The sequence below is a fragment of the Oenanthe melanoleuca genome, chromosome 7 (assembly GCF_029582105.1).
Source record: "Oenanthe melanoleuca isolate GR-GAL-2019-014 chromosome 7, OMel1.0, whole genome shotgun sequence".
In the NCBI taxonomy this organism is placed as follows: Eukaryota; Metazoa; Chordata; class Aves; order Passeriformes; family Muscicapidae; genus Oenanthe; species Oenanthe melanoleuca.
The window spans coordinates 12,252,354-12,370,737 of NC_079341.1; the positions used below are offsets into that span (position 1 = coordinate 12,252,354).

At 39.1% G+C, this 118,384-nt stretch overlaps 5 protein-coding genes and 2 non-coding genes across 15 annotated transcripts; 3 read left to right on the forward strand and 4 right to left on the reverse strand.

Annotated features, from left to right (window-relative positions):
- Nucleotides 1–1,052: 1,052 nt before the first annotated feature.
- ZDBF2 (zinc finger DBF-type containing 2) lies at nt 1,053–16,291 on the reverse strand. Its single transcript, XM_056496625.1, has 8 exons — nt 16,199–16,291; nt 14,407–14,513; nt 13,761–13,812; nt 13,164–13,215; nt 12,483–12,588; nt 11,495–11,622; nt 5,583–8,389; nt 1,053–2,650 (listed from the first exon to the last, which is right to left on the reverse strand). The coding sequence occupies exons 2-8, from the start codon at nt 14,428–14,430 to the stop codon at nt 2,466–2,468; spliced, it is 3,354 nt and encodes a 1,117-aa protein (XP_056352600.1). The 5' UTR covers nt 14,431–14,513; nt 16,199–16,291; the 3' UTR covers nt 1,053–2,465.
- A 7,626-nt stretch (nt 16,292–23,917) lies between these two features.
- Nucleotides 23,918–41,580, forward strand: CMKLR2 (chemerin chemokine-like receptor 2). 6 transcript variants are annotated; one of them, XM_056496221.1, is made up of 3 exons: nt 23,939–23,998; nt 28,063–28,214; nt 38,821–41,580. In XM_056496221.1, the coding sequence occupies exon 3, from the start codon at nt 38,837–38,839 to the stop codon at nt 39,881–39,883; it is 1,047 nt and encodes a 348-aa protein (XP_056352196.1). In that variant the 5' UTR covers nt 23,939–23,998; nt 28,063–28,214; nt 38,821–38,836; the 3' UTR covers nt 39,884–41,580. The 6 variants fall into 6 exon arrangements, with proteins under 6 accessions (XP_056352192.1, XP_056352196.1, XP_056352194.1 ...); XM_056496217.1 differs by lacking the exon at nt 28,063–28,214 and having other exon boundaries at nt 23,918–23,998; XM_056496219.1 differs by lacking the exons at nt 23,939–23,998; nt 28,063–28,214 and adding an exon at nt 27,863–28,010.
- Nucleotides 41,581–44,072: 2,492 nt separating this feature from the next.
- Nucleotides 44,073–47,408, reverse strand: EEF1B2 (eukaryotic translation elongation factor 1 beta 2). The gene is made up of 6 exons (XM_056496228.1): nt 47,323–47,408; nt 47,037–47,159; nt 45,894–46,017; nt 45,476–45,542; nt 44,704–44,829; nt 44,073–44,264 (listed from the first exon to the last, which is right to left on the reverse strand). Exons 1-6 carry the CDS (start codon nt 47,400–47,402, stop codon nt 44,110–44,112), a joined length of 675 nt encoding a protein of 224 aa, XP_056352203.1. The 5' UTR covers nt 47,403–47,408; the 3' UTR covers nt 44,073–44,109.
- On the reverse strand, nt 45,043–45,176 carry LOC130255871 (small nucleolar RNA SNORA41). Its single transcript, XR_008841031.1, has one exon. It is a non-coding gene; the product is annotated as a small nucleolar RNA SNORA41 (small nucleolar RNA).
- LOC130255867 (small nucleolar RNA SNORD51) lies at nt 45,611–45,695 on the reverse strand. Its single transcript, XR_008841028.1, has one exon. It is a non-coding gene; the product is annotated as a small nucleolar RNA SNORD51 (small nucleolar RNA).
- An 89-nt stretch (nt 47,409–47,497) lies between the features above and the next one.
- Nucleotides 47,498–62,729, forward strand: NDUFS1 (NADH:ubiquinone oxidoreductase core subunit S1). 2 transcript variants are annotated; one of them, XM_056496226.1, is made up of 19 exons: nt 47,498–48,041; nt 48,537–48,604; nt 48,832–48,923; nt 50,345–50,452; nt 51,419–51,495; nt 51,588–51,669; nt 51,778–51,908; nt 52,616–52,801; nt 54,406–54,540; nt 54,931–55,045; nt 56,037–56,182; nt 56,671–56,799; nt 57,786–57,915; nt 58,365–58,525; nt 60,078–60,232; nt 60,814–60,989; nt 61,717–61,851; nt 62,036–62,108; nt 62,379–62,729. In XM_056496226.1, the coding sequence occupies exons 2-19, from the start codon at nt 48,541–48,543 to the stop codon at nt 62,468–62,470; spliced, it is 2,187 nt and encodes a 728-aa protein (XP_056352201.1). In that variant the 5' UTR covers nt 47,498–48,041; nt 48,537–48,540; the 3' UTR covers nt 62,471–62,729. The 2 variants fall into 2 exon arrangements, with proteins under 2 accessions (XP_056352201.1, XP_056352202.1); XM_056496227.1 differs by lacking the exon at nt 47,498–48,041 and adding an exon at nt 48,186–48,406.
- Nucleotides 62,730–72,211: 9,482 nt separating this feature from the next.
- On the forward strand, nt 72,212–117,907 carry INO80D (INO80 complex subunit D). Of its 3 annotated transcripts, none has more exons than XM_056496223.1 (13): nt 72,212–72,601; nt 73,872–73,941; nt 81,337–81,432; nt 81,530–81,776; nt 87,433–88,181; nt 91,268–91,376; nt 97,342–97,566; nt 99,479–99,588; nt 101,518–101,651; nt 103,093–103,310; nt 103,698–103,855; nt 104,815–106,007; nt 116,475–117,907. In XM_056496223.1, exons 4-12 carry the CDS (start codon nt 81,559–81,561, stop codon nt 105,981–105,983), a joined length of 3,090 nt encoding a protein of 1,029 aa, XP_056352198.1. In that variant the 5' UTR covers nt 72,212–72,601; nt 73,872–73,941; nt 81,337–81,432; nt 81,530–81,558; the 3' UTR covers nt 105,984–106,007; nt 116,475–117,907. The 3 variants fall into 3 exon arrangements, with proteins under 3 accessions (XP_056352198.1, XP_056352199.1, XP_056352200.1); XM_056496224.1 differs by lacking the exon at nt 72,212–72,601 and adding an exon at nt 72,662–72,791 and having other exon boundaries at nt 112,019–117,907; XM_056496225.1 differs by lacking the exon at nt 72,212–72,601 and having other exon boundaries at nt 73,711–73,941; nt 112,019–117,907.
- Nucleotides 117,908–118,384: the final 477 nt, after the last annotated feature.

The window sequence follows — 118,384 nt, forward strand, 5'->3', positions numbered from 1 at the left end:
TCCAGAACCATCAAAACACAATAATTATAACACTAATTACTCCAGTGAATCCCAAGCCAACTAAAACTATGCAATTAATTCCATCATAACTCTCAAACATACCAATTTGGACTGGATCTCCCTTATACACTCTACAAGAATATTGTTAATTCTTTATTTCCCACGAAAGAGCCATCATCTGACTTGAACTTCGGTTATAGTATCATGTTTGTAACTCCAAGTTTAGATGGTTGAACAATTATTTATTTCATTAATCATTATTTGATAGCACAGTATTAACTTCATTCAGCCAACTACATAATACATGGCTATTTTCAAGTATGGACTAAAAACTGCAAAGCATGTCCTAAAATTTTATGACTTACTAAAGCCTCTGGAAACCACATCCTTCTACCGCTCAGCCATTTACTGATCTGGCACATCTGTGTGCATGGCTCCTGCAAAAGATCACACTGGTTTAAACAGGCACTGCTACAAACAGCAAATGACAACCAAATTTATAGAAAAAGGTATTATACTGTTCAAGGCATTCCCGTAATCTGCTTACCATACTCTTAGAAGTATTGTTGCACACAAGTTTTGAAGAGAGTTCTGCCTGTGTTAATTTGGTCTATGATTACAGATGGCAAACTGTTTTGCATAAAGTAGAAAGCTGCTTAAGACTGTAATACTTCCAGCCCCTGCCCTCATATAGTAAGTGCACATTTTCAAAAAGCTCTTGAGTAAGACCTACAGGGATCTGGCTTGCCATGTGGTTGGAGCTTCTTGGTTTCATGCTGCCAAAATGAAGTTAGACATTTTAAACGTATCTGTCATCTTTTCAATACCATCCTAGGGTGTCATTGCTTCAGCTGGCACAGAAGAGGATGAATCTTGGCTTCACCGAGTCAAGATATCACACCATTGTTAACAGTTGTTTAAATTACGACTGTCTGCCTTCATAGCAGTAGCTTATTCCATAGCATTCCGTGATGTTTTTTCCACAACAAATTATTGTAAATAGCTTCAAGGTAAATTCCACTTCAAGAATAAAGAAACTGCAAAAGCACATATTCAGTCTTTATTTTATTAAAACAAGATTTGTTCTGCTGAAGGAATGAATGAATTTATAACTGCAAAACAAACAAGGAACAAAACCTTTGCTTCTGGGCATGCTCAGAACTATGCTATTACAAATTTTTTTCTGAAACGTATTATCAGGAATGCTGTAGCAACAGATGAAACATTAAAGGCAAAAAATTCAGTGATTTTAGTTACATTAGTGACAAAGATACATTTTATTTTTCCTATCTGTCCCCAAAACACCAAAAGCTGAAAAACCTTTATTTCCAGTATGAGTTCAGATTACTTTGTTCTCAGGCAGAGTGACCCTAAGGAAAAGAAAAAAAAGGAAGACCAGCAAAGGAATCAAGAATCATCATCCCACTCCTGTTTCACACTTTTCAGTGAAGTAAAGCAGACACCCAAGAAGAGGAGCATCTGTGCCAGCCTGTCCTCTGCACTTCAGACTGGGACAGCATCCTCTTCTGTCACGCGTCACTCATTTACTTCCAAACAGAACATACTGCCCTGAAATTTAGCTCTTTACAACAAAAAAAAAGAAATCCAAATACACGACTGAGAAAAATAATAGAAACAACGAATCTGAAATAAAATGAGCAGAAGATACAGAGGAAGAACATCCAGCAACAGCACTGGATGAGTCTGTAATATCACTGTATCCTTACAAAACCACATTGCGTCAAATGACCACAGACAGATGAGATGGAGAAGCAGATAAAAAACTTACAACATCAAGCAAAATTATTGCAAAATATGTTATCAATAATGAGAACATAAAAATCATAAAACACATTCTCATTTGGGAACAAATTTAGCATGAAACTTAAACACAACTTCAGATGAAGCCATAGGCTCATTATAAACAGAAATACCTCATTTATCTGAGTCCCAGAGAGGGGTATTTCCATTAAACAATTACAAAAACATTGAATACAAACCTGTCAGAAAGAACAAGAGAGCAAAAAATTCCACCAGAAAATTAACTGAAGAGCTACAAGGTGCAAGTGTCAGGTATCTAAAGTTCTAGGGAATGCTATTTTATGTTTGGTTAACACCTGGCACAACATGACTGGGTCACACTCATGGTTCACAATGCTACTGAATAATAAAAAGGAATCTGCTTAAAATAAGATTGTTTTGAAAGGTTGAATGAGTACTTTATGTGGTGAGAGACTTTTTAAAAATTATGAAATGTACAATAAAAACTACAAACTTACAGATCAAAATTGTGTATGTATTGAAGAAGACATGATAACATTTTTCTCAACTATTAAAGAAGGTACTGGTTCTAACTGCTGCCAATTTAATTCAGAAAGCATGACTTTATTCCTCCCTACCTCTTTTCTTGCTTCTCTATATTAAGACATGCAAACATACTGAGAAAACGTCTTTGTCCACTAACATTAAAAGAACCAGTCCTCTCCCACAAAAAAACACAGAAGGAAAAAAGAAACACAAACAAAAAAAGAAACAAGTAGTATCACCCAAAAACAACCAACCCACCAATTTCGGAGAGAAAGTATTTCAGTTCTCAAGTCTGCCATTTGTGTAGACTTCTCAATCATGTTTTGAAGTATCGGCCACGCTGCTAATGAAACAAAGGGCAGAAACTGTATTACTTATCTAACAAGAAAGTGCTTGCCTTTTTCTCAAGAATTTTCTTCTTCTTTCACATAATTTTGAATATCTTTGCAGTAATTTGCTTTGCAAATATGTTCATAATTCTCTTTCCAAAGCAGTTCCTGCATTTACTTCTCACATAGTCCTTCCTCTTTTTCCTAGTGGCCATTGAGCATGCACAGAAGAGGTTTCTGAACACTCAGTAACGAGGCATAGATTAACATCCAAGCCTACAGTAAAATTTACTTTGACAATGTCAACCACAGAAATGTTTCCAGACTTGTACCTCAAGTCTTATTCTTCTAATAAATTCTTACATTTCATACTTTTTTTCTTTTTCTTTTTTTTAAAGGAAAATATATAGCTACTTAAACTTTTATTTAAATATAGCATTTTCCTTCTAAAAAACCCACCCTGATAAGAGGGTCTATTACCAAAACCAAAAAAAACCCCACATTAAAGTCTACAAATATTAGTCATTTTATAGTCCTTAACACATTTTTATTACTCAAGGTTTCAATGAAAAGTTGTGCACTGGAGTAAGACAAATGTACAATGAGAGAGTATGGAGAACAGTATTGTGACTATAAACAAATACACACTAGTGTTCTTAAAGTACAGTGTGCCTTAAAACTTACACACAAAATAATTCATGCTCTTCACATGTGAAATACTGTGAAAAATAAGATGGATGAAGTTAGATAGGAAAACATTCCTGTATCATAAAAATATGTTAGAATGGGACTTATCTATAGTTAAAGCTCTGCTTTAAAACAAATTTTATTTAAAAATCTTCTTTTGCTTTATCTAAAAATTAGCCTTTCTATAAAAACCATTCCTTTAAAACTTTACTTTAAAAACATCAGTTTTATATTAGACAAAATATTAAATTATACAGGCACAATTAGTTGAGGGCTATAAGAATTTATATTATAGCCCTTCATTTTCCAGTGACTTGCAATACAGTCATAAGATTCCATGTCTACAGACAACCAGAAGAAAACTCATCCAAAGAAATCAACTTTTATATAAAAATAAAATAAATTAAAACAAAACAAATAAAAAAAATCTGTCAGACCATATTTGACTTGTAAAAGAACTCTGCAGCTGATATATGCCTACCTTGTATTTATCTTGGGAAATATGCATATGCATAAAAAAGATTCCCAAAATATTCTCTGAACATGTAGTTTATGATGACACCTTTTATATTTCCTTCAGATACTGTATATTAAAATAAACAATTTCCACGTCCACCCTTTTCTCAGTCCAAATCTGTGAGCCTTGACACTTCAGAAAGAAGTGAATGAAGAATCAAGAATGGTTTTGTTTTTTGAGGGGAAAATGCACAGATATATTAAATACCAGAGACAGTAGGGTCTGGTCTTTTCCATGATTTTCTTGTGTTTTCTGAAAAACATCACACTAGAGAATTTATGAAGACTTTCAAGATAAAATAGATTAGAACATAGATCAAATTGAAGATTTGAAAACCAAAGGCTGGATTATGATGATGTGTAACTACGTGCCTAATTTACTGTAAATGAACCATTAATCTTGGGTTTTAAAGCACAGAAACATCTGTAAGACTGGCTTTATGTCTCCTAACCACATTAAATAACCTGTCATCATAACAACTATTAAAAAAAGAATGAAAACCAAACTAAAACCTCATGGGTTTGAGGTTTTTTGCCATAAAACCATGGTAGATGGAACATCAGTGGCCAAACATGAATCTCTATGGAGTATAATTTTAATTCAACCAGTTTTTTTAACCAAATATTTAACTCTAATATATTACATGGATGCTGTATTAGGTTTATTTAGATATTTTACTGAAAGTTTAGAAAGAAAGTCCTCACTCTAGTCCATAAAAATTTAACCAACACTCCACTAAATAAAGCCAGACAAGCACAGAACCCCAAACTCAAGGCTGACATTCTAAAACAACTTACTGCTATTTGTTTGTATTATAATTTTTCCATCCCCATCACTAAGGAATGTGAGATTCCCCTATAAGCTTAATCAATAAGCTATTGAAAACAAATTAAAAAAAACCCAAACCATATCCTTTATTTGTTCTAGAATTTGAGATTTCACTTCAGCCACCACCATTTGAACAGTCCCCTAAGGAGACATACTTCCTTACCAACAAGGTCCATTATTGCTTGATGAGAGCCCACAGTGACTTTTAGTAAAAAAAAAAAGCTTTAGACATGGTTTTGGGAACGAAGAAGTCAATACAAAATGTGTAAAATTGTATTTCATTTCAAGAAAGCACTGAATTGATCTGAATTGTATCATACTGTATTAATTTTAATGCCATTCCACAGGCAAGTATATATTATGTGTTGAAGAAGGTGCACATATTCACAAACACAAAATATATACACAGAGTTCAGACCCGATTGATGTATCTTCATTAAATTTCTAGCATAGCAACTGAGTCATCATCTGCACTTTAGAATTATGTGAAAAAATTAAAATAGGCACAATTAATTAACACAGCTTCTAAATTACCTTATTATAGTGCATTGTTATGCACTGATAATACCATAATAACAATATGATACCATTCAAGGTCATTTTGCTGATGTACAGGTGAAGACTAGTAAATATGATTCTAAGTGCTTTTAAATAAAATTCACAACTTCTGCAGCTTTACACAGTAGAACAGTGCAATATATTGTGTCCCCATACTCCAGGAACAAGAGCTGAGTTTACAGTTGTATGTGTTTCATATGAGACTGGCTTTGCGCTTTCTGGAGCTCTAGCACTTCAGCTGAGTTGTCTATGACCTCCTTTTTTTCCTCTTCCTTCTTCCAGGTGTTGGCTATTAAAAAAAAAAAAAAAAAAAAAAAAAAAGAAAAAAAAAAGTTCTTTTGGTAGCTAGCTCTCACCTGGTAGAACAAGACAGTTTCGAAGCAATGGTACAGCAGAAGTTCTAGAGGGCCGGCTCGTGGTGCCAGGATGACCCCGATCTCCACTTACTTCCCAGTTCCTGACTTTGGAGGAAGCTTGCTCTGGTTTCTTGGGAAAAGATTCTGATGTGACTTTCTGTCTTTTTTCAGGAATCCCTGTTACAACTGTTGCGTTAAGAAAGGCCCTTTTTGGTTTCCTCCTCACCTTTAATTTTTTAGCATCAGGCTTTTCTTTCTTAGGGTGCTTTCCCACTGTATTTTTCCTTGTCTGGTATCTATGGATGGAGAAATCAGATTTCTGGGCACAAGGCTGAAGTTGTCTTCTCATCCTCTCTTTCTGCTGTTTTTTAGTTCTGGACATTTGTTTGCCTGTGGTTACTCTGTTTTCTCTCCTCCCAATAGTGCATCTGACAGACTTAGATCCTGCAGCCTTTCTGGAAAAAACTGGTTCTTTATTAGTGCCTTCTTTTCTTGTCCATATTGCTTTTGGACTCTCCCTCTCTAACCACTCACTCCTGATGGAGGTCAGGGGAGTTTTGGTAATTCTATTAAATGGAATTAATCTATAGTCTCCTTCTATCACAGAGTTCAAAGGTGAAATGATTAGGTGTTTAAAAGAGTTCTCAGATGCAAGACAATCTGTTCTTTCTGTGGAAACAGAAGGTCCATCTGCCTTTTGATTTGAGGCTACATCATTTCCTTTATCTCGATCTGGAAGGAAAGATGTTGGAGAAGAACTACAGAAGTCTGACCAATTGAGTGACTTTGATGGCATGCTTTCTCTCTGTGTATCATCTAGTTTCTTCATGTTTGCATCAAAGCTCAGACTTCTGAAAAGCTGTCGAACATGAGAGGGCTTTTTGGCCTTTTCTCCAACTGTACTCTTGGGAGGCGTTTTCAGAATTCGATTTGTCAGTGGGTCATAATACTTGAGAGAACACTGTTTGTATTTATACCTTACAGAGGCCTTGCTACCTGTGGAGTGGTGATTTTTCCTCATTTTGGGAATATCTATAGGTTTACCTTTGCACTGTTTTACCTCTGGGCATGAGAGTACATACACCACTGTCTTGGGCTGTACAGGACTCATGATCTTGCTGTAGGACTCTGGAAGCTTAAGAGCACATAACCTAGTTTTCATGTTTGGAGTTTTTTCATTCTCCAGCCACGCAATGCTTGCCTTCTGATCAGCTGGATCAGACTCTCTTCTAGACATTTTCCTTTTTGCTACAGGGTAGTTCAGCAGACTTGTTTGGGTGCCATGGCTGACTTTAACCACCTGACACCTTGAAGCCAGACGCCATGTCCTTTTCCTAGGCTTTTTTACGATTTGTGGGTTGCATAGTGTATCTGAGGCTAAAGATGGGTTATCAAAATCAGAACCACCACTTAAAGCATCATTAAATTCTGGCAATGCTTTAACTGGTGCACTTTCTGTTCTATTACCCTCAATAATATTGATCATTTTTTCATCCTTCTGCTTTTTTTTCTTCATTCTCTTCCCTGTACAGTTGGCTGAGGATTCACTGTTAAAGTAGCAGCGAAAACGACCTTCCCTGAAATCACGCACAAGTTCCTCAATTTTTATATCATCTTCATACATTATTTGAGACCAAGTTTTTCCCACAAAAGAAGGAGGCACATGAGGCAGGGCTGGAAGAACGGGTTCTTCAGTATGAACTACGGCATCCTTTTTCACTGCTTCTGTTTTCTCTAATGATTCAGTCTTTAAAACAGAAGAGAGCTGTGTTCCATAGTTTTTATCTTGCAAACATACTTGGACTTCTTTCAGGAATTCTATATCTTTTATAGCTGCCTTGGGTAAATCTGTTCCTACCTGTATTGGTGCATCACAGTCAAAACTCATTTCAGAGCCCTCTAAATTAGTATGGTCGAGAAGTGATGAGAAAGGTACACTGGGATTAGTCTCTTCTTTGAAACAAATTTCTTCAGGTGTAGTTTTGTGGCAGTATTTCAAAATTACATCCTCAATAGTTTCATCCACTGAACTTTCATCACCTCTGTTTGTCTTTATGTTTTTGCATCTTGCTAGTTGTGGGGATGTCCCAAGATCTAGGGAGCTGCTGATACCCACAGTATCCCTGAGACGGAGATCAGACACCAAAGTTTCGTCCTGAGTTCGTAAACTATCTCGCTTTGAGAGAGATTGACCTGAGGTAATAAAGGAAGAATTGCTGTGGCTGTGTGTGGGATTTTGATGAGGAACTGAAGGGCGTTTTGGGTGAACCGTTATTGGAGCAGGATTCAAGCGTGGGTTCAATAACACATCACTATCGCACACCTCCATTACTCTTTCATCGCATCTGCTACGCAGAAGCAGATTTGATGCTGCCAAATCCCTAACAATTTTTCCTGTTTTAGGATTAACAGAGGAACTGTGGCTTGTAGGACTGAGAGAAAACTGCTGAGGTACAGAGCTCACAGTTGTAAACTGACCTTCATGGCTATGATTTGCAATTCGAGCATTTTTCAGAGTTACCCATCTCTTTTCGCTACAAATGCCAACAGACTGCTGGGATATTCCTGGAACACGTTCCTGGCCTCTTTGAAGTTTTTGAAAATCTTCTTGCGTAACAAAAGTTTTCTTTGTGCCCTCGTGAGACAGGCATGGAACAGAAGAGCCTATTTCATGAATGGACTCCTGTTTTTTTCTGGAAATCTCCTGTTTCTCACTATTCCTCTTTTTCTGCATCTCTTCCGAGGATAGGCAAGAAATCCTAGGAGCCTCCATAGTGACGGGGAGTGGCATGTCATCATAGGTTGGTCTAAAGGGGAGGGGAGAAAAAACAGCTTATATAAATACTGTAAATATAGTTAAAATTTTTCAAACAACAGCAGTGTAGGGTTTTTTAAAGAGTCATTACCTAGACTGCATCTCTTCTAATGAACAAACTAAAATTACTGTTTCTGCTACTCCAGCAATATTCAATTTCCTATAATTATGGAGAGGGAAATGCTCCGCAAAGCTAAAGATAACAATTTGGACATTAGTCTATCATCCTCTCTATGCAATCGTCAATTAAGAATAGCCAAACAGATTACAATAATTTTATAAATACAGGAAATCAGGAAAAGTAAAGACACTTCCTTTGTTTGAAATGGTAAACCTATTAGTCATACTATCATTACTTAAAATCAAGCTTTTGTAGAGAAATGGAACATTATACGAGACAGTATAAAAAACCACTGTTGAGTACAAATGCCCTTTTCCCTATAAAACATGGCTGCTTGATAGGAACGCTCACATGTGGCCAAGGAATTCCATGTTTACTGTTTCTCACAGACATAGCACAGCTTCTGACTCACTCCTGTGAGAAGCCAAGTTAGGATTGTTCAGCCTTGCTGTGACAACAGATTTTATGTATTCTATAACTGGCAGTTCCATCTTTAAGACTACCTCAAACACAAGGGTTTGTGCCTTGCAGAATTAATACAGCTGACAGATATGGACTATATTTCCTACGCAACACAGGAACCCATAAGGCTTCCATGTGTAGCAGCAAGGCAAATCCAACAAAAACTTCTTTTAAAATATGGAAATATAACTGAAGAAGAGAATACTGTGTTTCACTCAAAAATTATAACCAGACCTTGTGAGACCCAAATGGATGCTTACTTTAATACGTGGCAGACATCAGCCAACAGAAGTACTGTGAAAAAAATTTATAGTACAGTACTTTCCATGGTTAAATAACTAAGAGTACATAGTTGTATATATACAAGTATATACTTGGTTATATAACCAAGATACATATATCCAGCTAAGGGACATATGACTGATTAAGCAAGAGAAACCTCATAAAATGAAACATTTTAAAAAGCAGGATTATTTATATTACTATCTGAATGCAAAACAATCAAATTCATCAGATGATCAAACAATGCCTATCAGCTGAACTGCAGCTTTGTCCTTGCATGAATTCTTGGTCACCTAAGCTCTGAAACAGGCCCTAAAGGGAATGTCAGATACAACAGAAATAATCTTTTAACTTTCTAACTTCAGAGTTCTTCCATCTTTGTGTGAAACATATTTGCATCCTGGCATCTGGACATTGCTGAAAGACTGAATATAAAACTAAACAGATTTTCATATGGAGAAACTATAGAAACTCCTAGGTTTCTATCCCAGTTAACAGCCTACAAGCACTTCTCAAAAATTACTATTAAGCAAATGTCCTTGGGTGTGAGAGAACAGAACTACAGTTTTATATAGTTAGGGGCTTTGGAGCGTTTTGCTACAAATTACCCCCTTAAGGAAAATGAAGATTTACTTTCTAAAATGCTCTATACTATTTCTTTAGGTAAAAAACTTACATACCAAGAGTTTGGAGGAAGGAATGATTTGGTGGTTTGTGGGTGTCTGGTTTTGTTTTGTTTTTTTTTTTTACTGGGGGAGAACAACAATATCCTTTGAAATTCAGTATAAGGCAAAGCTCTGATGATTTTTTCCTTTTTCCACATAACTACTAGATATACTGGTTCTGTAAAACAAATCAAGTCTTACAAATGTTTCCATAATCTTTTGAAATGACACATGAAGATCTCTTGTTTGAATTCAGCTAAATGGTAAAAACAGGTATTTAAAGTACTGAGTGAAACAGTGTATAAATCCAAGTGTTTTAACATGAGAAAGAAGAGAATGAAAATCTTACCTCAGGTGTCAGCTTACCTTAAGGTGTCAGCTAAGACCACAACTCTCTCTTCAGAGCAGGACCACAACACAAATCTATTTACACTTTCTTTTCCATCTTTGCTTTTCTACCTCCAAACATGTCTAGACTTGGGGTTACTCTTCCCCTTCCCCCTTCTTACTCCAACTTAAATCTAGATTTCGTACATTATTTTTCTCATTCTATTCCTTCTTAGAACAACTTAGAGAAACACAAGTAGATTGTTTTTCCTTGTTAGTAGGTTTCATTCACCAAAGGAACAACTTTGTATCAGTGACACCTCAAGAGAAGGCTTTCTTGAAGTGAATCCTGAATTTCCCATGGCAAAAAATGGTGGATGTTCTCCAGATAGTATGATTAAATCTAGTTATTTAAGACGGGAGGACAATTTGTATATATACATCAAGTCCTGGACTAGTTTGGCATAGATATGCATATTAGCTAATTCCAGCACATCCCTGAGACTATCAATGAGTGCTTTCTGACAAAATATCCTTCTGCTTGTTTGTCAGACATATAGCAGCTGTATACTGAGAAACACTGTACTGTACTGAGATCAAACTGGGATTTTTGTCTGCCTTTCAAAAACATAACAATTAAGGTTTAACTGATTTTCCTTCATCTACAGAGAAAAATTTAACACACTGATCCTTTTACCACTCTTGAAACATGCGTATGATAAATAAAGAGAACACTTTTCAAAATCTGAGCATTAATAAATTAGCCAATTAATGTAATTCAAGTATTAATCGAACATGTGAACTGCAAGGATAATGAAAAAATAAACATGTAAATATCTCCCTGACATAATAATGAACAACAAATCAAAATTACAAACTCTTTCATAACATACCATAAAACATTTTATAAAATGTTTTTTATATATATATATATAAAGCCAAGAATTATAATATTTAGAATTAAATATATAAAGCTCAAATTTTAAGAATTTGTAAATGCACGTGGGATTGTACAGTCTGCCACTGTAAGTGCTGACCTATATATTCCTTCTATTTTCATATTTAAATGCAATCAGTGGTGTTGTTTCAAATCCGTAAGTAGCAAAGTTTATTTGTCTTCACTGAGCAAGTTTCACCTCAATTGAGCCAAATTTACTGCTCAGCAGTAGAAAAAAAACAAAAATTCATAACACATGCATTCTACTAACACATACTAAGGAAAAAGCCTTCTGTATTATACCTGCTGTCATGGTATCTGTGGGGATGATGCTGTAAAACATCTTGCAGGAAACGTTCCATCAAGCTACTGGTACCCATACGATTCCTACAGTATGTTGTAAAATGTCTGTGCTGTGAGCTGAAAATATGCTGGTGAAAGATACAATAGATGGTTAGTCTGATACTACTGTTAACACACAGGCCTACTCCTAAAAAAATCCTTCTTAGGTTAAACATTACATCATTGCTATGAAAAATCTTTAAATAAAAAGAAAAATCTTATTTTACTATTTTAAAATCTTAACTGAGATTTTAAAGTATGTTTAGGCAGGCTCAAGTAATACTAAAATGTATTAAAATATCTATGAGTCAGAACTTAAATTAGTGGTTCTGGTAGCTGCTGACAAATCTCTTCTAAGTAGTACAAATACTCTCACAAATCTCACAGCTGCTCACAAGTCTCCTAACCAGAACAAATACTCTAAATGTACTCTAAATGTATCAATTACTTACAATATTCTTGAACTTCACATGAGCAAACATGCTATAATTCACTCTAATTAACAAAAATTTTTTAAGTGTAGAAGATTAAACAGGCTTCTGCTTTCTAATTAAAAAAGTCTGAAAGACAGGAGACTGACAAAAGAACTGAAAATGGTTGTTTAAACATCTCCAGCCTTGATATCTAACATACTACTATAACTCTAATATTTTAAAATATATAGAGATCTCAAGATTAAAGACACAGGAAAAACCATAATGGATGCAATGCAGAGCTGTGTGGCACTTCGGAAAAGCAGGCTGCAGCAGCTGTGCCACTCAGCGCCATCTTTTACAACAGGTGACAAATAAGCAAGGCATCTTCCTCAAGACATGTACTGTGCAATTCACAAACTGTTTATTTTCCACTCAGTACTGGTTGCTCAGTGTAGAAACTGATATTTATAAGCTGAGAAAGCCTTTAGGTACTCCTTGCTATCTGCTGCCAAATTATGCAGAAGTTGTCTCACCTGTTCCAGATTACTGTAGTGTACATGGCAACAGTTGCAGTATCCTTGTCTGTTTTGTACAGTGGATGCTCCAGGCCGAGGTTGTTCCTGTCCTCTTCTGTGTAAACTGGAAGAAGCAGGTAATATTATCAAGACATGTTGGGTTGATTAATCCACGTCCTTAGCATGGAAATTCTAAGTATCTATCTTACTACAGAGACAGGAAAAACTTCCAAGATATACGTTTCTATTTTAGATTTGTAATGGTAACTGGGACTATGTATTTTAAAGTATTCTCAAACAAATTTCACTAAAAAACTTTTTCCTTAAATGCAGAACCAAGGATAAAAGCTTGAAGGCACAGTTAGCTGAAATCTGAAAATAATTGCCTCTAAAGAGAAAGGTACAGTCATCTTTTCATTTGTCTGTTAGTATTTTGAAAGAAAAAAAACCAAAAAACCAAACAAACCAAAACCACTTGACATCCACACAGTAGTTTGGGGCACTACAATGTGCCTTCTCCACAGTTTTTAACAGTACATGGGTGTAAGATACAAAGGACCTCCAATCATACACTTAATCCACTTTGTATCACAAAAATACCATTACACAAGGTAACAGACAAGGCTGAAAAGCAGATTCTTCCCATTTTACTTTGGTAAGCAGTAAGCTGGATGCCAGTCAGATCATCACCTAACTTACCTGCTACTGCTGTCCTGATGTGGAGAGCCCTCAACACCATGTCTTTGGATTCCTACAGAAAAACAAAAACAACAAGAAATGAACCAACCAAACACACATGTACAAAACACAAAAATCAACAGAATATCGAAGAGATGGAGAGTTTTACCTGCAGCTAGCTACTTCTCTTATTGCATTTATAAAAACTACTATTTTAAAGGAAGATAAAAGGTTTAGTAAGTTGCATGAAGAGATCCTTTTGTCTGCAAAGTTCATCCAACAAGGTCATAAAATCAGCTTTACTCTTTCATAGCTGAGGTGAGTGAGTTATTCAACTGATTTGTCTGGGTTTAAGACTAGGCAATCTACATTGGTACTGCAACATCCATGATCACTGAGACAAAATGTAAAGTGTCTCAAACAGCTTACAATCAGATAAGAAAATAACACCTATATGGAAACTTTGTGGATGATTTAGAAGTCACTCTTTCCATCTAAGTTCCATTATGAAATTCAAGAAATTAAAGTATGCAAGTGAACTAATGCTTCCATTGATAGTTATTACATTTTTAAATGTAACTACAACAAAAACTACTTTGAACTTTTTCATCTTCTTACCTTGTGCTGAAGAAGCAGAAGCTTCATCAGATCGTTTGATTCTCTCAAACATCTGTAAGTAAAAAATTTTTAAAGTCAGTCCATCCTCATATTCACTATATCCTGAAGCTCCTCCTTCAGTCCAAGCTACAAGCTCTTTAAAAGCTCTAAACTGTTTCAGCTACAGACCAATACTTGATTTAAATGAAGCTGCCTTCTAAAAAGAAACTGCTGCTTTACTAAGTTACCCTAATACTACATTAAACAATACATTTTAACTCTGATAGAAGGGGCTAACTTTTAATTAATGAAATCAGAGACTATACTTAAGAGCACAGCCCACACCCTGTTAGGTTACTAAGTAATAATCTTGTCAAATTAAATTAATTAATTTCCTAAGTTGTCTTAACAATTAAGACAGGAGATACATGTAAGAAAACTCATATGACACCTACATGACACAAAGTAATTATCTAGGCTGGAAAAGTAATCCTTATTACTCAAAAGATCTGCAAATCAGTTCTGAATCTCACAATTTTTAATAAAAATATGACTGCAGCAACAAGCAGTTATGTGCTTTAGGATGCCCAAACACAAAGGACTTCCAGGTGTCACACAGGCCTTTTGCTATGGAACACAAGCATTAAATCAGCTTCCTAGTACCTACCTTAGAGTCACCAACCTTCCTCATCCACCAGAGCTGACTCCAGACTAGCAAGCAATAAATGTTGAACAGGAGGCCATTTGCAGTGCAGGACACTTCTCTCACCCCATCTGGCAACATGGAAGTTAAAGAGCCTTTTAAAATAGCATTAATAATGCATGCTTTCCATGCCCTAAGGCAAGTAAATTTTTTCTGTACCATTTTGCAAACAGTTGAATAAATGGATAAATCTTTTTGACGTGGCACATCTTTTTTAATATGAAAGTAATTTTGATAGTCTTTCCTATATAAATGTTAATCATTCCTTCTGGAATAACTTTTTCTCTTCTTTCTTCCTCATGGGCCCTGTGTACTAAACATTGTTGTCATTTCCCAGACTATGCACTGCTAATGATTAAATACCTGGGCTGTTATAGCAGTTATGGTGAGAAGAAATATCTTAAAGAGCTCAGCTTTAAACACTTCCCCTCACCCCCAAAACAAAACAAAACAATCCACCAAAACACCAAACTCCTCCTACTTCCCACAGTGTTGCAATTTATGTAACAATATTAAAAACCAAAACAAACAAAAAACCACAGCTGTTCCTATAAACCTTTTCATTTTGCAGCTGAGAAAAGCTTTTTTGATAGATTAACTGATCTCAGTGTCCTGTTCTATTTCCTATACACTGCCAGGACCTGAAAGAAAGTGAAGGAAAAACACAGAAAACTATCCCTCATGAGTGATGCTTTATGTAAAAGAACTTGTTTTACTTGCTTGAAGTCAAATTCCTGCTATTTTAAGTCTTACTGTACACATACAACCTTATGATAAAGCTCGAAGTGTGGCAAGAGTGCAGCAACCATAGAGGAGGCAGTCAGACAGCAGTTCCACAGCCAGCAGGGGACACCACAGCCATTCATCCCCATCCACTGCCCCAAAAGGAGATTAAAGCACCTCGACACGCCAGTGTTCAGTTTCTTCTCAAAGATGCTAAGCAGTGGTAACTGCAGTATGTCGAAGGATGACGACCTATTGTCTTAGGGGAATTTATTAGAGGAAAACCTATTTTCTTTGTTTTTGTAAAATTCTAACCAAGCTATTTTAGCAGCTGTCTCTAAAACCAATGCTTCGTTTTGGCTTCATTGAATTACTCTGTGTACAGCGGGTGGAGAATTAAAAACTTCAATCATATTTAACAACGCAACCAAAATGTATGAAACGTACACATTTTTAAAAATTAAATAATTAAAAAAAAATAAATCAGCAGTGCATTCTGATAGTATCTGGGTGTCAAAGGCACCAGGTAAACTCTGCAGACAGTGTCACTCTTGCACCGCAACACGTAAAACAAAAAGGGTGAGAAGGCAATAAAAACTGGTCCATGAAATACACATCAAACAACTCTGCTACCCCTGAGAGCAACTGTGCTGGGCAGGCAGAGGGATAACACGAGGGGAAACTCAGCCCTAAGCAGAGGGACTTGCCGTCCCACAGCGCTGCCACAAGCACGGAGGCGGCAGCTCCTCTCAGGAGCGGCCTCCCCGCCGGGCGCGGCTCCCGTCCCGCTGCGCTGAGCCCGCCGTGCCCGCCTCGCCTCGCCCCGTCTCCCGCCGGGCCCCGCCGCCCGGGGCGGAGCCGCAGGAGCCGCAGGGCCGGCCGGCAGCCGAGGGACCCACCCGGGCCGGCCGTGCCCCGGGAGCTCCGCCCGCCCCGCCGGGAGCCGGCAGCGCCGCCGAGCGCGGAGGGGACGCTGAGGCGGCCACGCGCTCGTCCGCCCGCTCCCCATTCCCCGCTCCCGGCGCCGTCTCACCTCCATCACTCCCCGCTCGCTCTTCAGTGCCGCGCTGGGGTCAAGGGACGCCATCCTCTGCTTCCTGCTCCGGGTCGGCGGGCCGCGCCCCGCGAAGGGAATGGCGGGAGGTGCGGTTCCCGGGCCGCCGCTCCGGGCCCGTCCTTCCCTCAGCGCCGCGCTCCGCCGGCTGGGATCCCGTCCCTCAGTATCCATGGGGCCGGGCTGCCGGCAGCGGGCCCAGCGCTGCTCTCTCAGAGCCCCAGAGCCTCGGGATCCCGTCCCTCTGCCCCCATGGGGCCGGGCTGCCGGCAGCGGGCCCAGCGCTGCTCCCCAGAGCCTCGGGATCCCGTCCCGCAGTCCCCATGGGGCCGGGCTGCCGGCAGCTGCCCAGCGCTGCTCCCCACAGTCTCGCTTCCTGCAGCCCAGGCGCCCGAAAACTGCTCCACAACACCTCGGGGTGGCGTCTCTTCGTCAGCCCTAGCCGGGTGCTTTTGGTTACGGAAAAGTAACCTCTTAGCTAAGGTTCATTTCAACAACCCTGCTAGTCATTTTCTCATTCAAAACACATTTCATGTGCTTGAGAGCAGGTTAAAAGGTTTACCCCTTTTTTTTTTTAATTTTTTTTTTTTTATTCTCAGCCGTTAAAAGTGCTTTGCTTTACGTGATGTGGCTTGTGCAAGCACGTTTTATCAGAATGTTAAAGTCTGACTTTATCACAGTTAATGCTGGAGCTGCTTCTCTTATAAGTGGCTTAAGAATGTGACCTTACCTCAAGTTCTCCTCTTTTGAGTTACAGAGTTCTGAACGTTTATCTCGTCAGCTGTGGGAACCCAGCCATCGCATATTTCTTTCATTATGCTGAAGCAGCAGGGTGTTTTAAGCAATCCAGGCAGACACAAAGTCAACACAACACCCTTATGTGTGAAGACAGGTGCAGATACAGGCTTGGATTGTGCAACGGAGGGAAAACAATCTTGAATGTGCTGTAATACGGAAAATTTAAAGAGGTTGCTGTAAAAAGGCACTGCTGTGTGGCTATGTGATTATGAAACCATAGCTTAGAAATGTCCACCCACGCTGAGCAAGTAATTCAACACAAATTTCTAATGACAGAAGAGTAGGAGAATGCCTCTCTTTAGAACGGCTGAGTTTAGTTGCTGTTGGATTCCTTTGATACATGCATACCTATGAATATATTTTTCCTGCTGAAAAATAAATATTTACTACAAAACAAAAGTTGCCTGATGATATTTTGTTGCCTATTACAATACACAACATGGGGAAACTGGAACTTTCAGCGGGGAGCATTTGCACACATGGAAAGCTCAGGCACGTGCCCAAATTATTGCATGTCAGCAGAGCTTCATTGTTTAAACATGTGGTGAACACATACATACACATCTTATCTTAGGCTAAAATAGTTTACTTTTATGATGGTTTATGGCAGGATTAGCGAGTTACTGTGGCTCAGCTAATTCCATAGGTTGTTGAAACAAAGGAAATTTGGTTACATAGCTGAGGCACTGAAGGTTTTTTTCCAGTATGGTTCATGTGAAACTGAAGCCCTTTTTAGTGGTGAGAAATCTATGCAGTCTGTTTTATAATGCCATACAACTTGTCCTCAGAATATTCCTGAATATTTTTGCAAGATAGAATGTAGCTTTCTGTCTCTTGGACTGTCAGTCAAAGGTAGCAGAGCTTAGACTTGTGTTGCCAAGTATTTCTTAGCTTTCAAGTCTTTCTGTATTTATAAGCTTGACGTTGCACCTTGATTCAAATTCAGGTGAGGTATTGTGAGAGATTGCTTTCCTTCAGTCTCCTCTTCCCCTCTAGGAAACTACTTCTCACATATGTGGATGAACATTAAGTAAGCTGACAAACTTTCCCTTAAAAATTGTGATTTCTTCTAATCCAAGCATCAGACTTTTTTTCTCTTTGCTGATATCTTTCCTCATGTATCCAGATTTTAAAAATTGCCCCTTACCTTTCACTGCTTTGCTTTCTACTTTTACTTTGATTTGTTGTGGTATTCACTTCTGTTTTCCAAATGTAAGTCAAAAGTTATACCTATGAAATCATTAAGATGAATTAACAAAGACTGACTCTTTACTAAAGAGTGTCAGATTTCTTCCAACAACTGTGTTCAGATTGGAAAAGAGAGAATGTGATGAAAGAAAGTCAATGTTGGAAAAACCAGCTGTCAGGGAACTCTTGGCTAGATTTTTAGTTTGTTGCATATGTACTTTATACATTCTGATGTTATAAGCCTAATTAATCCTTAAATCGTTGTTTTGGTAAAGTTCTTCAAAGGATCTGAGCTAAGTGTTGATTGACTGACAGCAGTTGAAGGTCTGGGGCTTGAGCCATGCAGAGATTACTTTTGCCAAGTGTTCCCAAAGATGGCTTGCTGGTTTTAGCCTGGATTATAGTGAGGCAGTGTGACTACGTGTTTAGATTTTAGAGAACTTCACATTCTTAGTAACCTTGGGGAAGAAGTATCTTTCCAACTTTACCGTTGAGTGGCTGTTCCATAGTGCCTGGCACCGTATTTCAACCTTTAATTCCTAAGAAGTAATTGTTGTATTTCTCTGAAAAATCTGATGTTGGCCACTGGCCAATATCAGGTATGAAACTTATGGAACAATTGTCTGATCTTCTATGGTTTTCCAATTTTCCACCTTAGTATGCATGGCTGGGCATTGTCTTCTAAAAATATTATTTTACTTTCTTGTGATAGGGTCTTAAATTTTTAAAAGATGACTAGAAATAATACAAGTATGACTCTTCTTCCAATATCTTATTAGAAGAAAATCCTCCCCCTAATCTATTTTTTATTGTTATTTGGAGGCCATGCTGCTGCTTTCACAGGCTTACATTGTCAGTTTGTGGGTTCTATGTGTTTTTTTCCACTAAAATTGCTCTCTGTATTTTATTTCTGTATACATGTCCAGAATATAGAGATTTTTAATATAATAGTGCTGAGAGAACTTCTGGGATGCACTGATCCCAGGGGGTTTTTTTACTGCAGTTGGGACTGCTGTTGCTGTTTATTTGCTGGCAGGTCGTCCAGAAGGAGCAGCTGAGGAGACAACTCTGAATGGATCACTTTAAACAGTATGACTACAAAATGTATCCAAGTCCAGTGTTTTCAGAAAGTTTCTGTGTGATGGGCTTCTAATCATCTTACACTAGATTTCAAATCCATACCTAGCTTTGCTGCAATTATTTTGAATCTCTCCATTAGCTTAAATTGACTTGTTTTTAGAACTTGTTCTAAAAGAAAATGCAAAGAAAATAAATCAGCAGTTGAGAAGCTGGTATGCTAAAGAACAGTGTGCTTTCAGAAAACATGTTTTCATCATAAAATGCTGGATAGTTTACTGTTACAGTAATTTCTGTTTTCAGTTAATGATTGTTTAGTCAGTTAATCTCTCCAAAATAACTCTGCCTGTTTTTTTAGGGTAGTGACATAAAGGAAGGGATTAGGTCAGTAATTAGACTTGAGGTTGTCTGTAGGTGACTGCTCATGAATTGCAGGATATTCTTTGACCTTCATGTTGTACATGGAGTTTTTTATAGCTTCAAAAATAGCAGTTCCTTAGAATTTCTCTATTCTGTTTTTCCATTGTTTCATATTTACTTTCAAATATAGTGCCAATTTTAAAATTGTGTGATTGATATAGTCATATTGAGAATTGCAAGATTTTCAAGTGTAATTGTTGATTACCAAATTACTTGTAAATATATGATCATTTTGGACATGTATGTGCTAGAAGATGCAATGGAAAGTCATAAAATAACTCCATTTTCTCCATGCTGAAGGGGACTCTGCAGCCTGAGAGCCTTCAGCTATGAAGAGAACAGAAACACCAGTAGGTTCTTGTATTAACCACAGTCAGATAACATGACTGAAATACACTTATACTCAGAACTGAATTAACCTTCTCTGCATAGCATGACATTTTCTTTAACCTGTTTTAAACCATCCTTTTTATTAACAGATAAGGTAACAAATGAACGTGGCTTTTTATTCAGATGCCAATGTGTCATGAAATATTTTAAATAAGTATGATAGATGACTAATATTCCCTTATAACCTTCTTCACATTTTGTCATAGTAGGAACTCAAGGCATTTTTTCATAAGTAAATATTAATTCCCATTACTGCAGCAGGCAATAATGTCTTTCTGATACAAAGAGAAAATTTCCTCAAAACTTTCTCAAAACTGGAACTTTTTTGATTTTAAATAGATGGATATTAATTTAAGATAATCTAGATAAAATGCTTCTGCAGTTTCCTTGTCTGTAGTGTCATTTATAGGAGTTGAGGAGTTCCAAATATATATGCTATTATGTTGGGTCACTGGATGTTCTGCAGTCAGTTTAAGGTGGGGTCAAAATGTATTCCCAAGGTAGTTAAGTAAGTGTTATTTTTCTCTGCTCTGGCTGTTCTAAATCATGTAAAATTTTTTTAATGTTTCCGCAATAAACCACATAAGATATTTTCTTACATCTGTGAAAAAGTGGACTCTCTACTTTGTGTTACCATGGGGATAATTTAAAGAAAGATTTCTTTATCCTGTGAAGGAAGCAAGCAGAAAGTTAAACAAGGGAAGTTCTGGAGTTTTTTTTCCCATGGACAAAACTTAATTTTAGGCTAGGAATGCTGGTAAGCAAAAACATTAGCTTTTGTTAAAAGTCTCTTTCTTTTATAGTTTGAAAACACAGAGGTTTCCATAGAAAAAATTTAAAAGGGAGAAAAAAGAACTTTTAAACAAAAGGCTCTTCATTTGATTTGTGTTTCTTCAGCATTTCACATACTATTACTTTGGACCAGCATTTAACCTCTCTTTTTCTGATCTATTCTATGTTGTTAGATGTTTCTAACACTGAAGTAATTGGAGTTCAATTTCTGGTTTGCATACAAGGTACATACAATTTGTGTAATTTCCCTTTGCCTAGTCTCTCAACCTGAGATGGAAAGTGGCTGTTCCCTTCTCCATAAGCTTCTCTTCTCTTAAAAGAAGGTTAGTTTAGAAAAGACAAGTAGAAACTTAAGTATCCCTTAAATAACATGCTAAATCAAATCTCTCTATTCCTGTAAATTCCATATTGAAGTTTGTGCTAAAGGCTAAATTTGGGTAATATAGTCTTCTTAAAAAGTAGATTGCAAAGTAATGAGGATTTTAAATTAACTTTTATATGTCATGATAGAGCTTAAGAATCAGAACTAGAATGAACAAATAAGTATTGGAGGGGTTTAGTTGTCTCTTTGCTTAGACTGATGTCCTATGCCTCATCCCCTGAGCCCACTGCCAATTTATTAGAAATGTTGGTAGTTTTGCTTTTATTAAAGGCAATGAAAGAGCTAAGGTTGACTTATATACTGAGCCCTTAACTAGAAAAGCATTTTTCAGAGCATCTAATAATTTGCTTTGCCTCTATCACAAGTAGCAGGTTTACAGGGATTTATCAGCTCCCAACTCATTAGAGGCTGACAGCTGGTAGGATTTAGAAGAGAGGACAAATGCAGACAGTAGACAGAAACTTGCATTGATTCTCCCTGTCTCACATTCATTTCTATGAATAAATAAGTCCTTGAGGAGTCAAGATCTTGGTTTTCACAAAACATGTTTACATCCACTAAACAGAAAAAATAGTCTGATAGATGTAGCTCACTACAAAGAACAACTTTAATAATACAAATGAATATGTATTGAAACCACCAAACCAGGAGCATCTTAGAACATGCTCAGAAGATCTCTAGGTGACTGAGTTTGATTTAGATTTGATTTGCATCAGCTTTGCACTTGGTGTTCAGGAGCAAGGAACTACTGTCCAGTTTAAAACCTTACATGTTCATAATTCCTAAGGGATGTCAATGGCTGATCAAGTATTGTAAAGGGTAACCAGCAGGCTCTACAATTCTGCATGTGCATAGATGTTTCTCTTAGTTAAGGTTTTGAACGTTAATGATGCAAAACAACAACCTTGCTTGATCACATGTGAGTCCTGTATAGTCACCCTGACTATTAGCATATATTTTCTGGGAACAGCCCAAATTTTGTATCAACACTCAGTTTTGCTCTGTGTCTTTTGCAGGGAAATTGAATCTTTTTCAGTTTCCCTGTCTCCATTTTGTTTGTGGTTAAGACCAGCTGTGTCTCAGTGATCAGGGTAGCCAAGAGCAATGGTCTAATTGTAGAATAGTGAGGGATAGGAACTGGTGATTGTTTTCTGCTTGCTTTATGCATTGTTGTTCATTAAAATAGTCTTCAGCAACTTGGCTGTGAATTGTTAGTAGCTGACTGCAGAAATCAGGAGTTTTGCCTGTTGTAGCATCATAATATGATCCTATTTGAACTGTGGACTTGGGGGTTTAATGCGAAGACACATGATATAAAAGGTGGAAACTGAGTCTTTGCACTTTAAATGGAAAATAAGATCTCTGTTGTAAGCATAAATGTAAGCAATTATGCTGTGACTTGAATCCCGAGTGGGTGGAGGCAACCTGAATCCTGAAGAGTTGTGGTTAAAGTTCATCCCTGTGCTTTGGGTTTCTTTGAACCCAGACTGGCTAGGCTTTGGGCAGATTTTGAGGCATCTGACTCAATCCAAGGTGCAGTAAATTCTGACTTCAGTCCTCAGACCTGTCTATAGGGGTAACTGTAGTTCCAGGTAATTTCTGTGAGGTGAAAAAGAGCAAGTTGATTAATCCAACCAGTACTGAAGATACAAAAATATTTTGTGAAATACGTAATGAAACAACTGTAGTTTGCATAGCCTTATTTTTGTGTCTCTAATCTCTGTAGATCTCTCTGAAATCATTTTTCCAAACACTGACATTCCTTTCTATGGGAGGAGACAGCACTTTGGCTAAAATGGAAAAATGCTGTTGTTGAGTTGGCTGGTTAGCTATTCAATTCAATATAATTTTTAGCACTCAATGATATATATCAGAAGTTTGGTTGTCAAGACATGCTCTGAAAACTGTATGGATTTCAAGTGTTATTTGAGTGGCAGGTATAATCTCTTATATTATTGTCATACGAATATAGAATTGAATACCTGTGGTCTGACAGTTATGTAGAAAATAATTCCTACTTACTTCTGGAAAATGAGGAAAAAATGCACATATAAAAGCAAAATCTATGGAGGAAAAAGGTTATTTCTAATGGTATTTTTTCCCAGGTATCATATATATTATATAATAACACTTTACATACATTATATACTAACATATAATAGATACATCACGTAAATATATACTATAATAAAATATTCTCTAATATTCATTATTTCATAGAATATAACACCCTGCTGCAGCTTGAACTGGTATGTACATACATTCATATATACATGTATAGCAATCTATGCTTATGTGTTCTGACCTGACTAATGAGGAAGGATTTTGCCTTCTGCAGAATTATCGAATTTCTTCAACGTATTATGCGTGAAAGTCTTTCCGATCATCAATATCAGCATAGAAAGAGGTGTGGACCTGTCTAAATGAGCCAAACCTTCCTTCATCGGGTGGTTTATTCAGATGTGTCGCTGGGGGATTTTGTCATAGTTGCTGACTCTGGCATGTAGTGGGTAGTTAAACCACAAGCAAACATTACAGCTTTACCTAAAGGATAGGCATGAATTGCCATTAGTTTCACAGGAAGGGAGGAAATTACCCTCTTCCTGATTGTCAGGTATTTAAATGTGGTCTTTCCAGAGTGGATTTTAGTCGATGAGGTATTCAAACAGTGAGGACAAAGGACTAGTGAAGAATAACTATTTTAAAAAAAAACCACCGAACTGTAAACAACAGTAAGTAGTAGCTTTCTTGTGTTGTTCATCTTAAATTAACCCTGAGAAAAACTAAATATCTTTTGTTTGATCTAATTTGCAAATTCGTGCTTTGTACAATGTAACTGAATTAAGGAACGTTGATGGGGTGTTGATTAGTCCTGAGATTATCTGCACATACTGATAGGCTATTTGATAAGATTCCGTGGTCCTCACAGCGGGTATAATTGTCAGAACTATCAGGCAATTGTTGGCAATCCAGATAAACCAACAGTTACTTTTGGGGTTTTTTTAAATTGCTTTGTAATTTGTGCTTTGGTTTATATCAGTAAAGCACTTCTGAGAGCTTTCCCCTGTATGTTGTTTTCCATACATCCCGCGATTTTGTTTTGTGTTACAGGGTTAAAAAGCCCCCAAAGAATAAGAAGTGCTTTTAAAATTAACTTGCTTTTCAATAGACCTAGTTTGTTCACTGCTGGACGACCCAATGTCTATTTTCTGCATGAAAATCCTCTCCTTTGTTCTTTTCCCATACATAAGGTAGTATTTCCCTGCTTTGCAAGCTTCAGGTGCTCTGTATGCTCATGAATACCTGTCCCTCTTCAGAGCTCTCTGGCATATTGCCATACTTCATGTAGAGAAAAAATCGCAGGGCTTTGAAAACGTTAAAAAGCACAAATAACACAGCAAAATACAATATAACTTCCAGACAGGGAAAGAAGACATGAAAGTAAACAAGGCATTTTTAAAATTTAATAATTTTCTTCCAAGCATACAACTTCCACAAAATTATCTGAAAAGATCACACTCAAATGATGTATCAGTAGTTAACAGGTTGCACAAAAGTGTTTATTAAAAAGCCATGTAATTTGTGACTCACCATTCCAGTTTTACTGTGTCTCAGCATAGGAAGAACTAAAACAATGAAATATTTAGAGCTTAAGCTTACATTCTTCAGGGATTTAAGATTTCCACTGTGATTAATCAAAACTATATATGACTAAAACGCTGTATTTAGATCTAAACAGAAAACAAGCAGAACTAAACCCTTTCATCTTGAAAGCAATTTTGTCTGTAAAAAACTGTTTCCTTTTTTTTCTTTTTCTCCCATGTATGTTACTATTCTGATTATACTGTGCAAGTTGGGTAATTGCTTATCAAAGTAAAAGTCCTTTTCAATGGAAAAGGAGCAAATATAGGTAGGACAAAGAGGTAGAAAATTATTTTAAATGCTGTGATGTGCTATTCTTGCAAAAAATAATCACATTTCCTATGTAAAATTTCCTCTGCAAAATTACTTCTGGGCCCTTAGCATTTGGTGTTTCAAGTGTGGTGCAGTGGTAAGGATGAGGAAATTGCTACGTGGGGTTTAATCCTCCCTTGGTTCTGAAGGATGGAAGAGCTGAGGTATCAACACCAGTATATGTTGAGTAGTCACAAACCTGTTTTAATTTATGATGAAGGGAACAGCCCCTTAAGGACAATTTCTCACCAACGCAAACTGCAAGAATCTTTTGCACTCTCCAGAATGCTCCCTGCACCAAGAAGGTGACAAGTATTTGACAAATTGTGACTGTATGCTGGGGGTTTTATCTTTTTTGTAGATCATGTCTGGTGGTTATCTACCTCTTAATTTCCTCTTTTGTCCTGCTGAAATAATACTGAACAAACCTTTGAATTAACTGCCTTACAATAACTAGATTTGGGAAAATACCTAGAGAGACCCGGACTCACGTGCCATGACAGGAGAAAAAACCCTCATAATTACTGTTAAAAGAACTTTTATTAGTGAAGATTCACCAATCAGTTACCTAGAGAAAACAGGAAATCTTTAAAATGCAAGAAATGAACAAGTGAGATGCTTTCCTCAGGCAATCAGTCCCCTCTATTTGTCCCCATATATCCACAGAAATCCTGCTCCCTGTCTGTTGGAGTCAGTGAGTCAGAAGTCTCTTTGAATTCTTCAGAGAGAAATCAGAGTGCAGGCATTGAATTAAAGCCTTTGGATGGATTGAAGTATATTAAGCCACTCACACATAAAGTAGACATTTAATTTAGTAAGTTAGTAAGTTTTAGGGTGAGTCCTAATGCTTATAGTAAGTGAAAGGTTTCAAATGCCACAGTGGCAGAGTGAGTTCTAGTGAAGGTTGAAACATACTGATATCTTCAGCAAGAGGCTCCAGGCCCACAGTTGTAGACAGTACACAGACATAATAGAGCTATAATAAGGATATTGCTTACATTTTTCACATAGAACAAGACAGATTGTATGTGTAGTTCTATAAGTAACCTGGTGTGCTAAGAAACTACAGTTCTAATGGGTTGAGGACTGGTGGTCCATGTTTGCATCTTAGCTTGCTGGAAAAATCCTAAATAAGAGTATGTACTGGGGAGAGTTGCTGCTTTTTAGCCATTGTGGCTTTTAGCCAGTTGCTTTTAGCCATTGCTTTTTGCCGCTGCCTTTTGAGACTGATGTGCTTTGTAATAAGATGTTCTTTGTAGTAAATAACCTTTTAAACTATTAGCTGCATTGCTTATTTAAGATAACCCGACAAAGTAGGAGCCAAGAGCTCAGAGTAGGAGCCCCAGAGCTCCGGAGTTGGTGCCCATAGAGCACCAGAGGTCAGAGAACATCACACCCGTCCTTCCCTTATGGTCCAGGGGCTCTGTGCATAATCCCCATCCTCCTTTCATGGTTTTAGAGGTTTTCCCACTCGTGTACAATGTAAAACTTTGGCGTACATGTATAACTTTCAGTGTTTAAAGTTATATTGGCAGAACAAAAAGAACTGTTGAGGAGGGAAGACAAGGAAGACTAGTTTTGCTGGAAGAAGATTTTGGTTCCTGTTAAGACAATATGTGGTCTGTGAACCTAAAGAGAGTTGTTTGAGAACGGATAGCCCTGCTAAAATTTCAGATGCTGAAATCCCAGTTTAGCTGATCTCACTAAGCACATTACACTTCTGTGTTTTTTTGGTTTTTTTTTTGGTTTGTTTGTTTGTTTTTTCATTTTTTTACACTTGGTTGGTTCGTTGGAGGCCTTTCTTTTTAATTTTTCACTGGAATCAATAGAGTTGTTATGGAAAATCTGGTCTTGACTAGATTCAATTGGTGTTGAACATGTTACAAGTTTTGCATTAGTGACAGCAGAGTACCACTGTTAAATTATTGTTTCCACTGGCAGGGTAGACTGACAGATGCTTAGCTGATTTAAAATGGTAAGATTAGTGTGGTGCCATCAGAGTCAGGTAAGCTATGGTAGGAATAACATATGGTAGTGAAATAATATTTCCATTTTACTGACTGAGAAATTGAGTGATATGGAGATCATAAGGCCTGGCTACAAAACCTCATCAGGCTCTTTACAGAACTGGGAGTCAGGCCCAGTCACCTACAATCCAGTTCAAATTCCTGACCAGTGTTACACTATCTGACAGAGAGAGTCACTAATTAGTGTTTTGAGGATCTTACTTCTCCCTTGCACACAAAAGGAGATGAATCTATTAATCCAAAATACCAAATGAATGTACCACATTGTATGGTTAAAAATGATGCTTTCAGTGTGACTTTTTAAACATCTTTCAGCTCATTCAACATTATTTTCTATAAACCAGAGTGCTTACAAAGAAATACTGTTCACCCTCCTCTCTGCAGAACAAAAAGCAGCCCACAACTGTAAGGTCTCTTTCCATTCATCAGCCACCACATCTGTTGCTTGCTTGGACACTGACCAAAATGATTCATTCAAATGTCTAACATTTATTTTTGGTGAAATACTGGGATTATACAGCGTGGCAATATTTCAAAAATGGGTCTAGAAAACCAAGGGAAGTTGGAAACAACTTCCTCAGCTGAAAACAAACACGGCGTTATATCATTCTGCAGCTTTATTAGAAGGAAGGCAGTAGCCAAGTGAAGCAGCTGGAATCACATTGAAGTGACTCTGAGCTCTGCAGATCGTTTCATTCTTCCTTCTGCTACAGAGCTCACATCCCTGATTTACAGTGCCTTTTGTTTCAAACAGCTGAACAAGGTAGGTCAAACTCCTGTATTTAAGATCTTTCTTTCCCTTCTCTTCTAAACAGTGAGTAGTGAGTCTCTACAGCTGCAACAACAGTTGCAGACAGAAGCTGTAAGGTGGTCTAGCATATACTGACTAAAAGAGCTTCTTGGAAGAAAGAATGTGATACTCATTGACTTCAAAGATTACTTTGAACCACCTCAGCACCAGGAAAAGGTATGAAAATGTGTGAGAATTTAATTTTTAATTACTTTTGAGTATGTTAGTACACACTTCAAGGAGTTTTATCCTGTCTGCGAATGGTAAGTGACCTGAACTTAAATATCTCTCTCCCCTCTGTGTCGCCTAGTGTGTTAGTTTTAATTTTTTTATTTTCTCAGAGATAGTGTGTCTTCTATAGCTACAGCAATTTCCAGTATAATTAGTATAAAAATACATCCATTCTGATCTGAACAGATTCTAGAACAGAAACTAGAAATCATTTCAATTTAAATAGCAGATTAACAAAATACTTTTGAAGAATTACAATTCTGCAGAATTAAATAAGGCTTGTGATCTCAGCTGGAAAGTGTGTGTGTGTTCCCTAACCATTGTGGAATAAGGTAGGATATGGATCTAGCTTTCATTAAGTGTCTTGGAAGCGACAATAAGATTTGAAGCCTTGTATGCTGCCACACAATGAGCCAGGAATAGATTCCACCTCCTATTCACACTTGGTGATAAGGGTGTCATTGTCACCGTTGCCTTTCTAGATGTGATCTTGCAAGCCAAACAGTATCCCAGACCTGTTTTTGTGGACTTAGCATGTATACTTTGAACATTGTCTGAGAATTAAAACTCATTTACTTTCTAGCTGAAAAGTGTATCACTGAATAATACAAAATTATATACTACTAAAATTATAATATATATATATATATTATATACTAAAATTATATACTACTTCATAGCTAAGGAGAAGAGAGTGACTAAGGGTATGTCAAGGTAAAGTAGTTTGTCAGAGCAGATTTGTAGAAACTAATTTCAGGATTAATTTACTTGTGATAGGACATCTTACTTTCACTATCATAATGTTATTGTTCTGCCTCAGAACCGGGAAATGCAAATATTTTGATAGCCAAATTTACTTTTGTTTAATGTCACTGCAACTTCTGGCCAAATTTAAAGTGTTATAAGCAACTTATGCCAGGCAGACAGGATAGAGGTCTTATAAACTTTACTTCAATCCTAGGGATTTTTTATGTGCCACAAGTGACACTAGAGTCCACTTCTGTTGGACTGAAAATATCTTTGATTGTGGCACAGTGGAAGTTATTTGACTCTGGAGAATGAATTTATGATTTGGATTCTCTAATTGACTTTGTGGAAAAGGACCATAAATTAGGGAAGCTCTGTCTAAGGATTCCTAGGCAGGATCTGATTACAGATTACTGTGTGGATGAGTGCAGGGGAAAAGTGTTGATCAAAATAATGCACTTTCTATGTACTGTACATTACACATTCTTTCTTTTAATTTTAAGAATTTATTTTTCTGCTGACAACCAAACGAGCAACTTCTGAAATGCTTTGATTTTTATTTCTGATAGATTCAAGAGGAAAATTTATATCTGGTTCCAAATAAAGCCAGTTGCCATAAAGAATTTTCTTCTCCTTGTGTTTTTAAGCAGACACTTTAAGTTTGTGATCTGTTATTCTATATTAATTTTGTATTAATAATTCTGCTATTCCAAGCACTAAGCAGCAGCTAGGGGATTATAATCTATTGAATGATCTTGTTATTTGCTTATTTATTTATTTTGTCTTATGGAATGTGCCAGCAGTTCAGCTGTCTCTCTTACTGTGGTGGCTGGCTGGCTGGCTAATTTGCACTCATTATTTCTGATAATGGTTTAATTTGTGCTCATTCAGTCTGAAGCTAGCAGTTTCACAACAGTGCTGGGCTCTGTTGTGGCTGGCTGTGCACATGAGAGCTGGCTGTGAGGAGCAATTTCTCATGGTCTGCTAGATGAAGAAAGGGTTTGCTGTGACTGAGGTAGGCAGTGTCCAAGAGACATTGCTTCTAGAAGGGGAGATGCCATAAAGTGGAAATGAGCTCCCTCACAAGTGCTTTTACCTTTACAGTGTGCTTGAGGCTACTGAGGAAAAAAAAAAAAAAAAAGTTATGTGTCCTCAAAGGCAACATATAGTACCTCCAGGGGAGCTCAGCTACTTCTTTATATCTTCAGTATGTTTCAGAGACTGAGGACCTTAAGCAAGAACAAAAATCTGTGTATTAGCCCATGGTTGCTTTTTCTCCAAAAGGAATTTCTGCTGGCTTGTTGCAGCTCTGTTACTCCTGGCCCACCATGTTGCTGCAATTCTTCAGATGAGCTGAACAGACCTACTGCAGATAGAATAATTTTTCATTACTGAGCTCAGAGGGAAGCTAACAAAACCCATTGCTGCAAGTTAGGTTTGCTTGCAAGGATTACCTGTGAAGACCAGCACTGTAGAAGTCCCCAGTTCTTGCCTGAGAGCTTAGCTAGCAAAAACTTTGTAGTATTCTCCTACTTCTCTTCCCCTAGAAAGGCTCTCTTGTCCTTTTTTGATACTTCTTGCAGTGTATTTCAAGACTCAAAAGGCACAAGTATGAAGAAGCAGCATCTTTTCCCTCTATCCACTGAAGATTCTTTATTCTTTTGGCAAGTTATTCTCCTTCCAACTTTACCTTCAAATATATTGTTTGGCTTTGGGCAAGATATGTCTCTTCCTTTCCCTACTCTTCTTGTAGGTGTTTATTCAGTTTAATTATAAACAAAGCAGGAGTTGTCTTTCATTTTGTGCTTATAATGCCTAGATCCAGTTAGGCTTTGATCTCAAGAGCTAGGGCCTTTGGGTACTTTCCCAACATAAAATACTTGCTTCTTTCAGCAAGTGTGAGCCTGACACACAAGCTTTATTCTGTTCTGAGACCTTCTAGAGGATAGAAAGTGATGTGTAGTAAGTCGTGTACAGTCTATGTAATTCCACTTTCTACACTCCCATCTCTTCTTTCTAGTGATGCCCTTTTAATGAGCTTCATTTTAATGAGATATTGTGGAAATGTTAAGAACCATTGCCCATTTAAGAAACCTGAGTAATGTTAACTGAGGGTGTTGTACCATATCTGGCAGAGGCAAGTGAGAAGTGATTTGTAAAGGTAATATGGGAAGCCTGTAAAACCAGTATTTCCAAGCTCCTATTTAACACCCTAATCATAGGTGCCATCTATTCCTATCAGTGTTGAGGAGAGTTCCCAACACCATGTTAGGGAAATAGATAAATATCCAGTCCTGAAACTGTGTTTAACAATATGAATTTTTCAGTTTTACAGGAATAAAGCCAGTACTTATTATAGACTTGGTCTTAAGGTAAAAAAAATAGTTGACTTTTTATGAGTAGGAAAATTAGAATAACACTGCTACAGGAGTAGACACACATAATCTACAGTACACAGTGAACCTAGTATATTAACTGTGAAGGCATAATAAAGAATGTTATCCAAAAACATTGCAGCTGATAAGATATGTACCAGCAGTGTGTTGGAATTGGATGTTCTGATATACCCATGCAAGAGTATGTGTCAAGAATAATTAAGCATAGCAATATCACTTTTATGCTAGAAGAAACTGCTGAGTTATATAAATGTGAGGTAGAATAGACATAGGAAAAGAGACATCAATTTAGAGTGTAGTACACAACCAAACATACTATAATAAGTGACTAGGATATTAATCTGTGAAATAGATTAGGGTAAAAGAAGCATATTAGAAGAGTGAGATGTGGTGCTAGTTTTCTCTGGAGTTGTTTCTTAACTCTTAATGTTAAAGGGACTGTAAATATAGCAGATTGTAACCTATTTTTTTTTCTGTTATTCAATAGATATTTTGTATCTTGCTGGAGAGAGTGTTACTTTGGATATTTTCTGTAATGACCTGTTGTTACCCTACAATACTTTTCAAATAGCTGTTGTCTAACATGTTTAATTGGCCTAATTAGTCTGCCGAGTCAACTGCAGGAAAAAATCTCTGCATTTACTCTACTCTCACTTTATTGTTTTTTGTTAGGAGGGAGTCGTGGTTAAAGCATGTGTTTGTTGAAACAGTACCACCATTTAAAAAGCATGCTCAAAGCTGCATGATCATGTAACGATCACATGAATGCTAGTCAAAATATTCTTTCATCACAAATACATGAAAGAGTTGCAAAGTAAAAATTCCGAGTAATTTTTGCACCAAAACCTTAAAAAGCTGTAATTAATTAGAAACACAAGCATTTGTTATCCCATCAGTCACTGTGAAGCTGAGGCACTTAAATGTTTTTTATCAGATACCTCTGTTGCTCTAGGTATGTAGTTATTATGGTGGCTTATAGCCAAAGGAAATACTGCTGGTGTTTGAGGAGGAATAGAAAACACGTGGAGTTTCCATGGGACAATACTTGATTGGGGTGTTAGCTCACAGCCAGTGGGATACATGGTGTACCTGCTGGGCTCTGTCATCTATGAGCTGTGCCTGATGGCTCTGAGGGATGTTCTGGGACTGTTGGCACAGAGCAGTGGGGATGCAAGCAGATGGTGGAAATTCAGGTTCCTTTTCTCCTCCATGCAGAGAAAACAGACAGGAGCAGCAAGAGCTGCCCAGGTAAGTGCTGTGTGCCTCCACCACAAAGAGCAGGATGGCACAGAAGGGAGCCTCCCTTCAGGAAGGGAAAGGTTTCCCAGAGGTGAAGCTGTGGTTTCTTCACCATGAGAGAAGGGACAGTGCTAAGTTTAAGAAAGGAGGATAGGGCTGTGGTTGAACCACTGGGCAGGGACTCCAGATTTAGCACTTGGTTCGATCAGAGATTTCCTGTAGCTCATTCTCAGCATTCTCCTGTAGACCAGAGTGATGATACTTCTCACTTGAACCTCATTTCAGTAAAGATTATGAATACTGAAGCATTATGACTGGTTATATAAATACTTTGGCAGTGCTGACACATACAATACATTCGACAATTTTTAAATCTCAAGTGTTGTTGTTTAGCTAAATGTCTGTATATTTGGGTAAGAATATCAGATTTTTTTTCTCTAAAATGGTGCTACTTTTAAGTGTTTCACAGATATGACCAGTCGTTTTCCTGACTCTGATGTATGATTTTTGTGGTTATGTGATTTGCAGCAGCTACAGCAACTCCTTACATTCCAAAGAAATATTAAAAATTATATTCTTACTTTTAGCTGTATTAGGGGAAGGGAATAAGAGAAAAGACAAAAGCTAACTATGGAGTTATCAAGTGCCCTTCCCTTCTCCAGTGCATGTCCTGGGGATGTTTGTGTTCTTTGTCATCTTTGGGAATGGAAGACTTGGGATCAGCATGAAAAGAAATCCATTTCAATGATACACAGTTGCTGGTTGCAGACATGTATCAGGTTGTGGAAATGGTACACTGCTCAATTGCAGCCCTTATCTGGAAGATATTTTCTATTCAGGACAGAACTGCTTTGATACTTTTGCTACTACAGCAGCCTTATTTAGAAGTAAAGTTTAACATTTCTGTGTCGGCAGAACTGCTGGTCTGAAACTGTAGATTTACCAGTTGTAACTGTGCTATACAAATTTGTTGATCCTGTAACACTCACTTTGTGTGAAATGTTGTCAGGCTATTATCTGGTCAAAGGATTTCAATACCACAGATGAGGTGGTGTGTTATGACTAACAGGGTCGTGTTTGGCCTTGCTTGAAGAAAGTTAGTTTTGGCTTAAGTTCTAGGACATGTCTAGCTAGTACATTGCAAATGCATTTCTAACAGTGCTCCACTGAGAGACATAATGGAGAATGGTTGTTATTTGCATTCCTTTCTTATCTGCTAGAACAAATACATCTATATTGTGGCTCAAAAACATTTCCAGTCACATGTTGAGTCTGTTGTGACCCATTCTAGTTACTGAATTCAGGATGACATATGAAGTAATTAGGGTACCATATATCTAATTGTCATTAAAAGGATAGCCAAAAGACAATTGTTTGTGTATGTGTTTGTGAAAAAGAAAACAGACACAAGTCTTGGTTCTGCCTTTGTGCATACAGCTTAAAATGCTCCTAACCTAGCAGCTTTGTCTGCAGGGCCAACTTTAGGCTAAATCTGTATGATTCAATCTTGTACTATGATTAAATTTTGTAGTATGAGAGTATCAGGCACCTCCTGCTATAGGAATGTTTCTGCATAGAGGAAAGGGGTTATCTTGACTTTGTCCTTTTGAGTGAGAAGTACAAGTCTATGGCAGTCTGTAATTTCATCAGTATTCCTTGTATGTTTCTGACTCTATCCTGTCTTTGTAAAATGCTTGGAGAAATACATGTGTATTTCTAATGAATTTGCTCAGCCTTCTGGGTTTTGAACTTTACAGATAAACTACCAGGTGAATTTCATGTTTATGTTTTTGAAGCTGGATAAATTCAAAATTTGTGACCTCAAAAGTTCCAAGAAAAAATTATGAGGTCTTTCAACTGAATTCAATACCTGGATAAACTTGCTGACACACAGTATTACAAGCAGGCTTTAGGTGAGCTTTTATGAAACTAGTTGTTCTTCAACTTTTGGCTCTTGCAAATGAAAGAAGTTGAAGTGATGCAATAAATAAGCTTTCCTTAGCCACAGATAATACACATGGAATGTGATGTACTCACAGTTGCTCTAAAAGACATTGATAGGAGGGTTTGAGTAATATCTTCCCTCTATGAACTAAACTGTTGAGACAGCCAATCCTCCAAACCATAATTTTCCTAGTAAGTCAGGACCCATTACTGTGACCTCTGAAAACAATTTAGCTGACCAGAGGCTCTAGCACTGTTAGTCACAATGAAAAAATAGATTTGGGGACTACCACTCAAATATTTGTGTTAACTTTTGACTAACATAGACAATGAATAAACTCTTCCCTTTGACCTTTCTGTAAAATTCAAAAGTAATGAGGACCAAATGTGAGAGAGAGGGGTTGTGTGGGCTGAGCCTGAATCTGTGGTGAAGATTGCCAGTGTAATTCAGTTAGGTCCTAACTTGTGTGGTGCCCAGGGAACTTTGAACCCCCAGGAGGGCTTTGCTTCAAGTGGAGTGGATGGAAATTGCAACTTTTTTGTTTGTTTTCTTCTATTTTAGACTGCAGTCCAATGTAATTTAATTCCAAAGCCATTCTGCTGACCTCAGGGCTGAGGTGTGGAGAGGTCAAACGACTTCCCCTGGTCAAACAGGATACATGTGGCATAGCCATGAATAGATTCCAAAGTACTGGTCCCATGTCATAACTGTAAGGCCATTCTTAGTGTAACAAGAGCTGTTCTGTTTTAGGCACATCCAATCTTTTGTCCAAGTTATCATTATGGCTTAGCCATAATAGTGGTAGAAGACACGAACTCTAGGTACTTTTAGTAGAAAGCTGTGAATGTGTCAACTGAGATCCAAGTCTGTAATTCCCTGCTGAAATTCAGAGAAAGGCTGTTCATGTAACATGTGGTGAAGTCTCTTCCCAGCAGTTCTGTGTCTTTGTATTTTAGAAATATTTCCTGATGATCTGTATTTCTTGGTAATTCTACTTTCTGTCCCGAGATCGAGAAGTGCCGAGAGCCATTCTGTTATATTCCTATAAAGTCATTTAGAAATGTAATTAACTTCTGTTTTACAGAAGAGGACAGGAAATGAAACCTCCTGGTCAACTATTTTCATAATTAAGCAACTGAATCAAGGAGGCTCAGTTTTCAGAGCTGCTTGTGGCTCAGCAAACAGGAACGGACTCGTCAAACAACTGCTGAGCGTACACTTTGCACAGGGTGTTTACTGTTTAACATACAGTTTTATAAAAAGAACAGGATGAAACCTAAACTTGGTTATATTAATCCATATGCAATAGAACACTATTCTGTAACCTGTGGCTGCTCCCAAGGCCTATTGGCAGGCCTCTAACCACACTTTCCTGTTTATTTAGAAATGTTTTCCATGCACTGGCTCCCCGGACCGGCAGACACTGAGCCAGTGAGCTGCACCAAACCTTCCTTACCCTTTCTAGCAGTTGCCTCAAAGCCAAGCAGAAGCTGCTATCTGAAAGTATTGTTTTCTCTACTAAGCCTCAGTTTGCAAACACATTCATGAGAATTTTTCCAGCCCTTTGTCAAAGATCATACAGGAAATTAGTGACAGAATAAGGAATTCAATTAGATTTCTTCACAAGACCTAGACCTGAACCGCAAGACAGTTTTTACTCTGGAAACTTATTAATTTCAGGGTTATGTATTAAGAGAGAATATTTTTCAAGACCACAGAGAAACATCCCTGCTGAATTATGGTTAATGGAAAAAATCTGTGTCCTCATTGATGGAAAGCAGTATGACTCCACTGACAATCACCTACTGCTTATCTTTTTCGGGGCATAACACCATCAGTCCTGCTGTAGAAGTGCTTCATATATGTTAATGTCAGAAGTAAAAGTTTCTGGGCTTTGCAAATGTAATTGGCAGTCTTTGCTGAGCCCTAGCCATAGTGTCTAATTTCAGCCTCTGTGCACTGGGAGCAGTGGTAAACAATGTTCCTTCTGCTTTTTCACTCCTACTGCTAAAGAGTCCCTGCATTGAAGACTAGAGATAGAGATGAGAAAAAATATAAGCCTGGAAAAATAATTGCATTCTAAAAGTGTTCTCTTTCATTGGAGTTTTAAGCTACAGGAGGCTCAGGAAATATTTGGCATTTATTTGGGTGTTTTTTCTCCTGCAATATATCATCTTTAAAATGCTAAATATAAAATTATTGTTGTTGGACAGTAGGCAAATGTTCATTGTTGTCATAATAGTTGGAAATTTTTTTTGTTTAGTTGCATAAATTTGATTTGAAGGTATAGTTTTTTGTAAAGGCAAACCCACTTAAAAATCCAGTTATTAACCTGACTGTCCTCTGGAACTGTCCAAATATAATGTTCCAGATGTTAGTGGTACTGCTTCGTGTTTATATTCTTCTCTCAGCAGCTGTTAAGCTGTTTGAAAAAATTACTCAGATGGGTGGTAGTGGTATTTGATGCAGAATCCACCCCCAAGGGGCATGTAATTACATAAATGCAGCCCAATAAGTATCATTTATCAGGACAGCAAACCAAATAACATTCTTTCAGCCTGATGTAAATCACAAATGCTATCACAGCCTCTTGACAGAACAGGCTGTGCTGACTCTTACTACATATTTTTTTAATCAAGAGATATAAAATTACACAACCTTTTTTTTCCTTCCCTGTCTGTCCATCTACAAATGAGAAGTCTAATCCTGCTAATGCGTGTGCACATGCGTAGCCTCTCTGCTGTGAGTAATCCCAAACTGAGTGCACTGCTTTTTGGAGGAAAGGTGAGTCCATGAATACGAGTTTGCAGATGTGGTTCTGCAGGCAGTGTGCTCTGCAGACCCCTCTCCTGTTGTCCTTATCATTCTATAGTTAATGGAATTGCAGGAATGCAGGGCTGAATTCCAAAAGCACGGGCTGAATTTTGGTTCAGAATGGAAACAGCACTCAGGAATTTAGAGGTAAGGTAAATCATAGGACAGCTAATTAACTGCTCTCAGGCATAGGTCATCAGTGCAGCTGAGTCCAGCCAAAAAATTCAGCTTTAAATGATGACAGAGTTCTGCAGAATAATTGTTTTGATCACTGCGGAGACTTTTGTCTGACTGTGGCCACCTGTAATATACTAAAGCTTTGTCTATACTGCAAATTAAACACTGTGAAATAATACTGTGAAATAACTTCTGACTGCTTTTCTTTCTGTTGTTCCAACTCTGTTTCCTGTCTGTTTTCCCATTAATTTCTTTCTTCCCCCTCAGTTTTGGTTTATATTCCACTTTCCCCTCCCCCCACCTTTCCTCCCACCCACAGAAAGAATTTCTATGTGAAAAATCATATTGTACTTGCAAGTTCCAGAAGCTTTTGTGGGAGAAGAAAACTGAGAAAGTTCTGTAAATCTGTCTTTAAAAAAAATACACACAAATATTTTCATTTATAGCTCTTACAGTGTGTTTTTTGTTCATGGGAAGCTTTATTTTCTTTCATCTATTACCTGTTTCACAGCTCGCTAGTGGAATGACACCACAATGTGTATTATCTCTGCAATATGTTCTACATATTTCCTTCTCTACATTCTTTTCTATGTCAAGGAGATCCAATATGTTAAATGGGCCTGCAAATCATAATTTCTTGATACAAAGGCATACATGAAAGAGATTAATAAACCCATGAACTTTTAGTTGACGGACAAATTGCTGTCTGTCATTTTGTTAACTGTAATATGAGGCAGGGGTGGTGGGTGAAATTTTATAAAAGATGGCTTCCTGACGTTTTAAGTGAATTTTTTTCCTACATAGATATCTAATACTCCTCTGATTTTAGACAGATACAATCCATAAAACTTGCTTCATGTAGGAACAGAGCAGGAAAGTATGAAACCTGACCAGAAAAGAATAGCACACTCACACTTCAGTAAAACTTTGCGTCTGGTCTCCTAGAAATTTATCAGTGATACTGTGCTCAGTGCTGTCTGTTAAGAAATTAATGTAAGGAAAACAGTTCTTGAAGATTACAAGTTCTGTTTTGATTTAAAAATTTCTTGAAATGCTTGTGACCAAATTTCTTCAGGAGTTTTGTGCTAGCAACTGACACATAAAAGGTGACAGATATGCCAAACTAAGGCAATGTTTTTGGTTTATGACCAAGAACTTGAAAGAATTGCAATTTACTATATATAGTGCAGTAAAATATTTCTCCTTTGATCATTTCATATCCTTTCTTCCCCAGAAAACCACCCTGCAACATGACATTTGAAGATTTTGAGAACTACTCTTATTTCTATGATCTGTCTGAGGAAGATGAGTCACCCCAGTCCTCCCTCAGCATTGCCCATATTATTTCCCTTTTCTTTTACAGTGTGGCATTTCTGCTGGGAGTGCCAGGTAATGCCATTGTCATCTGGTTTATGGGCTTTAAGTGGGATAAGTCTGTTTCCACACTCTGGTTCCTGAATCTGGCCATTGCGGATTTCATTTTTGTTCTCTTCCTGCCCCTCTATATTACATACGTGGCATTGGGCTTCCACTGGCCCTTTGGGAAGTGGCTCTGCAAAATGAACTCATTCATTGCACTACTTAATATGTTTGCCAGTGTTTTCTTCCTGACATTCATCAGCCTTGACCGCTACATCCGCCTTGTCCACCCAGTCTTTTCCTACAAGTACAGGACTGTGAAGAACACCCTCGTTCTCAGTGGGGTCATTTGGATGTCAGCTGCAATTATTGGTGGCCCTGCCTTGTACTTTAGAGACACAGCTACAGTTCTCAACAATGTCACCATTTGCTACAACAACTTCCACGTGCATGACAGAGAACTTATTTTGCTGACACATCACATCCTCATTTGGGTGAGGCTTGCGTTTGGTTACCTCTTCCCTTTAGTGACCATGGTTATTTGCTACTCACTGCTGATCGTCAAAGTGAAGAGGAGAACTGTATTGACTTCTAGCAGGCTTTTCTGGACCATCACTGCTGTAGTTGTAGCTTTTTTTGTCTGCTGGACACCATACCATATATTCAGCATAGTGGAGCTGTCTGCTCACCATGATGAAAACTTGCACGACTTACTGCAGGATGGCATTCCCCTCTCCACCGGCCTCGGTTTCATCAACAGCTGCCTCAACCCAATCCTCTACGTCCTGATCAGCAAGAAGTTCCAGGCCCAGGTGAGGAGCACGGTGTCTGAGGTGCTGAAGCTGGCGCTGTGGGAGGTGAGCCGCTCGGGGACGGTCAGCGAGCAGCTCTGGAGCTCGGACAGCGCGCCCGCGCGCCACTGCGAAACTGCCCAGTGACCCCCCGCCGCCTGCGCTCTCCAGAGCAGCTCACAGCAGGGCCAGGGTCTGCTGGGCTTACACCTGCCACTCAGGTGTGCATCTTTGCATACAGGATTTCTGTCAACAGCTGGCTTAATTGCACTTGCTGCTTTAATTGAAAGGTTTTTAAGGGACACGTGATTTGGATGTGTGCCCTTGCAATGCACATACAGCCTGAACTGAAAGTTATCGGCATAGGTGGAATTACTCCAGCTGGGCTTTTGATGAGGAACGTTGTTGGAATCCTGTTGGTTTGCTTTTGATATCACTGATATCAAAAGAACACATAATAAAAATATTCCTCCTTGCCATTGCTGATACCACTCTTATTTGAGGCATTCTCATCCAAGAGACTGTGGCTGTACATCACAGGGCTATGAGTCCCTGATTGCTTACTACTGCCCCAAGGAGGAAACCCCTGCCTACATCCCATCTGAATGAAGCTATCAGTGGCTCCACTCTGCAGCTGGAGAAGAATCCCAAGATGGACAACACTAAATTGCTGCCTTCTATTGTCAAAAAAGAAAAATATGGAAATAAAACTTGTCTTCTCACAGTGCTCTTTATCTTATACCCAAAACTAAGGCATGAGACCCTGTGTTTTCTGGTCACTTACTGCATTTTTAACACCAACTGGCTGCAAAACACTGAGCAGATATTTCATATAGATATTAGGCTAATTCAAAGTGCACAAAGAATTAGTGAAAAATATTACTTTCAGCTTCTGTGCCACACTTCTTTTTCTATCTTTAAAATTTTAGTCCTACAAAGGTTTACAACTATTGATTGCTCTTTATTACTCTTTCAAACAAAGGTAAAGAAATATTATAACATTTTGTTTGCCTTATTGTCAAGCTTAAGAAAATGGGTGGAGTGAATTCATCAGTATTCTGTTACAAGTCTGTAGCCAAATTTGGACTTCTTTTCCAAATACGAGGCAAGACAGTTCATCCAGGAAATGGAGTCCACTCCCATAAGAAAGATGAAGTAGTTCCAATTATGCTGTATTTTGTTCCAACTTGTTGCTTGCTGCAGAATCACACATGCACCAATGCAAATATATATATGCTATGTGGAGTGAGCCAGTTTTTGATGCAATACCACTTAAATAAAAAGTTGAATGTGGGACAAAACTCCACTGAAAGTGAAAGCATAGAGCTTTGGGTAAATTTGAACTGGTTTTTCCTAGTTATTGGCCTAGGCATATAGAATAAAACTGCCTTTCAGATAATTTACTTAGTTTATACGACCTGCCAACACATTAGTGGCATTTATGCTGTAATTGAGGCCTTATATGTAAATAGATTTGCTTTTGCATAAAATACATATGTATGCATGAGCACACCCCATACTGGTAGCTGCACAAATAGAAACCTGACTGTGGTCTGTAACTATTTCTTTAGGCTCTGGCTTCAGAGTCTGAGAGAGTCAGGCAGGATCAGTGGAATTTCAGTGTATTTCCCTTTGGGCTGGGAAGCTGGTAAGCAGCATTCTTCCTTTGAGTCATTTGCTGCCTGGTACAGAGCTGCTCATCATATTTTGGCACCATGCTGCTGTATGCACCTAAATCAAACATTTTGCAGTTTTTCTTCAAATGTTCCCTGACATCTTTCTAAGAATGATGTACTCTCCTGGCTGTAGTCCAAGTGAGGTAATAAAATTTTGTTGTTTCCATAGAGCATGTTCATTTGCTTTTCTTAGCAGCAATGTGTGGTGACTGGCATTTCTCATAACAGCTCCTTCCCAAGGATTTTGGAAGGTGAAATCAAACCTTGGCCCTTTCTACTATGGGATTCAAGATTCATGTCAGCTTTCTTCAGCTGTGCACACACACATTCCTATGTACAGCACAGACTGATTTTCAAATGGGGGAGCATATATCTTGCATAAAGGATCAGAAAGTGTGGCCTGAATCATCCAGGAGAGAGGATAGAGCTGAATGAGACAAAAATCAGCCTTGATCTATGGCATTAAGTGTATTAACAATAGTGCAATGTAACTGCTACCGTTCACACTGAGATCAGTTACAGAATTACCTAAATGATTTCTTCAAGAGTAATGCAAGATATCTAAACAAAGCAGATAATGCTCTAAGTTTCCAAAGAGTCTTCAAAACAATACCAACAATTCTGTGCTGCTAGGACTGAGAAACACTCTTTCAACTCACCACAATGGAATAAAGGGGCCAGAAAAAGGAAAGGAATCCGTGTCATCATGCAAAGAGATATTACAGAAATAGCTATTGACACATTTCATAGTGGACAGGTTCTAGTTACTTTTATCTTCTTCCTGGACAGTTTGTGTTTCTGAAGGTTTTTATGTAGGTTAGTTTTTCTTGAAACTGTTTTCCCAGTATTCCTGCATAGAACATATTGAAGTTACGGAATTTTCTACTGATCTTTGTTATGGGGTGCACTAGGGATACCTGCCTCATTTATTCCAGGGTGCCGATTTTTCAAGCACAATGACACAGTAACATACCCAAACACTACCCAAAAACACCTAACACAAATATATGTGGATTGAGTAGAATACCCTTGCCCACATACCTACCTATTTTTCTACTGGGAACACTGTGCTCTCTAGGTTTTTTTTTTGTTTCTGTGCAACTTTCTTTTTAATATCAGAAAAAAAAACCCAAAAAGCCTGCTAAAACCCAACACACACAAGAAATCTCAACAATCAAAGAGCTAGTAAGTGCATGCCTGGCATAAATGTAACACACACAAATCCAGCCTGGCAAGTCACTTGAATGACTCAGTGCTGTATTTTAACAAAAGTTACCATCTATAAATCAAACCCTTTTATCCACTCAGGGCTTTAATACGAAAGCCAAGAAAACAATATCAAAGTAAGCAGCACATTGAATGGGAGGTCAGAAACAGTGATGGCCAAGATAATAAAATCGGTATTTTTGAGGCAGAATTTTTAATAATGTGTTTTTCTGATATGGTATTTGCTAATTTATTGCTTTTAACAGCACCATGACAGAATTGATAAAACTAAGCTACATGATTTTAGCAGAAACAGCTAGACAATTGCCACAGAAAGGGTACTGTTCAGGAGTTAGGTTCATGGAAGGGGGCAAGTGAGCCTGTAACAAGACTCACTTTCAGATCTTTAGCCATGCTTTAAGCCTCTAGCAGGCAGGTTTCTTTTCTAAGACAAATAATAAACAAAGCTCTTACATAATCTGAAGTTGGCAGACCTTTAAACAAGCAGAAAGAGGAGCTGCTGTGCCAGGTAACCACACAGATGCTCTGTGAAAAAAACATCTAAGAGCTACTTAAGCTGCTGCTGTCAGGCTTTGACACTGAGCATCTGCATCTGAGTGACCAATGCAAGCACATAAAAGGATTCCATTTCATGGTCACAACAAATCCTGCCAGCCCAACGCAAGGCCTGGAACTATGGATTTGTTTAGGAGCTTCACAACTTTGACAGGTTCTACATTGTATCATTCCTACAGTTAGTTTTTGGGATTTCTTCCCGTGGATAATTCCCGATTCCTGCCCTGCCCCGGGCACCGCTGGGCTCGCAGCGCCCCCCAGAGGCACCGCCCGCGCCCCGCAGGGAAGCGGCTCCCGGCTTCAAACATTTGCTCTTTAACTAAGACACAAAACTCGACGTTGTTTCAGTGCAAGTGTTTCCAAGCCTCAGAGGAAAAAAAGTATCAAGTTATAGAGCAGGTGAGAATATATCAGGGTAGTCTCAGGCCTTAGCTCTAGAGTGGTGCAGGTCACTTTGAACTTAGCTTTGTTTCCCTCACTGGAATTTTAGCTGTCAACAAAGGCCGTGGTGTATTTGGTTAGTCACCACCCTTTACTAAACAAAAGGAATTTATACTGCTGTTTACTCACTAAAATATTACTTGCACTCTGACTGAGCCCTGCTCCTTTCCCTTAAAACCATCCCTCCTCCCAGAGGAATTCCAGACATTTCCAAAGAAGCAATTTCCTCTGCAGATGGAGGAAAGAGCATTTCAATATTTTGAAGTCATGGTAACGTGTACTCTGAAGTGATGCTCTGCTCAAGCTCCTGGGTACTCCAGTGGGATGTGAGGGCAACCTTGAAATTCAGTTTCAACTTCTACTTTACCCCTTAAGAAAAGCTTGCATTTGTGAGCTGGCTTAGCCAAAGATTCTGAAACAAACACAGACGCTGCACATTTTTTGCAACAACATTTATTCTAGATATATCAAGACTTAAATCTTATTGAAAGCAGCTACATCCATTGATTGTACATAATCTTCAAAAGCTGTTATTCTCTCTTCCAGCATATCTGTTCCAACTTTATCATCTTCAACAACACACTGGATCTGAAGCTTTTTGATACCATAGCCAACAGGTACTAGCTTGGCTGCAAAATAAAAAAAAGCATTTAGTACTCCATTATTGGTGGAATCTTTTAAAAACACAGATCTAAGAACAAACTGACCAAAGCAATTTGCAGGAATATATAAAAAAAGCCTTTGAACCACATTATGGACCATCTATTTAACAATCCATTACAACTGATTGAAAAAGTTTTTTTGTGGATCTCCACCCGCCTTCCCCATACCAGTGAAGCAGGTGGGTAAAGGTTTTTGTTGCATCAGGAATTGTACAGGGAGATGCAGGATAGCAGAGTTTAAGTTTTATAGCTTTTAAAACCTGTACCTGAATCTTAACTAGGCCACTGTATTTGCATCTCTACATTTCAGACATCAGCAAACAGTGACCACAGGTCCAACTACTCACATACTATCCCCAAGGGCCTGCACTCATCTCTCCCTGCTCTGAAATTTCCTCATACTTACAAGAACCCCAGACCAAGCCATCTGCTTGAATGCTTCGAACACACTCCTCTAGTTTGGCCATGTCTGTCTCATCATCCCAAGGTTTCACATCAAGCAAGATTGATGACTTGGCAACAACAGCTGGTTCTGGGAGAAGAAAATTACCATTAAAAGGTAGGAATGGTTTAAAAGCTCATGAATATACTTGCTAACTGGTTTTACGAGAGCAACTTATCCAATTTCATGAACAAGAACCAGCTCACATTGCTGTGACAGGGCTCTGGTACCAATGTACATTTCTGAAGTACTGCAGCTGTGTATATCCCAATGCCCAATATGTAGACAGATTCAAGTAGCTGACAATGTTTGTTACATAGGAAGTCCTTTTCAGAACATCTGAGAAGGAACCTAATGCTGTGTAACAGTTTATTTTCCACAGATGGAATACTGCAACTGCTACAGTTCTGAACAGTTCCAGACCAGTAGCTGTGGAGTAACTTGTGTACAGCAGCAGTTTCTCTGAACTGTTAAAGAAAACCTTCATGTTATGTAGAAAGCTCATTTTCTGGAAAGAACAAGCAGGAGCGTATGAACCAGAACAAAAAGCATGTTAACATTCCTATTTGCTATGGGAAGGCTGAGCTCACTGCCATTCAAGTGAAACTAATTACTCTTGTTTTATTCCAGTCAAGCTGGTCTATTATTACAGTTAATTAGTGTTTCTAACCAACCTGTTCAAATGCATGAAAATTAACTCAAGTGTAAAAGATCAGGAAGTTCTCAGTACACATACTTTTGGACTTCTTTGATTCATACTGGGCCAGACGTTCTTCCCTCAGTTTCTTTGCTTCTTCACTTTCCTGAAAGAGAAATCTGCAGTTACAGAAAAGCTCCAAATCCCTGCATCTCCAAAGCACTACCAAACTGACTGGTATCTACTCAGATAAAAACAAATCATCATGGCTGTCAGCCGAAAGATGGTGATTTTTTGTTTTACTCATCACGTAAACCAGTCAAAGTTGGATGGTTAACCCTATTCCAATAAATTATTTTCTAACTTTTAGGTTTTTACCTTCCAAGCTTTCCTACTCTACCAAAGATAGCTACACTTGAAAATTTTAAGTAGGATCTATTATCAAGGTCAGAAATATCTGCAAAGCTGTGTTAATTTCTGAAAAGCAATAAAAACAATACAAAAAGGTAACAAGTACCTCCTCGTCATCAGATCCAAAAAGGTCAATGTCATCATCATCTTTGCTATCTGTGGCTGCACCTGTTGTGTCCTCAACATCAGCAGGACCATATTTTCCCAAAGCCTTCTTTACTCCTGGCAAGCTGAAAGAAAAATGCAGGTATTAGGAACCTACTCAAATGTCAATACGATCACTGCCAATTTATCAACGTACCTACAAATGCATTTATAATGAAAAACTTGTGCTACAGAGAGTAAAAATCTAATTCTGCTACTTGAAATCAGAACCTCGTGTAAGACAGTCCCCAGTGCTCCTGACATGCCAGCTGAGTAATCTCTGAATATGCCATTTGCTGTAGCTCATCAAAGCTGGTACGATCCTCCCCAACTAAGTACATGGATGGGAAAAGCTTTATTATTAGAATATTTTATCTGCACTTCTGTCTAGGAAAAATTACCAGCCTCATGTTCATGCTTCCCTAGAACTACTTTCGTTTGTTTAAAAATAGTAAGTTACTGAAAACACGTAACTGCAAGGTAACTGCTACCTTCCTACATTTTAGTGACTACCCTAAACCCTTTCTTTCAACAGGACAAAGGATCAGAACTCCCTGAATTTATCTTCTCTTGCAGCTCATGTAGTCCTGTTATCTTAGAATAAGCTCATAGCTGTATTGCTGATGTGAACAGCTGTTACTGGAGCCGAATCTCAGTCCCCTTTAGCATCACAAAAGCTTCAGAAATAGACAGGAGACTGAGCCATCTATTTTTGGAAGAGTTTCCTCTAAAGAGGAGCGGGGCTCAGAGAAAGCAGTGTGGCAATACTGACCCTACCCAGGCTGTACCTTTTCAAAGAGGCCTGCGGTCTCCAGGGATGACAATACAGTACCTTTCATGAACACTGAAAACCAGGAAACAGAAAAAGAAATACTACTTCCTTTGATACCTCATTTTTTTTCCATGTCCCTTAGTACTGCAAATCATTAATTTTGTCCTCTGTGCTGACAGAAGAGATCTTCCCTGTTTCTGGAGCTTTTTGTGTTCTCACAACACAAAATGCCACGTGGTGCGACTAGAAACCAGTTTTTTTCAAACTCGAACGCACGCAAAGAATTTGTAGGCTAGTTCGGGGAAATACTGCAGCTTCGGAGTTTAACCATACCTTGCCTTTTGCTTTTCATACGACTTAATATGATTGTACCACCGGAGAGCATGGAACAAGTCTGCAGGCGGCGGGGCAGCGATCGCCTCGAAGACTGCTATGTCAGCCTGCGAAGGGACGTACCTGCGGAACACAAGGCAAATGAACTCCCTCGCTCGGGCCGCGCAAAACACGTGGAGCAGCGCCGCCCGTGCCTCTGCCGCGGGGACTCAGGGCCTCCCGCGTCCCATCGCTCCTCTCCGCCAGGCCCGACTCATCTCCCCCGCACCCCCCCGCCGCCTCTCACCCCTCGATGTAGCTCTTGTCGGCCAGGAAGTCATTGAGGACGCGGAGGCCCGCGGCGGACTTCAGGTCCCCGAAGCCCATGGCAGCTGCGCCCGCCCCGTCCGCCACCGCCGCGGGAAAGGGTCTCGACGCGCCTGCGCCGGGCTTATATAGTGTCGGTATCCCTCCGCGGTACTGCACTCCAGTGTATTCCTCCGCCAGAGCGAGCCCCGAGGTAGCTCCTCACGGGTCTGCTGCTGCAGCGCAGGGCGTGCAGCAGACAGGACGCCAGAGGTGTGGGAAAGGGTCGAAGTAATAAAAATGAGGCTGACTATAAACCCTAAGAAGGTTTGCGGCGTTACATGGGTTTTGTAACATCGTCCTTTCGCCACACCCCGCCCCGCTGGCACAGCGGAAGTTGTCGGAGTTGGGCGAAGAAAGAGGCGGAAAGGGACGGAAATTGCCGAGGGAAGGTCAGTGCGTGTGACGGTGGCCGAAAAGGCTGAGGGCTAGCGGCGGAAATTGCCCGTGTCATCGTTCTCCGGAGCTTGCCGGAAATACCCGAAGCGGTTCTCTCCGGAGGTTGCCGAGCGCGGACTGCCCTTTCCGGAGATTGCCGAGGAACGCTCCGGAGACAGCCGAAGGAGGCCGAGGGCAGCGGCGGAAAGGCCCGAGGCCGCCGCCATAGAGGCCGAGGCGGAGCGCAGCCGTTCCGCGGCGCCGCCGCCCGTCCCGCGCCAGGTAACGGCGATGCCGCTGCGGGCGGGCTCGGGGGGCGCGGGTGCCGCTGCTCCGGGCGCCGCCGCCGCCGCTCCCGGTGTCCTTGACGGGCCGGGCGGCGGGCCGGGGGCTGCCCGGCGGGCGGCGGCGCCTCCAAGGTGACCCCCGCGCCGGTAGCGCTGTCGCGGCCGTGCCCTCGGCCCCGGGGAGGGCGGCACCGCGGCAGCCGCCGCCGAGCTGCGCCGTGCGATGTGCGGTCCGCGGGGAGCGGGGCCGGGCCGCCGCTCCGCTGCAGGCGGACAGGCCGCTCGGTGACATTCCTGTGTGTGATGTGTAGGTTGTTAGAGAATCGTGTCTTGCGTTTGAAGGAGGTAGCTCGCTCTCCCGTGAGTGTACACGTAGGTGTGCGTGCGTTCTCCTTTGTAACTGATGTAGAAGTTTTTATTCTGCCCGTTTAAAACCTGCCAGCAAACATTTGAACTCATAACAACAGTGCTGTTTTCTCTCTTACAAAAGCACCATGCTTCGACTGCTTGCTGTCCCCAGGACCTTGGCGGGGGTCACCCAGTCCTCCAGAGTATGTGGTAAGTGTCTGTAGTTTATATCTGGGTCCCTGATGATAAATATATGTGCAGTTCATTTATCGAAGGGCACATACACAGACTCGGTTTGCAGGCACACAGATTGTGCGTTGCACTGTTGATAGGATTCTGTCAGCACTCTCTAACTAAAACCAGGAGTGGGGGGTCTGATGGTTTCCATCTCGCAGTAAGTGAAAGTTGTTTTTGTTTTCTTTTTCCATGTCCTTCAGGGCGTACAACTGCAACAGCAGCCAGCACCCAAATAGAGGTGTTTGTGGATGGCCATCCTGTATTGGTGAACCCCGGAACCACAGTACTGCAGGTGTGAGGAATGGCCTTCTCAATTTTCTGGGACTTCCCATCTCACTTCTTGGCAACATGTTCTGTTCCATACAGCAAAAAGCCACTTGCCTTTCTGTTGTTTCTTGCAATTTTATAGGGGTGCTTTAACTGACTGTGATGCAATTTAATGTGACAGAAATCCTTGGAGGAATTCAGTGTTTGAAAAAGAAAAATATGCCATAGATGCCTGAAAGAAGATGCATGCAGCATCAATCCCAGCTGCAAAACTTTATGCAATGCAATAACAGTCATCAATAAATTCTGGTTGAACTTCTGTCTCTGAACACTACATGACCTTGCAGTCTCTCAGAACCTGTATATTTTGTATCTTATTACAGTGTGTCTTGGGTACATGAGCGATTGTCTCCTTTTAGTTATTAGTTATTAGGATTCAGAGTGCTCATCCTTAGCTGCTAATATTATCCTTGGTGTGGAAAGAAGGGGAAACTGGATCTCCCAGCCTGTACTGAGCATTGTTACTTTTCAGGCTAAAATTTCAAGTAAAACATTTTTTAAAGAAGCCATTAAATGAAGATGTGGTATAATGAGTTAGAACATTAAAATACACAATTTACACAAGATGTAGCCCTTGTTCTTTGGATACAAGTTCCTAATTTATTTAGGCATTAGAATGTCCCCAGCAGGAACCTAGTGTAAGTTTTCTTAAATACTATTTTTTAAAATATTGGCTTTTCAGTTTAAGCTAACATGGTTCTTTTTGGTAGAAACTGTCAGAACAACTAGATCTTGTTAAAGTTTTTCTATTAAACTGGGTGGCTTTTCTTCTGGCAGGCATAGCTATAGTGCTGTAGCATAGATTCCCATTAGCTGTGGAGGTTTTATGCAGGAAGGGCTGTCTTACCTGTTCTCTGGAAATCTCTTGGCTCTGCCCTCCTGTCTCTCCTTGTCATGTTGTCTTTGAATTTGGGGTCTGCTGAAGTTGAAGATTGGCTGTGCTGGAGTACCTTTATACAGAGTATCTGTGTTGTTGGATTTTCAGAAATCACTATGCTTGTGATACTATTTTTATGTTTTTCAATTCTTATTTTGATACACTTTTCTGTAAAGAGTGCATGTGTTCTTAAAAAAGTTGTTTGTATTGCTAGTGCCCTGTTGCAGAGAATTCTCTCTATTATTGGAGGAAGGAATGAAAGAGAGGTCAGTTCTCATTTCCTCAATCACTTACAAAGATTAGAAAATCTATATTTGTAATTGATATCCTGACTTGTTTTTTGCTTCATAACAATTTTTTATTTATGGTCACTTCTTAAGATGAAAGGTCAAGTGCACTCTATTCTTGAACACTGACAGTGTTACTCTTTGAAAAGCTGCATAGTGTTTTCTGAGGTGGAACTGAAAAATCTAAGATTTAATTTTCCTTTTTTTCTTATTTTTTTATAGGCTTGTGAAAAGGCTGGAGTTCAGATACCTCGTTTTTGTTATCATGATCGTCTCTCTGTTGCTGGCAACTGTAGGATGTGTCTTGTGGAAATAGAGAAAGCTCCAAAGGTATTGTTTGTGTTTCATAGGAATTGCAATATGGAATATGCAGTGTGGAATTCAATGGGAATTTTTTGCTCTGCTTGGACCTAGTTTAAATCTTGTAAATGTTGTCATTCAGCTGCTCAAAGCAGTTTTTTCTCATCTCCCCACTGGACTGCAGTGATTGCCTATGAGTCAGAGTCAGTTCTCAGTCAGTTCTCAGATTATTATGGACTATCTTGTGCTTGAACATGAGCATTTGATAGCTGTATGCTTGCTGTTAGATGCATTTTATGCTTAGTTCAAGCTTCAGCCACACATTTTCAAGCTGATACTACATAAATAAATTTAAAATACTGTATGAATTTAGGTATAGGATTAGTACCTGCAGGTTTATTCTAAGTAAAGATTGTAGTTATTTAGTAGTTTATATTTTAATGCATTGGTATCTTTTGTGAAATAGTTGATTTCAGGAGTGAACACTATCTTCAGCAGTACTAAGAAATCTGTACACATTCTTTAGGGGTTCAGTCTTGGATTACACATTTATACTCATACATGAATTTTTTTAGCTCGTGCCAACTTCAATTCCATAGTCTTTATACGGGCTGTGTGCAAATAAATGTCTTGTAAATGATTCATACTCTGAATTTTAGTTGTAGAGGTTTTCTGGATGTCCACTGAAACTTTTTTATTTGACTTTGATTACACCTGACATTCTTAATGCTGTGATGTAAAGCTTGAATTGGGACTGGGAATTACAGAATTTTCAACTTGAAATAAATCATAACTAATTTAACATATTTATATAGCAGATTATTAATAAATATGGCCTCTTTATCATTTAGCTTATTTGTGTTTCCTTGCAGACCTCTTTATTTCTACTTATTTGTAATGGAAACCTATGTTAGAATTGATGGGGGAGGTGGGGGTTTGCGCCCATACTGAGAAGAAATATATTGTGTTCATGGATGCTTTTTTTGGTGATTAAAGCCTGTTGCTGCTTGTGCCATGCCAGTTATGAAGGGCTGGAATATACTGACTAACTCTGAGAAGTCCAGGAAAGCAAGGTACCTTTTTTTTAGCCTTCTTTGGCTGATTAGTTGTACTGTCTGCTACATGATGTTAAGTTGACATTAATTTCATTCTCTTAACCTAACAGAGAGGGTGTAATGGAGTTTCTGCTGGCAAATCACCCATTGGACTGTCCTATCTGTGATCAGGGTGGAGAATGTGATCTACAGGTACAACATCCAATTAAATTATGTAGAATTATATTTAATGCTCTCATCTTAGGTGAAATTGTGCTTTCCAGCAGCCTGGATACGTGTGTGCTCTGTTGTCTGTTGTAGGACCAGTCAATGATGTTTGGCAGTGATAGGAGCAGATTTAGAGAGAGCAAACGTGCTGTGGAGGACAAGAACATTGGCCCGTTAGTCAAAACCATCATGACTCGGTGTATACAGTGCACTCGATGCATCAGGTAAAGTCCTTTACTTTCACTGAGGAGAGTACTAAGCAGGCATATTTGTGTCAGTTTGTTACCAGTGAAGGAAACCCCATTAGGTGTAGTCAGTTTTTAAAAAAATTATTTTCTGATTGTACTTAAAAATTTTATTTCTGTTAGTGACTGATAGCTGGTTTCATGGAGCTACCAGACAGGAAGTAGAGAAAGATGGCCAATGCATGAAAGTGAAATCAGAGTTCTGCAGGGCAGAACTGGTCCCATGGTGTTGGTGCCAGAATGGATATGTGACTTCCTCAGCCACAGTTTAAGATTTGTTTATTTTTTATAGCCTCTGGTAGCTATGTTTATGCTGTTCTGTAGCCCTGAGATGCTGTACTGGCCAAGTTGAGCCAGATGGAAAAGAATACAATGTACCCAACTAGTTCTAGAAAGAGCTTGTTAGTTAGGACTAATCTTGGACTCAGTTTGTGTAATACAGTGAGTACTGAGCTGCTTTGATTTTTGATAAAACTCCCTGTAGTTTTTGTAGCCCTTTCTGAATGAAATTCTGCAGATGGTCCTGCATGTGATGGCGCTGGCTAATGCATCCAAACAATTGTTTTCTTCTTTCAGGTGTATGAACTAATGTTTTATCTTAAGAAAATGAGATGAGGGCTGAAAAATGCTGTGTAGCAGTTGTACACTGTGCCAGATGTGTTTCTCCTTCTTTGTGCACCTACCAGGTTTGCTAGTGAGATCGCAGGGGTAGATGACTTGGGAACAACCGGAAGAGGAAATGATATGCAAGTTGGTACATACGTTGAGAAAATGTTTATGTCTGAGTTATCAGGAAATATTATTGACATCTGCCCAGTTGGTGCTCTTACCTCCAAGCCATATGCCTTTACTGCACGCCCATGGGAGACAAGGTAGGTGTCTTAGCTCATTCTGAAGACACAGCTTTCTCTGTATGTCCTAAACTTTATCTTAGAATATGTCCATCTGTGATACCAAGGGTTTTCTCTGATTTTTATTTTTTGTATTTTTGTTGTAGACTTTTCCATAGACTGAATCTAACACAAATTTTGTTACTTAGAATTTATTTAAGAAAAGGAAGAATGTTATAGCTTGTGGACTGTTCTGCCGTTATTTTTACCCTAAAATGTTTTGGGTTTATGTAGGTTATGCTGATTGTTTAGTAAAAGATGTGTATAAAGGAAAACACAAATTCATTAACTTACTAATTGTTGAGGATATTATTTAAAATATCTTGTGAAACTAAGCTGTTCAGGCTCAGAGCAGATCTCTGTGTAGTTTTCAAAAGTAGTTGTTTAAACAAGACCTGAAACACATTCAGGAGACAGAATCACAAAATATTAAGGGTTGGAGTGGACCTTGAAGATGATTGAGTCACAACCACCCCTGCCATGGGCAGGGACGCCTCTCACTACATCAGGTTGCTCAAGACTTTATCCAGCCTGGTCTCGAACATAGGAACATGCTGGTTGGACCATCTCGAGGATATTCAAAATCCCCAGGAGCTGCTGTAATTAGTCTGGAGGAGCAGGGCAGGCAGAAAAGGTGCCTCCCCGCAGATGGGCTCTCCGGGAAGGTGGAGGCTGTAATTACCAGCTGTGTCCACTGGAAGGCTCCCAAAGCACGGAGCCGGCAGCGGCGCTGAGTGCGAGCACTGCATCAGTCTGTCCACCAGCAGTTTTGTCCTGTCATAAACCAGTGGCACACTGTGGCAGAATGACATCCTTAACCCACCTTCAAGAGGGGATAAACAGCAAACAAGGAGCACATCCAGGCAGCAAGGTGTTACATAACACAGCTCTGAGACTATGTGCAGCAGCTCCGAGACCAGCAGCTGTTAAACTAATACAATGAGTGCTTATAAAAAAACTTGTTTCCACATGTTCTGGTCTGATCTGTTGTTACCCCAACTAATCATGCTCCATGCTGGATGCTTTAAAAGACTTTTGTGATTTAACTCAGCAGGCAGCTAAATACCACATAACCAGTTGCTCATTTCAGCCCTCTATGGGGAATAGAGGAGGAGGTTGGGGGGGAAAATGTAAAATCTGTGGGCTGAAATAAAGGACGGAAGAAGAAAATTACAATAACAACAAAGGAATTAGAATGTACAGAGCAAGTGATGGACGCTGCAATTGCCCAGCCAGTCCTTGAGCAGCAGTCCCCAGGCAGCTTTCCCTCTCCCTCACATGCTGAGCTTGCCGCTGTGTGGTGCAGAACATCCCTTTGGCCCGCTGGGGTCAGCTGTCCTGCCTGTGTCCCCAGCCTCCTTGCTGGTGGGACGGGGTGAGAAGCTGAAAAGTCCTTGATGTGGTGTAAATGTTGCTTAGCAACAATGAGAACATCCCTGTGTTACCACACTATTCTCACCTTAAATCCAAATATACATCTCTATACCAATTACTAGGAATAAAATTGTCTCTATTCAGGCCAAAAATAAGATACTTGCTGCTTATATATGAAAGAGTGCAAGTGGTTTATTTGTTCTTCTAAACAGGAAGGTAGAGTCAATTGATGTTCTTGATGCAGTTGGAAGCAACATCGTAGTGAGCACGAGAACTGGGGAAGTGATGAGAATTTTGCCAAGGCTGCATGAAGATATCAATGAGGAATGGATATCTGACAAAACCAGGTGTGTGGATGTGCTTTTACCCACATGTGTTTATGCATGCATTAAAGGCACACTTTGCAGAACCAGAAATGTGCACAGTAGCACTGACTTTGGTATTCAGCTGTTAGTATTGTAAAGCAACACTGAAGAATAATTGTAAAATATGTTTTTTAATTCTATAGTTGAAGCTGCTGAGTTTTCTAATGTTCTGATTTTTGGAACATTTTTTTCACAGTAACTTTTATTTCTGTTACTGATTGTTCTGTGAGTTTTTGAGAAGGAAACACTAAACTTTCAGGGGCTGTATTTCTTGTTTTTTTCTAAAAGCCTGCAATTAGAAAACTCACTTACAGAATTATACACATTTGTCTTTGTCTTTCCTCATTTATGATATTCTTGCTGTTCACTCAGGTTTGCTTATGATGGTCTGAAGCGTCAGAGACTTACTCAGCCAATGATCAAAAATGAGAAAGGAGTATTTGTTTATGCCTCATGGGAAGATGTGTTAGCTCGTGTTGCTGGTGTGGTAAGAACAATTTTCAATATAAGTAGTCTAAAATTAATTTCCCAAGCTGAATGTATTACAAATATTAATATCAAATTAGTTATATTAAAAAGGATTTTTTCTTTAAAGTTAGGGGTAACATTTGACTTCTAATCCATTGTGTTTCCACTTAAATTCCTTATTTTGACTAATATTTCCTGTTTCATTGATTGGACCTTTTAAAGAACTTTTTCTTATCATGATATCATTTGGAGCTTTGTGAGAGAAATTACTTTTATTTAAACAGGAAAGTAAACTGTTTCTTCAGAATTTTAGGAGGAAGCAATTTTCCTGAATACTCTGACCTATCTAAAGACATCTTTAAATTTATTTAAACTGTGCTATCACCACTTTTGCTATCAAAGACATTAAGTCTGTATTACTTATATCTGAATTGTGCTTTCCTCAGTGCTTTCTCTGTGTGGTGATTGATTCTGCAGCTCAAATGAAGTGCTGCATGACTGCTCTGGATTTTGATTAAAAATTTTATGTGGGTGAAGTAGAATTGAATAACTGTAATTGAACTTTCCTCAAGGATGTTTTTGCTCGTGGTACAGTGGCAGGGTTTGTTACAAAAGCTATCGCTTCTCAGATAATACCTTTGAGTTAAGTTTACTACCAGAGCTTGTGTTACGGAGTTTGTATTCTGTCTGCACTGTGGCTTCATTAAAATAAAAGCATTCATCAGCCTTCCTCTCTTGCCACACCAAATGAGAATTAGCTACATCTGAGTGATAACTCAAGTGGGAGAGACTTGCATAGAATACAGAGAGCTCTTCTTTGCTTATCATGAGTTCTGAAGAAGTTGGAGTTGCTGCCTGGCAAATAAGATACCACTGATCTGTTTGTGCTGGTCCAGGCCAGTGGTTGCACTGCTGGCTTTGGCACACTCTAATATAACACTTTCCTGGGCTAAATGAGAATTTATTTCAGTGGTTTCTTTTGTTTATGTTTATACTTCCTTTCTCTCCAGCTCCAGGCAGTGGAAGGTAAGGAAATAGCAGCAGTTGTAGGAGGTCTGGTGGATGCAGAAGCACTAATAGCTCTGAAAGACCTACTGAATAGAGTGAATTGTGATACACTCTGCACTGAAGAGATCTTTCCTACTGCTGGAGCTGGGTAAGAGGACAGGCAGTGTCTGTCCGTAATAAGTATGTTAATAAGCTTTCCAGTCTGCAGGTCATCTCATAGCAATATTCTGAAATTAGCAGAGATAACAATTGCTGATGTATCAGCAGGATTTATTTGAATTTACAATACTCACGTATAGATAGTATTTATGTAGTGCGAGTTGATTTGTAGTCTCTAATCCAGCAAGGGTTGCACACTTTACCCCATGTTGTACTGAATGTACAGCTGCTGCAGTTTAACAGTCAGTCACAGAAAGCCAGTTGCACTCTGCTGTGATCTGGATAAGTTAGTCTATTTCTATTTGTGGTGTGAAAACTTCAGTACAGTTACGATTAGTAATTTGGATGGAGAAGTCTCTTCTTTCTCTTCCTTTTCCTGAGATTGAAAAGTATTTTGAGCATCTACAATCTTTACCATAGCTTCATTCCTTCCCTCTACTGAATTCTCACCCTCTTTCTTACATCTTTTTGTTGTAGCACAGATTTACGTTCTAACTACCTGCTGAATACCAAGATTGCTGGGGTGGAGGAGGCAGATGTCCTCCTTCTGGTTGGCACCAATCCACGCTTTGAGGCACCGCTTTTTAATGCTAGAATTCGAAAGAGGTTCGTATTCCTTGGTGGTGAATAAGCATGTGAATCCATCTGGGTTTGATAATGTGCTCAGTTGGAGCTGCAGGCAGTAACTTGAGAGCATTCATTCAGATGGGATCATTGGATTTAGTTCACCTTTTAGTGAAGGGAATGGTGATTTATGTGTGGAAAAAGGGTAGTACCCTGTAGTGCAGAGCTAGTTCATTCTCTCTTTGACATTTTACATTAAGTTCATCTACTCAGACATTTATTCTTTTGTTACATTACACAGCCACCTCAGATTTTGTTTTGTAGAAGTCTGTTAAAGCATATTCCTTAAAGATTTATTTTCAGCATCAGCTTTTTATATTGTAACAAATCAGATGTTCTGAGTTCAGAAGCAGTCATTCCAGTTTAACATTTTCTTTGCCAAGTAATGTGGCTTTCCCAAACTTCTGAACGTAGCCAAGTCAATTTTAGTAAGATGTATCAGTATGAGGCAAACGAGGTCTGTAAAAGTCCTATCCTTAATTTTTGAAAATACTTAATTTTAAACAGTAATGGCATTGAAATTTTGAAAGGAGAAAATTCAGTGAGACTTTTGAATATATATTTTCATGAATTTTTATAAGTCTGTGCCATGAGAAATGCCAAAAAAAGAAAAAATTTCTAACCAGCTACATTTTTCTGTTTATCTAAGAAATAAGTGGATTTCTAAAACTGAATTGGCAGAAGCTTGAGGGGAGTAGAGAATTGAGTGATGAACTTGTAAGGTGTGTTGCTGTACTACTTCTGGAATATATCTAGAGAAAGAATCCTTCTAAAAAAGTAGAGGCTTGCTTAACAGTTAGAATAAAGCTAAACTGGATCTTACCAAAACAATGAATGCCATTTAAATGCTTTTGCAATCCTATTTTAAGCTACTGCTGAAGTTATAATTAATTAATAATTAATAATTAATTAATGGCTTTGGACTCTGTATTTCTTTAATGTTTATAAAATGTTTGTTGTATTTTCAGCTGGCTTCACAACGACTTGCAAGTGGCCCTTGTTGGCTCTCCTGTGAATTTGACCTACACATATGAACATCTAGGACAGTCCCCACAGATACTGCAGGACATTGCTTCTGGCAAACATCCCTTCTCCAAGGTACACAGAACTTAAGAGTGTGACTGTTAAATTCCACAGGTATTGAGTAATAAACTGAACTCCCTAGAGACAGATTTAAAGAAAAGACCATGTTGTAGATGGGGTTATTTGCTTTTAATCAAATGCAGAGATGAGGTAACGATTAGTGTTCACCAAGCATGTATAAACTGTGTAATATATTCAGGTGTGTAAAACTTGGCAGTGCAGGAAACTCCTGGGATATTTCTTAACATAAAACAGTCTGTTTCAGGCACTGCTGTTTCCACTTAAATGTGTGGTTATCAAGTGTACAGTTCCGTACGGACAAGGCTTACAGCAGTTTAAATGAAACAATGACAATTTAGGTCTGCATGGAAGACTTACAGAGAAATTTGGGGATTTATGACATTTTCTGTACCAAGAATTGTCTTCGTAGCTGTGGATGAATTTCTGATTGTTGGCTTGCACAGGTCCTCGACCAGGCCAAAAAGCCAATGGTGGTGGTGGGCAGCGCAGCCCTGCAGCGCGGTGATGGAGCTGCCATCCATGCTGCAGTTTCCACCATTGCACAGAATGCCAGGGCCAGGAGCGGTCCTGATGCTGATTGGAAAGTCATGAACATCTTGCACAGGTTTGCTTTAAAACCTTTTTGGGAGCAGCTTGCATGCACGTTGAGCTACACAGGTTACCACAATGTGTCTGTACACATTGCTTTGCATACACACAGGCAGCTTATTGTATTAAAACCTGTAGGGAATATAAAAACCAGAAATATAGGCTAGCAAAAGCTTCTTAATAAAAATGGATTCCTTGACCTGGCTCTCCATTAATTTTTATGATTAATTTATGATATTCAAATGTAGAATTTAAGGTTTTGATTTAGACACAGAATACAAGAGAGCTTAATAATATCTACCACAGTGCTCAGTAGAATGCACAGCAGACCAGTGTCACTTGTTAAATGACTTCATTTTATATAGAGGAAGAAAAACAAAATGGCAAGAGTTTAAATAATATCATTTCTTCATTTGGGCTTTTTTAATATTCCTTGTACTTTGCAGCTTCTCAACTCAATAGTTAATAGAAAGGCTTCAGAGATTTTCATTTGAGAGTTTTTGATCTTAGCTATTCAGTTTGTCAGGATATTACTCCTTTCAATAGATGAGCTTCTCTTTGGACAGTCCTTCACCACTCCCTTTCTAAAATTCTGACTGTCAAATTGAACATATCTGTGAAGGAAAAATTATTTCACCAAATGTAATGGCTCTTAATTCTGGAGACTCAACAAATTTCTTCTGCCAAAAGCAGCTTAATTGATGTAAAAATAATATAGTTAGAGCAGGGCTTGGTCCTCTGAAGGAAACTTGAATATAACATTCTGCTGCTGAAACTGAAATATTTAGTACCAAAATACCGATGAGTTAAAGAACAGTCATGACACAAGTGTGGTTTGGCAGTCTTTCATATTGACTTCCATACTTATGGTGCACCATCCGTTCTACCTTAAGTGTAAAAAGCAACTTAACTTATTGAAACCTCTATGTCTGACTGTCAGACAAAATTACTTAGAGTGGAGGATCTGTGTAGAGAGAATATTTTTTCTTTTAATTAAGACTGGCACCTGATTATGGAGGATTATGCAAAACTGTTGCTTTGGAAAAGGAAGACTGCCAGAAAATTAGAATTATAATTTCATTTTTTTAGAAGTAATTTTATATGTGAATAAATGAATTGTGATGAAATAGTGATCTGAAGTCTTTGATGATTTCGAGTAGCTGATGGCCCCAGAGCTGGTCTTTCATCTTCCACGTGAGTGCCCTAAATTAAAGGCCCGATGAGTTCATTCATAGCTGAAATGTCATCTGGAGCATCAAGCTTCACCAGTGAGCTGCCTGCCACTAGGTCCTGACTTTCAGTGTCTGCCTTTATTTTTGCTATCCCATCTTAAATAGGTGAGATTCCCTGTGAGAACTTTAAATGGTGTCAGGTTGTCAAAATGCAAAACTAACTTGATACTCTGTCAAAAATTTCAGCTGCCTTTGAGCTTCAGGTTCATCTTGTTACTATTAGGAATCTTTTACATCCCTTCAAAATATTTAGTCAGAGACAGAAGTTAGGTCTGTTCTGATGGGAGAGGGAGAATTCTGAAATTACTTGAAGTCATGATGTATTTTTTCCTACAGGGTTGCAAGCCAAGTTGCTGCTTTGGACCTGGGTTTCAAACCAGGAGTGGAGGCAATTAGGAAAAATCCTCCCAAAGTATTGTATCTCTTGGGAGCAGATTCGGGTTGTATAACACGTAAAGACTTGACAAAGGACTGTTTTGTCATCTATCAAGGTAATTAATAGACATAAATTAAGAAATGTTGCTATCTTAATAGTTGGAGAAAAAGCATAGGAAGTGGCATAAAACCTTTTGAGAAATTTTAGCCTTTGTTTTCTGCCAGGAATGGGAACTTCTAACACACAGCTGAGATACTGGTTAACTACTTCTTAGGTAAAGATGGGAAACTGCTGATGAGTAATAAGGGAATATAAACCAGTACAGGGTTTCTGAAACATAGCTTCAGACTTGGCAGACAAAACAGCATTAGTTTCCAGCTGTACTGTCATACCAAAACATGATCTTATCTTAATCTAAGAATCCTTGTTCCAAGAACCTCCCAAATCTGAGTGACTATAGAGACTGAAGTACCATTTACTCCTGCTTGCATTCCATTCATTCTCCCAGAGCATTAGCCAAGTAGGACCTCACACCAGCCAGCCTCATGGGCTTCAGATTGTTGGCTAAGCAAAACTTAGAAAATCCTTTTTTTTTCTGGGAACACAGAAATTCTATCTTAGTAAAGCATTTCTTTTTATTTTGACTTACTTCTGTCTCATATGGTTGTGTACTTTTTCCTCTTTTCATGTATTTAGGGCATCATGGGGATGTGGGAGCTCCCATGGCTGATATTATTCTCCCAGGAGCAGCGTATACAGAGAAGGCAGCCACATATGTGAATACTGAAGGTCGGGCCCAGCAGACAAGAGTAGCAGTAACACCTCCTGGGATGGCAAGGGAAGACTGGAAAATTATTAGAGCTGTCTCTGAGGTACTTTTGTTGTTATAAGTTGCTTCTAATAAAAGTATACTGAGAGGCTAAGTTCTTTTTGTAAATATTTTCCAATGTAAAAAAAAAAAAAAAAAGCCAGATTTTCAGGGAAACACATAGTTTTAAGAAGTAATGTTCTGTATTGAAACCTGTGTTAATTCTGAGAGTTAAATTATATTGTTTCCCTTTTGAGGAATATTGCAGCTGCTGTATGCTGTTGAAATGCACAATGGGTGAAGTTTTGCAAATTTTGCAGGTCTTTGTGAAGTGCTTTAGAGGAAGCTGGTGGGAGCATGCAGTTTCTTGCCTTTTAGAAAGAAAATAGCATAGACTGAGGCCAGGATCTGGTATAATTAGATGAGGTCAAATATATGCCCACTACTCAGGGGGAACAGGATGCATTGATAATTGCATCAACTTTTATCTCATTTGGTGGTAAGCTAAAGAAAATGCAAGTATGGAAGAAGAAAAGTACTTCCTTTCTTTTTATCCTTTGTATAACAAACAGGACAGCCTGTTTTTTAACATGGGGAGGTGTTGGCTGTGTAGATATGAGAGGTCCAGCAGGAAACTGGCTTTGCTTCAGTTTGTGCATTCTAACTGCCTGTGTTTTCAGGAGTGTAGACTTTTCCTGATTTTACTTTAGGGGTGTTAATGGATTGGTAATCTAAACCACTATGAGTTAAATCCCTAGACTTGATGGCATTTCTTTCTGTGAATCTCTTAGTTGGCTGGCTTGACCTTGCCTTACGAGAACCTTGATCAAATACGGAAGCGTTTAGAAGAAGTATCACCCAATCTGGTTCGATATGATGATGTGGAAGAAGCAAACTATTTCATCCAGGCAAATGAATTGGCAAAGGTAAGCAAAACTGGAGCATCTTGGCATGATTTCGTGCTGTTATATAGCATAATGCTTTTTTGAAAAACCTTCATGTGTATGAGAAGCATTTTTTGACCTGCACTGAATGCAGAATTCACTAAACAAATGCTTTGGTAACAAGCTCTTATCATTCAGGTGACTTTCTTTTCCTTTCTTACCACAGTTAGTGAAGCAACAACTTCTTGCTGATCCTCTTGTTCCACCTCAGCTCACAATAAAAGACTTTTATATGACAGGTATGTATAGTGTGTTCTTTCTGTTCTGAGATCAGAACATTTTACTTAGCTTTACAGTAAGGTTCTTACGATTCATTTAAAGCTTTCTGCTAAGATACATAGGATTTGAATCTTTTGAAGAAACAAATTTTTCCAGTAAAAGTAATAAAGCACAGACTGTACTTTCAACTAAGTGATTTTATTTAACTTCTTTGTATCATGTCTCATGCTAAATTTATTTTGTATTGTGTTTGTGCACTGACATGTTTGTTTTTGTTTTTGTTTTTACAGATTCCATCAGTAGAGCATCCCAGACAATGGCCAAATGTGTGAAAGCTGTTGTTGAAGGTGCCCATGCAGTAGAAGAGCCATCCATCTGCTAGAGACTAATCAGACTGCCACCACCTTCTTCTGGGTTTTTGTTGCAGTTGACTGCTGTGACTGATACATTTTTTTCAAAATCTCTTTGACAGGCCTTTGTATTTTTTTTCTTCCTTCATTCACATTTTCGTCGCTTTAAGTAGCCCCATCATACTATAGGACTGTTGTGTCTGAGGGAACATGCAGCACTCAACTTACTGTACCCAGAGGCAGGGTACATCATGATTGTATACAAATAAATTATAAATACCAAGCCACCCATTACTTGTGTAATTAATGTAGCTCATGCTTCTTCCACAAAAAGAATTCAGTAAGCAACTCGGACTCGGTAAATCCTGATTTTCTAGGAAAAGGCTTACATGGCAAAAATACTAGATTGTAATTTCATTCCAGAGTATCTATGTATGTTAATATTAAACCCCAGTCAGAATGTGAATATGCTATTTTTGTAATGTACTTTTAAGGCATGTTGTCCCTCATACCTGGTTTACGCCAGTGTTCAGATCTATCTCTGCTCTGGATACTTGTACGTTTCTTCATGTAGTTTCAGTTGAAACTACTCTTGGAGGAAACACAAATAATTTTGATGTTGTGGGGAAAAAAAGCAGGCTTTTCACAGCTTCCTCATACTGAACTGCTTTAAAAACTAGTAGAAAGACTGAAGGCCTTTATACCAGTTCAAATACAGAAAAAAAATCTCAGAATAGTTTCTCTGTGCAATGATCTTTATAAAGTGGGGGAAGGGGATGTGTGTGGTATTTTTTGGTTGGGTGGTTGGGGGTTTTTTTTATACTTTAGAATAACTTTAGAACAGTGACTCTCTCCTCTGTATTATGGTGATTAATGTAAATTTGGAAGAAGGATAACTTGCTTTTCAACTGGCTACTAAAGTTCAGTGTAATTCTTCCAGGAATTGTGAAAATAGGAACAATATCATAAAGACATCATTTCCAACTGTGTTATTTAAAAAAAAAGTGTTAATTTTGCATGAGGAGGAGCTACACTTTTCAGTGTGGAATAATGCTGAGTGCATGGGGGCGCTACTCTAGAAATCTTAGTTTTATAAAATTCCTTTTTTCTTCCATCGTTAAAATTTTTCAGTAACAAACACGTAACTTTTTTAAAAATTGTTTTCCTTTCACCCAGGAAGAAGACTCTTCCTGGTTATCCTGGTATATTACAGTGTCCTCACAGGAGCTAAGTCTTAAATGTTGGACATGGTTTTACTCAGCCTGCCATCTCCAGTTACCAACAGGGACAGGGTCAGTTCTCATGGTGGTACAGAAAAGGGTAACTGTTCATTTTATTCAGACACTGCTGTGCATGTTGGTGGGGCAGCAAGGGAGATTGCAGTCCTTTTTTAATGTGGCAGTACACAGGACCAAGTACAGCATGAAACCTTCCTGCTGTCCTTGTGGAATGTTACTTCTTTAGGGGGTTTATTGGCACATAGCAAAAGAAAAATGTGTGTGGCATATGGCAAAATGTTTAAGAAGAAAGGGTGTAGCTGAATCCTGTATTCAGGAAAACATGCGGTTCTCAGGCTTCTAAGATGAAAACCTTTTTTTTCACCTCCCCACCTCTGCTCCCATGTTGTACAAACACAGAGGAGTAACTTCAGCTGTGCAACAAATCAGTTATTACTTAAGAATTTATAAGTTCAAAGGCTTCAGATTTTTTTTTTCCTTAAATGTTGTAGCATTACTTTGAGAGCTCTGGCATGCTTTTTGTTTTTTTGACAGCTCTACGTCCTTCAATTAGTATGTATAGTAGATTCTCGTCTGTGTTCAGAAACCGTCCAGCCTTTATCAAGAAAGGCAAGGAGGGGAAGAAGTACATGTGGTGCTCTCTATCCTGTTTCAACTCTCTTTCCCACCTAGTCAAGTACAGAATTTTTCAGCCAAACTTGGTAATATCAAGGAGACTATAAATTTGACTGTTGGAAACCAGATAGGAAAAAGAAATCTAAATCAGCATTCTTATCCACTGAGTTTAGAGCACAGCCCATCCCTTATCTTTTCTGTTTGCTCTGGTGGCTGGACAGTTGGTGCACATGAGGACTTTTACCCAGCTAGTGACAAAAGGATAATAGGGGTCTGCAAAGGCAGGGAAGTGACATAGGCTGGGCAAAATATTGAAACAAATTACAGAAACAGGGCTATTCACACAACTTACCTCTGTTTATTTAAGAGAAAAAGTTTACAGTTAGTGCTATGACTTGCTGGTCCTGTAGCTGCAACCTCAAGGTTAGAGAATTATGAAAGTCGTGATGAAGAGCTGGGATGGTGGGAGATAAACACACTTTGAGTATTGTTCCTGGTGGTTACAGTAAGGACTGAGCAGCCAGGTGATAACACTGCCTAAGTCGTCAGTGTGCTGATGCAGCTCACTCACGTGCAAGGCTGGTGGATGCCTTTATGCCGATTCTGCTGGGTGGGCAGGGGCTTTGTTACGCTTTGTTTAGGAGCTGAGCGCAGCCCCGGAGGAGGTGCAATTCCCTCAATTCCCCGAGTGCAGCCCTGGTTCCACCTGGTGGCCAACTGGCAGAACTTACAGTGGGTGCATCACCAGTTACCTTCAGGTGCAGTAACCTTCATCTCGCCTGCTCCTGTGCCCTCCTGCCTGTACAGCCTGCCAAGGAACGGGAATGTGTCTGGGGAAGAGATGGATGGGGTTGGTCATTAAGTATCCTCCTCTCTGAGCACAGCCCTGTGTAAACACAGCTCTTGTGTGCAAGCTATTAACGCCAACCATGACTTAGATTAAACCTTGCTTATCTGTAGTCTTGTATTCAGCACGTGCTTGTGGGGAGTAGAGAAGGCAAAGGGTGTGTTAATTCAAGGTAAAACCATTCTATGCAGTCACACTTTCCAGCAAGTTGAGGCCAGGTGCATTCACATTAAAGACAAACTATAACTATGCAGCTTTAAGGATCTAAAGCTGTAATTTCAAACCAAACAAAAACCAAACAAACAAAAAAAACCCAAAACAGAATCCAAACCCTGTTCAATAGCTACCTTACTGACAGCACCAGCATCCCATGGGTGCATCCCTGTAGTTCCAAAGAGAGAATGCTTGAAAACCCTGGACAGCGTAGTGAGCTGGCTCACTAAAAAGAAACCTAACAGAATTCAAGTCAAACAGGTATGTCCTCAGCAAGACTCTGAAATATCCAGCAAAATTAGACTAGTCATAAAAATAGTTGGAACTGACTTATTTTTTAATGCATTTTGAAGCATAGCTCAAGGCAGAAAAGAAGGTGTCTGTAGCATTTCCCCAAGAAGTGCAAGATTTTGGATCAGTGCCTCTTCTGAGGCCGATAAGATTCTTGCAAGACAATCTGCTACATGCTTGATTGGGCGATGTGCTGTATTTTTGTGTTGAAACCAATAGAGGAAAAAAGGAAAAGCAGGGTGGCAGACTGGCATCAGCCTTAATCCAAAGGGGAAAGGTAATGTAACTTCATCTCTGTCCCCACAACCCTACTCCTTCTAAAATACTCCAAACAATGGCTAAGCCAAAACATCCTCTCCCAAAATAAGACAGTCTCCTAATAATTTGTTGTGTTGTCCTTTGAATATGCAGTAAGATGAAATCACCTTTAATGCTAAAGGGTTGGAAGATGACACTTTCAAGGCACTGACAGGACAAACAGAGAAAGTGCTGAGAAGCAAATGGATAGAGGAGGACTTCATGGTGACTACAAACATGGAAAAAAAGTAATAAGTAAATGGTGAATTCTGGAGAGTGGCTAAAAGCTAAGGACTTCCCTGACAACTGCAGTAAGTTTTTTAGGAGTGCAAGAATCCCACAAAACGTCAAAATGTATTAAGTTCTCCCAGAATTACCGGAGAAGTTTTAAAATTTCTATTTAAAAACAACAAAACCAAAAAACGCCAAACACAACACACAAGTTTCAATTTATTAATAGATGTTAATGGATTGTTATTCATAAAATGCCAAATGGGCACATATACCTTTGTGAACAAAACACTGAAGTTCACAGAGAGTCACAAGGAAAACTTAGTTCAGGAATGAACACCAAACCCTTCACTGTGTATAAGCCCACTGTGTGGGCTTATACAAGTCATGATCCTTTCTGTTGTGTAAAGTTTTATGCAAAAGATAAAATAAGCCACACAAATTAGTTGATGTAATGATGTCAGCAAAGTGTCTGAAAGTACCCAGGTTGCTCCAACTCTCCATAGCTCAGCACCACGAGAAATGGCACAGAGAGACATAAGTAACATATATTAAGCCTTGTAATTCAAACAAAATGAGTGATTCCATAATCAGCAAAACCTGCTATGTTAAACACTGTTAATATGCTTTCCTCCAGCTACATGTACATATCTATTCACAGTGCCTAACGCTGAGAAGCCTACTGAGATTTAGAGGCATAAGAGGTAGCAGAGACATCTCCTTACTCAGCCAATGCTGAATTTTTAATATAATTAACTAATATTTCAAATAAATAGTTTTATTTCTTCTTGTCATCATCTGTACATCTGTGTTTATTTTGAAACAGATCAGAGATGAGAACCATGTATCAAAAAAAAACATACTAAGAGCAAAAACTTCATGTGTAACACATAACTTTCAAAATCCACAGGAATCCCATGACCCTAGACACTAATTAAGCCTTATGCTTTGATGTTAGCTCAGCTCCAACTATTTTAGAAAAATCCTGTCTGCATGCTCTTTATTTCTCAATTACCCATCACAGGATATTCCACACCTTTGTTGGAACCTCCTCTTAGAAGACTTAAGAGACCGTTGATTTGGTCCAGAGTGGGAATTCATCTTTCCAACCTGCAGTGGTGACCAAGACCCTCTGCAACCCGAATGTAAATGAATAACTGGACTAATAGCAGAGACGACTGGTGATAAAGTGTGGAACTTCTTAACCACTACAATTACAGCTAATGAAATATCAATAGACAGACGCAGATAGTAAAAATACGATAGTATACTTTGAATTAACAGAAGGCTTCCCGGTAAAATGGGATGGTATTAGAGCATTCTGCTGGGACAGCTTATTCCATTCATTTGTCCTGTATTTAAAGAGGTCTCCACAGATGCCCAACGTACTCTGGACAACCTTCCCACAATTAAGAATCTTACTGTTTTATCTTTGCTGAGCTTTAGGAAGACAGTACCATTTATTTAATGCAGATTAAAATACACATTGATAATGAAGAACAGATTAGTGAAGTCTTAGTTAATTACTATTTTCAGTACAGTTCACTATCAATTAATTATATTATCATGTAATAGCTAGCATACATCTGCTCCCAATTGGTTAAATACTTCGGCAGCTATACTCCTACTGAAACCCACAGCAAAATTCCCATTGCTGAAAAAAGCATTAATGAAGCCCCTAAGACTCAAGAAAACAAGACTATTCATTACTTTCATGCAGCTTTGCTAGCATTTGGAGTTTTAAAGTCAAGCAAAGTTACTCTGTTGTACATATGCCCTGTCTTATAGTTTCATCTGTGCTATCTGCCATACAGGAGTGCACTAAAGCACAGGTTTGAAGGAGTTTAGCAGCTGAATTAAGAAGCTCAATTTATGTCATAACTTTTTCCTAGCAAAAAATCTTTAGATCGTAGACAGTGTTTTTAACGTAAGGACTCTCATTTGGAAAAGTGGCAAAAAAAAGCTGGTTATCAAATACATACAGCTGCAGCAGAGTAACTGAAACCCACATACACAAGAAAAGAGACAACCATTGATGTAAAATTTCCATGTTAAAGAACTGTTGAAAAGTAAGAATAAGCATTTTTCCACAATACTAATATGCTGGGATTTAATGGTTAGCTTTACCCCAGAACTTGCCACTATTACACAAATAGTACCACATCACAACTGCTCAAGACATTGCTTAGAAGAATGTATCATAACTTTGGGTTTTATTTAATTTCTCACCCTTTTTAGTCTTTAAATGCCTAAAGACAAGATCTTCTATACAAATGTGGCTCTTCCAATATGAAAATCTTGAATTAACATCTATACACTTAGATTTGTTCTTCCCCTTTACAATATCCACCTGCATTTTATAAATTGCTATTTATAATTAAATAAATTGCTGATCCCTTTCACAAGCATTTGAAGACATTGGAACTGTTTCCTCAGTATATGTCTTTCAAGAAATAATACCAAGATGCTGACATTATAACACTATTTGTGGAGAACCCGAGTCTTCATCACACGCACAGAGCCTAAGTCATGCTCCAGGAATTCTTGAGGTCTGCACTCAGGGTGCTTACGACCTTGGGAGAGAGTCAAGGTTCATTTCATGATGCAGCCTCCTCCAGTAACTGGTGTACAAGCTAAAGCACCTATTTCACAGCTTTATTAGACCCACAAAGCTTATTCACTGCGTCACTGCCCTCTGTCTCACTATGAACACAAGTGAGACATATCAGCACAGAATGCCTCATTAGCCAGAACCTGTGATTTACAGAACATTAATGTTCTCTGACCACTCTGTGCCCAAGTGTACAATAAGTTTACTGGATGGAACAGTTGGCTCAGGGATGAGGCTGATTTAAATCAAGGCAGACAGGGCCATTCTGAAGAAATGGAAGTTCCATAACACAATTCTGAATGTTGTACAGGGGACCTTTTGTGCTTTGGTTTTACACATTGTCCTTGTAAAGAAGTTTCAGAATCCAATTTGCTCTCCACTGTAATTTCAGAGCACTGCTCTATCCATCAAAATAATGTATGTCCCAACGTAAGTCTTGTCCATAAAGATAAGCAAATATTTTTTTAAAAATAATTTAATTCTACATTACTAAGCAGCAGACTGCTCCTTTAGTTTGTTACTGTGTAACATTTTATTTTCAACAAAACAGTTAAAATAATATTTGCATCTCTTAATAAGTTAGTGAAAAGCAAATTACTCTCAGGTAAATAAAGTTTTGTTAAATAAATGTATCTATCCATAAAGTACAAATTTTAATTTCTCTGTTGAATAGTCCACACAACCAAGATCTGGCAAATTTTTCCTCTTTCTCCTCCTTAAAAAGATTGAATTTTTTTTTGTACAAGATACTTGAAGTATCCCATTTCAAGTTTTCCTATTCTGAACTTCCAGATTCAAAACGTTTCTCCTTTTGCTTGGCATTAAACTTCTGGCTTCACAATTAAAACACATCAAATAGATCTCAGGATCTCACCAAAATGTGCAATGCTACTATGATGCATGTTTAAATTTAGGCAGGCAAGTAATCCGATTAAAGGCAGTATCTGTAAAGTCAAACACATAAGTCAAAGAAAAGGTTTAATGTTGTTTCTGTGCTCAGCTTCTCAAGTGCATTCACAGCCATTTCTCTAAAATGTTGAATCCTCTGCATCGCATTTAAAAAACACAATTCCAAGATACTAAGTGTGCTGTACAGATATTCTAGGAGTACCACAGAGAGATGCAGCATAGATTAGTTGTTCATGGTGTGCCTCTCTTCCTAAAACACATAAACCATCTTAATAGCCCAATGAAGAGAACTTCAACTGAATGACTGAATGATACTGAACTACTGAATTAAGTTGAAAGTAGCAATTCTCTTATTTAACACAACGGTTGATACAAGAAATCACTTTATACTGAAACTTGAATTTGGTACTCTAGTAAAATCCTACTGACTTGATAAGAGTTTTATGCAAGGAATTACAGAGGGATCCTTCAAACACTCCTGAATTAGTAAGTGTTAGTAAGGCCTGCAAGCATTTGCAAAATGGGGTCTGGGGTCTGAGAATTTGGTCCTATTTAGAATAAAAGAAAATGAAATACTAGTTTATGCTGCATTAGTTTAATTCCTAAATCGAGACAATTTATTTGCAATATTTCAAAGGGTTTGCAGTTTACCTGACCAACATTTGTAATCCCTGTCATTCCTGTAATGAACTTTAGGTATAGGATATAAAAGTAATTTTTGTTGAAACAGCTTACAAAAAGAATAATCATCTTTCATGCTTTGAAGCATATGAAGCATCTGAACCATATGAAGCAATAATGACTGGTAAAATTACGAAGGACCCTAATTATTGCATTACTTCTATACAAAATCCAAACTCTTCTGAAGTACAATATAGGAGCAACATATTTGGGTTTTTTTTTCTTATTTTCTAGCATCAGCAGAACTATGCATTTAACAGATTAATAACAAAAAAAGAAAAAAAATTCAAATAATGGAAAAACACTTCCCATGTAATAATTCCATTGAACGCAACACTCTGGATCATTACAATGAGCTAGGTAGACTAACCATAATCTAAAAAATCTGCTGCTAAACAAAACCAGTTTGACACAAAGACCAGCTGATTTTTAATTATACTTTAATTAAAACCTATTTATCTAAATGAAAAACCTACTATGAACACAGAAACTACGCTCATCATGCAGGCTGGGCAAACTCAAAGTATGTTTTGAAATGCGGATGTACCTAAAATATGGTTTTTTGTTTTTAAGATTACAAAAACTGAACTAAACCAATATATTTCAGATTTGGCATGGGAGAGGAAGAGGTTGATAAGTATAAATTCATCCATATGACCTTAGTCTGACTGCAGTTCAATTAGTCTATACCACCTGAATAATTTTTACTATGGAAAAAACATAATGTGTAGCTCATTAGTTTCCTAATTATTTCCTCTTCCTTTGGGACAAATAAAAAGGCATCTTTGCAGTTCATCTCTGAATAGGGCTGTGCATAATACTACTTCAAGAAACATTATCTGCTGAATACAGTGATCAGTGTCTTCACCTATAGAAACATACAGCATCTGATGTTGTTTTGATAGCATTTAATGTACTTTTTGCAATCTAATAAAAGAATCTCCAGCGAAGAAAAATACTATTAATTTATATTACAAGACACTGTGGTATAAATTTATAGCATTTCTCAACTCCATAAGTTAGTAATAATATTCATAAATACCAAGAACAAAGTCCCCAAATCAAAACAGTAACTTAAAAAGAACCAAAACAGATTTTTAGAAGGCTGCAAAGTGCTTTGAAAACATTAAAAACAAAACTCAACTGTTGCCCCCAAATTTCTTGCTATGAGCTCTGTTTTTTCACATCCCATCCTGAAGAGCAGACAATGCTAAATTCATGACAGCACAATTTCTCAGATAACTATCATAGGTTCCTCTCACTCACATTAAACCCCCATTGTTTTTCTACATAGCCCACTCCAGAAGTAAATAAAAAAAGTAAAAATTAAAATAATATTATTTTTTCCCTACCTGTATATCCAATTTTATTTACAATATCTTGAGAGAGAGAAAGACGTTATGGTACACTTACACCAAAATATTCAACATCAATCTCGGCTGTTTACTAAGACTATGAGTACCAAAAAAAAAGTTACACGAACTTTCACAATTACACACTAATTTTTAGAACCATCACACAATGTCAAAAAAGTTATCAACTTTATAAATACAGAAAAAAATTACATTATTTTAAGAACAACGAAGTTACTAAAAATATATTATTTACCGTACCTCCTTTAATTTTTTTTTCCAGAGAGCTGATCTTTACAGGTTATTAAAAAAAAATATTTCTTCAGCCCCGAGCCTTTGTAGTTTATTTTTATTTAAAATAAAAAGTCACACAAATGATAAAATATTTTGTTTTGGCCATTTGGCTGCCTCTTCCAAATTGACACTTTATAAAAACCTTCTGTACTTTTTTCCCCCTCCCTCTCTCCCTCTCTACTACCTCCAAGATGGTAGGAAAGTTGTTGTTTTGGAGGGCAGAGGAGCCGCTCTCTGATGTTATGTCCTCTCGGTGCCTGTAGTGGTGCTATAGGAGGCTGCTGGCTCTCTTCTTGAGCAGCCCCAGCAGCCCTGCCTTCTTTGCTGGAGAATATATTCAGGGATTCCCCTTAATAATCACCTACCCTCTGAGCACTTTGTAGTTTTAAAATAATAAAGAGCCCCCAAAGCTTCCTCCCCACAAAAAGCAGGATCTTCTCAGAGACAGGGGGGCAGCAGCTCCTCAGCACAGAGCCCGAGCACATTCCCAGTCCCTCTGCTGGGGAGGAAACTCTGATCTGTCAGCCCAACAGAGGGAAAGGGGGGAGAGGAGAGAGAGGAGGGAAAAAAAAGCAGCTGGAAAGGTAAGCCAGGCCCGGCCTGCATCCCCGGGCTCGCGTAGCGCGGCAGGCGGTGCGGAGGGTGCAGGGCGGGCGGGGAGGCGGGCTACGCGAGGCCGGGGATCGGCCGGAGTGGCGTAGGCCGCGGTAGGGGGTGCGGGGAGCCAGGGGGGTTTTGGAAGCTTTCGGGCGCCGGGAGCAGCGCCGGAGGGGGGTGAGACGGCCGCCGGGGCCCAGCGGGAGGGTCGGGGCGCGGCGCCTCTGCCTGGGAGGTGAAGGGCGGCGGGGGAGAACGGGGACGGGGGGGCGCTAGGCCTCGGCGCGGCGCGGCCCGGCCGCTCCGCTCCCCGCCCCGCCGGGTGCCCCGCGCCGGGCCCCGGGCCCAGAGCGGGCCGAGCCCCGCCGCCGCCGGGGCCGGGCGGCTGGGGGGAGGCGGTGGGGGCGCCGCGGCCGGGGCCGCTCTTCCCCCCCCCCCAAGCCCCCCCGCCCCCCGCGCGGAGCGAGGGGGCCGCGGGACGGGGAGACGGGGGCGGCATTAATTCGCCGAAATGACTTTTAATGAGCGGTGGCGGGGTGGGGGGCACACCCTCCCCCAGCCCGGTGCGGGGCCGCCGCGGCGGAGGCGGTGCCGGTCCCGCGGGGCTGCGCCGGCCGCGGCCTGGAAAGTTTCGCGGCGATTTTGGGGTGCTTTCCCCCCCACCGCCGCCGCCGCCCACCCCGCGCCCGCGGCCGCGGGGACGGTGCCGGCGGGGCGGGGGCACCTCGGAATGCGGCCGCAGGTTTCCCCCCGCCCGTCCCGTACCCCCTTTCCCCCCGTCGGTGACCCCCTTCGGCCGGGCCGGTGGCGGGTGCATTCGCCGCACAACTTTTTGGGAGGGAGCGGGGGGTGGTTTTGGGGGTGCGGGGAAGCCCTCGGAGTGTCCCCCCCCCGCCCCCTAAGCTGCCGGCACGTGGGGCCCCGGGCCGGCCCCCGGAGCAGGGAACAGGGGCAGGGTCTGCCCGGGCTGCACCTTCGCTCCCCGGCACACGCCGGGCCGGCGGCTGCCTGAGCCCTGCCGGGCCGGGCTGGGGTCCCGCGGCCGCCCCACTGTGCCGGGACCCGTTAGCGGGACGGGAGCCACAGCCCCTGGCACCTCAGCCGGGGCCGGGCATCAACTCGGTAGCCCCTCACGGCAAGGGCTGTGTCTGGCCCCTCTCGTGTCCCAGTGGGCTCCCAGATGTCCCTGTGGGCTGGGGGGTCTGTGTGAGCTGCTGCTGCCCCCAGGACTGCCAATGAAAGGATCCTTTTTTCCAGGGAAAAGAACGTCTGGTAGTTGTGAAGTGAGTGCACTGGAAGACCCACCAAGGCGCTTCACCCCGCACAGGTGAAATAGCTCCGGTTTCTAATGTGGGAGGTGGCGCATTTTGGTCAAATATTCCTTAATGTGTCTCTTAGGTCAAAGTGATAACGGCTTTGTACAAGTAACCTCAAATGAATTTTGGAAGTTACAGTGATGCTCACCTTAAAGCCTTATATTATGCCATCTGATTTAAATACACAGAGTTAGTTCTAACTTTGTTACTGAACAACATGCAACGCAGGTTTATTTTAAGGCCTTTTAGTTTTTGAGGATTGGGAGACTTAAAAATAAAATTGACAAAATTAGGACAATGCACTATTCCCCCATAGGCTGGTGCCCTCGCCTATGGGCTCACCTCTACTGACAGTGCTTCATGCTCAGGCCATGCCCACCAGGTACCACTGCTGATGGTTGAGCTGGAGCACTTGTGTTTTGTATGAAGCTGTCACAACATTCAGCCTTTTGCATGAATTGTTTGTAATATATACAGAGATCACACAAGTTTCGTTATTTGTAAATCTAAATTATTTACAGAAAGCAACGCAAAATTTACATACTGGGGGTTATTTTGATGTTCAGTATTTTGTGATGAGTGAACGAATTTGTGTGGAGGGCCTGGTCCTACAGAACTGCCTATGCCATGTTCTCGTGGTATGGTAAATCATCAAGAGGTACAAATTTTATTGTAAGACCACACTGAAACTCCAATAGCTTATAGCTGCTGAAAGGCTCCTCTGTGAGAAGCTTTATTGGTTTATATATTGAGTATTCCTACTGAAGCAAGAATGATACTGTATTGTGAGAAAATAAGCTTATTTTTCTTTGTAGTATTGAGACTAAAAATATGACAAAGGTATTTTGTTTAACCTCATATGGAAGGGCAGGTTATCTGTTATTTGAATAAATAAAAGACTTGGACTTTTTTTTTTTTTTCCCTCCAAGTACAGATGCAAGGTGTGTTGTGGTATGTTTAACCTCTACTTTATCTCAGAGTCTTGCTTTTGATATTTTGAGATAATATTTTTAAAGTGCATTTCTGCCATGTTGCAATGTCCTAAAGGATTCATTTGTTGCTGTATTTGAAGGCTACCTCTTTGCAGCCCTGCTCATCCTGGGAAAACCCAGGCCTGTTTATAACTACATTGAAATAAGTGTGCATGACAACCTCCCTGTGAGGATGTGATAGCAGGACTGGGGCCTGAGACCTTCTTCTCAAATAGAGTAATCCTTGCTCAAAAGACTTTCAAGATACAGAGCCCATCTTGAACCTTAGGTCAAGAATAGCCATGTTTAGGAAATTACTTTTTTGAAATCTATAGGAATGTTCTCTTGGCTGTACTTAAAAATTTTCCTACGTAAGTTCTTTTTTTCTTTGGAAATCCTCTGAAGTTTCTAAAGTCCACAGTCTTAAGTGTTTGTTGTTTTTTAAGGTTTTGGCAATCTTTGTCAGGTTTTCTCTAAGGTGCTATGAGCTACAGATCAGTGAATCAACTAAAATGAAAATTCCTGCTTAAGTTCATTCGGTGTAGGAAAACAAAAAGAACCTGTTCAGTTTGTGAGCAAAGGCTTCTGTTTTTTGTCTTCATAGCTGTTTTCTGCTCTTGATTGTAACTAGTTAACAAGTCTGCAAGTTCTCTAGCTGTTGCTATTATTAGGAATCGCGCTTAAGTTTAATTCAGTATTTATTGTGTTATATTCTGAAACATAATCTGTTTTACCAGTGTTGCCTAAAACATTCTGCTGCTTTTCTGTTAATATATTGGACGTCCTTATGCAATGTGAACTGCCTTTTGCCAGAGCTGAAGTAATAAGCTTTCTAAAAAGGCAGAATGAGGGCAATATTGCTTCTTTTCTTTTTAGTCAGATCTTGGCATATGTAAAAAAGTAGTCCAAAATACAATTCCAGGTGCTAACTAAAAATAACTTGTAAGATCTTCACATGTTGAATGCCTTGATCTGTCAGGTACTTGCATGTGTGTTGCAGTTCCTGCACTTCAGAGGCTGAGTAAGGGCTGTACTCTAGTTAATAGAAGTGTTCTGTACAGAAACTCTTGGAGTTGACTTTGGTTGCTTCCCAGTGTTCTCTGTCTCAGTTTGAGTGCTTTTACTGACAAAAAGACTATTGTTTCAACAATTAGTTTGGTAGCTGAGTGTAGTAGAGAATTGAGCTGTTGAAAGTCTAGAACTAAGCCAAACTTATGGTTAGATCACAACATAGGGACAGAGGTTACAACTTTGTGGTGTTGGTGTTGATCACAATTAGATGTGGTACAGCTTCTCTTGATAGAACAAAACATTTCTAAGAGAGGTATTAGTTGCTATAAAATAGAAAAAAAAAAGGATGTTTTAGATTTATACTTAGAAGTATACTTTTTACTAATACTGATTGAAAAGTTCTGCTATGAAATAACTTCAAGTGCATGTCTTTTTGTCATTAGTTTTATGGCTTCTGTTCATCTTCCAAACATCTTGCACTCTGCATATTTGCTCTGTTTCAGGAAATGGGTCTGACAGTGGCAGGTTCTTGTTCTTTCTTGGTCAAGAGGAAATGACAAAACTACTGTTTATGTTACTTGTGCTTGTGGAGAAGCTGAGATTCTTGTAGATCCATGTTCTACTTCTGGCCCCAAGCTGATGGTTTTGGGAACGTACGGAGATGATTGTACCTTGTGTGTGAGATGTCATGAACAGACCGAGTAATTTAACATGAAATTTAGGCTGGTATTAGCAAATGCAAACAACACAGTAAAGACCTCTGCAGTTGTGGATTTTGTTTGGATGCAGTGTGTGAAGCTCTGAGCTCAGTCCTCTTAATTATACATCTTTTAACCACCAGCATATAATTGCCTTGCAATTTGCAATGCATTTGGGGATTCCATTGCCTAAAAGGGTCTTACGTACATTGAATGTCAACTTCTGAGCATATGTTTAAGAATGTATCAACCCACATGATTTAAAATACTCTAATATTTTCAGCACAGCATTTGTGCAAAATTACCCATCTGAGTTTTGAGGCTCCAGCGCTTTGGGCTTTCTGTTAGTGAGTAAGCCATTAACTTCCCTGTAGACTACTCACAATGTCAGGTACCAGATTTCTGCATGACATAATGCTGGTACTTGGGTATGGTTGTAGTAAAGATCATCTTCCAAAGTTTGCTGCTGCACTGTTTTCCAGCCTGTCTGAAGGACTTTTAAACTATTTTGGAAGAGAGTATATGGAGTGCAGAGCTGCAACTGTGTTGTCTTGGGAGCTGATGTGCACTGCAAGGGAGCTGGTTATGCCTGTACTGAAAAGCCAGTACTAAAAGCAGTTGGGAGCTGGCTTCTTCCAGAGGGTGATAGTAGGTATTGGCAGTTGGACAGCTGTGTACCTGTGTATTGAAATCTTTAATTTCTCTTTTTGCAGTTACTGTGCAAACCACCTTCAGTTGTCTTGTAGACTACCAGTGGCTGCACTCAGCAGGACAAATAGCTCTGCTCTTAAGGGTTGATGTTTCAGAGTGTGACTTTGCTCTGTGTCCTGCCTGTCCTTGCTATAAAGCCTTGCTGGGGTGCTAAGTTTGTTACTCTTCTTCACATGCCCAGATAGGACTTTAGCCAGAGGGAGGAGATTTTCTTCCAGTCAGCTGCTCAAGAATAAAAAGTGGGACAAGGGGAGAAGTGAATGTGTTACGAAGTTACAAATTTTAGTGATAATCTCATAAGAATGTGAAAAATACCCTTCTGGGTCAGATTAGCTTGGATCCAAGCTGATGTTCTGTCTTGGGCAGTAAGAGTAAGTGATGCTGCTTAGGAAGGGCATGAAAGCCTTGACACTTTTTTTGTGCTTTCTTCTCTTACTCCTCCACCATCCATATTTGTTAAATTGGTCATGCTAGCGGGTGCATCACTTATGCCCCATTGTCTTCTCTATTGCCTTTTTGAACCTGATTGTACTGTCTGCTTCCACAGTCTCATGTGACAGCAAGCTCCAGCAGTTCACTACCTGTGAGTAGTGAAAATGAAGAAATACTTCCTTGGAATGTTTTGAGTCAATCTCTTACTAACTTCATCAGGTACCCCTAGCTGCAATACTGTGTGATTTGGTATGACTGCTCTGTATTTACCTTATTCCCGACCATTATTTTTTAAACCTCAGTCATGTATTACATCATTTGGGAAGGGCATGCATTTTTGGATTCTCTTCTGTTCTTTGCCCTGTAGTTTCTGACTAGCTCAAAATCTATTTAGAATCAGTTGTTTAAGGAAAATCTAGGTTCCTCAAGAAGCAGCTTCTGGTTTCTCATTCACAGATTGTGGCTAAAGTTAGCTTGAGCACATGTAGGCATAATTTTTTTTTCTGTTGAACCTTCCTACATCTTCAATGTAGAGTATAAATGCAAAACCAAAACCAGCTTCCACAAAGTTTTGTATTGTGATATTTTTATAGTGAAGTACAGCTGCTTAAGCATTTGCTTTTTCCAGGGGAAGTCCATGTTTCCGTCATCTCTTACTGAATCCTGTGGGACAAAAATAATTTCTCCCCCACCCACTATTTAGCTAAGTGTAGTTTCAGTTCTGCTCAGTTAAGTGACATGTGCCTATTCCATACTTGTGCTACTTTTTACGTAGCAGCAAAAAGCTCTGTTAAGAACTGTAAATTGTTAAAATAAAACATTGCATCAGATGAAATCAGAATGAAGAGATTTAAGTGTCTTCATTATTTTTATATATATATATTTATACACACACACTTTCTCATATGATATGCCATGGAAGTAAAAAAAAATTAAGCTCTTTTTAGATGAAGTCCAGCTTCAGTCTCTGATCCTAGCACTGTACCACATAGTGACATGTCTTTTGGGGACTCTAAGAATCTATCAATAAAGATATAATTGCAAGTTTGAGAAAATTGCTGTGTTGTTTTTTTTTTTTTTTTTTTTTAATATAACATTAGTTGGCTACTATGTTTATTGGCTTTCTTGTTCCTTGCACTGTGGTTGCACTAATTGATTACTATCAGGATTTTTAACTTGGTTATAATTTGCCTGAGCTTCTCTTAGTGTATATGTACCCAAACCCTCACGTTCATGCTCATTGGTTTCCCTGGGGATTATTGTCAGTATTTTTGTGTGAATGTGGCATTGTCATATGGCATTGTCCTTGTGCCCTGTATCTCTCAGGCAAGTGAGAAATGAAATACTATGCCTACCTTGACACAGTCAAGTTAAATGCAGAAATAAGACTTAATTATGAGTTAAATCCAAAAATAAGACTGTGGCCACAAGAATAAATATAGGATTATAGTGGCTGGGAACTGTGGAGCAGTTTCTTTACAGAAGCTTAACGGAGGCACACAAGGTATGCATTTCTCACTATTTACTTTGGAACCATCCTGAGGAACTCTTATTCTTTGGTCTGTTGCTTGCTAACCTTCAGAAGAGAAATACAGCTGGGTTGTACAAAAGAGGAGAAACTTAGTGATTCATCAGAAACTCTGCAAAGCATGATAGTAGTAGTTTAAAAGAAGGTGACAAATAGACCAGAAGAAAATAGAGAGCAACATGTGGGTCACCCCAGCAGCAAGATACACTTGGTCTTTCAAGTTTTATGTCCAGTCCAGTATGCTACCTAATACAAGCTTTGATAAACTGAGGGAAGCAGACTTTCCAGCAAAGGCCTTCTGTCAGCTTTGTGTGTGTGAGATGCAAGTAAAGACTCATTTAATTACTTTTGCTGCCATAGTAATAGAAGAGTCCATCTCTCAAACATATGGGATACAAACACTGACCACAATTCCTGTATGGGTTGTGTTCCCATGGGATTTATGTTTTTCTTCATGTTGTTGCTGAATAATGCTGAAGAGTATGTCAGTATCTGCCTGAGCCAAGGTGACTGAAAGGAATATTTGGTCCTTAACATGCTAAAGAAGAGATTGTTCCCTGTTCCCATTCTGTCTTTTTGAAGAGCACAGTCAACAATGAACTTTCTTGTTCTTAAGACTGATGTTTTGTGGAAAGTCATACTCCAGTCATGGGTTGATTTTGTGTATATACATATATATATGTATATATTTATATGTATATATTTATATGTATATATATGTAGTGTATGTGCTTCCATGCCGTGAGAAGAATTGGGAAAAGCGATTGGAGCTGGAACTAGGTGTCCTTTGCTTATGTTGTGGCTCTCTCGTTTAAGCAAGGTGTGAGGCCCCGGCCTCTGGGAGTGGCTGCTTCCCTGTGTACATGGAAAAGGAAAATGTGTATCAAGAGGAAACACAAAGTTACCATTATCTTCAAATGAATGTTCAGGTTGCTTGCAAGACTGTAGTTACAGTCTGTAGCACCTGTCTCCATTAATACGCTCTGTATGCTGTATGTGTGCATATACAGCTGTTCCAAGAATTTTAAGTGTGTTTTTAAATATTTTAGTACTCTTCTGTGTTTCTGCTTCTACAGCTAGATATATGCTAATGAAGGCCAGATTTATGCTGTTTACTTTGTGGGACAGGGTATTTTGTTTTGCCCTAGTGACTTAAAATTGTTTTTCTAGATCCCCCAGTGCCATAGTGCTCTGTCATTTTCTCATGGTACTCATTTTACAACAGAAAGTGGAGGCTTGTACCTTTACAAGAGAAAAGTACATCTTTCCTGCAAGTCTATATAGGCTTCCTCCTAGCAATTCTGCTCTTGCCATTTTGGGCCTTGGGAACAAGTAATTTCGTTTAGGTGGTAATATGTACATTCATCACATGCCTCTAATTTATTACATATTTCCTGAAAATCACCTCTATGAATATTCCTTTCCTTGGTGTATAACATATGAAACTGAATTGGGTACTGAATGAATGCACAGTGTTCCAAAGAGTTCATTCCAGTGCTTCAGGATGACTTTTCTGAATAAAGGCTACCTTCTGTAGGTTAAACTTAATGTATCACAGTAGCTGCAGAATGTAGGTATTGTTAGGGTTTTTTAAAACTACTTTGGCATGGTTTGGGGATTTTGTTTATGTTTTTTAAAAAATGATTGCCAAAGACCTTCATAATGTTGGGAATTTAAAAAGTACCTTATGGCTGCATGGATTTGCACTGTAGGAACCTACTTAGGGGGAAAAACCACCTTTGGTTTATGAAAGCAAATGATCTAATCTGACACTTAACCTTTTTCAACTTGTAGCTTCTAATCACTTTCTGGTAGATGAGTGAAGTTCTGTTTAAGAGATTTAAGTGTGGTGGCAGAATTTTCTTTCCCCTGCTAATTTCTTTTATGTTTTTCATGTTTTCCAAAGATCTGTGACTACTGATGGAAAACTATTGTGCTATTGTTTTATTGGATGCTAGCTGAACCACAGCTTGGTGACTACATGTGCCCATTGACTTACTGTAGTAATATCTGTTTTATTCTGACTGACATTGACTCTTTTGATATTTTCCTTAGACAATCTGCTTCATCTTGGTTCATCATCATTCCAGGATAGTGGTGTCCTTGGGGCTCTCTCTTAACACTGACATGGTACAGAAGATTTAAAATCAGGTATTGTTTTGGATCCTTCTTTCTGGCCAAAAACCTAGAACTGAATCCAATTTTTTTTCCCCTTATGTGATTTGTCTCAATATTTTGCTTCTTTCAGCTGATGTTCACAAGGAATAGAGTCACGTGATGTATGAAGGCAAACACATACACTTCTCTGAGGTTGACAATAAGCCCTTGTGCTCATACAGCCCCAAACTGTGCAAGCAGAGGCGACTTAACGGCTACGCCTTCTGTATCAGACACGTTCTGGAGGACAAGACTGCCCCCTTCAAGCAATGTGAATATGTGGCCAAGTACAACAGCCAACGCTGCACCAACCCCATCCCCAAGTCTGAGGACCGTAGGTGAGTTGGGGTTTCCTCTCTGCAAAGTGGGAAGTGGCTGGGATGTTGTATTTCAGTTGCTGCCTGGTTTCAGGATGAGGGAGGAACTGGCCTGAGTGAATTGTATTCCAGGATGTTCCTTTGAGGATTTTGTTGGAAGACCAGTAAACTTTATTTTATTTTTTGTGGGAGTCAAGCACTCAGTGAGAGGGCAGTAACTTAATACCAAGGAAGTTTAGGGGAAGAGTTCACTGCTTTTCTCAAGTTCACTATTAACTGTGGATCAAATCTGCTACACAATATCAGCTGTTCTAACTCATTTGCTTTGTCAGTCACAGTACAATACTCTTAGAAAGGCCTGCTTGTTTAGCCAGCAGTGCCAAAAGCACACTTCCATCTGCTCTTTCAGGACAAGTAGTTGAAAATGCTTATCTTCTGGACACAGGGAACAGTGACACATAGAGACAAATCCAGAGTTACAATTCTGTGTTGATGATTTGGTACTGATCTGTAGTGTTGTTTTCCTGGAATAAAATAAATATTACCTGATAACAGATAAGCCGGCTGGGAAAGTGCCGTATACTCCCTTTTTCTTTTTGCTTCCCGTATTTCTCTCCCCTTCCCTACCCAAATGAAGATGCCCAGAGTGCCCAGGTATTAAATTCCTTGCAAAATATAGTCCTCTAAGTTGTTGAGAGCTGGGAATTAAAAGCAAATTTCCTGAATTGCAGCCCATATTGTAACCACAAGGGCATTCTTCCTTGCTCTTCAAGACTTTCTGAACACCAGTCTTATTGGTGCTACTCGGGCTGAAATAGCAGAATTTGTCTAATCTTGTCTGTCTTCTATATATGTCTTCTATATGACTGTTTTTCAGAGCCATCATTGCAGGTTTTGCCAGTAACACAGTGTTTAATTAATGTGTTAACTATCTGAGGCTTATTCTCTTAGAAATGCTTTTTAAAACCTAAAATATGAACAAAATATGCCAAAAAACACAAGCCACTATTCACTGACCTTTCACATTATTAGCTGTCATTCACTAACCTTTTGCATTATTAGCAGTGTTCCCACTGTGCCCTACATATAACTTCCTTCTCAGCTCACAGCTCCTTCTCTTGTCTGAAACAACAGTTGGACTGTGCTCTAAATTAACTTACACTTCACCTGCCATTTCAGCTGAGGAGACTGATGAAGTGAGAAAAAAACATGAATGTTTGTCAAAAGCTGTAGGGCAAATGCTCAAATGGCACAAGATGAATAACTTCAAGCTGTAATTTGACAGTCAGTGAGTGTTTCTTTGCTACTGTACAATTGAGGCTCTTTGGAAATAAGCTCACAGAAATGATCATAGAAATTGTTAGCACAAATGGTATGCTGTAATTTCAGATGCAAGAGCTGACTGAGAGAGTTCCTGTTTACCAGAGGTCATACTGAAAAACAATAGAAGTAATAGTAATGACACTTTTTTACATCTCGTGTTCCCATGGAATTTGTGATTTTTCTTTACACCTTGAATTGAGATCACACTTTGTTCTTTTTGATTTTTCTCAAGCTAAAGTGAAGCATGGTCATGACATCTGGTGTATGTTATATTAGAATAATTCAATTGCATGTCGAGTGTCACATTACAGTATTTGAAGAGGACAGCAGGTGTCTGAAAGAAAATAAACTTTTAATTTCAAATGAGAGGATGTGATATTTTGAAAGAATATTTTAAAAGACTGTTTCTCGGGGCGGAGTTTAATTTTAACAATAACATTTAATGAATGCTAGTGATAAGACTGTGGCTGTTAAACTTCTTTTTTTTTTTGGCAGGCAAACCTGTATCTGTTTCTTAGAAGACTTTTTCACACTTCATTCAATATAAGGATGTTTGCAATATCTGAGTTCTTCACTCATAGCTTTTCATTTTCTGTGTACAGAATTATTGTCAGATGGTCATTTTGTCACAGTTTTAGACACATAACTGTACATGATCAGAAGCAGGCTGTATGATGCTCTGACAGTTATCCTCTTTTATACTTTTAGAGATGGTTTAAAAAAAGTATTTCAAGAAGCTGCATGTGTTATTTGCCAAAAGCTTCATAGTGTGTCCACAGATAATTAAGAAGAATTATCACTTGACCCCAGACAAATGAGATGCTACCAACCACAAAGATAGTTAACATGATGCATATTATTTGATTTCTTATTAACCACTAACATTCTACAAACTAAATCTACTAATAGTAGACTTCATTGCCTTATTTGATGTCTCATTTTTCTATTCACTATCTTGTTTTTTTAAAGAATATATATATGTGTGATGATACACACATGGGTTTTATATCTGTTTTCTCTGAATACATCTCCTACTTCTTTCTTTACCAGATTCACACAAAGATAATGAAATGCAACTTGATTTCTAAATATAGGTTTACTACAATTTAGATGGGTTAAACACAATTTTGTCTCTAATTCTCCTCACTTTAGAGAATGTTTAAATATTTTGTTAATATACAAGCTCTTCCCCAGTTTATTTGGATCTTCTTTTAAGTAAGTGATGGACATTGATACCAAGCTGGGGTGTACTAAGAAGCAGAATGTGTTTGTAGATGGAAAACCTCACTGTCTGAATTCTTGCCTTCCCAGTAGATGTGAGAAGCTGTCCAGCTGAAGTCTTCAGAGTCCATCACATTTTGTGTGCTTCATGTTATGATAATTTTAATGGATATCAACCCACCTTATGTGTGGACTTCATTTGACTTTACCTGCACAAAATAAGTGCCTTTGGCACTGGATAGGAAGGGGAAAGAACCTGTGTTAGATACGTATTGTGATACTCGCAGGTTACAGAAGTGACAAACTGAGCCTCTAAGACAGGCTTGTCAGAATTGGCTTTTGTAGGGCCAGCTTAACCGTAATGGATTTTGTGCTCAAAGCTTTGTGAAAAGCACTGTACTACTTGCAGGTTCAGTTCCTGTCTTCCCAGTAATCTGACTTCCATGGAGCTTGAACTACTAATGCAGACTCTGCAGCCCCGCGTGGAGTCAGAGCCAGTTTAGGCTGGGGCCAACTAAAGAGCCATCCTGGAATGTGCAGGGTGGGGAAATGTGGGTGCATGTCCCCCTGGCTGTGCACAGGGCTAGCAAGAGCCTGACAAGGTCAAGGCTGAAGTGGTGCTACTGAGAACTCTGCCTAGCCAAAACTGCTGGTGTGCAGTTTTCTCTACCCAGAGAAGACTGAACTGCTCTTCCTGGTTTCTTGCTCCTGTTAGTCCAAGGTGTAACAGCCTTGGTTATACTGGAGGACAGGGAGTTGACAGAACGTAAAGCACAAAGCCAAGTCAGTGTGTACTGGAATCCAAATGTTGTAGCCTGGCATCCATGGGTTTGTGTCCAGAGGAGCCACTTGGCTCTCAGTGATACAGTATGGTCAGCTATAAGAGCCAAAGCTTTTTTCTCTGCCATATAGAAATCATTCTGTTAGTTAAATGAACAAGACAAACCCTTAATAGCCTAAAACTCAGAGAATTTTAGAAAGCTTATTACCTTTCCACAGACTTATTCACCTTTTGTATTTCTTTTCTTACTGTTTTTGCAATGAAAACAGACTATGCAGTTCTATGTCCTCACATCAGCACAAGCATAGGATGACAATAATTTAAGTTCTGAACAATACAAGGGAAGTATTTGTGTTGAGCAAAATACTCTTCTTATTGGCATAAGAGGGAATAGAACTCCCTTGTGTTTGTTTAGTCTGTTTATTGGGTTTTTTCTTCTGTCATACTAAAAGTGCTGTTGTAACTGTTCAAACAAAATATTTTAAAAGGGCTTAATTTTAAATATGGAAACAGTGCTTGTTGACTTTAAGGAAAGCTTTATTGAGCTCTCATTATATAATTTTATTTTTAGAAGTGCATCTCTCAGTATGAATTTACAGTATTCCAGTGTGTTTTAATAAGGACTGCCCAAGTTGTTGGCTTTTAGCTTGCCTCATCTAGGTTTATTTATTACTTACAACATAATGTAATTAAGAAATTATTTAGGCAATAATAAGTAGCAGTGCTTTTCAGCCTTTTCTGATTTGTGAAACCTTAGGAGTGTGGGTCTCTCAAGAAGCTACATATATGGAGACCATTAAAAAAGAGAGAGCATGTATGAATTTGCCTTCTCTTTTTTCCCTTTTAAGGACCCTTTAGAGCTGTTCACACATTGTTTCTTTAGAAATGGGTTGACAAGTTGAAAGTGACTAAACTGAAGTGCTAAACGTTTCTGGGGGGTTGTCTTTGAGCTTTTGGGCTGCCATTTTTTGCTCCATGAAGACCAGAAATAATATAATTTTAACCTATTTTTCAACAAAACTTACTGTTCTCAGATTCATACTGATCAGATTTTAAAGAATACCTTCATGGGTATTTCATTATCTTGTCTATAATTACCTTGATGCAGACATCACTTTTTCTTTGTATCTTTGGTCATCTATAAGCTGTAGGTTATAGTTGGGATTCTGGGGATTCAAGAGGAAATTTTGATTGTTGGTGGATTCTACAGGGGTGGCTGCCTATGGCATATAGGAAAAGGATCACATCATGGTTCCTAAATTTCTGTCACATGCTAGTTCCAATCAAACAAAAGTTAATTGCTTGCTTTTTACTACGTTATCTGTGGCATAAATTGTAATTATTTTTACTTTCATGGCAGGTTTTCAAAGACCTTTTTACTTTCTTTTTTTTTTTAATAGCATGTCTTTGAAAGTTTTTTTCATGCTACAAGAACTTAAAATCCATTCTTGTGGGTTTTATGTATACATATTTCTGGCATTGTGTAAATGCTTTCTAGCAGCAGAGGATTTGTTTTAAACTAGATTTTTATTTAAGAATATTCAGCTAGCCCTCTGTTTTCAAAATTCATCAAACGACTAAAACAGAATTTAAGTACTTATACTGCTTGTTCAGTAAGTGGAAATAGTGATTCTTTCCTAGCAGATAGATATCTACTGAGATTGTCCTCATAAGAAACTGCTCCCTTCTATAGTGGAATTGTTGTTATTATTATTATTATTGTTGTTGTTGTTATTATTATTATTACTATTATTATTATTATTATTATTATTATTAATAACGATAATGTTAATGTTAATGTTAACAACAACAACAACAACAACAATAATAATAATAATAATAATAATAATAATAATAATAATAATAATAATGATGTGTGCCTTGATGAAAATGTAAACTACTTCCACTGAAAGAATGGACAAATGAAAGGAATTGGTCTTCAGTGTAATTTTTCTTAGGAGCTTTTGAATTGATCAGTTAATAGCTTACATTCTTGCTGCTTTATATATCAGATTGTCCATTTGTTTTCTTCACTTTGGATTTTAACTGTTTACCCTATTAAAGAGTTAAGATTTTGAATGATTGTATGTGATTCTCCTAGGAGTAATGGATGAAGAATCTTATATCTTAACATTAGAAATAGTAATTTTCATAAATTTTTTCCTGCTGGTTTTGAAGCACCATAGTTACCTGTTGTATTAGAAGCAGCTGTGTACGATTCTTATAAAACCTCTTGTGTTTCAGTTTGTATTTGCTTGAGATGTGTGTGCAGGTTTCTCCTAAGTGTTTTCCTGTCTTCAGATTTTATGTACAGAAGTTTAGTTAATAACTGACTGCTTTTACTTTTCCAAGGTACTGCAACAGCCACCTGCAGGTACTTGGCTTTATACCGAAAAAGGAGAGGAAGAAAAAGAATGATCCCATAGAGGAGGTGAAGGTCAGGCATCAGATGGATGCTATGGCCTTCAGTCTGACAGTGCCCACCCTGGCCTTGAAGATGCCCAATGGACTGGATGGGATGTCCCTCTCCCCTCCAGGGGCAAGGCTTCCTCTCCACTACCTGGAAGCAGAATTAGAAGACCCCTTTGCTTTCAATGAGGAGGATGATGACCTAAAGAAAGGGGCAACAGTGAAGAAAAAGTTGCAGAGCAAGTTGGCTCAAAACCGGCAGCGCCAGAGAGAGACAGAGATTTTAAAAGTTCGCCAAGAGCACTTTAGCCCCATTCCTGCACCTTTGCAGCAGCAGCCTCTGCAGCAGCAGCACTCCCATCTGCCACCTTCATCAGCTTCGTTAAAGCCGACAGGGCTACCGCAGGGCATAGTCTGCAAGTCACCTCAACCTCTGAACACCAGCCTACCAATGCAGGGAGTGGCACCCACCACACACACTATAGCACAAGCACGGCAGTTGTCTAACAAGAGACCTCTGCCTGTCCTGCCACCCGCCAGGGCTCCTGTCACGGAGCCGCCCAGGACTGACCGGGTCCTCATGAAAGCCACAGCCTTCTCTCCGCACTCGTCCTGCATGAGCCGGCTCCAGAGACTGGTGAAACTGTGCACTCGAAAACAGCAGCTGGACACTGATCTGTTTCCTCACTTAGGTGAGTAGGGAATAGATGCACTGCAGCTGTGTGTTTTCACCTGAAACCCAAAGGCTGAAGGAGAATGTTCTCCTAGCCCTGTTCTGCATTCCTGTGCGGTCCTTACAAAATAACCCTGAGCTAGGTAATCTCTTGGCTTTTTCTTTAGCCCTGTGTCTGTGAAGGAAATGCCTGGACCCATCACAAATGGTTTATGGCATTTTGGTTGTTTGTTCTTCTGTATGTTCTGTTAACCATTTGAGAAATCAAACTGAGGTATAGAAAACAGTGTTTGGATTATAGAGACCTCATTAGAAGGTTTGCATCTCAAGTAATAAAAGTGACACTAGTGGTATGTACATTATTGAAATATTAGGTGTATGATAAGTGCACGTGACATGATGAATATAAGTAAAATTTTGGCAATTTGGCCCATCAATCTCTGCAGATTCGAAATTCCAGTTGACTTAATTGGAAAATTGGAAGACATGAGAATTTTTATTGACTGGGCCCTATTTATGTGTAGAATATGGATGAACAAAAGGAAAAGACCACTTCAGGAGAGCTGCATTTGTTACAGAAGGTAGTTGGATAGGTGAAGTCTTGTCTGCATGCTGTGCAGAAATAGTCTTGCCCTTACATGTAATAATCAATAGCTGCTTGTGAAAATATAAGCAAATATAATCAAATTGGTGCTATGATAGTAGTGCTCTGTAAGCTTTGAAAAGGCAGCTGACCTTGTGGCTGATTTATCTGATTGGGAATATAGACCTAGACACACCTATCTGTCCTTTTTATCTTCCTCACCCTCCCAAGTAACTTCTCTGCTCAGTTTTAGATTGTACATTTCTAACTAAATGCTGGCAGGGAAAAGGAAATCTGTGTGATATAAGTAGGAACACCATTTATGATGTTTAAAATAAAAAAAGACTTCAGATAAGTCTGGACATTCCCTATATGTCTTATTTAATTGCAAACATCTGTAATTTTTGCTATTTCAATTAAGTTTTTCTTAATTTGCTGTTAACATCTGCCCTTTGGCACTCGTGGGATAGCTTGACTATTTGTTCAGGAGATAATTAGGATCCCATAGCATATCTCTAAAGGAAATTGTTCTTCAGAAAACAGCTTTGATGGTCCTATATATAGTGCAGGTCTTTAGAGGAATGGCAACTCCAGAGGCATTTCTGAGTGTCACAGACCTCAATAGCTTAGAAAGTGACCTGTGTTTTGAAAGACTGTAGAAGAATCCCTTTCTGTGCTTAATGTTCTACATTCTCAAGTGGTGAAGAGAATATATTTTCCAAAAAAAGAGTCATAGTAAAAATAAACAACAGACCTATACATGTACACTTAGGCAGGTGCTTGTGGATGCACTAGCACTAACTAACTATGTGGATGCATTTAGAACAGTTTATATTTGCCAAGTAAAGGAAGTATTAATTATGGTAGAGTGGAAATTTTTTTATTTTTTATTTAGTTATTATAAGCCTTAATGTTAAAGACTAGGTATGCCAGTTCAGAGAATTTCAGGATTTCTTTTCTATATTTGAGCAGCACTAGAGATGACTGCACAGAATCTTCCAAAAGATTAAGCCAGTTCTATGTGTACCAACATCAGAGCCATGTAATTTGACATTAATATAACTGCAGTTTTCAGTGTCAGCATAGCTGAATCTGGATTAGATTTTATTCCTTCCTTTCTGCAGTGCCCAGGAGAAACAAAACAACTCAATTTCTGATTTTGTTTTTAAACTTTGGGTGAACAGTTTGTTATGTGGTTGTCGACATCCTTATGTCTTTGTGGACATACTTATGGAATGATTAAGTTGCTTTTTCATTCCTTTGTGGAAGAGACAACAGGAAAAAGAAACATTCAAGTTGAAAGTGTAATTCTGTCATTTTGTCAAGTGTCTTAAGGTATCTTAATTTAGTTTAAATTTATGTCTTAAAAAATAAAAACAAAACCCAAATTTTTTAGGATGCTGAAGTTCCTGAAAATGTGGGTTTCTGTTATGTGCAGTTCATGTTAAAGTGCTGGTTCTATATGATGATTGTATTCCAAGCTTATGTGTGTGTGTCTCTAACTCTGAAAGTGCTTGACCAAATACTGATGCATTTCCCAGATTCAAGGCATCTGACTTCAGAATCATCTCAGATATAGTTGTTTAGTTAGTTTTAGCAAAAATTAAATGCTCCTTAACTCTAGCAATTTTCAAGGAGCACACAAGAAAATGAAAAAGCAAAAAACGCTACCTTGTAAATGCAGCAATGGGATTTTGTCCCACCTGCTGCAAGAAAGTGGCAAGAATTTCACTGGTGTGGGAGAGAGAGTAGGAAAAACTACAAAAGATGAAGTTCCAGATAAAATGTTCTGTCTGAGACCTTACTGGCCTCTTTCTGGCTGTCCTGTTCAACAGCTGTGTGTAGGTTGACTTACTGAGACTGCTGAAGCACACTGTAAGTTGATCATACTGCATCATCATTAAGTGAAAACTGCTTGGTGAAAGGGCAGGAGTTTGTGTCTCTCTCCCTTTAGGTCCTTCTTCATGCTAATATGTGCATTTGGCAGGCAATTACAGAGACTGAGCAGAGGAACATCCTGGGTAGCTGTGTATCTATCTCTGTCCATGCTGCCCTGTCTTACAGTTTTCATATTCTTCTATGTTTTGGCACAGAGAAGGGGTCAGAATATAAACAGAAATTAAATTGACCTATTTAGATCATATAGTATTAAAATTTACTGAGCAGTCAGTTCTTCATGACAGAGACTTCTGTCTTACCTCGTACTTTGTTATGAAAACTAGTATTTCTCTATGAGTAAGATAGTTGGTGATTTTTCTTCCACTCTTTATGGATAAAGAAGCCAGAAAGGATTTTAAAAGGAAAACTCAGTTATGACAAACATCAGTGCATGCTATTTGCACACTGTAATGGAACTGTTACTGTAATTTTTTCCTGTATAATTGAAAATACTGCATGATTTAATCAAACGTAATTGTGCTTGCAACTATACAGTGCAGTCATCTTCTGTGCCAAAGGTTGCTCAGAGGCTTATAGAAGGTCGATGCTCTTTCATCCAATTTCCATGTTTTCAATTCCCTTAGGGCTGGATTGGTCTGAAGACAGTGGAGAAGAGTTGGAGGATTCAGAGCAAACCTCCCCTTACCAGGTTGCGTGGTCTATCCGAGAAAGCCTCGGCTATGAGAGACCTGAGTGAGTATGATTCTTTAGTATTCATGCTGGCCTTGATGTAAATGTGAGCTTCACTTCAAGTGGAGTCAGTGGAACCTAAGCACTTGTTCAAGTGTTTTGCTGAAACAAAGGATTGTTTGAACTCACTTGTTTGTAAGAGCTATGGAACAGCTTGTCACCTTCTGTCCCAGTTTCCAGCTAACTTAGAGACCTTTGTGCAGTCTGCTGTCAGAAGGATGCATCAGGGAGGGATTTAAGCTTGTTTGGCTGAATTTAATTGAGTTTAGTGGGATTTATTAATGAACTTTTGTGCCTTGATGATTGGAGGTTCTGAATTAGAATTAGATGGGGTTGCTCTTGGTTTCTTGTCTTTCCTACTGGTTTGAATAACTTTGTCAGTAAACTTGCTACATTTTGCTCATTAATTCTTGTAATAATTATGCAGGCTATGTTTTAATGTGCTTTTTTAAGGGCCATGATGTTTATTTTCATAATTAAGTGTTGAATAAACTGTCAATACTTGTGACCATTGGAAGGAAGTCATGGGACTAAAAGGATAAGCAGAGCAGGAATTAGCTGCTGGTGCAGAAAGGCTTATGATGTTTTCTATATAATGCTAAGTCACAAATCTAAACTTACAGCAGGATATGATAATATAGGTCTATTAGTGTAAATTTGAAGGTGCACAGTTAAAAGAAGGCATCTCAGGTATAGTATTGTAACAAAACTGTCCTAGTATGTTATTAACAAAGAAATTGGGGTCTCACTCGAATTTGATTATAGTTTCTGTAACATGACTCTCATTCACTGTGCAACTGGACTTTTTGATATTACAACTTTTCCCTATTTTTTTGATATTTAACTATCACACTTAGAACAATGGTGTTAATGAAATCTTACTTTGTTGTTACATTCTGAAAATTCTGAAACTTACTAGAATTTCCTGCAATTTCTAAAGATTGTCCTCAAGGTGAATGACAAAGTTGTATCTCTCTCATTAGGACACACACACCAGGGTGCTAAATATTAAGAGCCTTCAGTGAATCAAAGATATTAAGCAGAGTGTAGACTTCACTTTTTTAAAATAAGAAGGTCTTTTTTTGTTATGAATGACTTGTTTTTTAGGGCATCAGCAGTTTTAGAATGAGCTTTCACAACATTACTTCTAACTTAAAAGGCAACTTTTAAGTAAAATGTTTTGGGAAAATGTGAACAGACTTTCAGACTTCTAAATCATATGTAATTTTTCACAGCAGATATATCTATTAAATAACTTCCCTTACACTCTTCTCTCTTTGACATTTGATTTGATTCTTCCATAGATCCCTATTTTTTTGTCAACTTATAAATGTCATCTCTGTATGTTTTGTCTTCTATTTGTCTTAACTTCCTTTGGATTCTTCCTACTCTTTTCACATACTGGGAGAAAATAATATGTTTTCCTGACATTTTCTGATCCATTCTAGCATTCTGTGCACTTATCCATGATGGATAAATTTTTGGGTGCAGCTGGCTGCTTTTGTACTTCATCAGTCTGCTTAGTGTTAGTTCTTCAACAACCTTACTAATTTTGATCATGGATAAGCATTCACTTGATGTCAGCCTTCTTAAACTTTAATTCCTATTCTGCAAACTTCTGGAGATGTTTTTATTACCTGAAATGTTTCACTTTGACGCTTCTTCAGTGTGGTCTGGCTGCTGCTGAAGATGAATTCGTTCAGGCTGTTTCTGGGGAGATTTGGTTTGTCAAAATTACTCTGTCTTTCTAATCTACTGGTACAGACTGATGATTCCTAAAGGCAGCCAGTGACTTGTTACAATTCTAAATTTTGGAGATTTATTTTACTAGAAAACCAATGGAGATAATTTCCCAAAACTTTCAGCTTTTGAAATCACATACCTAAACTTAGAGGATTTACTTGCTGGTTTTCATGGTAAAATTAAAGCTCTTTTTTCTCTGTTCATTTGTATCTGAGCTTGTGGTCCCCACCAGCTAACTGCATTCAGTCATTTTCCTTTTGACTACATGAAGATAGTGGGGGGAATGCTTCTCAGAATAGAAAGTGAGCAGTTAATTTCTGCTTTACTGGACAGGTGGTTCTCAGTATTTCTGCTTGTGTGATTGTGGAGGAAACCTCTGTTGAACTTCTTGTGTGATACTCTAGCTGCTCTTAAACTCTCAAAAATTCACCAGATCTGTTTAAAATTAATGTCTTAACAGTGTCCTGGTTTTGGCTGGGATAGTGCTCATTTTGTTCTTAGCAGCTGGTACAGTGCTGTGGTATGGGTTCAGTATGAGTGCAACGTTGATAACGTTCTGATGGTTTGGCTGTTGCTAAGTAGTGCTAGCCCCAAGTCAAGGCCACTTTAGTTCCCTGTGTTTTGCCAGAGAGAGGGTGCACCAGAAACTGTCAATGAGCACAGCTAGAACAGCTGACCCCAGCTGGCCAAGGGGATGCTCCATAGCCTAGCACATCATGGCCAGGACATAAACTGGTGGAGCTGACTGCTGCTTGAGGTGGGCTTGAATATCAGTCAGTGGGTGGTGAGCAACTGACTGGTGGTATAGGGCATCACTTGTTTTTCTTGGGGTTTGTTTTTCTTTTTATTATTTCTTTTCTTTACAATAAGTAGTAGTAGTATATTTGACTTTGTTTCCATTAATTAGCTATTCTTCGCTCAACCCACAAGGTGTTTTTTTTTCTGATTCCTCTCCCCATCCCACTGGTGGAAACAGAGAGAGTGAGCATTTAGGGAGAAGGAGCATGTAGCACTGTGGTACTTAGTTGCTGGATGGGGTTAAACCATGACAACAATAATACATTTTTTGGTTCACTTGCCTTCTGGCCTTTTAATCTGTAAAATTCATATTGTTGCAATAATCTGTGGAAACGCAGGCCAAATGTTTGCTTTTATTATTCTGTGCTTTAATTTTGAAAAATTGTGTTCTGATGCTCCCTGGATTTTGGGACGCAGTGCTTCCAGGCAGGCACAAATGTTTTAGTTCAAATAATGCAGGAGTTGGCAGTGGGCACAGTGCAGGCTGGGTGCTGGCAGAGGAGGCTGCTGGGGTGGGAGGAATCCCCTGTGGGAGCAGCAGTTTGGAGAGAAAGCAGGAGCTGTTCCCTGCTGCAGATTATTGAAGCTTCTCCCTAGATTATTTGATTACTGAGTCTGGTATCTTGGAAAGTGCTGGAAAACAAATGACTTTATAACAAAATATTTTTTTTACTTCCTACGCTGAAATATAGATAAAGCAAACGTTTCAAGTATCAAGTTTGAAAAAGGAGTGTGAGTCTCTCCTCATATCAACTCACTCAAAGGATTAAATATCAACACAGTCAAAAGTTGGATTTAATAACTCCCAGTAATTAGGATAACTAAGAGAAGAAAGAAGGGAAGGTTCTTCAAAACACTGTGTAAGGAGGGATTTGAAGTATAGCTGCTGGGGTGTCTCAGAATAGAGAGCATGTTCTCATTCCCTGGTGGTGCCTGGCTGCTCGTGCTACCCTTTTGCTCTCACTTTCTGCTGCTTCGTGCTGTCTTTGTTTTCTTCCTGAACACTCGAGCAATAATCCCTCTGATATTTCCACATGACAGTCTCAAAGGGAAGGGTTGGGAGAAAGCATTTTGGATTATCAAATGGTTCATGTGCACTTTCAGAAATCTTTGTAGAAATGGAATGTCACACGTTAAGTTGAACTTCAGAAGTTCTATCTGCAGCTTAGGAGAATAAACTAAATAGAATTTGGCAAACTTGTTTATGAAAGAACAACAATAAAAGTATCTTTCATTTTCATGCCCACTGAAGAAAAAAGGTTTTGTTTTGATATTTTTAGGTTTCTTTGAACATATAAATGTTTTGGCTAATCTTACTGGCCTGCGAACAAAGTTCTGAACAGGCTTTTAGAAACTGGCTTTCAGAAATTTTGGCTCCAAATAAGCACTTGTCCATTGCAGGCATGATTTCTTTCTATACCTTTGATATATGTCTTCATCTATTTTTAAAAAAGATCTCATAAACTGAAGATTAAAAATATTTTAGCATATGATGACATTTTTTCTGACTCTATAATGTGAAAGAAGTAAAAAGTCTCAAATATAGAGAAATACACGTTAAAAAACACTCTTTCTACTGGAAAGAAACTTCTTTCCCCTAAGGAATACTCTTGTTGCTCTTGAAGTTAATTTTTAACCATATTTAAAATTAAATCAGTAACTTTGTTTAAAAGTCTTGGCCCAGAGCAGTAATGAGATGTCTAAGATATTAAAGCTACCAATAAATATATTCTATCCATTTTCCTCTTTTAGTAATACATTGGAAAAGGAAAATCTGTATTAAATACCCCACAGTCAATTGTTTCTAAACAGGTAGTTTTCCCCAGTAAGCTTTCTTTCTTAAGAGATCTTAAAAGTGTATTTTCTTCTAATTTTCAATGTGAAAATATTCTAAACATTACATATGGTAAATGTTTTTCACAGTTTATATTTGCTGCTAAGCATGTAATTGCACAGGTTAATTACTTGAAATTTATACTTCTAGAAAATAAACTGTAATCTGTTTTAACAGACCAAATACATAGTATGGTTGACTTTACATAAAACTTCACAAACACAAATGCATTTGTGTCAAAGGCTGTGCTTGCTGCTGTGGAGTTTTCATGGAAAACCTCAGTGGAGATGGCTGCATTCTTTTCCATTTGGCCTGTGTGTAAATAAAGTCAGAGTTTTCAGAAAAGAAAGTAGGTCTTCACTGTATTGCCTTTCAGGGACAGATCTGCTGTCTGTGTTTCCGGATCTTGCTTTATTTAGTAAATATCATGGCTGGTATTTCACATCTCTTGCATCTCAGCGGTGGCCTCCTTTGCTGTGCACAGCTTTGGGTGTCAGCTCGTTCAGTCCCACAGGCTCTGAATATTGTCAGCTTTTGGTTTGCTTCATTTGTTTGGATTTCTCATCTCTCCCCTGCCCTTTCTTTGTGTAACAGATAGGAAAGTTGGCAAAAAGCTTCTCTGTTTTATAATAAATAAATTTAGAGGAAAAACTGAACAGAGTCTGCTTAGATTCAATATATGTATTTTGTTGCTCCATGAACAAAAAACCCGTTCTGCAAACTAGTGCTTGTTGTGGAGAACTTCTAAGTAGCTTCATGGGCCTTGTTGTTTTAACAAGTTCTAGTGATGATTTTCTGTTTCATGACTTTCACTTCATCTAACTGAATGTGTTGACATAGTTTGATGGTCTTGTTGATATGTGCCTGGACATTCAGAGAGCCAAGATAAATGAAGAAGGGCTTTCTTAAGCCAACAAATAGTTGGATTAGTCCTTCATCTGGGCATTGCTTAGCCCTGGTCTGATCTTTACCTCAGTATCTTTGGGCTAAATATGAATTTCTTCTCTACTATTGTACTGTAACTGAACTGCAACTCTGCAGCAAGGGAAAATTGGAATCAGCTGTTAGCTGTGTTAGTGTGTATTTTGGTTTAAAAAGGACTACGCTGCCTGGCAGAGCAAACGGCATTGAAAGAAGTCAGCAGTTTAGATACTTGTTAGAATTTGACCATCTTCTCCAACATGATCATGCCTCAATAAATTTCCACACGATTCCTCACCCTTGTCTTCTCCATTAATTGCACTTTGATTTAAGCATTGGTCTCATTTGCTGAGACATTTACAGTAAATAAAGGTTAACTGTATAGATTTCTTTTTGAACAGCAGGCTCTAGACATTTAAATGTGTCAGACTTGATGATAAATTGATGTAATCTCTAATAATGACATCATAAGAAGGGCAAATACCTTTAGAATTTAAAAGGGATCCTGCTCTTGCTATTTCTCAAGTAATACTGCCTGATTTCAGCATTTGGATGTTTGTGTGGCTAAAAGATGGGTGCCAACTTAACAATTCTATTAGAATGATGAATTAGCTTAGTGGGGGAAAAAAATAGTAACTTAAAGCATATTTGTTTTTATTTTCCCATCTTCAGGTCCGATGATGACAATGCAGATGACAGGAGTTCCAGGGTGACCAGACTTTGCACTTACTTTCAGCAGAAATACAAGCACCTCTGCCGCCTGGAGCGGGCAGAATCTCGCCAGAGGAAGTGCCGGCACACGCTCCGGAAAGCCTTGCTGCAGGCGGCCAGCAGAGAGCCGGAGCGCGCGGGGCAGCTCCTGCGGGAACTCCGGAGAGCCACGTGTGCTTGTACCAGGTTAGACCTGCCCTGGGCCCGCAGGAGCTGGGGCTGGGCCGGGGGGAGATGGGCTGAGCATCCAGCAGCTGAAATGGTCAACTCTGGAACTGTAGTTATGCACGAGGCAGAAAAAACGTGACATGTAAATGCTTGTCAGAGGAGTAAAATAAACGTGGCATACAGAGTTTTCCCTGAAGACAGGTGTTTTCCAGCTTTATGTTTTAAGTTGTGGATGGTTTGTTCAGCCCAAATGTCTGGTCCTTTACTATGCCAGTAGGTGTGCTGTCTGGTCTGTAGTTCACTGCTTCAATTCAGGTTTTGTTTTTCAGACCGCTTTTTTTGAAAAGTCTGTACCTCCTCTTAATTATCTTTCCAGCAAACCAAATTTAATCTCATGCTTTTTGTTATATTCAACTCAATCTAACATTAAATAAAACTTGGCAACATAATACATAATTTCTAACAACTTTGAAGGTTATCTTCTGTGGGAATTCTTTCTAGATAATGTCAACATCCCTCCAGCTCTCAGCATATGGAGAGTTGGTTTATTCATATTCATGCAGGAACAGACTAAGTCTGAACCCTGATGTTACATTGCGGTATCAGAAGCATCCTTTTGCTGTTGTGGTTTTGCTTTACAGGATGTGTTACTGTGGGCTGTAGTGGATGGTATGAGATTCAGATTGGAGCTAGGTACTGAGAGTATATTCTGTTTAATGAGATACTTTTGTTCCTGGACAGTGGGATGTGGTTCATTACAGCTGGAGGGTTCATTGTTGGGGAGGTGGAGTGATTCTGAAGAGCTGCTCTGAGATGTAATGTAGAAGTCCATTACTAGTTTACAAAGTTGTGTATAAATTTCTCCAAACTTAAACTACAGCAAAAGGTCATCTGAATGGACAAGCTCTTGCTGGTTTTTTCCCTTTTATTTTTGCCTTTTATTAAGCAAAAAGAGTTTACATTGTTTTGGGTGGACCAGCAAAGCCACATATGCCTGTCATCACTGCTCTGGTCAATTTAAGTAATCACAGCATCTTTTCAGGTACAAAATTTTTCACAGGAGTAATACTGCTAACCAAAACTTTGCTTAGTCAAAGTGCAGTTGATGACAGAAATGTCTGGAGGAAAACAGTCAGGCTACAGACAGCTTTTTGTCAACCTAGAAAACGTGTACAGCGTGTACAGAGGTGCAAGTCAGCCCTGGAATCGCCAGCTTTGTCTCCATGAAGGTGACACATGCCTGGAACGCAGGCTAACCCCAAGCAGGCTGTGTAAGGCTTGAGTCCACACTGCTGTCTGGTCGCTGCTTGCAGCTCAGGCTCAGAGCACACAGGCTGTGCTGGGGAAGTGCCCAGCTCTGGGCACCTGCTGGTGGATTGGGCTGTAGTGCGTTGATGGAGGAGAGCTTTTATCCATGTTGAGCACGCTCAGGCTCTGCCACTCCAGAGCTCAGTCCAAGTTTGTCTGAGCACATGCTTGCATGCAGGCTCTGGGGATGCTCGGCATGTTTTGATTTATGAGCAGGCTTGGAAGTGCACTTGACTGCCATCTAGGTGTACCCAGTTCATGGAATTCTAATGACTGAGCTCATTTTGAGGGTCACCTGTGTTGACACTCACCTACTGCTGCCCTTTCTGTTGTGAGGTGTTGTAATATTTACATAGTATAGCACATAGCACCTCTCATTACAATTAAGGCCCTGTGAAATAAGAAATAATCCTGTTACTACAGTTACACCTTCACCTGTCATTGACATCTATTCTGTGTCCCTGTGTAGAGCCTGGTAGTAGTGTGCACCCATCTGGACCATGACACAGACATGTGTGTGACAATTTTTCATACTACTGTGCCACATTCAGTATAATGATTGTGTTGAATTGAACCTGAGGCTGGGGGTTTGTCTGTAAACTCTTTCATGCTTTCTTTTCAGCACAAGCCAAGCAAGGCAGAGAGATGCAGAGCCAACAACCTGCAGTGGGACTTCGAAGGGAGAGCAGTGCACTAACAAGGCCCTTCCATTCACCAGGCACTGTTTTCAACGTATCCTCTTAACTCTGTTTGGGAGTTGCATTCAGGCATAGAAGCTGTTCTGTTTTAGGGGGTGTTTCGTTTGTTTGGGGTTTGGTTTTTTTTTTTTGTTCTTTTTTTTTTCTTTTCTTTTATATTTTTGCATGATAACTAAGTTTTCACAAAGAAATATCTATTTGCTAGTGTGTCATCAACTCCTTTGCTTTTAATTTGGCTGTGTGATTTGGGTCTGTAGACAGTGAAGATAAGTGGTCTGTTACAAGTATCTGTAATAGGGACATCATTTTACTTTGTGAGCTGTACTTAGTGTGTGCAAGAAACTTTTACAAAATGATCATCCTTCACAATGACTTCGTACAAACCATGTGACTTTCAGCCTCTTGGCTTTCATATAGCTCTTGGTAGGTTCCAATAGACCCCCTTCCTGTGACAGTTTTATGGAAAAGGGTTTTTATACATAGTATAAAAAGATGGCTTACACTGACTAGAAAGATGGAAATCATACTTTGCGTTGTTTAAAGAAGCAGAATAGGGGTCACAGAACCTAATAGTCCAGATGAGGAAGCATTAGGGAAGGGTTCCCTGTGCTTGGAATTTCAAACAAATCCTGGAAAGGATGTTAAAAGTCAATGGCTGAAGATTGCAGAAAGATGAGAGCACATTAGATGTGAGTTTTGGTTCTGAAGACTATAAAAAGGCAGACTTATGACCTGTAATACTTAAAAATTCTGCAGACTTTGTTTTTTTTTGTTTGTTTGTTTTTAGCTGAAGAATTGTTGGTGCTTTTATTGGGGTGGCTCCCTTTGTTGGGGCTTTTGGTTTTGATATTAAAAGTGACTAGTGTGGTGAGCTGCTATCAGACTGCAGCACCTTTCCGATCTTCTTGTTTTGTAGATGCTTTGTTTTTATTGCTTGATTTTTTTTTTTGCAGGCCACTTAAAAGCAGTCTGCAGAGCAGTTCAAAATCTCTATGAGAGATCACCATGGCTGTGTTTGGGATTTGCCTCATGATTCTGATGAGATTTGTTTGGGTATTTTTAAAATTTTAAGTGGTCTCACTTGTTGCAGTGTGTAGAGCAGGGTAGTCAAGAGTAGTGATTTTTCATGTATTCCCATTTTTTATCTCTGCATTTTCTTCTCTCAAATGAATAGGTTCTTGGTTCTTAGCCATCCATCCAAGTCTGCTATCTGGATTGTTCTGCAGATTTTTATTTTTTTAAATTTATTTTAAACATTGTATAAACATACATAGTGATGGTGAGGTCTGAGAACCGTTCAAGATGGAAGGAGTGCTTCTAATGGTGTTTGAAAAAAAGACACAATGAAATATCTATTTGATTTGCTGTAAGTCTGGAGTCATTTTTATTTCTGCTAAGGATTTTTCTGAAGGAAATCTCTGCAAGCTTACATGTGGATTTACTTGACCTTTCTGTCTGCTTGCACATCTTTTTTTTTCAGAGGAGCAGGAAGGATCTTGAAACTTCTTTGTCTGTGCTCTAAAGATAAATGCCAAGAATGTACCTTAACAGATTGAATTAAGAAATACTTTTTCTTTAATGTTTGAGTATGGATTGTCATTAGTCTGTAAGGAAATAGTCCTGTTGACTACACTGTTCCAACTGCTACTATTGATCTATTGATTAAGACTCCAGGAAAAGGCTTCTTTTTGCTAAGAACTCATTAGTGAAATGGCTGCTTTTATAAAACTATCTCAGTATATAATAAAATCATTAGAGATTCTGCATGAATGCAGTTTTTTCACTTTAAAAGTTGGGTTTGAGCCTTGCCTAGCTTTGAACTTGAATACCAAACTTAAGGCACTCATTAAAAAATGTATCTATGGATACATAGTGTTGAAGGCTCTGATCTTTATCAGATTGATAAATCAAAGGGCGTTCCTCCACCGTTGTCTTGTGTTATTCCTGATGCAGAAATGCACAGATATCTTATTGAACCGTTCTCAGCAGCTCTTCTCGAGTTGCACAGCCAAGTTTGCAGATGGTCAACAGTGCTCTGTGCCAGTTTTTGACATTACACATCAGACACCTCTGTGTGAAGAACATGCCAAAAAAATGGTAAGTACAAAGCCATCATTGTATTTATTTGTGTATTGGGATGATCAGGAGTTTTAACCCCAGTCTTCCTATGAAGCCTTCCTTGACAACTAGCAAGTTTATGAACTTAAGAGCTTGTTTGCTATTATTTTTCTTAAAAGGCTAAAACTTGCCAAACATTTCCAATTAGTATAAAGTATGTTGTGAAAATATTTTACGTAGTTTTGGGGTTATAATAAAGTATACATGGGAATATTCTTCACCGGAGGAAATTTAATTATTGTCTTGAATTGAGAAATAGAAGATCACTGTGAGAGATCCTGTGGTCATTTTATTTGGGCTCACTTCTGGTCCTTGGGTCTGAATATAATATGAGTGTGGTATTAAGAATACTGCATCTTAAGCAGTCTCAGTACATGAGGCCCAAAGTACTTTCTAAAGGAAATGTAGATAGCAACTACAAGGATGCAAATAATGGGTTTGCTGCTTTATTTACGTTTTAATAACTATTAGAATTTCTTTAACCTCCTTCAGGGATCCATGGATCCCAGAGAAAAAGCAGTGGCCTACCTCAAGTTGAGAGAATGGAGAAATGAAGTTGATGTCCTCTGCTCTCCTTTTATGACACCAGAACAAAACCTCTAGGATAATTCACAAACCCACTTCTGTCCTGCCCCTCCTTCAAGGCTTCTTGTCTTACCTTCAATTAGGTGTAAAACTAGCTTTTTTGTTTTGTTGGGTTGTTGAAAGTTTTTTGTTGCTGTTTTTGACCAGCCTCTCCAATAGTTGTGAATTATAGAGTTTTTTGGATTAAAATGTGAGGGTTTGTGCTACAGAGATCCGTATGGGGTTTCCCCCTTTTCTAGGCAATCTTCAGTATGTCCCTCAAGGTTTACTTCTGTAGCAATATAATCCTCTGCCATTCCCATATGATGACAACTGAAGACTGATGATGGTTTGATTTATTTTTTAATGTGTCAGTGATTGCTGTTCAGAAGCAATGAGGCCTTAATTGTTTACCCACATCCTTATCCTTGTCCAGCAATATTAATTTTGTCTCCTTGGTACTATCCCTCTGTTATGTCAGCAAGCACTTGAGAATTCTGGCTTCAGCTGCTGCACATTATCCACATTAACACCACCTCACCAACAGCATTTTGTCTTTAATACTTAACAGGAGTGCTGCTAAAGGTTAGGGTTTTGCACTATTTAGTTAGGATTTGCTATGATAATTTTTAAAGTGACACTCCACAATCTCCTATTTGCAATAATTTGGTCTATATTATTTTTGCCATTGGGGTCCATGAGGAAGGAAGGGTTTTTGAAACTGTGTTTGGGTATAAGCTAACAGTCCCTCTTACATTACATTCCACATGCCTGTGAAATGACCAGGGTGAAAAAAAGCAAGGAAAGTAATACTTGTTCTTAATATGCTCCCATTGGTATTGTTTTGCTCCCAAAGGATAATTTCTTGAGAGGGGACAGCTCCCGTAAAGTTCAGCACCAGCAGCAGAGGAAACCCAGGAAAAAAACAAAGCCACCTGCACTTACCAAAAAACACAAGAAGAAGAGAAGGCGAGGCCCGCGCCGGCCCCAGAAACCCATTCCTCCTGCAGTGCCCCAAGGGAACCTCACCATGCCTGCCAGTGTCTCACTGCCAGTAGAGATACCCCACATACGGTCAGTGCTGCGCCTGCCCCTTTCCCACTGCTGGCCTGAGCATTGCCAGTGAGCTCTGCACAAAGCTGCCCAGCAGCATCTGGAGCAGGGCTGAAAGCTGCATCTGCATGAGACTGTTGAAAAAGACCTTTAGAGTGGGTCCTTTCAGATTTGAGCAGTGATTGGGTTTGATGGGTAAAATATCTTGTTCCTGATGTTGCCTCTAATGTAATTAATGAGTAACCTCAGTGTAAGTTTCCTAAAGAAACTATCTAAAAACATTTTTTCCCTACATAATGGAGAAAAAAATGTATGGGGAAGCATCCATTTTAGATGGATATGCACTGACAGCTGTCCTTTGGAGCAATCAGACTTGAACACCAGGGACTAATGTTCCTTTCTATTCAGGAGCCCCTCCACACCAGAGCTCAGTGCCGATGAGCTGCCTGATGATATCGCCAATGAAATCACAGACATTCCACATGACTTGGAATTGAATCAGGAGGACTTCTCTGATGTCCTGCCACGGCTGCCCGATGACTTGCAAGATTTTGATTTCTTTGAAGGTACCATTTTATTTTATGCTAGCATGAACACAGTCAGTGAACTGAAGAAGTGAGTGTTTCTAAACTGCATTTTCAGGAGTTGCTTGCTTTCCTACAAAGGTAATAAATTCTGGAGAAGGAAGTGTGCATTTGCTCTATTGTTTGTGAGCTCTGAAGTAAAGTAGACTTTAAGAAGGCTGTGTGCATAGTTCCCTGCTTGCTCATATAATTACTGCTCTGAATATCATAATTGGTTTAGTATTTTAATAATTCATTTTACATTTTTACTGCTTGTCAGTGTTACAGTTTAATCAAGAGTATTCTCAGTAATGGCATCTTTCTGCCATTGAGTGGGGCTGGAATCACAGTCAATATTGGTCTTTGATAAAAAGAGAACAAAATCTTTAAATACATTTTTGAAACTAGCTTTTGATCAGAAATGTGCTTGAATTTCTGCATTCTAACGCTATAACATATAACAAAGAAATTAGAGCAGCCTGGAGTTGAGAGTAGAGTACGTGATTTCTTTGGTCATTTTCTGATATAACATGACATCAGACTGTGATTGAATTGAAATTAACCTAAATTATAGTGCCTGTGTAAATTTTAGGCGCAGGCTGTAATGTGGTAAGTAAAAAGAGGGATTGTGGACCATGTGTTATTGCAGCATTGAAGAAGATCTTACTTAAGCAGTTTTACTTTAAGTCTAGGAAGTTTAAGAGACATCTCCTATTGTGGTATGTGAAAGAGAAGGAGGAGAGATTTGCATTGAAGAGAAAGGTGTAATTTCATGGTTTTCTTACCTTGCTTAGCTAGTAAAAACTGATGAATGATACTTTCTGTGTACTGCAAGCCATGCTGGAAGGTTACCATACAATGCAGTTCTGTACTGAAGTGTCTGTACATCTACATCCTTTGAGTGCCAGGGTCAGGCTCACCTGAGAGCAGTGCACTAACTGGTGGTGTCCCTGTTTCTGCAGGTAAAAATGGAGATCTTCTTCCGACCACAGAAGAGGCTGAAGAACTGGAACGGGCCCTACAGGCTGTAACTTCCCTTGAGTGCCTGAGTACCATTGGAGTACTTACACAGACAGATGGTGTGCCAGTTCAGGAGCTGTCAGATAGAGCGATAGGGGTGTTCTCTACAGGTGCTGGAGCTCCAGGAATGCAGTCCTTGAGTCGAGAGGTTAACACGGATCTGGGGGAGCTGTTGAATGGGCGTATAGTACATGATAATTTCTCCGGTCTGGAGCTGGATGAGAACTTGCTCCGTTCTGCTACCTTGTCCAACCCACCTACGCCCCTGGCAGGGCAGATCCAGGGGCAGTTCTCAGCCCCAGCCAACGTTGGCCTTACTTCTGCCACTCTGATAAGCCAGAGTGGCCTTGGGGAGAGAGCCTTCCCGGGACAGTTTCATGGACTTCATGATGGCAGCCATGCCTCCCAGAGGCCCCACCCTGCCCAGCTGCTGAGCAAGGCAGATGACCTGATCACCTCACGACAGCAATACAGCAGTGACCATTCACACTCCTCACCCCATGGAAGCCATTATGATAGTGAGCATGTGCCGTCTCCCTACAGTGACCATATCACATCCCCTCACACCACATCCTTTTCTGGTGATAACTTGGCAGCTACCTTCTCAGCAGAGATGCCCATGATGGCACAGCACTTGCTCCCAACTCAGCTGGATGTGCCACTTAGCGGGGTGGTCAACCCCAGAACTCACTGGGGAAATCTTCCTGTCAATCTTGGGGACCCCTCTCCGTTTAGCAACCTTCTTGGTGCAGATGGACACCTCCTGTCCACCTCCCTGTCCACACCACCTACCACCTCGCACTCAGAGACCACACAGCCTGCCTTCGCCACTGTGACCCCCAGCAGCTCCAGTGTGCTTCCGGGGTTACCGCAGACCAGTTTCAGTGGCATGGGTCCTGCCTCCGCTGAGCTCATGGGCTCCACCTCCCCCAAACAACAGCTCCCTCAGTTCAGCGCAGCCTTTGGGCACCAGCTGAGCTCCCACAGTGGCATTCCCAAGGACCTGCAGCCCAGCCACAGCTCCATAGCTCCTCCCACGGGCTTCGCAGTGACCGGTGCCACCGCTACCAGTACCAATAACGCATCCGCGCCCTTCACCACCTCCAACTGAGCTTGTCTGCCTGGCTCCCTGCAGGTAGATGGGGGACCTGTGTTTTCTATCTTTCCTTTTTTCCTTCTCTTTATTTTGTCTGTCTTCTCTTCCCTTTTTTTTAAGAGGGGGTTGAGAAGAAAACCCCTGCTTCAGTACTGACCAGGGTTAGCCCTCTGTGAACCTTGCTGTAGCATTCACATGTGCTTGTTAGGCACCGGTGCTCATTTATTGCAGGCAGGTTCACTGTTCCCCAGTAATTCCTCAAGGATACAGCACAGTTACTGGATGTAATTGATCTTAGCAGTAAGACCTAGAAATGGGAAGATACCTCAGATCACTGATGCATGTTACTGTTCCCTAGGGTTCGGATCAGTGCTTGCCATCCCATTAGCATCTGGTAGAAAGTTTTTCAGTGGACAGAAGTCTTTTGATTTTTTTTTTTTTTTTTAATTTACTCTTTTTCCAAAGGTAGCATCTGACATGGAAAACTTGGCTGCACACATTGATTTGAGAGTGGTGCACTAAGTCCTAAATCAACATCATGATTCAAGGATGAGTTTGGCAGTTTCTTGAAATAGTCTCTTGACCTCCTGTGCGTGTGTGTGTGTGTGTTTGGGGTGCAGGGAGCAGCGATTCCTTTTCTTCTTTTGGTGAAGAAGTAGGAGTTGTCCCCTTCCAGAACTGGTCACTGTTCGTACTGCATGCTGATTTTTGGATTTTTTCTATTATCATGATTTGTAATTCATTGAATAGCAAAGGGATCAGTTGACTGGTTGCCCATAAATTTAAAGGCTGATATGAAGTTAGCCCAGGAAAAAAACATAAAGAAAGATAAACAGAAGGATTGAAATATAGATCATGGATTAAAGAAGATTCCCGTGAGAAATTCCCTTCCTTGTTGAATTACTGTGGCCTTGTAGCATTGATGATTTGCCTTTTAAAGTGTGTCTTTGTCCAGAACTCTTTGCCTGACAGGCTGACAGGAATTTCTCAACTGAAATAGGAAGAATTAGGTTGGTTTTCTGCCCATCCACACAAGTCTAGGTCAGACCCATTGTAAGTTTCAAATGGATGCATTTCTCACAATATGTCTAACTAGTGCGACTTTCTTGGACAGTTTATAATCCCCTGAGAGCCATATAGTTTTTCCAACACTTGAAGGGTTTGATGCTCTGTTTGGGAAGCTGAATGTATGTAAGGAACTAGCAGGTACCTGTCAGCAGTCATGGCTAACCAAAAGAGAAATCATTAAAGCAAAATAGGTAACAATTCCTTCTGTCTGCAGGATGATTTTGTTTGTACTGATCACCTGCTAACGACAGTATTCACTCTTTGATAGCAATTGCAGTTCCTAAAGAAAGGAGTCAGCTAGGCTTTAGATTTTTGAAAATAATTTTAATTATTTTTAAATTTTGTTTTTTAAACCAAGAGGTAAAAGCAGCAGAATTTCTGAGGTGTTTACTTGCATCTCCTTATTAAGAAGGAATTTTCTTATGACTCTGTAGGGCTCAAACTTGCTACCGTGCTCTGTCTTTGACTGTAAAAATAGCTCCTGTTTAATACAAGTCTCTACTCTTCTTGGTTTGTTTCAGAGATGCAGATGAGAGAAAATAGAAAAGTCTACATTTCAGTCCTGTACTGTAGATGATGGGTTTTATTCTACCTGTATGTATTCTAGTCTATTTCAGGAAATTAAGAGAACCAAGCACATGTAATAGGGAGGCCTAAAAAACTTCCTGAGCAAAGGATCACTGAATGAATTTAGTTGCTATAGAAATTCATTTCATTAGCAGTCAGGCACATACCAAAATATCTTCCTAAGGAACAGAGTTTAAATGGGGTAGGTCTTGTGTCTTCTTACTATTGTAGCAATCTTACTATCCCTCTTTTCTTGAATGATCTGTCCTCTTTAAATATAAAAGAGTATGGATGATGCATATATCCTTTTCTGAAATTGCAAGTGTATGTGGGTGGAAGAAACAAAAATTATTTTCATGCTTCTGTTGTTATGAAGTCATTATTTCATACTTGGTGAAATAGATCTTAATATAAGCCGAATATTTTGAGTGGTGATTTAAATATGTTTGTAACACTTAAATGTTTTTAAATCACATAAAAAGTTTAATTGAAGCCTATGAAATCCTGCTTGTGATTGTCCTGCTGATTGAGGAATGCCCAGTGATATTGTGAATGAGGCAAATCTGACAAGGCTTTTATTTATTTTTATATTATGTTACCCATGTTTTGTTGAGGAGACAACTGTTCGATTTGCAGATGATTTTTGTTGTGTTCATATACCTTCTTCAATGTGCTGGCAATGTCTGACTGACAAAGAGTGGAGAACTAGTATACCAAATGGTTAATTCTTTAATCTGCTTGTGTATTCATGTAATTTTAGAGGGTGTTAATTTCTATGTATTGGTTTCAGGACTTTGGTCTTGAAATGGTTCTTGTGCCCATCAAACTTCTAATGAAGTAATGAAGCTGCAGCTAGTGCAGAGTATTTGCCCCACATCATATTTCTCTTTCTTAACAAATGCTGGTGTGGAAGAGAGGATAGGAACTGAGAGCCAAGTTCTGCTTGGTTGTGTTGGTATAAATTACAGAGGAGCTTTCTGGTCTAAGGTCACAGTGAGTTTGTACTGGTCTAACTCGGAACAGAACCCAGCTCCTAATCTGTGCATCGATTTGGGCAGGAATTTCAAAAGCTGTCAGAGCTATGCAGGTCCATGATTACCATTTGAAATCAATGGCCTTTATGTACCTGTGTTTCTTTAAAGTAGTTTAGGACATCAAGTCTCTTCCCCCACTTAGATTTCAATTTTTCTATTTCGCTTGACAGCTCTTTTCTGAAAACTGACTGCGTAACATTTTTCCATGAGCAAACTAAGTTTGCAATAAAGCTGCACTTTCAAAAATAAACTTCAGTTTGTATACAATTGAAATAGGAATCCCTCTGTCCTGTCTGCCACAGTGTTCTGAAACGGGCCACCACTCTTGCCTTTTCCTGGTTCACCTCTCATTTTTTCACTTATCACCAATTTCATGGTTACATGGCTCCCAAGCAGTTACGGGTCTTGATCTTAGCTTTACAAGGTGGATCATTCCAGGTGGGTTTCTACACCCACACAACCTGTTGACTTCAGTGCATCAGTGTCTTATTGTTGGATGTGAGAGATCTAATTGAGAGGTATGTGTAGTCAGAGATTTCACACCTCTTCCTCTGGGAAATCCTGCTGGCCTGGTTAAGGTGGTCCTCGAGGCTGTTATTTATGTGTTTCCCAAGTAGAATCCATGCTCCCTCACAAATGTTTTTGAGTATCAGCTCTTATAGCAATTAGCATTCTTGTCACCCCTTCACCAAAGACCCAGTGTAGCAATTTCAGATGCTCAATACCTGTTGTGCCCTTGATGTGTTGACAAATGGAATAATGTTAGTTAATTTTTTCACATAATGTTGGAGTTTTAAAGAATGGAAAAAATTAGACATAGAATAGAATATCATGTACATGATTTTGGCAATAATAGCACCTCAATTAGTCTCTGTACAAAAGTACTTAACCCAAGGTGAATTTTGGCAGTGTACAGAGGTTTATCATTAAAAGCTTCATGCCCTCCTGGTACATAAGGCATTCTTTAAGACATGCTTTGGCATTTCCTTTCACCTAGGAAGACCTCAAACCAGCTTTGAGGGGAACCATATGCACTTAGATACCTCAAAGTTGATTTGTTCTTCGGCTTCATAATTATGAATCAAGAACTTTGTCTCCTCCTGCCTTCCAGTTCCTCCAGGTTCTTACTTAGATCCCTTCTCGTTAGTAGCATGCTCCTCTCTATGGCTGAGCATAAAGACTTTAATTTGATAATGCTGAGAGGTAGCACAGTTGCAGGTCTGTCTCAGGCACTGTGGAGAAAACGGCAACAGCAAGATTTTCAACTGGAAATGGGGATTTGCAGGTCTCTTTTGGAAAGCTTTGAAAACCCTGAGAAGCTTATCGCCTGCTAGGCAAAAATCAGAGAAGAGAAACTGTCAAAGAGGAATTGTACGTAATAGCAAAGAGAAGCTAAGGGAAGTGGCTTTTTTATTTTTTTTTAATTTTTTTTTTTTTTTTTTTAATAAAAGGAAGATGAGTATTGAAAAATTAGGATATTCTTTTGTGAGCTACCACTGGCTTCAGTGGCATGGCCAAGGCAAAAGACCTAGGACTGAACCCGCAAACCAATATCCAAATTCAGTATGAAGCTTTGTCTTCTGTAACCACATATAAATACAGTCTGGGATTAAATCTGCTTGCCAAGAGAGTCCTGCAAAGGTGTACAGTAAACACTGGGCAGTTTTCTTCCCTGAGAAGCTGGCCCTGGTGGCTGCCTAGGCTGCTTCTGAGTTCCAGCTGCTCCCCCAGCTCCTGCAGCCTCCTTGCTGCTGCGTATCCCTGTAGGCATTGCCAGGCCTCCAAGGGTATTTCTCCTGTCTTTGTGCTGCAGTGAGCTAAATCCACTCATGAATTCTCCCAACAGTATGAGCCCTTTGGGCAGAGAGGAGGGAAAAATTTTTAGAAGAGCCATCTACCTGCAGGTAACCTTTCAAAACTTGCAGGGCACAGGACAGTGGCAGAAGGTGCTTTCAGCAGACAAACAATAGAGAAGTTACTGTAGTGATCTTCAGCAGTGAGATATTTGCATGGCTGTCCAGGCAGTTTTCCTGGTGGAACTGGTATTTTTTTCTTTTGTATTTTTACATGTGAAGGATTCTCCTGTGCAGACCTCTTGCAAGATCCAGTGGTGGCAGAAATAGTAACTGAAGGAATAGTTTGGGACTAGTGTGCTGGCTAGATCTTTAGGTCTTTCTCACCTTCTGATCACAAGGTCTTTCTGATCTTTTGGGTAACATTTAACGATGGGGATTTGTGGGCTACTTCTTGTACCTCCTTTATTTCCTTCCACTCTAGTTTCTTCATCATTCTTGCTTCTATTTTCCTATTCTCAGACACCTCTCCAATGTAAGTTATGCCAGCTGGTAAGTCTTCTGTGGTTCTGGGCAAATCTGACTAAAATGAAAAGGAGGAGAGGTTTCTGCAATTCATAACATATATTTGGATGCTAGAATGACAGTGCAATAGATCAAAGTATTTTTCAGATCAGTGAGTAGGGAGATGTTTCACAGCATGCTAATATGTCATGAACTAGATGCTGAGGATACAACATTGATCATGAGAGTGCACATGCTAGCAGTGAATATGCAGGCATTTTTAACAAGAATTTACCTTCTCAGAAGTTCTTCTTCTTTTGAGATGTGTATCAGTAGAAAGTCACGAATTAAAATTTAAATTACTCTTTCTTAATACACTCAAGTCCAAATAAAAGTAAGGAGGGTTGGTGACAAAAATCTGTATTTGTGTTCACTAAACTTAAACTTGGACTTCAGGAGAGGTCTGGTCATAAGAGATCTTAGTTCTGATCAGTTAAAGTTTCAGTCTTGTCTTTAAAACTAGACAAAAACACTATTGTTGGGAAAGAAAAGTTTGGGGGAGAAGGAGTTTTAAGATGCATCTTAGAACAATTTTCTCACTTGTATCTTCAGCCTCTTTTTTAAAAAAGCCCCAAACAGTAATGGCTATTTTCCCTTTGCTGCCTGATACTTCTTACGGCTGTTGAGTTCTTTTCTTTTCCCTGTTTACTCAGCTCCTTCTCTACTGTGGAATGAGGTAATGTAATGAAAGCATGCAAGGACAGAGTCAGCATGGCTGTGAGTTGACAGCAATAGTTGGAGAATGCTTTCTTTATCTGTCTCCTTGAAGTAAGTGTTGGCACCTTTTCAGTTGACTCTAGGTCATCGAATTCAGTCTGGAGGTGAATAGGATGAAATTTGGGCTTTTGACCATAAAACTGTACTTACTTGCTGTAGAAAAATGCATTCTTCCTACTCTTCCTCTTGCTAGTCCCCCAAACACACACAGAGTGAGATGTCCAGAGTTACCCATGTGTCGACCACATGGGCATGTTGAACTTGGTCCAGAAATGCTAATGTTTAACCTGCTTTCTGTCGTTGTCAGCTGGTGCCCACGGAGATGAACTCTGGATAGGTAACGTTCCCAGATATCCTCTGGAAAACTTTAACTTTGGTGCAGATTGCTCTGATGTAGCTAACTGCGATGGCATTGGCTTCTACCTTGGAGTGGACTGATTTACCCTGAAATGACTCTCTAACCTTCGTCTTAAACAGTGTAGTTGGTTCTGGTGCAGATAGATTCATTCTGAAGTGATGGACGTTTTGATTCTCATGCAAAATACATCCTACCAGAAGGGGTTGAACCAGTTTCTCTGAACAGTGATGACCATCACTGTACAGTTTTGGGTATGTCTCAGGGATTCCTTGTGGAAATAAGGGCAGTTAACAAAAAAAAAGGAAAAAAAAAAAGAAAAAAAAAGAAAAAAAAAAAAGAAAAAAAAAAAAGGAAATAGTTTTAAAAGTAAATAATAATTTAAGGTAGAGCGTCACCTAATGAGAGCACAAGAAGGAGAAATCTTTGTTCAGTTTTACAGTCAGTGGTGTCTGGCTTACGGACTCTTTCTCTTCTCGGGGCTCTCGTCTAAGTTCAACATACAGAATCTTTTTCATCACGCTCAGCTTTAAACTTTTTATTTAAAGATACCCTTCCCCAATGAGCTTTCAGAATACTTATTGTAGATTTTAAGAGAAATGGTATATTAATTTATGCTATTAACATCACCTCATAAATTATAAGTTTTATACTAAAGCTGTATTGAGTGTAATGAATTATGTTGCATATGTGTTTTTAATAGCTATAAAATTATATACAAGCTTTTTTGGAAAAACAAACTAGTGAAGCACCTTTTTACACTGGATCTTTGCCGTGTCAAGGTGTACAGCTATTCTTTGCTACCTTGCAGATATCTATATCTATATATAGATATATATATATAAATAAAATAAAATGGTATCCTGTATCAACAAGTATAGAACTCTTTTTAACCCTTATATTACTGTTCCTATAACTCTTTTTAAATTTTGAGTGTTACATTCTGCAATAATTTATCTGTGGTTTGTACCTATGATTAGAAATTTAGTTACAGGGTAAATAGATCAAATTTAAAAATCCAACTACTGTAGCTGGGAGTTGTGAACCAAGTTTGTAAGACCTTTTTTTTTAATGTATTTATTTCCAGTTAGCTCTGTGAGTTGGAATTTGAAAAGTTGGAACATTAGGAATCTACAGTGTCTTATTCAGGAATTTTCCCCTCCTTTCCTCACAAAGGAATTCCCACTGTGACTTATAAATAGAATTAGACTGCTTGTGTGCATGTATGTATTATATATACACACAAAAAATATGCATTGGGGGGGGATGTATGTGCGATACGAATGTGTATATTGTATGTAGGTCATAGTTTTGTAAAGAGAAAAGTAGTCAAGAGGTGATGGAATGTATTGTAGAAATGTGATTATTTAGTAGGGGGTTGTTATGTCCTCACTGTTGTACAAATAACTGAAACTCTCTACTATATAATCTTCTGTTATAAGGCTAACTCTGATATCATGTCAATTTTACTGTTTTTCAAATGAGTTGCTTTGAGCCCTGTTTAAAATGCCATGAAAATACCAAGCTCCCAAAGACAGCCTTTAAATAAAACAAATGGGGGAGGAGGAGTGATGGAATAAACAAGTTTTTCAGGACAAACTGAATGGGAAGGTTTGCATTCAGTGGGATGGAGAGGCATGAGAATTACTGTATCTTTGCCAATTAATACCCGAATCTCCTGTGGTCTGACTTGGAAAATGTTGTCAGTGTACTTGTGTTTTCCAATTAGATTGTAAGGAGTACTGTTTGTGCAGTGGTCTCCATTCCATAAAAGGATCTTGTCTTCAAAGTAGACTTTTTTCCCCTCTTCTGAGGATATTTGTGTGTATCAATTTTGCCCCAAAATTGCGGTTGTGGGATTGCAGAACAAAATATGCATCCAGTCAAGGGAGTTTCATTTGGGCTGTGAAATTCTGAATTTGATTGTGACCACTTACCTTTTTTACATAATTGGAGAAGGAAGATTTCTTTATGGGAGCTCTCACTTGAAATTGTGAGAAGTCAGAAACTTAGCAGATTGACTTACTCTTCCTACTGTTCTATTTAGGCTGGAGAAAGTAACCTAATTGTTATTTATCCATACAGTATCACTTTTAAGTGTGATGATCCTGGTGACTTTAAAAAAAACCTTTTTAGAAAAACAGAGCTTCTAGTATTGGACAGAAATTTGAAACTTCTGCAAATTTTTTTATATTCCCCTCCATATCATGATGCTGATACTCCCCCAGGCATCCCTCACCCTTTCCTTTTCCCCACAATTTGTTTCTGGCACATATGCATACAGGCAGAAGAGTAGGGAAGTGGAAGACTTCAGAGGCCTTTTCTTCTGCTTATCTGGTGGTAATGGGAATTAGGGACATAAATCTTTATGCTTTTATGGAGGAGAATAGACCCATTTTTGTGTACACCTGTACAGAGAGATATATCTGTATATGAGACAATAGCAGCATTTTGCTGGACTTGCCCTCGTGATGTACAATAAATATGTATGAATGCAGTCAATCTAAATCTATACATACATGGTACAGATTGATAGATGGAATATACCTTGTATCACACACCTGTACACTAGCTGTAACATGAATGAGTGTGTGAGCTAAAGAGAAGGACTATCCACGCAATATATGTGTAACAGGTAAGCACTTGTGCCAGACAAATTGTTTTAAATTCTTCTGAGGGGTCTGGATGACTCAGAGACTGATCTGAGCTTGGCAACCAACCTCAGCCCTCGAACTGGAGTTTCCTTGCTGTGTCTCTGCTTTTGTTTTATATTTAGTCTTGTTGAGGCCTCTTGCAAAATGTCAACTTCTTCTGCTTCTCTGCTCCATTGCCTCCATTCCAGCTCCTCCTTGCCCCTGCATCTCTGCAGTTTTTCTTGCTAGCAGCAATCAGCTTTAATGGCCCAATCCAGCTCTGCTGATGCATGAGGGAAATTCTCTTGGTGACTGGAGTGGTAGCTGAATTGGGCCCTGAGCACCTGCTTGAACTTATGCAAACTTGCCCAGCTTCAATTGTGATTCAGTAGGACTGTGATTGATTTACAGATGAATACAAACTTTTAATGGAACCTGATGCAAAGCTTCCTAGCATATTAAAAGGTTAACCCAGCATTGTATTTAAGTGGTCAAAATGAGAAAACTGCACCCACCAAATGCTACCTTCCAATTTTCAACCCTAGGGAGAAAAAAGAAGTTTGATTTGTGTTTCCTGTAACACAGGCAGTAAGCAGAAGGCAGCTCTGTGCTCTGTTCTGAGCAAACATATCAAAAGAAACACAGTTTGTTACACTTTACCATAGAAGAGATTTTAAAATGGAGTGCAGAGTTGACCATTAACATGCTAGTACTTTACATCTAATTGTGTACTGGGTGATCTTGCTTATGCAAATAAATTATGAGCTTAAGTGTTTTATTTTCTGTTTTCTGGCTAAATGGAGCTTCTATACCTTTTAGCAGAAAGCAGCTGTCAGCAACCTGCTCAGTCACATTGAAGTGCTGTGTAACTTAGGCTTCAGTTTCAGAGGAGAATGCTGCTCCAGTTCTGTCATCGAGCCATACTGGATGCCATGTTTTCAATATGGCTATGACACAATTTTTCTTGGTCACAATTCAGCCATGGAATTTTGTCTTCCTTGCATTTCTGTTAGGAGAAGGCAACTGGTGTAGTGTTCCATCTGAGCTTTCATGCAGTCATGCACAACTCCTATGATACATATGTTGGTGTGTGTGTATGGGTATGTCTGTGTGCTGCGTGTGGATGATATGGATTGATACGCACACGCCTATTACGCTATTTCAGTTTATGTATGTGGAGAATGTACCTGTTGGTTATCTCCTGATATATACTCATGCATACCTATATTAAATATGTATATAGAGTGTAGATGTCCTGCATATACATATGTATATGTTATGAAACTTGGTTGGCGATTTTTTTCCACACTTTTATTTTGCAAATTGCTGTCCCTTATTACTTCTTTTCACTGAAGCTGCATTATACAGAAGAAATGGAGAAATGTGTTATCAAAGTTTTATTTTTAAAAGGAGACTTTTAATTATCTAAAGCCATTTGTAATTGTCTTTTGAATTTTTACTAGAAGGGTTGTTATTTTAAAAAGGAAAAGAAAAAAAAAAGGAAACAAAAAAACCAAAAGCAAGCAGACAAGCCCTTATTAACAACATCGTTTAGGTGAAAGAAATGGAAACACAAGTTTCTAAGTATTTATTTCCTTCAGGTGTTTCTGAGGCATACAGTAATTGCATTCTGCCCCATCCCCCTTTTGTCCAATTATAATTAATGATTCATGATTTTCTTTTTCCCTCATTACTTTTGTAAATCATTGTTCACCTCCTACATTCAATAATACTGATATCACTAAGGAGATTTAATGTCCTTCTGTCCTTTTTAGGAGAAATACCAGTGCATCACTATTGTGTTTCATTTTAACATACTTTGTGGAGGATGGATGTTTTTATTGAAGATGTCTGTAACCCGTCTAACTTATTTAATGTGAGAAGCCTTCATTGGAATCTATCGTCTGTTTGTTTCCAACAAGTTCAAGTTTCTGCAACTGTTTTTTCACCAACACGTTAAATACTTCCCCTCTTATTTTATGCCTGAGGTTTTAAAATTTGTTTTTTGGGTTTTCCCCCTCCAATTTCCAAAAATGTTTATCTGCAAGTGGAGCAAAACAGATGTCAGAAGCTCAACCAATATCCTTTTTGCAGCTAAGGGTAAATATATTTATCCTAGACTTAATAAAAGAAGGTGGCAAATGGACAATCTGAAGTGCTTAATGGGAATGCTCTCTCTTTTTAAGGCTGTCTCCGAGAAGTTTGTGTTTGGTGTCATTTTAAAGGTAGTTTGATCATGCTTGGTATCAGAAACAGCCTTGTAACAAAGAGCCTCATACAGTTGTTCGGTCACTAGAGTTTAAAATGTAAACAAGTTGCAGTGGGAAAGCAAAGGTGAGGCAGTGTATTTTGAACCAGTGAATTGTAGCTTGCAAAAGTACCTGATTTTGAAGTAACTGCATGGTAGCAAGGATTAGCAGTCTCTTACACCCCTTCCTTCCCTCTCATCCCTGACACATGTGTTCAGCATACCATACATTGGGAAAAATAAGCAACTTCTCCAGCAAAGCTAATCCACTTAATGACTGCTTAAAGGGAACATACAAACGGGCAGTGCCGCGTCCCGTCTCATGGTATTAGCTGGAAGCCTGGCTAATACGCACAAACAGCCCAGCCCAGCTTGCTTCTGTGGATGTGTCGCTTTGGGAGAGTGTGGTGCACAGAGGTGCCCGAGAAGGGCTCCTTCCTTCAGGGTCCCTGGCAGCAATGGCAACTCGCACCACTGCTTCTAGTGCTGGAGGCTCACGGACAGCATTCCAGGGGCGGGGAGGAAAGCTTGTGTTTGTACTTTCCCTTTAAATAGGAAAGGTTGGCTCACATGTTCCTCATACTTCTCAATGAATGTACTGTATTACCATTTAAAAAAAAAAAATCAATTAAATGATAATAGATTGGTCTCCTTTTGTTATCTGGTCCTTGTTTAATTTGTTTAAGGGTTTTTGTATACAAAAGTTTACATTTTTATGTATATTTTTCTTGTGTAAAAACTGATGTAATATGTGTATAAAACACTGTATGTATTATCTGTATATAGTGTGACAAAATGATTTTCTTTCTTTCTTTTGGATGTATTAATAAATCTTGCTGTGAAGTAGCTGTGTTTACTATGATGAAACCCTCTTCTCCAAGCCATTTTGCCAAGTCCAAGATATATGGATATTGCCCAGGATGAAATCTACTCCATAAAGGGATTTTTTTTCATTTAAAACATATCGTAAGTACAGTTATTAAACTGTCCTTTGCTTAGATTGCTGTAGAGTCTGAGTCGGCTCTTGCTTATTCTCTGTTGCTTTCTAATGACATTAGCTAATTAGTTTTGCAAACAACCCGGGGTCTTCAGTCTCAGTCCTGGTTCTAATTATAGTGCTTTCTAGCTCTGGATCACTGATCTGGCGACCAGATCCTCTTCATCTTGTTTTCCAGCTTAAGGAAGTCTAATTTAAGGGGTATAGAATAGAATTTTCTCGTGTATGTTATGTTTTCTGGGATTTTAAAAATACATACCTTCTTCATCAACAAAACTGGTGAAGTTGGAGTTTGGCATTATTTTGATGATTAGCATGTGGATAAGAAATGGTGGTGCTGAGGGGCTCTGGTAAGCTCTCAGGCAGGCTTGCCAGGCCAAGGCATGGATGTGGCTGACATTGGTCAGGCACTGGGAATGGCCACCATGACAGAGCTGCTG

Excerpts from the sequence above, each read along its gene's own strand:
- EEF1B2 (XM_056496228.1), bottom strand. The coding sequence starts at position 47,402 with ATGGGCTTCGGGGACCTGAAGTCCGCCGCGGGCCTCCGCGTCCTCAAT. Across the intron at positions 47,160-47,322 it reads GACAAGAGCTACATCGAGGG|GTACGTCCCTTCGCAGGCTG; the intron begins GTGAGAGGCGGC and ends TGTGTTCCGCAG. Across the intron at positions 46,018-47,036 it reads TATGAAAAGCAAAAGGCAAG|CTTGCCAGGAGTAAAGAAGG; the intron begins GTATGGTTAAAC and ends TTTTTCTTTCAG.
- ZDBF2 (XM_056496625.1), bottom strand. The coding sequence starts at position 14,430 with ATGAGGAAGGTTGGTGACTCTAAG. Across the intron at positions 13,216-13,760 it reads TTCTGCTTCTTCAGCACAAG|GAATCCAAAGACATGGTGTT; the intron begins GTAAGAAGATGA and ends GTTTTTCTGTAG. Across the intron at positions 12,589-13,163 it reads CATCAGGACAGCAGTAGCAG|TTTACACAGAAGAGGACAGG; the intron begins GTAAGTTAGGTG and ends TGCTTCTTCCAG.
- INO80D (XM_056496223.1), top strand. The coding sequence starts at position 81,559 with ATGTATGAAGGCAAACACATACACTTCTCTGAGGTTGACAATAAGCCC. Across the intron at positions 88,182-91,267 it reads TGATCTGTTTCCTCACTTAG|GGCTGGATTGGTCTGAAGAC; the intron begins GTGAGTAGGGAA and ends CAATTCCCTTAG. Across the intron at positions 91,377-97,341 it reads CTCGGCTATGAGAGACCTGA|GTCCGATGATGACAATGCAG; the intron begins GTGAGTATGATT and ends TCCCATCTTCAG.
- CMKLR2 (XM_056496216.1), top strand. The coding sequence starts at position 32,547 with ATGTTCTGGGACTGTTGGCACAGAGCAGTGGGGATGCAAGCAGATGGT. Across the intron at positions 32,660-38,820 it reads GAGCAGCAAGAGCTGCCCAG|AAAACCACCCTGCAACATGA; the intron begins GTAAGTGCTGTG and ends TTTCTTCCCCAG.
- NDUFS1 (XM_056496226.1), top strand. The coding sequence starts at position 48,541 with ATGCTTCGACTGCTTGCTGTCCCCAGGACCTTGGCGGGGGTCACCCAG. Across the intron at positions 48,924-50,344 it reads CCGGAACCACAGTACTGCAG|GCTTGTGAAAAGGCTGGAGT; the intron begins GTGTGAGGAATG and ends ATTTTTTTATAG. Across the intron at positions 60,990-61,716 it reads TTATTAGAGCTGTCTCTGAG|TTGGCTGGCTTGACCTTGCC; the intron begins GTACTTTTGTTG and ends TGAATCTCTTAG.